The sequence below is a fragment of the Coregonus clupeaformis genome, chromosome 14 (assembly GCF_020615455.1).
Source record: "Coregonus clupeaformis isolate EN_2021a chromosome 14, ASM2061545v1, whole genome shotgun sequence".
In the NCBI taxonomy this organism is placed as follows: Eukaryota; Metazoa; Chordata; class Actinopteri; order Salmoniformes; family Salmonidae; genus Coregonus; species Coregonus clupeaformis.
In genome coordinates this window covers 32,791,861-32,936,039 of record NC_059205.1, presented here as the reverse complement: position 1 = coordinate 32,936,039, position 144,179 = coordinate 32,791,861, and the positions used below count along the sequence as shown (strand labels likewise).

At 43.1% G+C, this 144,179-nt stretch overlaps 4 protein-coding genes across 5 annotated transcripts; 2 read left to right on the top strand and 2 right to left on the bottom strand.

Annotated features, from left to right (window-relative positions):
* Positions 1–23,147: 23,147 nt before the first annotated feature.
* Positions 23,148–32,229, top strand: LOC121580999 (cadherin-4). The gene is made up of 14 exons (XM_041896277.2): positions 23,148–23,558; positions 24,483–24,608; positions 25,511–25,666; positions 25,767–25,908; positions 26,198–26,361; positions 26,514–26,648; positions 26,850–27,035; positions 27,471–27,784; positions 27,935–28,077; positions 28,260–28,481; positions 28,730–28,963; positions 29,326–29,453; positions 29,622–29,957; positions 30,092–32,229. The coding sequence occupies exons 1-14, from the start codon at positions 23,511–23,513 to the stop codon at positions 31,163–31,165; spliced, it is 3,408 nt and encodes a 1,135-aa protein (XP_041752211.1). The 5' UTR covers positions 23,148–23,510; the 3' UTR covers positions 31,166–32,229.
* A 6,254-nt stretch (positions 32,230–38,483) lies between these two features.
* LOC121581001 (tubulin beta-2A chain-like) lies at positions 38,484–43,610 on the bottom strand. The gene is made up of 4 exons (XM_041896279.2): positions 43,025–43,610; positions 42,431–42,539; positions 40,680–40,790; positions 38,484–39,947 (listed from the first exon to the last, which is right to left on the bottom strand). Exons 1-4 carry the CDS (start codon positions 43,079–43,081, stop codon positions 38,854–38,856), a joined length of 1,371 nt encoding a protein of 456 aa, XP_041752213.1. The 5' UTR covers positions 43,082–43,610; the 3' UTR covers positions 38,484–38,853.
* Positions 43,611–44,064: 454 nt separating this feature from the next.
* On the bottom strand, positions 44,065–103,643 carry LOC121581000 (solute carrier family 22 member 23). The gene is made up of 10 exons (XM_041896278.2): positions 103,004–103,643; positions 77,733–77,836; positions 77,149–77,303; positions 63,816–63,984; positions 62,599–62,726; positions 59,253–59,355; positions 52,903–53,141; positions 52,129–52,161; positions 50,172–50,295; positions 44,065–48,910 (listed from the first exon to the last, which is right to left on the bottom strand). The coding sequence occupies exons 1-10, from the start codon at positions 103,451–103,453 to the stop codon at positions 47,359–47,361; spliced, it is 3,057 nt and encodes a 1,018-aa protein (XP_041752212.1). The 5' UTR covers positions 103,454–103,643; the 3' UTR covers positions 44,065–47,358.
* A 16,323-nt stretch (positions 103,644–119,966) lies between these two features.
* On the top strand, positions 119,967–143,863 carry LOC121581002 (desmoplakin). 2 transcript variants are annotated; one of them, XM_041896281.1, is made up of 23 exons: positions 119,967–120,045; positions 122,318–122,439; positions 122,646–122,787; positions 124,281–124,406; positions 124,514–124,573; positions 124,684–124,851; positions 125,060–125,164; positions 125,417–125,512; positions 126,718–126,843; positions 127,745–127,903; positions 128,129–128,283; positions 128,664–128,790; positions 130,674–130,860; positions 131,145–131,401; positions 131,650–131,831; positions 132,045–132,183; positions 132,439–132,632; positions 134,670–134,832; positions 134,963–135,046; positions 135,217–135,324; positions 136,123–136,221; positions 136,444–136,941; positions 138,867–143,863. In XM_041896281.1, exons 2-23 carry the CDS (start codon positions 122,348–122,350, stop codon positions 142,101–142,103), a joined length of 6,504 nt encoding a protein of 2,167 aa, XP_041752215.1. In that variant the 5' UTR covers positions 119,967–120,045; positions 122,318–122,347; the 3' UTR covers positions 142,104–143,863. The 2 variants fall into 2 exon arrangements, with proteins under 2 accessions (XP_041752215.1, XP_041752214.1); XM_041896280.1 differs by having other exon boundaries at positions 136,444–138,270.
* Positions 143,864–144,179: the final 316 nt, after the last annotated feature.

The following is a 144,179-nucleotide window of genomic DNA, read 5'->3' as shown; positions in this document are numbered from 1 at the left end:
ATCTTTGATGTGTCTGGGTGGTTTAATACATAATACACAGCATAAATATTAACTTGACCTGCTTGAAGAGATATTCAATGTCTCATTTGTTATTGTTACCCATCTACCAATCACTGCCCTTCTTTATAAGTCTTTCGAAAAGTTCCCCTGGTCTTTGTAGTTGAATTTGTTCTTGAAATTCAATACTTGATTGAGGGACCTTACAGATACACAAGATGTATGGGGGACAGAGGAAGGGTTGGTCATTCAAAAATCATGTCAACCCCTATTATTTCACACAGAGTGAGCCCATGTAACTTATTGCGTGATTTGTTAAGCCACATTTTACTTCTGAACTAATATTATATTTGATAGATTGTAAAATTACTGTTTTATGTCTTTACTCTTTTATATAATTATATCCTCCTAGTATTAATATATTGTTTTTATGTATCCTTAGAGATTGAACGTAGTGTTAGGTTTAAGCTCTTTGTGTATAGAAGTGTAATTATACTGAACAAAAATATAAACAAAATATAAACAATTTCAAAGATTTTACTGAGTTACAGTTCATATAAGGAAATCAGTCAATTGAAATAGAGTTATTGGGCCATAATCTATGGATTTCACATGACTGGGCAAGGGCACAGCCATGGATGGGCCTGGGTGGGCATAGGCCCACCCACTGGCGAGTGAGGCCCAGCCAATCAGAATGAGTTTTTCCCCACAAAAGGGCTTTATTGTATACAGAAATACTTCTCAGCACCCCTCATGCTTTTAATCAGCTTCTTGATATGCCACACCTGTCAGATGGATGGATTTTCTTGGCAAAGGAGAAATGCTCACTAACAGGGATGTAAAAAAATGTGTGAACAAAAATTGATAGAAAGAAGCTTTTTGTGCGTATGGAACATTTCTGTGATCTTTTATTTCAGCTCATGAAACATGGGACCAACACTTTACATGTTGCGTTTATATTCATGTTCAGTGTATTTTGTTGACTGCAATGGACTGTAGGAATGTGTACTACAAGTAACTCAAGGCCTCTACTGACTGATAAGAAGTCCTGTGATATGCACGGAGCATGAAGAAATCCTGGGTGATGGAAAAGCACTGAAGTACATCTTTGTGGTAGGGTGGGGCAGAGAGCCAAGTGTATAAGTGGACACTGCACTGTATTGAATGTATGCATTCAGCTGGTACATCTTCCCTGAGTAAACATTTGAAATGTCACTCAGAGTTTGGCCTCTTTTGTATGAGAAATATGTTTATTGTATATTGAGATGTTGGTCTTCTTATCACTAGAGCTTTTGTAACTCTTTTGTAATTCCTTGGAAATAGGTTCAGACACATTTAATCACATCCACATCTAAGCCCCTACCATTTTGATTTGTTCTGAAGAGAAGACGATAGATTCAAATATTTTGTATTGTTAATGTAATCCTTAATGCAGTTATCATGTGAAGTATCTTTCCATTCAACAAACCTATGATCAGTATTTTCTACAGCTGCTGTGACTGTTCCAGGGAAATGAAGATGACCTACATGACATGTTCCTATTTCTTTCTATCATAACACAGGGCTGCCAATGTTTGAATATAGCTTGGAGTGAGATTTCCTACCGTGAATGCCATTGGCTCCACTAGTGAACTATCCCTTTAAAATAAGACCATAGAAAATCCTGCCTAGAGGTGCATGTAGCTCTCCAAGAGGGTTGGCCACTCCTTATCTATGTTTCCCAAATCCTGTGGGTTTGAATGTGTTCATGTGACATAACATTTTTACTAATTACCCGACATTCAAGAAAAATCTAATGAATATCAATCTTCAGGTGGTTGAGGCTGATTTGCAAAACCTTGTCATCATCTTACTCTACATAGGCAAGATATATGCCTACCATTTCTAAAATGACCAAACAGGATATTTGAGGCAAGGGGCATTTCAATATAGCCTATTCTCATTTTATGTAGCTTATTATTCGACAATGTCCATAAATGCTAACAAAAATGCATTGATGCAAAAAAGTATATTCCTTTGCTGTGTTTTTTTTTCCCTCCTCAGTATTAACTTAGTGCCTTGTTCTATCTATCTGTTCTCGATCTATTGGAATATTTGTGTTCTGTATATTTGTATTCTTCTATTCACATTTCATTTACAGTCGTGGTTAAAAGTTTTGAGAATGACACAAATATAAATTCTGCTGCCTCAGTTTTTATGATGGCAATTTGCATATACTACAGAATGTTATGAAGAGTGATCAGATGAATTGCAATTAATTGCATAGTCCCTCTTTGCCATGAAAATGAACTTAATCCCCCAAAACCATTTCCACTGCATTTCAGCCCTGCCACAAAAGGACCAGCTGACATCATGTCAGTGATTCTCTCATTAACACAGGTGAGAGTGTTGACGAGGACAAGGCTGGAGATCACTCTGTCATGCTGATTGAGTTAGAATAACAGACTGGAAGCTTTAAAAGGAGGGTGATTGCTAGTAAGATTGCACCTAAATCAACCATTTATCGGATCATCAAGAACTTCAAGGAGAGAGGTTCAGTTGTTGTGAAGAAGGCTTCAGGGCGCCCAAGAAAGTCCAGCAAGCGCCAGGACCGTCTCCTAAAGTTGATTCAGCTGCCGGATCGGGGCTCCACCAGTGCAGAGCTTGCTCAGGAATGGCAGCAGGCAGGTGTGAGTGCATCTGCACGCACAGTGAGGCAAATACTTTTGGAGGATGGCCTGGTGTCAAGAAGGGCAGCGAGGAAGCCACTTCTCTCCAGGAAAAACATCAGGGACAGACTGATATTCTGCAAAAGGTACAGGGATTGGACTGCTGAGGACTGGGGTAAAGTCATTTTCTCTGATGAATCCCCTTTCCGATTGTTTGGGGCATCCGGAAAAAAGCTTGTCTGGAGAAGACAAGGTGAGCGCTACCATCAGTCCTGTGTCATGCCAACAGTAAAGCATCCTGAGACCATTAATGTGTGGGGTTGCTTCTCAGCCAAGGGAGTGGGCTCACTCATAATTTTGCCTAAGAACACAGCCATGAATAAAGAATGGTACCAACACATCCTCCGAGAGCAACTTCTCCCAACCATCCAAGAACAGTTTGGTGACGAACAATGCCTTCTCCAGCATGATGGAGCACCTTGCCATAAAGCAAAAGTGATAACTAAGTGGCTCGGGGAACAAAACATCAACATTTTGGGTCCATGGCCAGGAAACTCCCCAGACTTTAATCCCATTGAGAACTTGTGGTCAAGAGGCGGATGGACAAACAAAACCCCACAAATTCTGACAAACTCCAAGCATTGATTATGCAAGAATGGGCTGCCATCAGTCAGGATGTGGCCCAGAAGTTAATTGACAGCATGCCAGGGCGGATTGCAGAGGTCTTGAAAAAGAAGGGTCAACACTGCAAATATTGATTCTTTGCATAAACTTAATGTAATTGTCAATAAAAGCCTTTGCCACTTATGGAATGCTTATAATTATACTTCAGTATACCATAGTAACATCTGACAAAAATATCTAAAAACACTGAAGCAGTAAACTTTGTGAAGACCAATACGTTTTACATTTTAGTCATTTAGCAGACGCTCTTATCCAGAGCGACTTACAGTTAGTGAGTGCATACAAAATCCTATGGCCTCCCCGTGGGAAACGAACCCACAACCCTGGCGTTGCAAGCGCCATGCTCTACCAACTGAGCTACACTGTAGATCATTATTGTGAGTAACTACAATGTTGTTGATCCATCCTCAGTTTTATACCTTTACAGCCATTGAACTTTGTAGCTGTTTTAAAATCACCAATGGCTTCATGGTAACATCCCTGAGCAGTTTCATTCCTGTCCTGCAGTTCAGTTCAGAAGGATGACTGTATCTTTGATGTGTCTGGGTGGTTTAATACATAATACACAGCATAAATATTAACTTGACCTGCTTGAAGAGATATTCAATGTCTCATTTGTTATTGTTACCCATCTACCAATCACTGCCCTTCTTTATAAGTCTTTCGAAAAGTTCCCCTGGTCTTTGTAGTTGAATTTGTTCTTGAAATTCAATACTTGATTGAGGGACCTTACAGATACACAAGATGTATGGGGGACAGAGGAAGGGTTGGTCATTCAAAAATCATGTCAACCCCTATTATTTCACACAGAGTGAGCCCATGTAACTTATTGCGTGATTTGTTAAGCCACATTTTACTTCTGAACTAATATTATATTTGATAGATTGTAAAATTACTGTTTTATGTCTTTACTCTTTTATATAATTATATCCTCCTAGTATTAATATATTGTTTTTATGTATCCTTAGAGATTGAACGTAGTGTTAGGTTTAAGCTCTTTGTGTATAGAAGTGTAATTATACTGAACAAAAATATAAACAAAATATAAACAATTTCAAAGATTTTACTGAGTTACAGTTCATATAAGGAAATCAGTCAATTGAAATAGAGTTATTGGGCCATAATCTATGGATTTCACATGACTGGGCAAGGGCACAGCCATGGATGGGCCTGGGTGGGCATAGGCCCACCCACTGGCGAGTGAGGCCCAGCCAATCAGAATGAGTTTTTCCCCACAAAAGGGCTTTATTGTATACAGAAATACTTCTCAGCACCCCTCATGCTTTTAATCAGCTTCTTGATATGCCACACCTGTCAGATGGATGGATTTTCTTGGCAAAGGAGAAATGCTCACTAACAGGGATGTAAAAAAAATGTGTGAACAAAAATTGATAGAAAGAAGCTTTTTGTGCGTATGGAACATTTCTGTGATCTTTTATTTCAGCTCATGAAACATGGGACCAACACTTTACATGTTGCGTTTATATTCATGTTCAGTGTATTTAGTTGACTGCAATGGACTGTAGGAATGTGTACTACAAGTAACTCAAGGCCTCTACTGACTGATAAGAAGTCCTGTGATATGCACGGAGCATGGAGAAATCCTGGGTGATGGAAAAGCACTGAAGTACATCTTTGTGGTAGGGTGGGGCAGAGAGCCAAGTGTATAAGTGGACACTGCACTGTATTGAATGTATGCATTCAGCTGGTACATCTTCCCTGAGTAAACATTTGAAATGTCACTCAGAGTTTGGCCTCTTTTGTATGAGAAATATGTTTATTGTATATTGAGATGTTGGTCTTCTTATCACTAGAGCTTTTGTAACTCTTGTAATTCCTTGGAAATAGGTTCAGACACATTTAATCACATCCACATCTAAGCCCCTACCATTTTGATTTGTTCTGAAGAGAAGACGATAGATTCAAATATTTTGTATTGTTAATGTAATCCTTAATGCAGTTATCATGTGAAGTATCTTTCCATTCAACAAACCTATGATCAGTATTTTCTACAGCTGCTGTGACTGTTCCAGGGAAATGAAGATGACCTACATGACATGTTCCTATTTCTTTCTATCATAACACAGGGCTGCCAATGTTTGAATATAGCTTGGAGTGAGATTTCCTACCGTGAATGCCATTGGCTCCACTAGTGAACTATCCCTTTAAAATAAGACCATAGAAAATCCTGCCTAGAGGTGCATGTAGCTCTCCAAGAGGGTTGGCCACTCCTTATCTATGTTTCCCAAATCCTGTGGGTTTGAATGTGTTCATGTGACATAACATTTTTACTAATTACCCGACATTCAAGAAAAATCTAATGAATATCAATCTTCAGGTGGTTGAGGCTGATTTGCAAAACCTTGTCATCATCTTACTCTACATAGGCAAGATATATGCCTACCATTTCTAAAATGACCAAACAGGATATTTGAGGCAAGGGGCATTTCAATATAGCCTATTCTCATTTTATGTAGCTTATTATTCGACAATGTCCATAAATGCTAACAAAAATGCATAATATTTTTCTTAAGACATGAGTCCAAATAGCCTAATTACACGAGCAAAATTGGTAAAGGTGAAATAATAAAAGTATAATAACAGTAGCGTTCTTGCTGAGATAGTAATACTCCAATAATATGGCGGTTATGATTATTTTCAGATTATTAGCACTCACGAGTTGAAGTATTGAAGGATTGCCAATTTTTTATTCCATGTTAAAATAGTTTTGGGCCAGTCAGGCTTTATTCATTCCTTCTGCTTTTGAATGTTGAGAGGTAAAAGGCCTTGAAATATACCTGTGCATCAGATTGTTTATGTCCTTATTTTGTCTCTCTAAAACTAGATTGCACACTGTCCATTGTAGGGGATAGGAATTGTTCTAATGACTTTCATCAGCTATTGTGAAAGACCAAATAAATTAAACAAATAATACATTCTCCTGGAGACAGCCTACATCTGCCCCTACACCCAACCCAAATTATCTTTCAATGTATTGTCCCCCCACAGTTACACATTTGGGTTCACACTCCGTTTGGGAAAAATAATGTTCATAATACAGTAAGACAAATCATGTCACCCTACCAAAATTCCTGCTGAATGCTGCCTTTTCGATGTTACAGCCTAATGAACCTAGTGCTAAATTGCCAATGACAAACCATAGAAATAAAATGAATAGAAAGGGCATCTCCATTCAAGTCAGTGATGGCATAATGTGTGGACTGGCAGCCATTTTGAGTGTACCCATTCCTAGGTTGAAGATGACAATACATTTTCGACCTAGACCCATGCAGGAAGTAAGTAGCCTATGGATCTAGGATTGTGCAAGTGGTCATTTAAATCACTAGTATCATATACTGTCAAAAAAAGGAAGCATTCTGCGACAGAAACAGGCAGGGCCATAGCTACATATGAGGATACCGAGGTCCGGAATAGTAGAATACACAAGGTGCAATTTCGAAACTTGGTTGTGCATCAGCAGTTTTCCTGTTATTATATGTCACTCACTGACAGTCACTCAATTAGCCCATGTCACTTAAAATGTTTAGTTTGGTAAATTAGTCCAGCTATCTAAACTTGTAGTAATCATGGCTGAAGGTGCCCAGGTGCCTTGACCTCCAAGGGGCCCTCAGTGACTTTGTTAGTCACTCTCACTCAGATATCATATTAACATGGCATAAGTCATGCCAATATGGGTAGAATTGCAGGAAATTCGCTTTTATAACTATAAAAATGCCTTCCCACCCCATGACAAAATGTGCAGAATTGCAGGAAATTAGCTGTAAAACTACAACAACAAAAAAGAGTTATGTAAAGCAAACATGTTTGTTTACCTTTTCTTAATAAAATACTTTTTCCTCTGTGCGTATTAAATTATAGTTTTTAATCCCAGTGCTGTTAATGTAATTAATAAAATACTTTTTCTGCTAACAGATTCCTGTGTACTTATTCCTCTGTAGCTGGTAGAGCACGGCGCTTGTAACGCCAAGGTAGTGGGTTCGATCCCCGGGACCACCCATACACAAAAAAATAATAATTATGCACGCATGACTGTAAGTCGCTTTGGATAAAAGCGTCTGCTAAATGGCATATTATTATTATTTATTATTATTATTATGATTACTACATGATTACTTCCCATTTCACACTGAGTATTTCAATACTGTATTCCTGACATAGCTCATTCTAATATTTTTACTACTGCCCTTTGTATTAGTTAAACTGTTTATACCAATGATATATATAAACCCTGGATTGCTGACGCTATGTATTGGCCGTTGAGAGGCTTTGAAGCCACCAGTAGGCCATATTGGCACTCCCCAGTAGGAGCAGCCCTCCATGGGAATGAATGGAATTTTACAGTATTTCAATTAAATGTATTTATGTGACACAGGAGAGGAGTGCTTCTTTGGTATGTAGTTAATCCATGAGGTGCTCTTTGATCATGGGATGAAATACTATAAAATGTATGCACTCACTAACTGTAAGTTGCTCTGGATAAGAGCATCTGCTAAATGACTAAAATGTAAAATGTAAAATAAAAAGAAGTTGATGCTGGATAATGAACAATGCCGAAATAGCATTTGTGCAAAACAAACTTCCAGAAGTAATCAAGGCACTCTCATGTAGTGATCTTTTTAGTTTTTTGCCTTTATTGTTTTACGGCTTATGCATGGCAAGAATGAAAAAAAACACTGATGCGTTGCGACTACAATGGCCTTCATCAGGGGGACAAAAACCGTCAAACATTAAAGGCTTTTTAATTGTTTCACTACACGAGAGTGCCTTGATTACTTCTGGAAGTTTGTTTTGCACAAAGGCTATTTTATTTTTATTCTAAATGTATTTAAATATTTGTTGTTGTTGTAGTGGGTACAGTAACATTAGCACTCTGAAAAATGAATACTTTTAAGGAAAATGTTTTTGTATATTTTTCATTTTTTTTATGTTTAGCTCACATAATATAATTTAAAAGTATGCATTAATGTGTATGCAATAGAATAAACAACAAATGTCAAAAACAAATGTAGATATTAATAAATGCATTTATATAGCTTCCAAATCTTTTTTTACAATGGAGGCAGAGTGCCAATATGGCTGTGCAGTGGCTTCAATACCGCACCCCATGTCGGTCATCCAGGGTTTGTACACATCATTGGTTTATACACACCCCATATTTATTTATATACTGGATTCTTGACATAGCTCACTCTAGTATATCTACTGCTGTACTGTACATATCATTCTCTCTGCTTCCGCACAGCAAACGGTACCGGTGCATCAAGTGTGACACCAACAGGCTAAATAGCTGCTAAATAGCTAACATAATGGCTATTTGCTGTTTATCATATATCCTGATGCCTATTCACCTAGCTTACCCCTATACATAGCTATCTATATCACTCCAGTATCCCTGCACATTGTAAATATGGTATTGGAACTGACCCTGTATATAGCTTCTTACTTTCCCATGTTCTTCTTATTTCTTATTTTTAGTTCTTGTGTGTTTTTGTTCTACCTTGTTTTATTTTTAGTGCTACATTGATATTGATTACTGTATTGGGTTTGGAGCTTGCAAGAAAGGCATTTAACTGTACTTGTGCCAAGACATAAAAATTATTCCGGTGTACATATGTATAGATTGCATTTTGATTACTGTTACTGTGCTATTTGGGCTGTTAATTGAATTCATCCCAACATTCTTGATTTCTTGTTTTTTATTGTACTTTTTTAAAGATTTTAATTATTTGTGTACTTGTTCTGGGAATATGCTTTGCCAATATTAAAAAGAGTATGAGATTTTAGTGAGCCAAGTGCACAATGCCGGTGGTTCCCAAACTTTTATTTTGCACTCTGACGGACCCGCCCAAGGCCTGTTCCATGGTCTGTACTTGAAAGTACATGACCTCTCTCTGCCCCTCTTGCTGCATGCGGTAAATGTGTATTGGATGGGGGCTGAAGTGGGGGAGGCTGGGATCTGTGGTCAGTCCGTTGAGCTCATGCTATCACTATAAACTGCTGATAAGACTGGAGCATTCAGTCAGCTCAGTACAGATCTCTGCTGAGAGAGAGAGAGAGAGAGACATTATCGTAATCCTAATTGCCCCTATTATTACATTTTCTATAGCATTTTAGAGCAGATATTAGATGTTTGAATCTCCCACTGATGGGCCAACAGAGTATCACACTCCATTGAGTATTGTTTTTCTTGGTTCGACTTTGCGTTCAGAATCCACACAAAGAATTAGAACAGGAAAAGAAAAGACAATGAAAGCACTTGTAGTGGAAAAATATTTCACGCGTGGCTCTGGGTCATGGTTGTTGACATAATGACAGGCCTTGAGGAGGAATGTAACACCATAATGCAAAGCAGATACACACACACACACACACACACAGGCACACACACACACACACACACAAACACACACTCTGCAAATGCCCCTATAGCAACGTCAACTGACAACTCCCCTCTCCTCTCTCTCCATGTCAGTCTCCAAGTGAACCACTTTTATACTATTTATTTAATTGAACCTTTATTTAACTAGGCAAGTCAGTTAAGAACAAATTCTTATTTACAATGACGGCCTACCAAAAGGCAAAAGGCCTCCTGCGGGGACGGGGGATAAAAACAAAGAAAAAGTAGGACAAAACACATCACGACAAGAGAGACACCACAACACTACATAAAGAGAGACCTAAGACAACACAGCATGGCAGCAACACATGACAACACAGCATGGTAGCAACACAACATGACAACAACATGGTAGCAAAACAACATGGCAGCAGCACAACATTGTAGCAGCACAAAACATGGTACAAACATTCTTGGTCACAGACAACAGCACAAACAGTACTGTAGGGGCTGGTCGAACAATGCTGTGGTGCAAAGCATAAAGGATTATTCGCTGTGTGCAGACGATAAGAGTATAGACAGAAAACAAAACCACCTCATCCTGAGTTTCTGTCGTTGTTTCTGTGTTGTCACGGCAATAATCTTTCTCCAACACTAGTCATCCATTAATGGATAACTGCTTAGTCATTTAGAGCTTAGTGTGAATAGGTGTGTCTACTGCAGGCTAGTAGACAACTGCAGGAGGGAACACAACCACAATATACCCCATAGCACAGCACAGGTCTGTTAGTGTTAGAATAATTTCACTGTGAAGTTCATTTGGGGTAATAATGTCTGTTATTGTCAACCAAGTCCTAGCTAAAACTCCAAAGAAAAGTACCTTACCTGTGATAGCAATTTCATGTAGGAGTGTTCTTTTAAGTAGAAATCCATCCCTAACCAGATCTTGCATTAAAACATGTGCATTAAAATCATAGTTAGAGAAATTTGAGGTAAAGTTATCCATGCTGGACAGTTCTGGAGACTTTCAGGAAAGGTTTGATGAGATGCTCTGATGTTACCGCTCTAACCCTCACCTTCACATATGCGCTGTCAGTTTTACACACATGATCCAACAGAAGAAAATATCTCGTAATTTAAATCAGTTCAATTTATGGGCATAGACAAATGACAGATTGGGTTCATATTCTCTCTGATTTACGAGTCCTGGTTTTATTTCCCCTAACCAGGATAACCAGGCAAGGATTGATGATTGTTCTTGTTCTTTCAACAAACCACATCATTTCAACCCTCTGTACCTGTAAATCTTATCAAACTATTGAGAACTAGGCTGCGGTAAAAAAATCGGCTTTGCCTACTGTTCCAGTAAAAGGGAGACTCTATAAAGGAGGTTGCTAAATGAAACTTTCTTCAGTAGAAAGGACAGTGACAGATGAGGGTGTGGCTCTGTGCATACCTCAGCCCCCCCCACCCTTACCCACCCTTTGCCCTCACCCACACAACCTCTTCCCTTCCCAGCACAAGCTGGGTTAAAGCCAGTGAGTAAGAGGGAGGGGCACCAACATTATGTGTGAAGAGGAATGTGAAGGGATGTAGCTCAGTTGGTAGAGCATGGCATTTGCAACGCCAGGGTTGTGGGTTTGATTCCCACGGGGGGCCAGTATGAAAAAAAAAAAAAAAAAAAAAAATGTATGCACTCACTACCTGTAAGTCGCTCTGGATAAGAGCGTCTGCTAAATGACTAAAATGTAAATGTAAATGAATCATTGTCTGGGTGAGAGAAGTTGCATTATAGGCTTACATTATTTTTTTTTAACACTATTCATAATGACGATGATGTCTTTGCTACAAACAGCTAACAAACTACTGCACTGTCAATGGCCCTTCTGATTTTAGATTTAAGATTGCAAAAAGTCAAAAGGAACATTATCATTTTTAAGTCAAAGGACTGGTCTGAGACCTATCTACAACTCATCTCAGTCTTTATTGGTGTACAATCAATCATACTTTACTTTTGACCAAGTCCCAGGTTATGAATGTGCAATACCACTAGATACAGTTGAAGTCAGAAGTTTACATACACCTTAGCCAAATACATTTAAACTCAATTTTTCACAATTCCTGACATTTAATTCTAGTAAAAAATTCCCTGTCTTAGGTCAGTTAGGATCATCACTTTATTTTAAGAATGTGAAATGTCAGAATAACAGTAGAGAGAATGATTTATTTCAGCTTTTATTTATTTCATCACATTCCCAGTGGGTCAGAAGTTTACATACACTCAATTAGTATTTGGTAGCATTGCCTTTAAATTGTTTAACTTGGGTCAAACGTTTTGGGTATCCTTCCACCAGCTTCCCACAATAAGTTGGGTGAATTTTGGCCCATTCCTCCTGACAGAGCTGGTGTAACTGAGTCAGGTTTGTAGGCCTCCTTGCTCACACACGCTTTTTCAGTTCTGCCCACACATTTTCTATAGGATTGAGGTCAGGGCTTTGTGATGGCCACTCCAATACCTTGACTTTGTTGTCCTTAAGCCATTTTGCCACAAATTTGGAAGTATGCTTGGGGTCATTGTCCATTTGGAAGACCCATTTGCGACCAAGCTTTAACTTCCTGACTGATGTCTTGAGATGTTGCTTCAATATATCCACATAATTTTCCTTCCTCATGATTCCATATATTTTGTGAAGTGCACCAGTCCCTCCTGCAGCAAAGCACCCCCACAGCATGATGCTGCCACCCCCGTACTTCACGGTTGGGATGGTGTTCTTCGGCTTGCAAGCACCCCCTTTTTCCTCCAAACATAACAATGGTCATTATGGCCAAACAGTTCTATTTTTGTTTCATCAGCCCAGAGGACATTTCTCCAAAAAGTACGATCTTTGTCCCCATGTGCAGTTGCAAACCGGTCTGGCTTTTTTATGGCAGTTTTGGAGCAGTGGCTTCTTCCTAGCTGAGTGGCCTTTCAGGTTATGTCGATATAGGACTCGTTTTACTGTGGATAGAGATATTTTTGTACCTGTTTCCTCCAGCATCTTCACAAGGTCCTTTGCTGTTGTTCTGGGATTGATTTGCACTTTTCGCACCAAAGTACGTTCATCTCTAGGCGACAGAACGCGTCTCCTTCCTGAGCGGTATGACATCTGCGTGTTCCCATAGTGTTTATACTTGCATACTATTGTTTGTACAGATGAACGTGGTACCTTCAGGCGTTTGGAAATTGCTCCCAAGGATGAACCAGACTTGTGGAGGTCTACAATTGTTTTTCTGAGGTCTTGGCTGATTTCTTTTGATTTTGCCATGACGTCAAGCAAAGAGGCACTGACTTTGAAGGTAGGCCTTGAAATACATTCACATGTACACCTCCAATTGACTCAAATAATGTCAATTAGCCTCTCAGAACCTTCTAAAGCCATGACATCATTTTCTGGAATTTTCCAAGCAGTTTAAAGGCACAGTCAACATGGTGTATGTAAACTTCTGACCCACTGGAATTGTGATACAGTGAATTATAAGTGAAATAATCTGTCTGTAAACAATTTTTTGAAAAATTACACAAAGTAGATGTCCTAACCGACTTGCCGAAACTATAATTTGTTCAAAAGACATTTGTGGAGTGGTTGACTGGTGTGTTTATGGACATATTCAATCTCTCCCTTTCCCAGTCTGCTGTCCCCACATGCTTCAAGATGGCCACCATTGTTCCTGTACCCAAGAAAGCAAAGGTAACTGAACTAAATGACTATCGCCCCGTAGCACTCACCTCTGTCATTATGAAGTGCTTTGAGAGACTAGTCAAGGATCATATCACCTCTACCTTACCTGTCACCCTAGACCCACTTCAATTTGCTTACCGCCCCAATAGATCCACAGACGATGCAATCGCCATCACACTGCACACTGCCCTATCCCATCTGGACAAGAGGAATACCTATGTAAGAATGCTGTTCATTGACTATAGCTCAGCATTCAACACCACAGTACCCTCCAAGCTCATCATTAAGCTCTAGGCCCTGGGTCTGACCCCCGCCCTGTGCAAATGGGTCCTGGACTTCCTGATGGGCCGCCCCCAGGTGGTGAAGGTAGGAAACAACATCTCCACTTCGCAGATCCTCAACACTGGGGCCCCAGAAGGGTGCATGCTCAGCTCCCCTCCTGTACCCCCTGTTCACCCATGACTGCGTGGCCAAGCATGCCTCCAACTCAATCATCAAGTTTGCAGACGACACAACAGTAGTAGGCTTGATTACCAACAATGACAAGACAGTCTACAGGGAGGAGGTGAGGGCTCTGGGAGTGTGGTGCCAGGAAAATAACCTCTCAACAAAACAAAGGAGATGATCGTGGACTTCAGGAAACAGCAGAGGGTGCACCCCCCTATCCACATCGACGGGACCGCAGTGGAGAAGGTGGAAAGCTTCAAGTTCCTTGGCGTACACATCACTGACAAACTGAAATGGTCCACCCACGCAGACAGTGTGGTGAAGAAGGCGCAACAGAGCCTCTTCAACCTCAGGAGGCTAAAGACATTTGGCTTATCGGGCTGTATCACCGCCTGGTATGGCAACTGCACCGCCTGCAACCTCAGGGCTCTCCAGAGGGTGGTACGGTCTGCCGAACGCATTACCGGGGGCACCTACAGCACCCGATGTCACAGCAAGGCCAAAAAGATCATCAAGGACATCAACCACCCGAGCCACTGCCTGTTCACCCCGCTATCATCCAGAGGCGAGGTCAGTACAGGTGCATCAAAGCTGGGACCGAGAGAATGAAAAACAGCTTCTATCTCAAGGCCATCAGACTGTTAAATAGTCATCACTAGCACATTAGAGGCTGCTGCTGCCTATTGAAATCACTGGCCACTTTAAGAAATGGAACACTAGTCACTTAAATAATGTTTACATATCTTGCACTACTCATCTCATATGTATATACTGTATTCTACTGTATCATAGTCCACGCCGCTCTGTCATTGCTTGTCCATATATGTATATATTCTTAAATTCCAATTCCTTGCTTAGATTTGTGTGTATTGGGTATATGTTGTGAAATTGTTAGATTTACTTGTTAGATATTACTGCACTGTCGGAGCTAGAAGCACAAGCATTTCACTACACCCGCAATAACATCTGCTAAACACGTGTATGTGACAAATTAAATTTGATTTGATTAGATTTATGGCGGTTTCCATAACAATGTTATCTGCTCTTCAGAGAGGAATGCTGCTGAAATCTGTTCCCTGCCAAACACGGTGTGGTGAGGCGGTCCAGGGTGCCACTCAGGTTAGAGAGAGAGAGAGAGACATATCACTGGACACCCTGTGTCCTGCCCTCAGGTGGAATCACACATACACACTCTGAAGACCTTATCCTGCTTCCTATTATAATTATTTTTTAAAGAGCCCACTAATTTTAGTCATATTTTTTTATAGGACCAAATCAAATCAAACTTTATTTAAAGTGCATTCTATTCTTTAACTTTGATTTTTGGTTGAGATGGAGATGTGAATCCAACATATCAATCATACATTTATTTTATTTTATTTAACCTTTATTTAACTAGGCAAGTCAGTTAAGAACAAATTATTATTTACAATGACAGCCTACACCGGCCAAACCCAGACGACGCTGGGCCAATTGTGCGCCGCCCTATGGGACTCCCAATCACAGCCCGTTGTGATACAGCCTGGAATCAAACCAGGGGTTCTGTAGTGACGCCTCAAGCACTGAGATGCAGTGCCTTAGACCGCTGCGCCACTCGGGAGCCAAATTCCATTTGTAGACGAACTGGAATTAAAACCAGACTAAGTCAGTGGCACAAAAGATACATCTCCAAATGTTGATATTTGGTTGCATTGTCAACCAAACCCAATTCCGTATCCAGTTTGTCTACAAATTAATAATTCACATGTTGGATTCACATCCCCATCTCAACCAACAATCAAAGTGAAAGAATACGACTAAATCGAATTAAATCAAACTTTAAATTAACTTTAAATAAACGTTTATTTGATTTAGTCCTAAAAACGTAGATTTTTGGTTGAGACATGAATCCAACATAAGAATTATTAACTTTAAGATTAAATTTGAAAGCAACCAAAGCTTGAAAACCTACAGTAGGCCTATATATATATTGTCTATTTTTAGTTGAACCCTTGGTTGAATTGAAACAATAGCTGTTGATGACTTCGCAAATGCTATATACTAAATAGTATCATTGATTGTATATCAATATTATATTTATAAAGTATGGTAGATTTCATTTGCTCTGTTAAACCTACCCTTTGGAATTACTTTGATAGCAAGAGTGAATCTATTTAGTTATTAATCATTTTCACGATAGCACATTGGTAGTAGTCAGTAACCAATATCAAAGCTAGGCATGACTGGGTTTGGGTTAAAACCCTGGATGGGAGACCAATGGCTAGCTGTAGATAGATAAACTTTCCAGTAGGAGGTACTACCGAGCCTACAGTTTTTTTCTGATAGTGGATATAACGTTGAAGATCTGACGTTGTTTCAAAGGTACAAATTCAACATATTTTATACAAGATATGTCTATCTTGAAAATTGGTTACCATGATGACATAATCCTGTGGTTTAAATTTCACCCTAAAAGCAACAGTTTACGTTGACTTTTTGCAAATCCACTGTATTTTTCACATAGAATACGTTGACAAATGACCGTACATTCAAACAACATTGGTTCAAGAAGTTTGTGCCCAGTGGGATGTGTCTGTCTTTTGTGTATTTTAAGACAAGCTGTGTTATACAGATATCTATCTTAAACAGACAGATTTTGATGGGGCTCTTTGTAGTATGCTAACTAGATTCGGCCCTCCTTTTCCTGTAGTCCACGAGCAGCTCCTTTGTCTTGCTGGCGTTACGGGATGTTGTTGTCATGGCACCACACTGCCAGGACTCTGACCTCCTCCCTGTAGAATGTCTTATCATCTTCGGTGATCAGGCCTACCACCGTTGTGTCGTCTGCAAACGTATTGATGGTGTTGGAGTCGTGCGCAGCCATGCAGTCGTGGATGAACAGGGAGTACAGGAGGGGACTAAGCATGCACCCCTGAGGGGCCCCCATGTTGAGGGTCAGCGTGGCGGATGTGTTGTTGTCTACCCTCACCACCTGGGGGCGGCCCGTCTGGAAGTCCAGGATCCAGTTGCAGAGGGAGGTGTCCCAGGGTCCTTAGTTTTGTGATGAGCTTCGAGGGCACAATGGTGTTGAACGCTGAGCTGTAGTCAATGAACAGCATTCTCACGTAGGTGTTCCTTTTGTCCAGGTGGGAAAGGGCAGTGTGAAGTGCACTAGGGATTGTGTCATCTGTGGATCTGTTGGGGCGGTATGCGAATTGGAATGGTTCCAGGGTGTCTGGGATGATGGTGTTGATGTGAGCCATGACCAGCCTTCCAAAGCATTTCATGGCTACAGATGTGAGTGCTACAGGGCGATAGTCATTTAGACAGGTTACCTATATGTTCTTGGGCGCAGGGACTATGGTGATCTGCTTGAAACATGTAGGTATTACAGATTGGGTCAGGGAGAGGTAGAAAATGTCAGTGAAGACACTTGCCAGCTGTTCAGTGTATGCTCTGAGTAAACATCCTGGTAATCCATCTGGCCTTGTGAACGTTAACCTGTTTAAAGGTCTTGCTCACATCAGCTACGGAGAGCGTGATCATGTCGTCTGGAACAGCTGGTGCTCTCATACAGGCTTTGCATCCGCTTCATCGGAACACTTCCATATCGAGCGTGTCACTGGTACTTCCTGTTTGAGTTTTTGCTTGTAAGCAGAAATCAGAAGGATAGAGTTCTGGTTAGATTTGCCAAATAGAGGGCAAGGGAGAGCTTTGTATGCGTATGTATAGAATAATCAGATAGATTAATATTATTCATGTCCTTGTTCAGCCATGACTCTGAGAAACATAGGATATTACAGTTCTTCAGATCACATTGATAGTATAGCTCGAACGGAGCTCATCCAGTTTATTTTCCAGTGATTGCACGTTCGCCAATAGAACGGAAGGTAGAGGCGACTTATCCACTCTCCGACGTAGTCTCGTCAGGTATCCCGCACACTGGCCTCTATAGCACTGTCTACTCCTTTGAGTGTCGGGGATTTGGGCCTGGTCCGCGATAATCAATATGTCTTTAGTCTCCGACTCATTGATGTAGAAGTCCTCATCCAAATGGAGGTTAGTGATAGCTGTTCTGATGTCCAGAAGCTCTTTTCGGTCATAGGTAATGATGGGGGAACATTATGTACAAAAAAAGTTAAGACCAGTGCAACAAAAAATACACAAAATTGCACAATTGGTCAGGAGCCCGAAAAACGGCCGCCATACCCTCCGGCGCCATTATCCATTCTTAAAATACCAACCTGCAGAAGCACTATGAACATGAAACCTTGTTAGGACCCACTGCAGAGGAGGCTGGTGGGAGGAGCTATAGGAGGACAGGCTCATAGTAATGGTTGGAATGGAATGAATGGAACAGAGTCAAGCATGTGGTTTCCATGTGTTTGATGTGCTTGATACCATTCCATTTATTCCATTCCAGTCTTCACAATGAGCCCATCCTCCTATAGCTCCTCCCACCAGCCTTCTCTGACCCATTGGTGTAGGAGTGCCATGATGCATTCACTATAGAACCATCACAATGGCTCTCTGGGAAGATATTTGATTGAAAACTCAGAACTAGCCTGGGTACCAGTCTCTTTAGATAATCCACTCGCTGTACTCCATGCCATGTGCCAAAGAGACTGGCCTTTCTGCCATCTTCAAATATGAACATTCTATCCATAGAGATCCTATTAAATTACTAGAGGGGCTATGTCGTAAACCCTCAAAGTTCCATAATGGGGCAAGAATGACAGCCATCTTGGTCAGGGAGAAATCCAAACCAGTCTAATTGGAATGAATGGCAGTAGAGGCATAATCCTGATTTTACTTACACAGGAAAATGAAAATAAGGCATGTGATGTATCAGAAATTGTGTAATGGAATTATAGTCAACCTGAAATATTGTCATATAATTATAAATACAATTTATACTGGTTTTATACCAATCTTCTGTATAAATAGCCTAAAATAATATGTAAACAGACCATAAATGTCTCAGAATTGTTTTCTTGGAAAGCTGGGTGTGCTATTATATGATACAATATCAGTACTTGTTGCATTTACAACTTGTCTATGTCCTATCATCAACTGATTTGAACCAGTGTATGGCTGTGGATTGACTGCATTGTTTGAATAGAATGTTGGCATATTGGCAGTTAATTTGCAATATTTATGGAATCATTCCTCTAAAACTGTCTGGCTAGCTAGCTAACACACATAAGGTACAGATACATTCTTCACATTCATTGTTTTACACAATATCTTATCACAGCATTGGCAAAGTTGACCAACTCCTTGACCAACATGGCTGACCTTTGGACCATCATAAGAAGGTTCATGACCATTCTAGTGTTATATTTCCTAAATCTATGATTATTTTATTAATGAGCTGGAGGAGAACAGAGGATTTGATCCCGATTTGATTACCCTTACAGCTATCCTCCAATCACAATGATTATGTAAATATTGGAACTCTATCAAATATATACTGCAATTCCAACCACAAAACATCATAGTTTTGATGTTAAGCCTCAAAATACAACACCTTGCCTAGCTAACAGCTAAATGTTTGTTTTTTACTTTATACATTCTAATTCTATTTTCGAGGCTCCACATGTTGTCATGGAAAATATTAATTTTATTTTATTTCCAACAACCAATGAGCAACTCCGCCGTAAATCCAGCGCATATTGAACGTTGAGATTGCCCCTAAAGGCCAGTTTTTTATAACTAACCCAAGATAGACCCGAGCGTGTTGTTTCCAATTGGAGCAAATTAATCATAGTGGGCAAAACAAACAAGGAGGTGGGCAGAGCCAAGCACGAACTAGTGAGATCTTATTAGCACAATCTAGCATTTATTTGCATATTGCATAACGCCTACTTTGTGAAGTGCACGTGTGCAATAACTCAATACGCCCTTGCACTCCTTCTTAACAACGCAATTTTTTAAAACTTTGGCAAGGGGTAAAGTCTACAAAACGCAGTCCATTCTGTTTGTTCCAGATTCTAGTTTTGGAAACAGAAAAATGTATGGAGATCAAATGTTTCATAGAGAAAATGTGCAGAAGGTCGGCCAAAATCCATCTCGCTCCATCTTCTCCCACTGCCGGCCACTGGGCTTCTCGTCACCATATTTGGTAGTGAGTGGAAACGCCAACTGGATGCTTCACATTTATACATCCGGTAAAATATCTGGCTAATTGTTCTATCTGTGCTGGTCCTCAGACTAGCACAGAACTACCAGGGGCAGGGACAGGGCCGGCCTGCCCATTAGACAGGATTAGGCGGCTGCCTATGGCAGCAGATTGACGAGGGTGGCATTTTCCAAGCGAAACTGACCAAGACTCACCTCCAACACATAAAACCTCACAGAATTCTGCCCAAAAACAACTACAATATCTCTCAACCAGTGGCATATGTGTGGCGGACCAGAAGAACCTGTCGGATGTCGCTGCCACCCATAGTTGGCAAAATTCCCATAAAATGCCCATAGAGTATAAATGACTTTTTCATGGAAATTGAAATTTGTAATGAATCAGATACTTTGAACCCTTTACTTAGTATGTGTTCACAAGTCTTAAATTGGTCAGTTTAGTTGTTTTGACATGCTAGCAAAAGTGAAACTGTTCACATTCGGTGCCTGGCTAGCCAACTGACAGCTCCCGTGTTGGCTTAGGCTAGTAGCCAGTTCCTTGCAATAACTAGTGTTAAAATATTGATTATTTATAGTACAACTAGGCTATGTATCAACAGACCAAAGCGCAGTGTCACGACTTCCTCCGAAGCTGCCTCCTCTCCTTGTTCGGGCAGGCTTCGGTGTTCGTCGTCACCGGCCTTCTAACCACTGCCGCTCCATATCTCATCATTCCATTTGTTTTGTCTTGTCTATTACACACACCTGGTTCATATCCCCTCATTACATGTATACGTGTTCCCTCTGCCCCCCTTGTCCTTGTGGGTGAATGTTTAATGTGAGGAGAGAGTAGCTCGGTTGAGCTACGTATTTAGTATTTGCCGGGGTATATTTTCCCTGTGTGCCTGTTTTGTTCCAGTGCGCCTGTTTTGCGCACTGGACTGTTTGACGTAATCCAGCGTAACTCTGTACTACGGAATAAACTCTGTATTCTGTGATTTACCCTCTTGCGCATGACTCCTTCAAATCACCTATCACACGCAGATTGATTCTAATTTTCCATATCATTATAATGTTGATGCGGATGCGGGAGTTTATCCGAGATTGCTTTCCTAGCCTAACTGAAAGCTAAATCAATTCAGTTGGCCGAAATGAAATGGAATTGACAGACAGTGATCAAAAGACAAACAGTGATGAAGATTTTGTACCCTACTTCATGTTAAAACGATAGCCTACCCTATTCTTAAAACATTAGAAGTGAGAGACAGGTCAGTCACGCTGTCCTAATTCACATTAAATGTTCCTGCATTTGACTGCCTCCTCCCAATGATCAAAGCATAGGCAGCGGATTATATGATGTCCTTTATCTCAGTTAAACTATAATCTATAAATATTTTAAATGAAATGCAATCGTGGAGAAACTGCCCGCATCCGCACCTTGTGAAGATGGTTAAAGTATTCAGGTGCACATCCCGCTGCACGTCACCCCGCTGCACGTGTCCGAAAAATGAAGACATCAACTTCCAAATTGACAGCTGTCAATCATCAGGATGGCAGCCTTTTCAGGTAGTGAAGTTGCTCATTGTTTAAACAAATTAGATCTAATTAATATGAGAAACGTTGCTAGTGGTTCTGATTTGGCAGAATTGATCAATTATTAATTTACGAGTGGTCTTGCTGGTGCGGTCCGGACCGGCCTTGATTTCAACATCCACGGATGTAGATTTTTGGTCCGGTCCAGACCGGAGATGAGTCTAGACGTCTATGATTGGTTCATATTTAGTTTGGACCGGACCAAAAATATACATCCGTGGATGTTGAAATCAAGGCCGTTCCGGACCGCACCAGCAAGACCACTCGTAAAATAATAATTGATCAATTCTGCCAAATCAGAACCACTAGCAACGATTTCTCATATTAATTAGATCTAATTTGTTTAAACAATGAGCAACTTCATTTGGCCTTGATTTGGTCCAAAAATAGACATCTAGAAAGGACATCTTTTTAACTTTCATTCAGAACCGAAAATGAACCTGATTTCAACATCCCTAAAATACGTCATTTCAATGTCAGCAAAATAAGTATTTTCAACCTTCATTCAGAACTGAAAATGAACCTGACTTCAACGTCCGGAAAATACGTATTTTCAATGTCCGTAAAATACGTATTTTCAACTTTCATTCAGAACCGAACATTAACCTGATTTCAACGTCCAGAAAATTAGTATTTTCACCTTTCAATCAGAACATAAAATAAAAATTCAACGTCTGGAAAATACATATTTTAAATGTATTTTCAAAGTAATTTTGCTTACTGGGACTATTCTAGATTTGCGGGGGTATAGGAGGGCTGCAATTTTTTGGTCTAGCCTAGGGCGGCAGAATGGCCAGCACCGGGCCTGACCAGAGGCACATTAAGGAAAAACATTGAATAATCAAACCCACCCTCACCCTTGCCACCCTCCCCTTAGGTTCTCACTTTGTTGTGATTCTAACATCCCTGGCATCCGTGTCTCTGTGCAACCCACCCCTTACAAAAGAAGGTTGCATTTTTGAAACTGCAGTAAAAGTGCAGTAACTGCAGCCGACTCTAGTATTTTGGACGCAGTAATTGCAGAATAACTGCAGTGTACAGTAGTTGAATTGCAGTTATACTGCACTCTAACTACAGTTATTCTACAGTGTACTGCAGTTATACTGCACTCTGACTGCAAAAAATGTGTAATAAAGGGACCTGATGGACTTTTACTGTATGAAGACAGACTGCACTGAAATCTCCCACCCTACCTCCTACTCCCTAAAGACCATTAAGTAGTTCCTTGTAATTTGGCAACATATGCAAAAGTGGAATTGTTTTCTGTTGTCAGTACTCTGTCTCTCTTGGTCTGTCCCTGTCTGTCTGCCTGTCTGCCTGTCTGTCTCTCTCGCTCTCTCGCTCTCTCTCACACACACACAGACAGGGACACTGCAATAATATTTAACTAGGTTAATCAACTTATTACCAGGGTAAAGAGTGTTAGAAATGTAAACATCAGGAGTGTCTTTCTCGTTCTATGAGTGCAGTCCTTCCTAGCAGAAACTGAGGTTTGGGAATCTCACATCCCTGATCGAGGTTTTACATCTGAATGAGAAAGCACTGGACACAAGATGGTGTCCTAACATTTCAGAGAATATTAATGACTGAATGCATTATCTGCAGCTGTTGGACTACTAAAGAAATCAACGCAATTTTAGTCAATATGTTGTGATGTGTTTTTTTTTACATGAGATTGTAATAGTTTATATTTCATTTTCAACACAATAATAATAGCTTTCCCTGTCAGGACTGTGCACAAATCTTCCCTTTCTAGCTTTGCCTCGACTGGCGCTTCTGTAATCAGCCTATGTGCTGTGGTGAAACTCGTCGAGGCGCCGCCTTTTGCAGTCTGTAGTATCATCTCAGAAAAGTTGTGTCTACACCTTCGAAGAGGTCAAAGTCCAATGCACAATAGAAAATACTAACCGCGGATTAAAAGCGTTAACGTTATACTTCAAGAGGGGAACGTCGTACCTAATTGCAATGGCCCGTGTAGCCACTGTTGTTTTATTGTTGCCGTTCATACTAACGGTAAGTAAAGAATAATACTTTTCATATCGTAACAGGTGTTTATAACTATATACCCTAACATTTAAAGCAGATCTCTCCTTTGAGGTGTGGCACTCCTCAGGTAGATTTAAGCGTCAATGTCGACAATACAGCATATATCTCGAATTCATTTACCATTTTAAGCCTACATGAAGAGAGTGTTTACTCTATATCCCGTGATTTAATTGCAATTCCTATTTCATTGTTTGCGTGCAAGTGACAACGACTATGGACAACATTAGAAGAAAAACTGTTTAGCTGCGTAATGGTGTTCAGGGAGTCATAGCCTACAGAAAGTCAGACCACATCTGGTCAATGTCAGTGAAAGAACTGCTCGCAAAAAATCTAGCTCAGATTTTTTTTTAAATATATACTGACACCCACTATCGACAGTGATATCACTATTACAACTTTCTCCTTTAAATGTTGTGAAAATAATTTGTGAGATATTTTCATTGGTGCTCAGCATACAGAATATATTTTTTTTCTTCTCAGAAACTGAATAGATACAGCTTCCTTTAGTAGGTGTAGTGATAGTGAACGAAAACTACTTGGCCTAATAGCCTAAGGCTATATAATTGTAAATTGTAAGTATGCATGTCAGTTTTTCAATATGAATAGGCCTAAACATGCAATTATAATTTGGCTTGGCAAGAAACCACACACTTTAGGCCTATATCCATTAATCTGTACAAAGTGGAACAGACACTGAGGAAACAATCATGACATGGATCTGTGTACAGCACACTCAATTGCATTTAGCTATAACTACTGTGCTAGAAAATATAAGATACTGTACAACTTCTACAGTGTTGAGTGATTTAGAAGAGATACATTGGTATTACAGTGTTATTACATTAGTATTTAATGATGAGTCAATGTTATTGGTTGTGTTTTTCTCTGTAGTTTATACGGGTGGTGGCAGCAGAAAGCGGTGGGCTGAAGCTGAGAAGACAGAAGAGAGAATGGATTATTCCTCCTAAGAAGTTGAAGGAGAATGTAGATTACAGAAACAAGGAGTACATCGCAAAGGTATGATCTCATCTCGTAGTCAAACTCATGGAGTGGTTCAGATGTTTCTGACAACCATAAGACCATGACTTTGTCTGCGCATGACATACAGTCAGGTCTGAAATTATTGGCACCCTTCATAAAGATGAGCAAAAAATACTGTATAAAATGAATAATACAAATACTGAACTATATTGTATGCAAACATTTTTTTATTTCAATTATTTTATACTAATACACTTGCTCAGAGAATGAGATGAGTTTGATAAATACATTTTATGTTTGAGTTCTAGAAAAGCAGGCATACAACAATATTTGTTGAGAGACTTCATGTTTTGTTTTTAGCCTGAACCATTCCTCAGCCAGAATGACTGTACTATACGCGTGACCACACATTGGGCTGTATCTCTGAGCAGCTTGCTCACAACACATACATCTTTATTTGTATTTATTTTATTACTTGTTAATAGTTTAATACCTATACCTTGACATGAAAGCTATATTGAAAATAAATAAATAAATTATAGTGTTGTACAACCTAGCTATTCACCGATGCTTACAACACATTGTATCTGCATTTAGGGTCATTCATTGGTGACCATAATCCATCTGTATAAATATAGACTGTGAAGTGTTCGATAGGCGTCTCATGTTACTGCATGTTTCTTTGGACAAATGAGGCTGTTATATGAATACTATTACAATAACAATGGTGTTTTACTATCATGGCTATTTAGGCCTCCTGTAGCTCAGTTGGTAGAGCATGGCGCTTGCAACGCCAGGGTTGTGGGTTCGATTCCCACGGGGGGGGCAGTATGAAAAATGTATGCACTCACTAACTGTAAGTCGCTCTGGATAAGAGCATCTGCTAAATGACTAAAATGTAAAATGTAATGGCTGATTGGAATGTGTGTCTGTGCCAGATTCGTTCTGATGAGCAGTACAAGTCGCGTGTGACGTACTCACTGACCGGGATCGGTGCAGACCAATACCCCCTGAACTTATTCACCGTCATCTCAGATACAGGCCTTGTCAGAATCAACGGCATTCTGGACAGAGAGGAGACCGCTTCCTACCATGTAAGCTTCCCACTAAAACGTAATCCAAGGTGTGGAATGCTTGTGCTCAAAATGTAAGAAATTAATAACAAATATGTTGTTCTATCATGGCCTCTTTTAGTTACTTGGAGTAGCGAAGTACAACAATGGAGACCGTGCAGAGAAGGACATTGACCTGCATATTTTGGTTGAGGACCAGAATGACTGCTCACCGGTGTTCATTTTTGGCCAATCTGGATCCGTTAATGAGTCAAGTGCTGCAGGCATGTAGTTTCTAACTATTGTATATGTTTCTATCAAACTTGATGAGAGTTAGTAGTCAGAGTAGTGGTAATGGTTGAAGTTGTAGCAGCTGTTGTACTAGTATTGCTAGTACCAGTGTAATCAGTAGAATAGTGACAGTAGTGATACAGTAGTAGTAGTAGTAATCAAAGTAGTAGTAGTATTAGTAGTATTAGTAGTACTAGTAGTAGTAGTAAAATAAATAGTAATAATACTACAGTATAGTACTGGTATACTGCACAAGTAAACCTTCCCCTTGGTCAATTCCAGAAACCGTTGTCATGAAAGTGATTGCCACAGATGCGGATGAAGTGAACACTCTACACTCTCAGATTTACTACAGCATAGTGGAAAAGAGTGCTTCAGATAGGATGTTCGCCATCAACTACCAGACTGGAGAGATCCTGGTTCGCCAGACTACACTGGACAGAGAGGTGAGAGAGATGCCTTGGTATACTATTATACAGTACACTGTGCATCTATGTGAGCATAGCACGGTATGCGTTGACACTTTCAGAGGCCATTTTGGCAATATTTGAGTAACTGTAAGTAACTGTAAGCTCCATTGTATTTCCTGGTTGTCTAGACTCAAGACACCTACACCCTGACTGTAAAAGGATCAGACATGAACGGAGCATTCGGAGGAAACTCAGGAACAGCAGAAGTTGTGATTAAAATCCTGGACATCAACGACAACATCCCCACCCTGGAGAAAGAATCTGTAAGAACAAAATCTCTACTACTTTTCTATTTTCTATTCAGCATAATGGGGTTATTCTATTTATTATATTGTAGCGACCCAACACCTAGCGGCCTCGGCAAGAGGTTCAGATCTCTTGGCGTAATGGCTAAGGTGTTGGGTTGACAGTTGCTGGACTCCCCGAATTCACTGCAATATGTTCCTGGGTATGTGTGTTTGCAGTACGAGGGCAGTGTGGAGGAGAACACAGTCAATGTGGAAGTACTGAGGATCAAAGCCACTGATCTGGATCTGATGTACACTGAGAACTGGCTGGCTGTGTTCACCATCATCACAGGCAACGAGGCTGGCTACTTCAACATCACTACAGACGCTAAGACCAACGAAGGCATTATAATGATAACCAAGGTATGGGCTGTGATTGACTCAGGCTGGAATTGAATGGAATCACAAAGAACATTTTCTTTTAGATTGAATTCCAGCCTCAGTGTCTTCCCACTGGGCAAAAACTAGTTGAATCAACGTTGTTTCCACGTCATTTCAACAAAGAAATGCAATGTGATGACATTGAATCAACATGGAAAACTGATTGGATTTGCAAAAAGTCATCAACGTAAGGGAATTTCCTATTTTTTCACAGAACTTTTAACCTAAATCCAATGGCATGGTGAAATGTTTTGTTAATTTCACGTTAGTTGACAGCTCAACCAAATGTACATCAAAACTAGACGTTGAAATTACGTCTGTGCCCAGTGGGTTGTAACTACTCTTCTCACCTTATTCCAACATTGTTTGTATCACTTGACTGATTCTACTGTTTTCCCCTGTTGTTTGAATCTAAAGGCACTGGACTATGAGGAGCTGAAAGTGCTCAACCTTGCCATACGTGTTTCCAACAAAGCAGAGTACTACTTTGGCTCCTCCTCTACGAGTGGATCCATAGGAGGAGGAGGGGTTATAGGAGGAGGTATCACGGGCGGTGGTAAGACTTACCCCATCAAGATCAACGTGATCAACCAGAAAGAGGGCCCCAAATTCAAGCCAACGGTTAAAGTGGTGACCATCTCTGAGGACTCCAGCACGGTCACCATTAACAAGGTTATCACTACCTATGCAGCCATCGACAGCGACACGTTACAGATCGCTACCAATGTTAGGTGAGGTGCCAGATGTTTTCATATTGTTTTATTGGAGTGAAGATTATGTGATATGATGTGATGTTATGTGATGTTATGTTAATCTCCATCATACTAAAGGATCATTTAGTTCATCCTAATCGTGTGCCATTGTCATGATAATTTTCTCAGGTATGCCAAATTATACGACGTAGACCACTGGCTGATCATCGATGAAAAGACAGCAGAGATCAAGCTGAACAAACTGCCTGATCGGGAGTCCAAATACCTGGTCAATGGAACATACTACGCCAAGATAATAGCCATCACAACCGGCAAGTACCCATAGTAATATTCAATTGGTCCTAATGCCATTCTGTAAGATATGGAATGAAGTCAAGATATCTGCCTAGAACAGTCGTAGTTGGAGATGCACTCTAGGACCTTTGCGCCACGAGGAGCTAAAAGAGAATAAGTCAAGTCTGTATCTAATTATGTATTTTCTTTTGGTGTCCAGATCTGCCATCCAAAACAGCCACAGGGACAATAGCCATCCAGGTGGAAGACTTTAACGACCACTGTCCCACGCTGACAGCTACGACTACAACCATGTGTCTGGGGGATACCGCTGTGTACATCACGGCTGTGGACGGGGATGCCTTCCCCAACGGAGCTCCTTTCAAGTTCAGAGTGATTCAGGAGGACAGCAAACAGAAGTGGATGGTGGAGCACCTCAATGGTAACAGGCCTAGTCGAGGACTTTGAGGTTTGGCATTTAGGAAGCAGATAGACAATATGACAAGCTTCTCACCAAGGGGCTGTTTTGGAGTTATTTTGTTGAGCCTGATTGAAATTGCTTTAGAACGTGCGGTCTTAAACTGAACTTAAATTATATCTTGTTGTATGTTTGCATGGAATTGGTTGATAGATTAGATTTTACGATTTGTACAATTTATTTTTATTTTCTCTCTTTCATGTTCCTTTAAGCCACCACTACCATTTTACGAGACCATGCCCACCTGTGGCCAGGTCACTACAAGGTTGCTGTGGAGATCCATGACCAGCAGGGGAAGGGCTGTGCTGATGTCCAGATTCTGAACGTGATTGTGTGCACCTGTGATGAGGTCAATAAGGTCTGTTTCGACCGGTTGACGGGCAAGGACGTCACGTTAGGAGCGCCTGCCGTCCTACTGCTCCTCCTGGGCCTCCTGCTGTTGCTGCGTGAGTAGGCCCTCTGTTATCTTCATACTCATTGGCTTCCTCAGACTGACTACTTGAAAAGAATCTAGGAAGGAGAGACTGCTTCGTAATGCTCACTAACTAGACCTGTTTCAGCATGCTTTGAGTGATTAGTAAGATGGCCAAGACAAGTAATTGATGGGTCATGTCCACAACAGGTCTTTCTGACAAACCACAGGGCACACACTAGTTGAATCAACATTGTTTGACGTGGAACCAACATGGAATAGACGTTGAATTGACATCTGTGCCCAGTGGGAAGGCATCCAGGCCTCTCGCCTAGCAACATGTCTTGTGCTTTTGTCTTGTGTCCATGAGTTGAAATGTGGAATGTGGGTTTACAGTGGTGCCTCTCCTGCTGCTGTTCTGTCTATGTGGAGGAGCGGCGGCCATTGGAGACTTTAAGGCCATCCCGTTTGACACTAAAGAACACCTGATTGCATATCACACTGAAGGACAAGGAGAAGACAAGGTATTTTATACATAATGGCACTGCCAATGGATGACATCAAAATATTCTAGAGGTAGTGAATAAGAATGATCTTTGGAAATACATGTTATGTTCTGTTATTGCTCAAGTTGAAGTTTGAATTGCTCTGAAATTCCCTCCTCTGATTGACCCACGCATTCCCACTCACAGGAAGTTCCTCTCCTGAACGTTCCTGTGGAGATGGGAACTGTGAATGTAGTCAAGTCCGGGGGAAATACGGGATTCATAGGAGGAGTAGGGGCGGTAGGAAGAGGAGAAGCAGGAGTCATCTCAGGGGACGGCTTCCCCTCGTCCTCAATGTTCACAGGAGCGCACCACCAGTACCATGGCATCCACAAGCCCAATGGCAGATTAGAGGTGGACTACGGCATGGGCGGAGAAACCAGGACAGAACATCATGAACACTCATTGTTCTCCAGATACCGAGCTGGTGCTTACGACGGGATCGCGCTCTCTGAGGAAGTCCTAGAGGAGTACTACTCTGCAGTGAGTATCTTAGATCATCCAACTTCTTGGATTACTCCTTTGACATAGGACTTGAGGGGAAGTGTTATTGTAGCCATTTTGATTCAATGTGTCATTGTCTTAATATATCTGTCCCTATCATATGACCTTTGCAGAAGGCCAATCATGCTGCGCAGAACGACCAACAGCGAGATGCCCTGCTGATTTACGACTATGAAGGTCAGGGGTCACCGGTAGGGTCTGTGGGCTGCTGCAGCCTCATGGGGGCCGATGACGACCTGGACTTCCTCAACGACCTGGAGCCCAAGTTCAAGACCCTGGCCCAGATCTGCCAGGGGTCGATAGCTATGGAGGCGGAGACTGTCAATGTGTCTGTCTCACCCCCTAGTCCTAGTCCTATCATATCCACTCACACAGACGTCAGCAGAAATACTGCTCTCAATGTCAATACCCTGAACACCTCAGTCACCACCTCCACCTCCTCCATCCCCCTACAGGAGAGCCTGATTACTCGGGCCCAGGGATCGGCCACCATCCCCAGGGTTCACATCCAGGAGAACGTGGTGATCCCCAGCCAGACCCTCCTCACCCAGCAGCCCACCATGTACTATGCCGCTGCCCCCACCATGTACATGATGGAGCCTCAGCCCCAGTTGTTGCTGGTGGAGCAGAGAGGGGGAAGTGGTTATGTCCATGCCCAGCAGGCGGTAGGCCAGGTGGGGGTAGGGACCAGTCAGGGGATGGTGCAAGTAGGAGGGCTCCATGGTCCTCAGGGTATGCTGCTAGTAGAGAGGCAGGTGGGGGTGGGTGGTGGTGGGGGAGGCCAGTTCTTTATGGGCGGAGGCCAGTTCTTACAGGGAGCCGGCCAAACTATTACTGGGGGAGGTCACGTTATTACAGAGACGAGCAAAACCATTACGCAGGGAGGCCAGATTCTACAGGGGGCAGGGCAGACCATGATCGGAGGAGGCAATCTCTCGCCAGGGGGAAGTTTCTTGCAGGGTTCTAGGAAAGTGCTGGTTGTTGAGAGCGGGTCTGGACCAGCCTCGGCAGTAGGGGGCGGTGTAGGCTTATGGGCACCCCAGGTCACCCTGCAGAGAGGCCAGGGGTCGTCCTCCACCTCTTCCTCGGTCCAGGGGTTAAAGGTCAGTGGTCATAGTGTAGAGGTGAGAGGTCAGAGTGGTGCTTCCTCCTTGACCTCCAGCTCTCTGTGTGGCTCGATGGGGTAAAACCCAGGCCTCTGCAGCTGCTGTCACAATCAGCACCACACCCATGCCCAAGGCTGCACCACGTAGCAGCAGCCACACTGCCGTGGTACAAGAGAAGAAAACCTCTGTCACTGAGAAATATGTTGAGACCAGTACTATAGCTTAGAAAATCAACCTCACATCTGCTTGATAACATACAGTGCAGCCAAGTCACTGTGGGTTTAAAAGAGATGTTTTCTTTTTAGTCAATGAAACAACAATCAAGGGAGAGACAGAGGGATTGGTGCTGTCTGCTGGTCTGAAATGAAATTATTCATGAATTAGTCTACCGATTGTTTGTTAACACTACTGTTTTATAATGCTTTTAGTTTTTACTGGCGCCATGGCCTTTATTACGATTACCAGCTGGTATTTAATCCTTGATATGATACATTTATAAATCTGTGACTGTGGTGGGTGATGTATTAATTGTTCAGGTGAGAAAATCTTTCTGTATCTTTGATCTAGCTTTTCTTTCTGAGATGGTCCATTCTTGATCAAATTCATAGCTGAGTAGGCCAATGTTTCCCATGTTATAGTTGTACAAAAGGTACATACACAATTATTGCGCCAGAGAAGTGTGGGACCCCACAAACAGCCCCTATTTTTCAATTGTAAATAGTTTACATTTTAAGCCAAATAGTGTCATGTTTTTGCTGTTGGGTCTCATATGCATTAACTTATCCCATGATAAAAAGTGTGTTCAAGTTAGTGATGCCAAGTTAATATTATTTACAGACATTTTTTAATTGTTGCATATATTTTTTACATCTGATCATGCTATATAAAATTAGAGATTATGTAGGATATTTACCATGAGGTTGGCTTATTATGCACTGATATGCATTAAAGTATGACACTGATGTTGCTTTTAATGCTACTGATGTTTTTGCCAATTCTTTCACATCTAATACACCTCTAAAAAATTAATTTGTGGAAATATAAGATATGGAATTTGCCTGCCGTGTGTCTTTCATTGTGTATCAAAAAGTTTGATAAAATGTTTGCATTTTGAGAGTAACAATAAACACTTGAGTGATAACATACATGCTCTGTTAGTCATGCATTATGGTTTAATTTCATTTCTACCTTAGAATCTCCCTCCTGAGGTGTGAAAGTGGTATTTACGTAAATATTGACCAATATGTTATAATTTAGTGTGACTGGAAAAATAACTTATCTACCCCAGTACTGTAAGTGGTTCTTCTGGGGATAGAGAGTGGAAAATCCTGTTTTACACCTTGGCATGTTTACATACTGTATTTAATCTCAGATGTTGTCACTGCTCCACCACAAAAACAAAAGAGGACTCTACAAGAGAGGACTACAGGTGTTTACCAGTTTTCAGTGAAACACTGACTCACCTCCTACACGCCCACTCCCAGAATGCAATTGGAGTATCTTTTCATCTTTCAGAGTTGTTTCAGTCAGCCCACTGAAGTCTGAAAGGAACAATATTATCACAGATGAAGTACCAGAAGAATGTTAGGCCTATAGTAGTATTTGATTCGATAAGGATGTTTGAAACAAGTTCAAATATTTGGTGTGACTGACTTGCTACTGTGCATGGACCTGGAGTGCATGACATGGTGCTGGACTCACAATACAGAACAATATAATGAGAAGGGGGAAAAGAGCATTCTAATCTGTTGCTGTAAGCAATGGGCAACAAAGGAACAATGCATGTAATGTTGCCAGGTTACTTTAGGGATGATTCGAAATTTACAGAATGGGGTCCTGGAGGAAAATAGGGGAGTGTCATTGTTTTTCAATTTCAGTCAGGTGGAGGGTTTAGTGTTGTTTAAATCTAGTCCAGGGGAGGGTCATGTAATTTGCAGTTGATGACATTTCTATATTTCTCAGTGTTTTAGAATTAGTTGCTGATTATGCTGTTTATGTCTGTGAAATAAAACCAGGAATTGAGGGGGTATGAGAGAGTATGGGTATCATGCCATGGCAAAAAGTATAGTCCTGGCCTACCCATTGTTAGCCAAAGATTTTGAAGAAAATAAAATAGATCTGATTATGTAATGTGATCTATAACAGCACTTTGGTCCACGATGCTTTATGCTAGCAACAAACTGTTAAATACCCGGGAAAGACGTGACTCTGAATGCATATGGGGATATCTTTGTTAAGATTATATGATAATCATTGGCTGAGCTACAACCTTCTATAGCCGAGGAGACAAAACATTTATTTTGCCTGGAAAGTAATCTAATTCTGTCGCTATCAACTGATTGAGCTATTCCCTTTCTGTAAAATAGAAGATGTTTAAACCCAGACAGCTTTTAAGGAAACACTTGAAACCTTCTCTCATTGGGTTAAACCACAGAATAAGAGTAGCTAGCAGTTTTTCTGTATCGGTAGGCCTAGTCTGTCTGGGGTGGAAAGGTATGCCTAACTTTCGAAAGTACCATGCATAATTACGTCTCAGATGTAATTATTTGCAAACAGTTTCTTTGCAAACAAGACACACTGATTTGGCATTGGAGAAAGATAAGATGAATGCATAGCCCTGTCTCTCTGTCCATTCTTAGCCTGTAATTTCGATAGTTTGTGTGGTATTAAATATTCTGCTAAGGTCTCTAGTCATGTAAAATGGCGTAGAATTGCATGAAAGTTTGATAAAGAGCTATTTTTACTCAGACCCGCAAATACAATGATAGATTCATGCAATGCTTTTATTATAAAGAAGATATTTCCACCGCTACTCTTGGTCATGGTGGTCTGAGAACCCACAACTTTCTGGCCTGCAGCCCTGTGAGCTATCAACATTCCTGCAAATACTTACAGGGCAAGGAACACTTTCTAAAACTGCATAGGCCTATCTAAGTTTCTGGTCTGTCATAGAAGTGAGGGTAAATGGTAGGCATGTTCTCTGCTATTCACTTTATGTTTTAATTATTATTTCGGGTATAGGGGAGGGTTTAGTTATAATATATATTGCTTATACTATTGCTGAAGGAAGGGTAACACTTATTATAAATAATTTACACTCCCTTAACAAAAAGAACAATGCCAATAATTTTTCACAGAATTGCTTCAGGTGAAGGAGACGACGCACAGGTGCGGAAGACAATACAGTTGAAACACAAGCGTTTCGCTGCACCTACGATAACGTCTACAAATCTCTACACACGAACATGAACTTCGATTTGATTTTGAGTGATTTCCATCATTGTGTCTCATAAGACACTGAGAACATGTAACGAAATACCTCGATGGAAATGTTGCGAAAAATACACAAGAATAATTTGGCTTATCTCAAGGAATATCCTCTTCCTTGGAGTGTTACTCGTTTGGCTACAAAACAGAGCACATACGCAATTGCAGTAACAGCCCACTAGGTGTCACAATTGGCATATAAAACGCTTAATATCATTGTGAGTAAACTTCTGGACAACCTCCGGACCGCCTCTAGCCATCCTCACATACTTTGTGCCCCCTCAGATTTTTGGGGTGCATGATGCCCCTGAACATTCATATGAATAATCAATGCAGTACAGTGTTTTAGATTAACATTGGTGACACTAAATAGGTAGGAGACCTCACATAATGTGACAGGTAACCTAACCTCTGATTTTCTCTTCAGCTAATAACAGACAGGTTACATATACAGTAGATATGGTCTGATGTAAAAGACAGGAGACTGAGGAATAACACGTCAGGGGACTGGAAGTTAAGAACCGTAAGTAAAGTGCTCAGGGAGGTAAAAGGTAGTAATGTGCATACTCATCACTAGGGTTGTGGCAGCTATAGTCAGAGTAATCTAAGACACATTAGTTACTCGGGGGACACATCTGCATATAACACAATGTCAGTTCTGCTGTACCTGGAACAGATTAATGTTAGTAAGAAAGTGACCATAAACCTAGCTTCATGTCCACACTCCGGTTTAACCCTAACCCTATCCATAAACCTAACTTCATGTTCACACCCTGGCTCAACCGTAACCCTAGCCATAAACCTAAATTAATGTCAACACAAAGGCTCAACCCTGACTCTAGCCATGATCCTAATCCTAGCTTCATGTCCACACCCCAGCTCAATTCTAATTCTAATTACATTTTAGTCATTTAGCAGACGCTCTTATCCAGAGCGACTTACAGTTAGTGAGTGCATACATTTTCATACTGCCCCCCCCCCCCGTGGGAAACGAACCCACAACCCTGGCGTTCCAAACGCCATGCTCTACCAACTGAGCTACACGGGACCTCGTTCTCAGGCAACAAGGCCAGTCAATCAATCTCGCCGTAATCTAATCCAAATACCAATCTGAAGCAACATGGCTCTCTCTCTCTCTGTACGCTTCTCTCTTTTTGAAAGGTACCTTCACTAGAAATAATACAAGATACCAGACAAATCGATCAGGCTACACCCAAGGAAGGAAGGAGGAGAATGCAGCCATAACCTCACTCTGGCCTAACCGGTGGTTTTGAGTGATCCTATTGGTTTCTAATTCATATGTTTCTGCTAGGTCCTCCTGGGTAACCACACGTTCATTCAATGTATGATGTATTTGACCAGAGCGTCACCTCATCATTTTAAAATCTTGGCAACTTGAACACTAACAACATTCTGCCTGGTTAGCTTTTTTAGACGTCTTCTGTCAAAATAGAACTACGTCAGTCTTCAAAATATTTATGGACCTTAGCGCAATGAAAAATGTAACCCTTATTTACTGTACCACTAACTAAGTAGAAACTCTTGGCAGTGAGCCTTTCTAGCCTTGCAATTCATATTTTACCAAGGACCTTGTTGTAAATGGTATCAAGCAAATTGAGCAAGTAGAATAAAGGTGTGTGATATTGTGCTGAACCAATATGTGAAGATCTGATTAGGTTTATATGTTCAAAGTTTGGCACTTTGATTTTCCTAATTATTAGCCAAAATATTGAGCCATTGAAAGAGAGCGCCCTAATGATGTAGTCATTGTTTGTGTGCGTCTGTAAGTTGTTCGTATAAGTTTGTATATGGAGTGGATATATTTTTTTATATATTAAAAAAACAAAGAGAGTGCCCTACTTCTCCACACATTAAACCCTATATTCTAACAGCTGCCAAGTCTGGCCAGCCCTTAATCTGATTTACTAGCTCCCCGATCAAAACATGATGAAGAGGAATAAACAGATGTTCCATTTTTCTCTGAATCTTTGAGGAAGTGTTTCCTGTCCCAGGCAGACACCCAGTCAGGATGACTCAGGACACTCACAAGACTATAAAAGTAGTAAGCTTCTAGGGGTAGGATAATAACATTCAAGTCTTACCTTGCATTTTAAAACCAGAAAGCATCTCTTTCATCCAGTATCTTCATTACAGCATGGAAAACTGAGTTATTGTGTTTTGGTTACACCTACTCCCTAATAGTGGTGACCCGTCATTAATACGTGTCACATACCTGTTGTGAGCCCAACATTTTTAGCAAGAAAAAACAAACCAAACAAAAACATTATTTTTTGGGTGGTTGCCTGTTTTGCATGTTATTTTGGCATTAATACGTGTCACATATCAGTTTGCAAACAATGTCAAATCAATACATAATAGAGTTAATAAAGCCGCCTACAAACATGGTCTCTTTTTTGCTTTCTTGAGTAAGGCAGCTCCAAAATGCAGGTGTTTCAGCCTAGCTCAGTGCTTTCTGTGGTGGTGGGGCATGTTATTTAGTGCCCATCCAAGAAGGCTCAATGTCATTGGCCACAGATAAAATGACATAAAATGACGTTATATACAGTAGCTTTGATTGGACTGATCATGTCAATGTCATACTTTCAAAATCTTAGCTAGCAGTCATCATCATGAATCAAATCGACGCTCTACTGGCAAATCCTTTTTAATCCTTGCCATATGATGAGAAATAATGAAGAGAAATTATAGATACAACGTATCGGTGCTCATCGGCCATTGGACATAAACATTACACAACAAGTTGGAAATCACAAAGTCAACAATGAGTGGTTTGGAAGGAATCAGTGGCTAACTGCAAGCATTGCAAAGCAATCATTTGCCTGTTATTCAGTGGAGTGGGTGTGTGGTCCCAATTCTCGGTTTAAGGTTCTCTTTTCCAATCGTAAAATGTTAAACTTTCAACATTGGCCATGCTGTCAATCCGGCATGATTTCTGCTGCGCTCAAAACAACTGTTAACTCAGAACTGGGAAATCTGACTTCAGTGAGTTCAAGACATCTGGGAACTCAGGAAAAAACGACCTCCGACTGGGAAAATACATTTAGAACGGTCATCCAACTCGGAATTGTAAATCGGGAATTCGGGCCTCTTTCTAGAGCTACGACCTGAAGAACACTGACGTCATCGTGATTCGACCTTGTTTTTTTCTGAGTTCCCAGTTGAATGCCAGACTTTGAAGACAAAATTTGCCCATGAAGGACCGCCGCGCAACTTTCCTGTTCAAGTGAGCACAACACAACAAGGTGAGTCCAAAAATGTATTGTATGCTGCTGCATAAATGATGTAATATGCCAGGGAGATATGTATACTGTAGCTCAGAAAGTAATACTAAGTGTATGTTGTGTAGCTGTTAGTAGCCCATGTGCCTCACCCTAATAATTTGGTCTATTTTCCCCTCATAATTTCACCTACTGTTCTGACTTGGTGGTGCACATGTAGCCTATAACCTGTTTTAGAGAAATGTAATCATCAAATATTGTAAGCGCTTTCATTGTCTGCTTATATGCCCCCTTTATTTATCCTACGTTTCTGACTTTGTGTACATGGATAACACTGTAAGAACGGCCCATGTTCTGGATTCTGTCGCTGTACATTTCAAAAGTGCTGAACAAATAGTTATATTGACTACATCCGTCCTAGCTCGGATCGCCTCTTATCCGCTCATCATTCCCTTATGCCATAGATTGTACATCTCAATTGTCAGTAGAAACCACATTTGTTTAAGCAAGTCAGCCATATCAGCTATGTTTTTTTTAAAGGCAGTAAATTAGGCTGAATGAACTGTTTCGCTGCCATACAAGGCTCCGCTGATAGCCAGGTGTACAGTGGTAAGGTGTTGGGACTGCTGTTGGGACTCTGCTGTTGGCACAGCTTTATGTAGGCCCTAACTGTTTGTGGGCATCGTTTGTCACCGTTGTAGTGCAATTAATGAATTGTTTAGTGTTGTGTTGTGGATTTGCTGGCATGCATCCCAACCAATTTTTGGGGGGTTTGCCCCACCAAGATTTACATGCTACAATCGCCACTGCTCCCTAAGTCTGGAGTGTTCATTGTATCTCACCTGCTGAATACGATTAGCACTGCCATGAAGAGAAGCCTACAGACACTGATATTCATAGGACAGCACCCTTTTATTTTGCGACAAATAATGTATTCTGAGGTAAATGTTACAAAACTCGGTTTTGACAATACTGTGTTGTTGTTGTTTTATTGACATTGATACAGCATGAATTGGAAAACCAATGACGTCATTTAAAATACTCACATAATTGTTATGTTTCTAATATCACTTATGGTCTTCAAGACATATTCAAACCACAATGAAACGCAGTAGAAGTAGTAGTTTTTAGGCTAAACAGCTATAATATATCTTGACGTGACAATAACTCATCTGCGCCTCTATCCTTCCATACCTATTGATCATTTAAAATGACTGGTGGATATAACATACAGACAGCTGTGCTGCTTCTACCCAGCATCCCTCAATGGCGGACATCATGGTGCTGCTGAACATCCTGCTCCTCATCCTCCAGCTCGTCTTCCTCGTACTCGCCAATCTCGTCAGCAGTGGCGTCCTGGTACTGCTGGTACTCAGACACCAGGTCGTTCATGTTGCTCTCAGCCTCTGTAAACTCCATCTCGTCCATACCCTCTCCGGTGTACCAGTGAAGGAAGGCCTTACGGCGGAACATGGCGGTGAACTGCTCAGAGATCCTCCTGAACAACTCCTGGATGGCCGTGCTGTTGCCAATGAAGGTGGCAGACATCTTGAGGCCGCGGGGCGGGATGTCGCAGACAGCCGTCTTCACGTTGTTGGGGATCCATTCTACAAAGTAGCTGCTGTTCTTGTTCTGCACACTCAGCATCTGCTCGTCCACCTCCTTCATGGACATGCGCCCTCTGAAGATGGCAGCCACGGTGAGGTAGCGGCCGTGGCGAGGGTCGCAGGCGGCCATCATGTTCTTGGCGTCAAACATCTGCTGGGTGAGCTCGGGCACGGAGAGGGCACGGTACTGCTGGCTCCCCCTGCTGGTCAGAGGGGCGAAGCCGGGCATGAAGAAATGCAGGCGGGGGAAGGGCACCATGTTGACGGCCAGTTTGCGGAGGTCAGCGTTAAGCTGACCGGGGAAGCGCAGGCAGGTGGTGACCCCGCTCATGGTGGCCGACACCAGGTGGTTGAGGTCTCCGTAGGTGGGCGTGGTGAGTTTGAGGGTACGGAAGCAGATGTCGTAGAGAGCCTCGTTGTCGATGCTGAAAGTCTCATCTGTGTTCTCCACCAGCTGGTGCACTGAGAGGGTGGCGTTGTAGGGCTCCACCACCGTGTCTGACACCTTGGGTGAGGGCATGACACTGAAGGTGTTCATGATGCGGTCGGGGTACTCCTCGCGGATCTTGCTGATGAGCAGGGTGCCCATGCCAGAGCCAGTGCCCCCTCCCAGGGAGTGGGTGAGCTGGAAGCCTTGGAGGCAGTCACAGTTCTCAGACTCCTTCCTGACTACGTCCAGGACAGAGTCGACCAGCTCAGCGCCCTCTGTGTAGTGGCCTTTAGCCCAGTTGTTACCAGCTCCGCTCTGACCTGAAAGACCCATGATGAACCTGGGTTAGAGACATAGCATCTTTGTGTGCTAATACACATCTAGCAATACACATCAAGTAGAATGAAAAGTTAGTTAACAAGCTAACAATCAAATGCATTGGGTATATCATTTGTCAGTTTCCATTGAAAGAGACAATTCCATTGAGTTAAGAATGGATAATTACAGTGGATAAAAAACAGCTTCATTGAGCATGATCACTAGTCTGCCGTTATCATGCTCTGAAATATTATAGTGTAGAAGTTTGCATTTGTCCTCAAAGTCTGCATATACAATATGATGTGAATGTAGGCTTACTATACTTTATGCAGTAGAATAGGATGGATTTTATTTAGCGCTATATCCCCATCCTGATGAGCACTGCAACAGTAGCAGACTATGCCCTGGGGACTGCTTTCTGCTGAGTCACCATGCTAGCTGTCTGTGCCTGACACAACCGCTCACCGACCATGCATCACCTTACTGGCACATTGCTGAGCTGTTGCACATTGAACACACTGTACATCTATGTCAAAGTTTAAACTAAGCTTTGCTTCAGAGGACATGACAGTGAATGCTGACACAGACATGACATGCTGTGGGTTGAGGATGCAAGTGCTGACAGGACGTGATGATGACCCATTGGGCAAGACAGAACAGACAGATCTGGGACCAGGCTGGGCAAGGTAGCACAAAACAATCTGGAACCCGGTTAGATGATAACCACTACTCACCAAAGACAAAGTTGTCTGGTCTGAAGAGCTGGCCGAAGGGCCCGGAGCGGACAGAGTCCATGGTGCCTGGCTCCAGATCCACCAGGATGGCCCGGGGGACAAACTTGTTACCTGTGGGGGAGGAGAGCCAGGGACATCAGGTTTAGTGAGGGAGGATGGGTGAGGTAGCATGGTGAAGCCACATCAGAGGGCACAACTTATACAGTAAACATTGATTCTGAGAAAATTAATCCAAAAAGCTTTGTGGAAATATCTTGGTGCCCATTGGGATATGAGGATATGGAAATAGGGGAGAATGTGTGTTTAGACAAACTGTTTGCCTTTTTTAGAGGGCAAATACTAGTCATCCCCTGACCATGCTCTCCCGCACAGCTTATTAAATAGAGCATAGCACAGACTGCCTCTGATTTTCTCTCTCGCTCTGTTTGTTTCTCTCTGTTTCTTTCTCTCTCTCATTTCTTTCTCTCTCTCTCTCTCTCTCTCTGTTTCTCTCTCTCTCTCTCTGCTTCTTTCTCTGTTTCTCTCTCTCTGTTTCTCTCTCGGTCTGTTTCTCTCTCTCACACTCACTCAGCCTCCCTTGCAGACCGCAGCAGCTTGCAGCACAGAAAAACTGCTAGCTCCAGTCCAAGGAAGGTGGTGAGAAAAACGCTAAGCTGAATTCATTCAGACCAAGATGGCATCTCCCAGTAGACATGACACATTTTCTATCTTATCGTCATATCAAGCTGCTATGATAGAGCAAATCAGACCAGCGCACAGACAGCAGGCAAGCATTAGGGTTTGGTCGGTTTTACAGAGACTGCACTCACTGCAGATATGAGAGAGAGAGAGAGAGAGAGAGAGAGCGCTGATGCAGAGAAAGATGAGATACAGGGGGGGAGAGAGAGGAAGGCAGGGAGAGATTGACAGGTCCCTGCTGCTGTCCTCATTTCCCTGCCCTGCCACAGGGCACACTGCACCCAGACAGATATTATGGTCACAATGTCACATACTCAATTTAAATTAGGCCTACAGAGCATGAGTTTACAAGTCAAATTAGGTCTGCAGTTTTCATCACCAGGGAATATCGTTTTCATTCTGAGTTTATTTTGGGGAAAGCCAAAGTACACAGTGTACAAAACATTAGGAACACCTTCCTAATATTGAGTTGCACCCTCTTTTGCCCTCAGAATAGCCCCAATTCGTTGGGGCATGGACTCTACAAGGTGTCGAAAGCGTTCCACAGGGATGCTGGACCATGTTGACTCCAATGCTTCCGATAGTTGTCAAGTTGGCTGGACATCTTTTGGGTGGTGGACCATTCTTAATACACACAGGGAAACTGTTGAGCGTGAAAACCCAGCAGCGTTGCAGTTCTTGACACACTCAAACCGGTGCACCTGGCACATACTACCATATCAAAACGCACTTAAATATTCAGTCACTTAAATATTTTTTCTTGCCCATTCACCCTCTAAATGGCACACATACACAATCAATGTCTCAATTGTCTCAAGACTTTAAAATCATTCTTTAACCTGTCTCCTCCCCTTCATCTACACTGATTTGAAATGGATATAACAAGTGACATCAATAAGGGATCATAGCTTTCACCTGGTCAGTCATGGAAAGAGCAGGAGCTCCTAATGTTTTGTACAGTCAGTGTATACTACAGTGCTTATGGTTTATTTAAAAAATGTGGACCTGTTATTTAGATGCATGCAGAGATTACTTAATGACCCAATCTAGATAGTAAATTCTTATGTATTTACCTGATGCTTCATTGTAGTATACGTTTATCCTCTCCAGCTGCAGGTCACTGTCACCTTGGTAACTGCCGGTGGGGTCGATGCCATGTTCGTCACTTATCACCTCCCAGAACTGAGAATGGGACAGAGATTAGGTCTTGCAAACGTGATGCTTCATGGTTTGACCTAAGAGATCTGGCTATAACCTGATCAAGACATGGAAAAGTACTGGACGGTCGTTGTGCGTAGTCTATCGCAATGGCGCAGCTCCTTTGGTGACAGCATGATGCGCCAGCCCCGCAGGTGCGCGACATCACTGCAGACCCTTTGGCTCCTAGCCCAAGTCCAAGAGGACAACACCCATATCAACCTAATGGCATCTTATAGTTCTAAATAAATTAAATACTAATTTCCACGACACATTAGTCCAAAAATATTATCCCAAAATACTGGATGGGTGATTTTGATCTCTTGGAAAATGTAGTGCAAGTCATGTTGCGCGTATAGTTAAAAATGGGACAAAAGCATGCAGGTCTCAAAATTGGAAACATCTAACAAAAAAAAGTTAGTGCTCTATAATAACCTCTGCGTCCAGACAAATATAAACATACCACCTACCTTGGCACCAATCTGGTTTCCACATTGCCCGGCCTGGATATGAACAATCTCCCTCATGATGATTCCTTATGGGTGCACGCAGATAGCAGCCTTTTGTCTCAACTAACAACCGTGCCCTCAACCTGGTTGGTACTGTATTTCTCGCCTCTCGGCAGTTGTTACATTCTTATGGCGATCGGTAAACCAAAGGACTCATCATGTTGATGCTGATAGGGTGACGTCACACCTGCGCTGCATCCCAATCTCGCGCACCAGCCTATCAGCGGGCACCGGTTTGATGCAGTGGACGGGTTGAGGATCCTGCTGCATCATTCTCAATGACATCACCCTTTCCCGGGCCAAATGCGGGTTGTTGCAAAGCACTTGTAATCTAATACGTGGTACATAGGCCTAGTTGTTAGTTTCCAAGTTAAGGAAATACAGCTTGATTGTCGATAAATATGCCCCTTTTCAATACAACCTAGGCATTGCCCATCTACTGTAGCTTGCAGTCCAGCATCTGCTTCAGGCGTTCTTATTAATCACTTGTTTAGTAGAGAGGGGAGTAGCCTTCACCTGGGATCATGTTTGCAGTGTATTGCGTTATTGTATGACATCATTCAACAGGAAGTGGTGAAAATCAGAGTATTCCAAGCAGAGAAATCTCTTGGCAGCATTAGTCAGTTATTTTGGTTTAGTAGTATGGTCTTAACATTTAAAGATCAAATCAAATTTGATTGGCTACATACATATTTTTTTGCAGATGTTATTGCAGGTGTAGCGAAATTCTAATCAATACAACTAATTACTGAATCATATTTAGGGGATGACTTTCCAGCACAGCAGTAAACCAACATGCATCCAAAAATTCAATAAGAAAGTGAATATTGAAAACTGATCCACTACATACAACATTGACACACATTATGCCCATGTCATTATCTTGGGTTAGAGAGGACTTCAAGTGGGAAAAAATATAAAACAAGAACCTGAAAATTCAATATCAAAAGGTGGCTTGAAAATAGTCTGAAGACCAATTAACTCAACCAAGACTCAGAATGCATCATTGATCAATAAATAGTGAAGTTTATTACAACGACACATATGGCTTATATACAAGTGCATTATTCAAGTTAAAACCAAAAAGGGAAAATTAAACTTTTGTTTCTGTGTTTTTACATTCATTCATCCAAATCTTGCACCAACAAACTCATTTCAGCAACAGAGATGTTTGGCTGCAGTGGGGACAATTTAGGATGAGTGGAGTCATTCGATCAGTTGAAAACCATTTCCAAACCACTGTATAATGGCACAACCTATCAATCCACAGAGAATCATTGTCAGTTTACATAACATCTGTCCGCTTTTCTATCTCTAAATGCATCTTCTTTACCATGGTGTATTAGATCTACTTGTATTGTTTTACTATAGCCACTCTCCAAGCCATCACCCCTCTCTACCCATAGAAATAGAATTAATCATTATACTTATGACTCTAACCATACACCATCACTGGTGCTGATGTTGCTATTACATATGAAATCTGAGACTGTCATGTAAGGTTGTAATGTGTTGTATTGTGACATTTTAAGACGAGTGTCTGCTAAATGACCAAAATGTAAATGAAAAATGTCATTTTCATTTGAGGGTGCACCATTTGTTCCTTTGGGTATCATAATTCACATATTACAGCTAACCAATGAGATGGTACGGTTGCAGTTCAAGAAATGGGGGGTGAGAAGTATTGCTACAGCTGCAGACAATATACTCTATCATTTGTACGATTGACCTCTGTTGTTCCAGTGTGAATAGACTATCATGTGTTAATATCAATACCGTCCTCACATCACAGCTAGCCAAATGTACTAATCTGACTTGGCAGGAGTACAGGAGACATTGTGGTTTGAGGCGTGAAGTCTATTAGATAATAAAGAAGCTAAGAGACCCATATAGGGGTGTACTGAAGTCCTTTCTGCACCATACTTGAGTCTTCTGACCAGGGTGTATATAGTATTAGGAATGAAGACCACAGAAAAAAGTAGATATTCTTGAACAGTGTGCTTATTTACCAGGAAATAACCAGAGAATTAACGGAAAGTATGTTGTTGCACTTTTAGTATTTACATAGTTATTTTTACATCCATAGAACTACATGACAGGGTGTGTTGTGATGACTACTGTATGATTAGTGTACAGTAGAAGGATCATAGTGGCTGCTATTGCATCATACACAATACTTTGGTAACTTCTAAAGCCATTGTATTTTCCTGTTTAAATATATATTAATAAACACACTGTAAAAGACTGTGGACTCCATGGCATTTGAAAGGACAAGACATCAATCAATGAGATTTGAAAAAAAAAGCTCTACAGCACAATAAGTGATGTTATATTTGTAAACAGTGACCTAACAAAGCAGAGATCTCAGCACAATCTAGCCTAACTAGTGAACTGACAGCCACCATTTTGTTTGCCCGGTATGTACTATCGTCAATAGTCAGTCAATCACAGATGTTGGTAAAGCATGATGTTGACACTAGACATTTGGGTTTTTCAAAGAAAAAGAAAGCTCTTCACATATTTGTTTTAATAAAAATAATCAGAGACATTTGTCGTTTTTTTTTTCTCATTGTGATCACAACATTTCGCTATCATGTCTGTATTGATTACAATGAAAGCACTTCATGTAAATGGTAGTTAATATTTTGAAGTAAAAAACAAACAAAAACAGGAGCGGGATAAACCTATATTTCGAAATGCAACAGAATTTGAGTCAATATCACAAATATATCAATTTTGCATACTTTTGTGAAGTTTCAATATTTTCTGGTATATTTTTTAGGAAATAAACAAAATATTTTTACGTCACCAAATATGCAAATTACATGTCAAAAATACACACAAGATCATGGCAATGACAGATATATTGGTAATGAAGACAAAATCATTTTGTCATTCATGTGTCCATTTCAGAGAGATAGCTCATGTTTTTTTAGATAACATTTGATCACTTCTTTGTTTCATAGAAAAGTTCACATTTTTGTTTACATGCTTTGTCCCCGTAGCGAAGGATAAAGTGCCACTTACATTCACACAAATAATGTTAACATTGCCGCCTAGCTTTATACACTAAGGACACCCCCCGTGAAATTTTTGTTATGTATATATATATTTAATTTTTATTTTGTGATCAAGCGCAACATCAGTAGCACAACATAAACTACGCAATTTGACCTAGAATATCACGTTAACAAGATCCAATTGCATACAGTACAATTCATGAAAGTTTTTAAGAGTGGAAAAATTGTCCCATTAAACAGGGAAATAGTCTGTCAATTCTCAAATGTTTCACTTTCAGGACCGCAACGTCAATAAGCACAACATAGCCCTAGAGGACCAACAGACGTCTCACTTATACCACGTCACTGGTAAAGCACTCCTTCTCTCAACATAAACAGTCCATTGTCCTTTTAACGTTGGAACATACCTCTTCAGTTCACGACATTCTCTCTTTCTCTGGTACATTTTCATACACCCATGTTTGTATAACACTAAGGACTGAAGTCTTGAGATGTGCCGCTCGTGATTTTTAACTCATTGCATCATACATTAAAATACCTCCAATACTTGGGGAAAAACTGTCTTTATTGCCCTTATTTTGGTTTTTCATATTTGGCAAATTGATCTTTTCCCTACACAGATTCCAATCAGTTTCTGATAACTAATTTCAGCGACAACAAAAACAAATGGGTGACACTCTAAACTCATTTAGATATCTGGCACTGTTGACATTCACAATTCTGCATTGTATTCTTGAAGTATTTTTCTCTACATGATAAGGCAATTGTACATCATCATCAAATACATTGGGCGTACATCTAAGTCTGCAATTGAGGCAAATGTACAGTCAAATGTTTTTTAGTGGTATGTATAGCATCTCCAACTAACCATTGGGATAAAGTGTCAGAGGAAGTCAAAGTGAGTTTTGGCTGGTAGTCTCTCAGTCTAAAATGACACATACAGATTCCCCTAACAACAACTATGTAAAACGCTGATGATGTCAGTTATTTAGAGTTTCACGCTGTGGCAGAGTAACCACTCATTAGTCACCTCAGTACGGTCCCACTGTCCTGTTCTCTGGCTGTTCCCAGTAAAAGGTGTCACAGAGAAACAATCGTCCCCATATCAAGTTGTTCCCTTTCCTGTCTGTCACTGACAGTCTCCCTACAGAGCAGCCAAAATGTCTGAGGCCTGATCGGCCAGTTAGTGACTCCATACATGTGACATGGATGTCCAGGGCTTCTTCCTCCATGAGGGAGAGGCACACCTCCTTGTTCCAGAGGTGGAGCCTTGGATCATGATGACTCCACCCCGTTGATGACGAGGTTTTCTGAGATGGTACAGTCCATTATAGGGAGGATACCCGAGTCTATGGGGGAGGAGATGGTGCAGTCCATTATTGTGGAAGCAGGGGCTGCCTCTGTGGTCTCAGAGTCTGTTACGTTGGGGTGCAGTGAGTCTATGACAAGCGGAATGGTGGAGTCCAATGAAAGGGGTTGAACAATGTCTGTGATGGGGAGAGTGGTAGAGTCCACAGTGGGGGTATGAACAGTGTCCATGACAGGGGGCGTGGAAGAGTCCACTGTTGTGGGGGTATGACCTGAGTCATTGGGTGGTGGGGGTGGTGTGCGGGTGGGGCGATGAACAGGGGAAGGGGGAGAAACGATAACATCATTTACACATTGAGATGAAGAGTCCAACTCTGGAGTATGGACAGAGTCTGTCTGAAGGGGAATGATACCGTCTGATGTAGGAGGAGGAGGAGCCGGGAGTATGTCATCTACAGAGTCTATGATAGAGTCTGCGGTTATTGGGTCAGTAGAATCAATAGGAGTGGTACAGTCCGCCATGGGGAAAGGGAGAATAATGTCATTGATGACAGGAGTAGGGGAGGGTGTTGGAGAGGGGGGTAGAAGGTCAAGTACAGGGGGAGTGGTAGAGTCCAATGTAGGGGTGGTTTCTATGACAGGGGGAATGGTAGAGTCCAATGTAGGGGTCGTTTCTATGACAGGGGGAGAGTCCAATGTGGAGGTAGGGGGAGGTTCAATTACTTCTAGAGCATCCAATGAAGTGGGGATGGATTCTATAACAGGGGGAGTGGAAGGGTCCACTATGGAACTAGGGGTGGATTCTATGACAGGGGGAGTGGAAGGGTCCAATGCGGAGGTAGGGGTTGAATCAAGTACTGGCAGAGTGGTTGATTCCAATAAAGAGATAGGAAGCGTTTCAGTGACAGGGGAAATGGTGTTGACCAAGATGGATGTAGGGGTGTCTTCTGTGAGGGGGTCAGTGGTAACATCCTTAGTAGGGGAGGGAGCCGTCTCATCATCAACAATGAAAGTGGATGAAGGGGCAACTGAATTAATGAGGGGTGTATCAGCGGAGTCTTCAGTGGATTTGCTATCAGGCTCAGGCTGGAGTGACATCAACTTCCTAGCGGGGGGCGCCGAAATATCAATAACCGATGGTGCTGTGAAGTCAACAGCGGAGGACGCCGTGAACTCCATGGTGGAGACGGCGGTGACGGCCACCTCGTGCAGCGGCGTGTCGTGGACCCGGGTGTAGTCCCTGTTGCTCTCCAACTGGGCCAGGAGGAGGCGCTGTTCGCCAGGCTTCTTAGGGGGCAGCAGGGGCTGGCGGGTGTAGCACTCCCCGTCGGCCAGGGTCTCGGGCAGGGGCTGGTAGCGTGTCTCGGGGAGGAGGAGAATGCAGATTATGCAAATGAGGGTGCAACAGGCGAAGATGATGTGGTGGAGGAAGTAGCCCTTCTGGTTGTGGAGCTCCATGATGGGGGCAGTCAGCATGCCGAAGCCAGCGCTGGCTAGCACCAGGCCCAGACCACCACCCCTACGGAGAGAAACAAGGAACGCCATGTCAGTCATCACTTTTGAAGCCTACAAATCTAAACCAAATCCCAAACCCACCCTTTCCCCCTAGCTCTCATGTAGATTTGAGACGATACAGACCACCACCCCTATACGGAGATAGACAAGGAATGTCAGTTAGGAAGTCACCATCTCTGAAGAACATGGCTACACCCGATCCCAAACCAACCTTCAAGCCCCACTGTCTTTAAACCATATCCATCCTGTAGAAAGGGTGTGGCCTGAAACCTCTGCCTATTTCCAGTGAAATGTTCTGCTTAGTTACAGTCCAAGTCCATTCAATTTCAATGTTTTCTCTATATTTACATTCAATGGCACATTCCACATTCAAGCCCCTACTAGTCTCATTTCCTTATGCAGACGCACTTGGTGATGTCTGTGTTACTGACATGTCCTTGCCATTTTACACCCACAGCAGCAGAGAATGCTGCAATACCATGTAACAGCATCCTGCCTAATTTCGCTCCTGTCTGCTCTGTGACTGACCACCAGGTGGCGATCCATAGTCACTCTTCAGGCAGTGCAGTGCACCGCACCATTCCTTACATAATACAACACAGCATCATGATGATCCAAAGCTGTGTCATAGTTTGTCCAGAGATGGAAAGGCTAATTCAAACAAGGCTGATCTGTAAAAGAGACCTTGGTCTCAGCATGACTCCCTGTCAAAATAAAGGTTCAATAAAATAGTAATAATATAAAAATATGGATATTGAACTACACCTTTATTATGTGCATAATTTTAAGTGTTGTGTTTATAGCAGGGTTGTAATATTCTGGTGATATCCTGGCAGGTCAGATACACTTTGAGTCATGAATCTCTCTATTGAGATCAAAGACAGACTACATTATATTATGATAATGAGCATCTTAAAACACAGGGTATTTTCCCTTCACACTATGTGATGACAGACACCTTCAAACTCCACACCTCTTTATCTTTCTCCAATTCCAGTTTACATAGCTTGACAGAGTGAATGTTCTGTAAAATGTTATAAAATTAACCAGACACTTGACCCAACCCATCTCTGAATAAAAGGGGAAGAAAATGGAACCCTGTTTTTAATTTCCATGAGGCCCAAAACAAGCTTTCTCCTCAGCCCTGGCCTACACATATCCTGACTGACAGCCCCCTCTGAAACCTATACCTCACCCCCCCCCCCCCAAATCTCCTCTCTGTGGTACGCTCCAGTGGTTCGGTCCCAGTGTGTGGGTGGGCTCACCTGATGACGGTGGGGGTGATCTCAGCGCAGAAGAAGATGCTCAGGTTGCTGACAGCATGGGAGGAGAACATGCCGATGATGGAGAAGGCGATGGAGAAGTTCTTATTCAGCGTATCCGAGCGCTCTGTACAGAAAGAAGACAACACACGAGTCAGTCATTAAACACGATTCAGTATTAAGTTGAGATTTGTGTATCCGAGTACTCTGCATAGCAAGAAAACAAACATAACAATTATCCAGCCATCATACAGAGAGAATAAATTCTAATGTACTGTAGAAAGGTGAGATTAGATCAAAGGAAAATACTATATCTAACCATGATAGATTAATGATTCTCATATGAGAATGCTCAGTGCACTGATGAACAGTACCTAATACATTCTCCTAAGAGCAGGGTGTTATTGAAGTAGTAGGATGATCCTATTAACGTACGTAGACGGTTACATAATTCCCATGACGTGTATGTTGTTGAGCATCCTGTGTGTTGTCCATCACCCTGAACCATGTTATCAATTTAACTAAATTAGCCATGAAGGATTACCCTGACGTTTATCTGTCTGATCCTCAGCTAAACCACCCTAGAACTAACTTACACGGTGCTGCTGAATGAGACATGTTTCAGTTGATAGAGAGGATAATCTGAAACTGGTCTCTGTTTAGTTTATTGCTGAATGAAACACGTTTAAGTTGTCCAAAGAGGATCAGCTGAGGCTCTAACAGGCCATGCTTATTTTGATGCCAGGTGGAGGATTAGGGATAGAGAGAATGGAGAGAATAGAGGAGATCGATAAACACACAGGGGAAGGAGAGGGCTAGAGGCTAGTTAGGGTCAATGAGACAGAGCCAAACAGAGAGGATCATCAGAACAAAGCAAGGATCGGGGAATGAAACACAGACAGGAAGAGTTCTAATACTTCTAAGAAGTCACATGAAGACCAGGCAAGATTTTAAAAAAGTTCAGATGAATGATGGCAATATAACCATATAATGTGCTATTTTTAAAAACATTTTTAGTCATTTAGCAGACGCTCTTATCCAGAGCGACTTACAGTTAGTGAGTGTATAAATGTTCATACTGGCCTCCCGTTATTACACAGTCAATATCAGGTTTATTTGTTATAATGGACTGTAGTACTACCAAGTTGTACAACTAGCCTACTGCTGGTTTCATGTGTTAGCTGTGATGTTTCACTGTGAAGGACAAGCAGGATGGATCTGAATGTGTGTTTGTGCAGTAAACAGAATGCAGCTAGCTTGTCCTTGAGAGATGTATTTATTCAGTGATGCCTACGGGCGTTCTGAGCCACAGTCACATGGTGCCTCTGTTTGAACTGTCACTCATCATTGTCAGCAAACAGACATGACACGCCATGGTTTGCCATCGGGATCTGACTGAACTCTGCAATGAGTTTGTGTTCTGAATGGGTGGGAGAGTGGGAGGGATTGGGAGAAGGGGAGAGATAGGACAAGTCACAGTATTTAGGTCGAGGTGATAGTGAAAAATCAACCTTTGCTTTAAACCACCTCTATTGCGTAACAAACTCACTGCAAAGCCCCTTGTTTTTCTGCTACTATGTTGGAACACTGACATTTTCTTAGTGTCCTCCAATCTTACACAAATGTCAGAGTTCCTCCAATCTTTGTCTAATCATATCAAAGAAATCACGTTAGGACATCTGCAGCTAGCCAGCTATCATAATGTGTTTCTAACAGCTTGAACCACATTTAAGACGGTAGATTGGATATCAATTTACTGCGGAATTCTCCCATCTGCCCAGGACCTTCTTGGTTTTTAATCAAGCAGTTAGTATTTCCAGTAAGCTGATTAAACAGCTATGATCCAGAATGATGGGCTATTGATTAGTTAATAATCTAGGGCAGAGCAACTGCAACCAGGGAAACATGGGCCGAGTTCCCACTAGAATGAATAGGAGAGAAACCAATGGTTGTACTGTACCTATATTCAGATGGACACTGTATTTCCCCAGCACTATAGGAGCCATAGGGAGAGAGAGGAAAACAGAAACAGGTCAATATGTAGTCAAATTATCTTACACACACACACACACACACACAGTGAGGTTTCCAGTCACAAAACACACACTGGTTACACCATAGCAATAACAAGACAAGATGTTTGCTGTGTGAATGACCTCAAGGTGTATTTGTAGGTCTAGGTTAAACATTTGTTCCCCCAACATTTAAGTGACTCTTTAAAAAGGACTAAGTACTCTGTCAGATTTTGGACAACAACATCTGTCCTTGTTACACAGTAACAAGACCACCTCCCACACCTACATTCAAACTCAACTCCAAAACAACTATAAAGACTATTTCACCTCCATCCCCTGGAGGTCAGGGCCCCTGAGCACATGCCCTGCGTGCCCGGCCGTCGGTAATTTGGGGATGATTAGGCCTACTAGCTGGCTAGACTACCTTACCTAGCAATGTTAGCTGACACAGGCTAATTGATTGACAAGTGGAAAACTGATGATGCACTACCAAATTGCAAAATTGCACTGTGTGTTCTACTTTTCTAACTCTTAACAGTAAATTGAGACTGAGGTCTACATTTTTTTCCAATAAAAAATACATGTTTTTTGGTCAGGTGCCCCCTAGTTGCCATGGGGCCATACGCGCAGTGCATAGTTTGCGTATAGGAAGAGGCAGCTCTGTGCGCACGCAAGTTTGTGAATATGTGTGTACTATACAGTATGTGTATTATACTCACAGTTGAGCAGGCCTAGCTGCAGCAGTGATGCCAGGGCAGTGATTATCATGAACATGAGCAGGCCACCCCTCCTCCCCATCAGGCCCACCGCCGGGCACAGTGCCATGCATGATGCCACTGCGATGCCCGCCATGGTGTAGTAGTCAGCGTAGAAGTTGTGGAACATGGTGGACTCGTGGGTCTCGTGGTGGTCCATCATACTGCGGGCAAAGCAATGGTGGATCCCATAGCCCGTCAGTCTGGATAGACGGAGAGAGGGAGGGAGAGAGAGAGAGAGAGAGGGGGAGGGAGGAGAGAGAAGAGAGATAATGAAGACAGAGAAAATGGGGGTGTGGTAGTGCAAGAGAGGGAGAAAGGAGTGAGGTGATGAAAGAGCACAGAGAGGACAGAGAGAAAGAAAGAGCGGGATATTGGGAGAGAGGGCAAAGAAAGACTGAGTTCAGACAGAGAGTTCAGAAAAAGAAAGAAGAGGAAAGTGAATTTCTCTCGTCTCTGAAACAAAACTAAAAGCACGCACACAAACCCTCTCTTGCTCGTCTCCAGTTCTCTCATAAGAACACAGTTCATGTAAAATTCATGGTCAGACTAGAGTCAGGGACACCGTGCACTGAAATAGCCAGGGCTGTGTCTAAGTCTGCTTGTCTACAAATGACTGGGTTACGTGAGTGAGGAGAGGTGAAGCTTTATTCTGCAAAATCTGGATCCCTACAGATCAGCTGGGATAGACAATCTGGACCCTTTCTTTCTAAAATTAGCCGCTGAAATTGTCGCAACCCCTATTACCAGCCTGTTCAACCTCTCTTTCGTATCGTCTGAGATCCCCAGAGATTGGAAAGCTGCCGCGGTCATCCGCCTCTTCAAAGGGGGTGACACTCTAGATCCAAACTTTTACAGACCTATATCCATCCTGCCCTGCCTTTCAAAAGTATTTGAAAGCCAAGTTACCAAACAGATCACCGACCATTTCCAATCCCACCGTACCTTCTCCGCTATGCAATCTGGTTTCCGAGCTGGTCATGGGTGCACCTCAGCCACGCTGTAGGTCCTAAATGATATTATAACCGCAATCGATAAAAGACAGTACTGTGCAGCCATCTTCATCGACCTGGCCAAGGCTTTTGACTCTGTCAATCACCGCATTCTCATTGGCAGACTAAATTGTCTTGGTTTCTCAAATTACTGCCGCGCCTGGTTCACCAACTACTTCTCAGATAGAGTTAAATGTTTCAAATCGGAGGGCCTGTTGTCTGGACCTCTGGCAGTCTATGGGGGTGCCACAGGGTTCAATTCTCGGGCCGACTCTATTCTCTGTGTATATCAATGATGTCGCTCTTGCTGCTGGTGACTCTCAGATCCACCTCTACGCAGACGACACCATTTTGTATACATCTGGCCCTTCATTGGACACTGTGTTAACAAACCTCCAAAACGAGCTTCAATGCCATACAACACTCCTTCAGTAGCCTCCAACTGCTCTTAAACACTAGTAAAACTAAATGCATGCTCTTCAATCGAACGCTGCTGGAACCCGCCCACCCGACTAGAATCACCACTCTCGACGGGTCTGACCTAGAGTATGTGGACAACTACAAATACCTAGGTGTCTGGTTAGACTGTAAACTCTCCTTCCAGACTCACATTAAGAATCTCCAATCCAAAGTTAAATCTAGAATCGGCTTCCTATTTCGCAACAAAGCCTCCTTCACTCATGCTGCCAAACATGCCCTCGTAAAACTGACTATCCTACCGATCCTTGACTTCGGCGATGTCATTTACAAAATAGCCCATTTGTAATTAGCCCACCCAACTACCTCATCCCCATATTGTTATTTATTTTGCTCATTTGCACCCCAGTATCTCTATTTGCACATCATCTTTTGCAAATCTATCACTCCAGTGTTAGTGCAAAATAAATACAATTTAGTATTATGGCCTATTTATTGCCTTACCTCCATAACTTACTACATTTGCACACACTGTATATATATTTTGACTGTACGTTTTGTTTATCCCATATGTAACTCTGTTGTTGTTTTTATCGCACTGCTTTGGTTTATCTTGGCCAGGTCGCAAGTTGTAAATGAGAACTTGTTCTCAACTGGCTTACCTGGTTAAATAAAGGTGAAATAAAAAAATTGAAAAAATATTCTGAAGGCCAATTTACAGTCGGACGGACAGAAAGACAAAATGGGCAGAGAAACAAGCCTGTTAACGGCACAGACGGACGGACGGATGGACAGACAGACATACAGACAGGTCAGGGACACCGTGCACTGAAATAGCCAGGGCTGTGTCTAAGTCTGCTTGTCTATAAATGACTTGGTTATGTTAGTGAGGAGAGAGGAAGCTTTATTCTGAAGGCCAAAGGACAGAAAGACAGGCGGACGAACGGACAGACAAAAAGACAGACAAACGGACAGAGACAGGACTGATAATAGTACAGAGACAGGAAGACAGAGGGACAGACAGACTGATGGATCGACAGACAGGCCTGCTAAATCAAATCAAATTTTATTTGCCACATGCACCGAATACAACAATACACACCTTACAGTGAAATACTTACTTACAAGCCCTTAACTAACAATGCAGTTTTAAGAAAAAATAGAAAAAAGTGTTAAGTAAAAAATTTAAATAGCAAAGAATTAAAGAGCAGCAGTAAAATAAAATAACAGTAGAGAGGCTATATACGGGGGTACCGGTACAAAGTCAATGTGCAGGGGCACCGGTTAGTCGAGGTAATTGAGGTAATATGTACATGTGGGTAGAGTTAAAGTGACTATGCCTAGATAATAAACAGAGTAGCAGCGGAGTAAAAGAGGGGGTGGGGGGGGGGGACAATGCAAATAGTCCGGGTAGCCATGATTAGCTGTTCAGGAGTCGTATGGCTTGGGGGTAGAAGCTGTTAAGAAGCCTTTTGAACCTAGACTTGGCGCTCCCTCACCGCTTGCCGTGCGGTAGCAGAGAGAACAGTCTATGACTATTTTTAGGGCCTTCCTCTGACACCGCCTGGTATAGAGGTCCTGGATGGCAGGAAGCTTGGCTCCAGTAATGTACTGGGCCGTAAGCACTACCCTCTGTAGTGCTTTGCGGTCGGAGGCCGAGCAGTTGCCATACCAGGTGGTGATGCAACCAGTCAGGATGCTCTCGATGGTGCAGCTGTATACATTTTTGAGGATCTGAAGACCCATTCCAAATCTTTTCAGTCTCTTGAGGGGGAATAGGCTTTGTCGTGCCCTCTTCACGACTGTCTTGGTGTGTTTGGACCATGATAGTTTGTTGGTGATGTGGACACCAAGGAACTTGAAGCTCTCAACCTGTTCCACTACAGCCCCGTCGATGAGAATGGGGGCGTGCTCAGTCCTCTTTTTTTTCCTGTAGTTCACAATCATCTCCTTTGTCTTGATTACGTTGAGGGAGAGGTTGTTTTCCTGGCACCACACGGCCAGGTCTCTGACCTCCTCCCTATAGGCTGTCTCATCGTTGTCTGTGATTAGGCCTACGACTGTTGTGTTGTCGGCAAACTTAATGATGGTATTGGAGTCGTGCCTGGCCATGCAGTCATGGGTGAACAGGAAGTACAGGAGGGGACTGAGCACGCACCCCCCGTATTGAGGATCAGCGTGGCAGATGTGTTGTTACCTACCCTTACCACCTGGGGGCGGCCCGTCAGGAAGTCCAGGATCCAGTTGCAGAGGGAAGTGTTTAGTCCCAGGGTCCTTAGCTTAGTGATGAGCTTTGAGGGCACTATGGTGTTGAACGCTGAGCTGTAGTCAATGAACAGCATTCTCACGTAAGTGTTCCTCTTGTCCAGGTGGGAAAGGGCAGTGTGGAGTGCAATAGAGATTGCATCATCTGTGGATCTGATGGGGTATGCAAATTGGAGTGGGTCTAGGGTTTCTGGGATAATGATGTTGATGTGAGCCATGACCAGCCTTTCAAAGCACTTCATGGCTACAGACGTGAGTGCTACGGGTCGGTAGTCATTTAAGCAGGTTATCTTAGTGTTCTTGGGCACAGGGACTATGGTGGTCTGCTTGAAACATGTTGGTATTACAGACTCAGTCAGGGACATGTTGAAAATGTCAGTGAAGACACTTGCCAGTTGGTCAGCACATGCTCGGAGTACACGTCCTGGTAATCTGTCTGGCCCTGCGGCCTTGTGAATGTCTTAAAAGTCTAACTCACATCGGCTACGGAGAGCATGATCACATAGTCATCTGGAACAGCTGATGCTCTCATGCATGCTTCAGTGTTGCTTGCCTCGAAGCGAGCATAGAAGTGATTTAGCTCGTCTGGTAGGCTTGTGTCACTGGGCAGCTGGAGGCTGTGCTTCCCTTTTTAGCCTGTAATAGTTTGCAAGCCCTGCCACATCCGACGAGTGTCGGAGCCGGTGTATTACGATTCAATCTTAGTCCTGTATTGACTCTTTGCCTGTTTGATGGTTCGTCGGCGGGATTTCTTATAAGCGTCCGGGTTAGAGTCCCGCTCCTTGAAAGCGGCAGCTCTACCCTTTAGCTCGGCGCGGATGTTGCCTGTAATCCATGGCTTCTGGTTGGCGTATGTACGTATGGTCACTGTGGGGATGACATCATCGATGCACTTACTGATGAAGCCAGTGACTGATGTGGTGTACTCCTCAATGCTATCGGAAGAATCCCGGAACATATTCCAGTCTGTGCTAGAAAAACAGTCCTAAAGCTTAGCATCTGCGTCATCTGACCACTTTCTTATTAGCCGAGTCACTGGTGCTTCCTGCTTTAGTTTTTGCTTATAAGCAGGAATCAGGAGGATAGAGTTATGGTAAGATTTGCCAAATGGAGGGCGAAGGAGAGCTTTGTACACGTCGCTATGTGTGGAATAAAGGGTCTATGTGTGGAATAAAGGGTCTAGAGTTTTGTTTCCTCTGGTTGCACATTTAACATGCTGGTAGAAATTCGGTAGAACGGATTTAAGTTTCCCTGCATTAAAGTCCCTGGCCACTGGATGAGCGTTTTCCTGTTTGCTTATGGCCGTATACAGTTCATTGAGTGCGGTCTTGGTGCCAGCATCGGTTTGTGGTGGTAAATATACAGCTACGAAAAATATAGATGAAAACTCTTGATAAGTAGTGTGGTCTACAGCTTATCATGATATACTCTACCTCAGGCGAGCAAAACCTTGAGACTTCCTTAGTATTAGATTTTGTGCACCAGCTGTTGTTTACAAATATACACATACCAGCTGTTTACAAATATTCACCGCCACCCCTTGTCTTACCGGAGTCAGCCGTTCTATCCTGCCGATGTAGCGTATATCCAGCCAGCTGTATGTTATCCATGTTGTCGTTCAGTCACGACTCGGTGAAACATAAGATATTAGTTTTTAATGTCCTGTTGGTAGGATAACCTTCATCTTAGGTCGTCCAATTTATTTTCAAATGAATGAACGTTGGCTAATAGGATTGATGGAAGAGGCAGTTTACTCGCTCGCCGTCGGATCCTTACAAGGCACCCCGACCTACGTCCACGATATCTCCGTCTCTTTCTCATGCGAATGACGGGGATTTGGGCCTTGTCGGGTGTCTGTAGAATATCCTTCGCGTCCGACTCGTTGAATAAAAAATCTTCATCCAATACGAGGGTGAGTAATCGCTGTCCTGATATCCAGAAGCTCTTTTTGGTCATAAGAGACTGTGGCAGAAACATTATGTACAGAATAAATTACAAATAATGTGAAAAAAACACACATAATAGTACAATTGGTTAGAGGGCCGTAAAACGGCAGCCATCTCCTCCGGCGCCATCTTCTAAAAGCACAGACGGCCACTGCTGGTTGATGCTGCATCGAGCTGACAGGTCAATAGTCCCATAATCACGGCACACCGGCCACCACATTTAAATGGATAGTTCGGGATTTTGGCAATGAAGAGCTATATCTACTTCCCCAGAGTCAGATGAACTCATGAATACCATTTTTATGTATGTGTCCAGTATGAAGGAGGTTATAGGTAGTTTCAGGAGCCAATGCTAACTAGTGTTACCACAATGACTGGAAGTCTACAGGAATAGCTAGCATGCTAGCTGTTATGCTAGCTGTTCCCATAGACTTCCAGTCATTGTGCTATAGCAATTGTGCAAACGGAAGTGAGCAACTTCCTTCAAACTGAACGCAGAGACATTAAAATAGTATCCACAAGTTCATCCGACTCTGCGGAAGTAAATAAAATCCCGAAGTATCCCTTTAACACCCATAGGCGTCTGGCTGGCAGCTGCATCATGGACACACGGACACAATACTACATAAACTCACACAGGAACACAAGGAACACGCACACATACACAACCCAGACACACAAAAGAGATACTTACGAGTTCACGCAGAGAACCACAATGTTTTTCCACAGGTTCCTTGTCCCCACCATCTTCACAATACATGTCTTTTTCGGTTTCATCTGTAGAGCTTTCTGCAGCTCTGAAACAATGTAAAGAAATCAGGTAAATATGAGCATAATGCACTTATCTACAGGCTGTACACAGCCAACCACAGGGCTTCATCTAAATCCACGTGAGGAAAGGAGACTAAGGACACTTTCAGCTGCAAACTATGTGATTCATACCAAGACATTTCATCACGTGACTTATCTCTGTTAGAAAACAGGTATGACAGGGGGAAAGAGTGACTGGGTAGGAGGGGGAAAAAAAGATAAGTGAATGAACAATTGAAAGAGGAATGTGTTAAGAAGACAACGCCCCAGAGCAGCGCAGATCATAGCATGGGGCATGGATGGTTTGAAGTACAAGGTGTTGCTATGAAAAACAAACCTCCGCTTTCTGCATGTGCACACGTACATGTATGCACGTGACAGGCAGCATTTCAAGTTTTTACTCATAGTTTCTCTATACAATCATGCAGCTTTGAAGTAATCATCTGGTCTAGCAGCATAGCCATAATCCTTCATATATAATTGGCTCTCAAACAGCAGGCCCTTCAAGGGCTAGTTATGTTACATTGAGTAGGCTACATAACACACACACACACAGGTTTTTATTGTGAAGTGTTTACATCTAAGCGAGCCACATGCACCATGGAAAGATGACACGAGCATAGTTCTATCACTATGGCTGGGCAGATGGATACACCACTACAGAGAGAAGAAATGCTCTAATTAGCCACACCCATAGATGTAGACGACAACAGGAGGACAGAGTGCTGTGTGTGCAGGAGAGGATGAATGGGGTGACCCTGCCGACCCAGTCTCTCTACGCTGCATCAGAGGATCTCTGGATGCTAAGAAAAGAGGAGTTGATTTCACAACTCTGTTTCACTATGTGTCCTCACTGTATCTTGCAGCTGCGTAGCACAGTATCAGAAGCCTCTGTGAACGGCATTAGCATTGTACTCTGCCTAATCATGCCAGAAAAGAGCACCTGACAGGAAGACCTCCTAGGTAAATTTATTGAACCATGATTTGGACAGGGAAGACAGACACCTAGATCTCTTTTCCAAATACGCCCTTTATATACATACATTGTAGAATAATAGCGAAGACCGCAAAACTACGAAATAACACATATGGAATCATGTAGTAACCAAAAGTGTTAAACAAATCAAAATATGTTATATTTGAGATTTTTCAAAGTAGCCACCCTTTGCCTTGATGACACATTTGCACACCTTTGGCATTCTCTCAACCAGCTTCATGAGGTAGTCACCTGGAATGCATTTCAATTAACAGGTGTGCCTTGTTAAAAGTTAATTTGTGGAATTTATTTCCTTCTTAATGCGTTTGAGACAATCAGTTGTGTTGTGACAAGGTAGGGGTGGTATACAGAAGATAGCCAGCCCAATTTGCTGAAAGACCAAGTCCATATTATGGCAAGAACAGCTCAAATAAGCAAAGAGAAATGACAGTCCATCATTACTTCAAGACATGAAGGTCTTTCAATCTGGAACATTTCAAGAACTTTGAAAGTTTCTTCAAGTGCAGTTGCAAAAACCATCAATCGCTATGATGAAACTGGCTCTCATGAGGACCGCCACAGGAATGGAAGACCCAGAGTTACCTATGCTGCAGAGGATAAGTTCATTAGAGTTACCAGCCTCAGAAATTGTAGCCCAAATAAATGCTTCATAGAGTTCAAGTAACAGACACATCTCAACATCAACTGTTCAGAGGAGACTGCGTGAATCAGGCCTTCATGGTTGAATAGCTGCAAAGAAACCACCACTAAAGGACACCAACAAGAAGAAGAGACTTGCTTGGCCCAAGAAACACGAGCAATGGACATTAGACCGGTGGAAATCTTTCCTTTGGTCTGATGAGTCCAAATTTGAGATTTTTGGTCCAACCGCTGTGTCTTTGTGAGACGCAGAGTAGGTGAACGGATGATCTCCGCATGCGTGGTTCCCACCGTGAAGCATGGAGGAGGAGGTGTGATTGTGCTTTGCTGGTGACGCTGTCTTATTTAATTAAAATTCAAGGCACACTTAACCAGCATGGCTACCACAGCATTCTGCAGCGATACAACATCCATCTGGTTTGGGGTTAGTGTGAGTATCATTTGTTTTTCAACAGGACAATGACCCAACATACCTCCAGGCTGTGTAAGGGCTATTTTACCAAGAAGGAGAGTGATGGAGTGCTGCATCAGATGACCTGGCCTCAACAATCACCCGACCTCAACCCAATTGAGATGGTTTGGGATGAGTTGGACCGCAGAGTGAAGGAAAAGCAGCCAACAAGTGCTCAGCATATGTGGGAACTCCTTCAAGACTGTTAGAAAAGCATTCCAGGTGAAGCTGGTTGAGAGAATGCCAAGAGTGTGCAAAGCTGTCATCAAGGCAAAGGGTGGCTACTTTGAAGAATCTCAAATATAAAATATATTTTGATTTGTTTAACACTTTTTTGGTTACTACATAATTCCATATGTGTTATTTCATAGTTTTGATGTCTTCACTATCATTCTCCAATGTAGAAAATAGTAAAAATAAAGAAAAACCCTTGAATGAGTAGGTAAAAACACAAAACACAATTATGGTAAGCATAAATAAAACATCACAAGTCACCCAGAAAAACAGTTACATTCAAAGGGGCATCTATACCATAACCTCTGTCAATAACATAGTTATATATCTTGTTCACTGTAGGTATATGGCATTGCCTACAGTATGGCACTGCCTACGGTTGTATCTAGTCACTATCCAAAGTGATTGACCTGGCCCCATCTGTTGCCTGTGAGCGATGCCTCTCCCCCACCTCCCTCGAAAGGCCCTAATAAAGTTAATTAAGGGTCCGGAGGGTCCCATTCGGAAGGCCACGGTGTAGGTTTACTACCCTGCCAATATCCCTCGGCCCCAGGAGAGGGCTGTTACTATGGCAACCAGGCATAAAGGAAGGAAGGGGATCTCCCCCCTGTCAGTCAGATCCATTCAGACTGACCAAGCACTTCTGTCTCAGAGACAAGCCAGCTGATCTTGCTAGGGGAATTGTAGATATAAAGCCCTTTCCCTTCAGAAAAGGACAAACTCCACACTTTCAAATAACCAAAAGCACAGCAAATACACAGAGAAACAAATTAAAGCCGAACACTGACGTCTTGAGCTGAGTAGCTACACAGCATTATTATCACCAGTTCTAAAACTGAGATCTCCGTGTACCTGTGACTACAGCAGTTAAAAAAGGGATGACCTCTCCCTCTCCCCTGTGTACTATACCTGTGAGGATGTGGTCAGTGTCCAGCTCGGTGTTAACCTGGTTCTTCTTGACAATGTGTCCCATGATCCACTTGGAGCGGCCATACTGTTGAGTGGCCAGCAGCCACCGCAGCGACTCGGGGAAGATCCTGCATGGAAACAAGACAGAACAATCACTTGAACGCTCTGCTCAATAAAATATGAACAGTTGAATCAAAATTGAATGAGTCCCTTTTTTCCCATTGGGATTTAAGGAGAGGCTGAAAGGAACCTCAATATATCCCTGGGTCTGGAAAATGTGTGTGTGTGAGTGTGCGTGTGCATTCATGAGTTCTTTTTAGCTGATTGAAACTCATTAATAACTGCAATACTGATCCCTAATCATCTTTTGAAATGATTCCATTACATATGGATGAAGGCCTTTGTCAAGGCGTGCTGTGTGATAGGAATGAGAATGACAAGAGCTATGATTCTCTAGGATGGAAAAAAAAAAGTTTCCTCCCTCTGTTCTGTTGGCAGCTTTCCCATCACATTTCAGTCATTTAGCAGACTTGCAGGAGCAATTAGGGTTATGTGCCTTGCGCAAGGGCTCATCGACAGATTTTTCACCTAGTCGGTTACTGGCCCAACGCTCTTAACCACTATGCTACCTGCCGCTCATCAGGTGTACAGTGTGAATACAAGGTAAATGGTGGTTAATGAATGAGTATTTATTGCCCAGGCCTTAGAGACACCGGCTGTAGTAACATGTACAGTAGAGGTCCTTTGAATGGATGTTAAACTATTAATTATCATATGCTATTATGGCTGTTAATACAGTGGGGATGCTCCGCTGGAAAATTCCCTTGGGGCCAAGAAGCTTCCCTCTGATTCTATACATTTCTGATTAACCTCCAGTGGCCTGGAAACTACACAGATAGTAGACATGTCCATGCCCCGCTTTTCCCCATTATAATTTCATACATACATAATATGAGCATTGGATAAATAGAACCCACATTAGTCTACAACATAACCCAATCATGAACTGTAGTGCATGATGATTGGGAGTGGTAGGCTATAGCACCTAACCAAGTGAATTAAATCAGTAGTCTCAATCGCAATGGGATCACCAGTATAATAAATAGCTAAATATATCAATACTAAGATGCCAAATTGTAGCAGGTGGTGCGTATAGCCTGTCCCAGAACAGTTTTGTGCTTTGCCTGAGATGGGAGTAAAGTGGGTGTTGTCCTCACCAGATATAAGAGACCATGAGGATCAGCGGGCAGATGATGACGGCCTGCAGGACCTGCCAGTCTCGACAGAGGTATGCCATCCCTGGCATAAGGAGCTGCCCGCCCAACACCACGAAGCTGGCAACCATGGTCATGGAGAAACGCCAGTTAGGTAGGCACAGCTCAATCCCTGGACGAGAGCGAGGGGGACATAAGTCACTGATATTACAATCCAGACATAGGCACAGGTGGTGTCACAGTTCCAGACAGAGCTCGACCCCAGGGCAGAGAGAGAGAGGTTAGCCTACATGAGTCACAAACTACAATACAGATAGACACAGATTCTGATCACAAACACAGCTACATCTATGATAGAGAGACACAATTCTACTAGATACAGATACAGTTCTAGTTCTATGATAGAGATGGTGCAGAGGCAACAAAAGGCCAATAATGCCACTCCCACACATACACAACTTGACAGAGAGAGCGGACAGAGGGGAGAGTGGTGACACTAGAGTTCCACTACACAGCTCCATCCCTGGGAAGGAGAGGAGGTATCCTGATACCGATGCCACTAGTAGTGTGAACATTATTGTCTAATTACCTTGTCTAGAACTGATGCAATACTGAGGTAAGATCAGGGACATTGGCCTCTGTTTGACTGATGCCACTGCATTAACCTGCATTATCATATTAACTTACTTCATCTGAAGAGCACTTTAGTGTCTCTGTCCTGAACCAAGCCTATTGCAGTGAACGAATGACGGCCTCCTTGTACTTATTTCTCCCCAGCTACAGCTACTAAAAGAAAGATCCTGGTTCATTCGTACAGTCATTAGCATGCATGCCACCACCTCGCTATCCGGCAGAAACACACAGAACTCAGCCCCTTAGCTAGCTAGCTAGACACATTATAAGAGATATTAAAGCAGGCAAGGTGTCTGGTACTGTACTACTGTAACAATTCCACAGTGGCTTTCCCTCTTTCTCCCCCTCAGTCTTTTGTCCTCCATTCCTTTATATCTCCTCCGGTCTTTTTTTACTTGTGCTTTCTTTTCTGGCTGCTGCATTCTGCAGCCGGAGTACGCGGCTCAGCTCCAGACGGGTCTTTCAAGGTGACAGGGCCGGGATAATACAGTGTCTGCAGTCTGCAGCTCCGCTCCACTCCCAAAGAAAAGCCCGGAATTTCAATTAGGATCTGCCCCCCTCCTAGCTAGTATGAATAATGCTCTGTGTTCATGGAACAGTAATGCAGCTGGAATGACAAAGCTAAGAGGAGGAGAGGGGAGAGAGAGAGGGCGGGAAGAATGGAGAGCGAGTGTTGGGTTTGGTGTAACTTCACCCTGACACTCTGTAACAGTAACACAGCTGGAATGACGAAGATAAGACTGAAGAGGAGTAGAGGGGGGAGTTTTGTGAGTAGAGTCATGGGTCAGTGGGAATAGCATTGGTTTGGTGTTATGTGGTTGTGAGAATCGAACATACGGATGCACTTACAGAACATTCTGTACAGAATTTCTACGTATGAAAACATGTAAGAGACTCATGCAGACACACATACATCCCCTGACACACACACACACACGTAAACTCCTGAAGTGGCAGAATGGGGGGTGGAGGTGGAGGCCACCTGAGCACCTTACTCCAGCTGACCCTAATCCTCCACACCAATCCTGATCAGCAGTCCCACAATGCTCCAGCCCTGAACCTCCAACCATCAGCTTGGGCCCTGCCTGCTGACACAAAGCAGCACTCAGCTGATGTCAAATGGAAAACACTCACAGAAAGCCAGAGTACCACAGGGGTGACTAAACAGGAATGACCAAATGCACTAAAAAAGGGCTTTGGTGACAACAAGGTGCTCATTGAACGCCAGGGTGATATCATCGAAGGTTGACTAGGAGTAGCCTTACCAACAAAAGCGATAATCTTCCAATAGCTTCTTTGTTTTGCTGCCTTTACCAATACAAGCAGTTGAGTAATGCACAGTGTGGGATCCTTAATAGAACATGCAACTTCAAGAACAGAACGTCCAGTCAGTCAAAGACGGCCCATTGTTCTGAGAACATTACAATATCTGACCACTGACCAGTCCCCAGCAGTCGCATGATCTCCTCATGCCCCGCCCCACTGACCCCAGCCACTGGGTTTGTGTTTGTGTGTTCCCCGCCTGTAAACAGCTCCAGGGCCCACTCCTTCTAAATACAGTACACACGTAAATACACTGAACAAAAATATAAATGCAACAGATTTTACTGAGTTCCTGTTCATATAATGAAATCAGTCAATTGAAATAATTTCATTAGGCCCTAATCTATGGATTTCACATGACTGGGAATACAGATATGCATCACAGATACCTTTAAAAAAAAGGTAGTGGCGTGGATCAGAAAACCAGTCAGTATCTGGTGTGACCACCATTTGCCTTATGCAGCGCGACACATCTCCTTCGCATAGAGTTGATCAGGCTGTTGATTGTGGCCTGTTGAATGTTTTCCTCTTCAATGGCTGTGCGAAGTTGCTGGATATTGGTGGGAACTGGAACAAGCTGTAGTACACGTCGATCCAGAGCATCACAAACATGCTCAATGGGTGACATGTTTGGTGAGTATGCAGGCCATGGAAGAACTGGGACTTTTTCAGCTTCCAGGAATTATGTACAGATTCATGTGACATGGGGCCGTGCATCATCATGCTGAAACATGAGGTGATGGCGGCGGATGAATGGCACGACAATAGGCCTCAGGATCTTGTCACAATATCTCTGTGCTTTCAAATTGCCATTGATAAAATACAATCATTTTAGTTGTCTGTAGCTTATGCCTGCCCATAACATAACCCCACCGCCATCATGGGGCACTCTGTTCATAACATTAACATCAGCAAACCGCTCACCCACACTATGCCATACACGTGGTTTGCGATTGTGAGACCGGTTGGACGTACTGCCAAATTCTCTAAAACGACGTTGGAGGTGGTTTATGCTAGAGAATTGAAAATGTAATTCTCTGGCAACAGCTCTGGTGGACATTCCTGCAGTCAGCATGCCAATTGCACGCTCCCTCAAAACTTGAGACATCTGTGGCATTGTGTTGTGTGACAAAACTGCACATTTTAGAGTGGCCATTCATTGTCCCCAGCACAAGGTGCACCTGTATAATGATCATGCTGTTTAATCAGCTTCTTGATATGCCACAACTGTCAGATGGATGGATTATCTTGGCAAAGGATAAATGCTCACTAACAGGGATGTAAACAAATTTGTGCACAACATTTGAGAGAAATAAGGTTTTTGGATATTTTTATTTCAGCTCATGAAACATGAGACCAACACTTTACATGTTGCATTTATATTTTTGTTCAGTGTACTTTTGGAATGGTGTAATATGTTTTTCTTAAAGAGATAGTAGATAATAGGCAGAATCTACAGCACACCATTATACTTTTCCCAGTTTTTTCTTGAAGAGATGTACAATTTGAATAAAGTGTGTGCAACCTTGTGTTCAATATGTAGAAAGGCTGAGCCCGAGGCTGAGCCTATTTTCTTTGACATAGAAGTTGAGTCTTTCTCCTTCAGGAAACCTACTGGAGAAATACAACAATAGCAAATGTTCCATAACTTGTAGGTAGGTAGGACTGGGGTCTGAACAGATAGTTCAGAGCTTCTGCTCTTTTCTATAACCTGTAGGGAACACAATATATGATCTATACTTGGCATGTAAGTTTCTCGGTTATGGGTGGCACAAAATTAGATATGGGGAGGGGAATAGGCAGGGTATATGCACATTTTATACTGTAGTATTTACTATAGTTTTTAAAAAGCGTCGTTTTGGTGGACTGTAGTGTTTTTGCAGACATGACTGTATTATTTACTAGTGGTTCTGTGTGTGGATAATACTAGTATGTACTATAGAATTCTACAAAATTCTATAATAAGTATCACACATGATCGAGGGATTTACAGTGTGTAGTATAGTATTCTACAGTATACTACATTTTACTATAGAACTCTATAGTAAGTACTGTAGTATTCTATAGTATGTAGTAATTTTTCCCGTGGGTGGGTCTGTTAGGCAACAACTTCCAAGTAATAATACTCAGATCTTTTATAAAATGGCAAGACAATAGTTACAACACTACTTTGTCTGCTGAACGTGGATTAATGAATGTGTGCATATGTGTGACTGTGTGTGTACCTGCCCATGTGAGTTTGTGTGTGTGTGTGTTTCTGTAGTAAAAACACACAAGTCTAAGATCACCAAGCGTCGGCTGGAGTCGTGTAATGCGCGCCGCCATTGGACTCTGGAGCAGTGGAAACGCGTTCTCTGGAGTGATGAATCACGATTCACCATCTGGCAGTTCGACGGACGAATCTGGGTTTGGCGGATGCCAGGAGAATGTTTCCTGCCCGAATGCATAGTGCCAATTGTAAAGTTTGGTGGAGGAGGAATAATGGTCTGGGGCTGTTTTTCATGGTTCGGGCTAGGTCCCTTACTTCCAGTGAAGGGACATTTTAATGCTACAGCAGACATGACTATTCTAGACAATTATGTGCTTCCAACTTTGTGGCAACAGTTTGGGAAAGGCCCTTTCCTGTTTCAGCATGACAATGCCACCGTGCACAAAGCGAGGTCCATACAGAAATGGTTTATCAAGATCGGTGGGGAAGAACTTGACTGGCCTCCACAGAGCCCTGATCTCAACCCCATCGAACACCTTTGGGATGAATTGGAACACTGCAGCAATGTCCCTGAAGCAATGTTCCAACATCTAGTGGAAAGCCTTCCCAGAAGAGTGGAGGCTGTTATAGCAGCAAAGGGGGGACCAACTCCATATTAATGCCCATGACTTTGGAATGAGATGTTCAACTAGCAGGTGTCCACATACTTTTGGTCATGTAGTGTGGGTGGGACAAGCACATATCACAGTCATAGTAAGTACTTTTTCTTCAATAAAGTAGCTATCAGCAAAGTCAGAGCTAGTTAGGGGGAAATTCAAGTGCAATTGTTAGCTCACGAAAGTATTCTATTTAAAAAAATAATAATAATGCTGCATCCGATACAATGCAGTCCGGTTCTGTTGCTTTGGACAGACTGGGCAAATGTCACTTATCCAAAGGGTGGCTACATCATGTTGTGAAAGCGTGTGCCATGTCTCTGTAGTTTGAATAAAACTGATTCAGCAATATGGGCCTACTACAGTATCAAGCAATGGATATAAGGTCCCCATCCATCCACGGCTCTGGGACTTCTGATAGGGAGGGATACAGCCCCAGGGGAGAGGAAGGGGGCTAGGGGTGAGAGACAGGAATGAAGGGAAAGAAGTTTGCAGAGCAGCCGGGGGGAATGTACACTCAGCACAAAAATTAACTTTACCCTGCTCAGAGGAAGCACTGAGTCTGCACCTTAACTCATCTAGAGCAGAGAGAGAGGGGGAGGAAGGGAGAGAGAGGAAGAGAAGGAGGGAGGGGGTTCTGTGGTAGCCCAGCCCGTGAATGACCCAGCCAGCCACAGATTTCCTCCTCTCTCCTGGCTGAGAAAATCCCCCATTTATCCTGCCTAGATATCCTTATCTGTCTCTCTGGGAAATAGGGCTGATCTCAGCCCTCATTATGTCTAGTGAGCCAGGTCTATCCATCACTAACTGATCCATGTTCAGTTAAGCCTTTATACCTTTATAAAGCCTTTATTCCTTTGTACCTCCATCATTCAGCTAGTTAAGCCTGTGTCCTCCATGACCCCTTCATTCTGCTTTAACTGATCCTAGTGCAGCCCTAACTCATCCTAGTATAGTCAGCTAGTTAAGCCTGGGTCCTCCATCATTCAGCTTTAACTGTTCCGGTTACACTTTTTTTTGGATAGTCCGGATAATCCATCTGTAAATGCTCTACAGATGGCCACACTATCAACATACTATCTGTTGATAAGCAACTGCTTGCTAAGACCCATAGACAATCAATTAAAATAAAATGACATGGAAGCTATAAGGATCCCAGACTCGTACATTCTGCACCATGGGAGCTCCTACATTCGTACATGGACTCAGTCTCAGCATGCCCACACACATGATCACTCACTCAAACCCACTCTCCCCACCCCCCTCCATGCCTGTCTGCTCTTCAGTCTCCTCTCTCCCTCTGTACTGGGAGATTAATGCTTCTGGATACGGGGTGGACTCATGCAAACACACACACACACACACACAGCAGTCAATCTGTCAGAGCAGCAGAACCCAGCCTATTGCATCAGGAAGGGGAACTGAGCTGGCCCAAATCCTGTCTGAATAAACCAGCTTTACTCCCCCATCATCAGAGGGGAAACAGACCAGGATCGAGCACGGCAAACAGGGTACGCCGTCATCTATGTACTTTTTAGAGTAGATAAATGGTTTCCTGTTTTTCAGTGCATCTCCTCAGCAATGTGGATGTACAGCAGATACTTAACTGTACATTAGCGCTAGGAGTATGACTATGTATGTAATTAAGTTGGAGTGCAGACTATAGTGTCTCTAAATTGTAACTACACAGAATAATCAATGCAATCCTGTGAGTGTTGAGAAGTATAACTAAAACACATGTCAGACTGGAATGAATGGACTGTTCACATACAGTCAGTAGTACATTTCATTTACTGTCAGTGCTTCACAGTGATCAAGATACAACCCCGCTCCTTTAACACAAACAGAGCAAGAACCTGATAAAGTCACCTCCTGATAAAGTCACAAGACTAGATTTCCCGGTGAGAATATCACATGACTTTCATCTGGAGGTGTTACATTCTGAATAGATGAACAAATATGGTCATGTAGTGGATACAAAGTGATTCAAAGTAACTGACTTAATCGATTAATGTAATCTTTATAAACATGAGTATAGAAGAGTTAAATCAATCAAATAATCACAATTCTTTTTGAGTTATTTCTTAAATGAGTGTAAAAGTTGACTAACTTGATCCTTTGTGAAATACAACCCAGGTGTTCAATAATAAGGAAGTGATAGGGATGTGGCAACAACAACATATAGTCAAATATGGAAAATCCTACGCACACAAACTTGTGATTCCTACTAGTACACAGGGCTGGGGCACTCCTAGTTAGCTGTCTGGTGACATCATCAGCTCTACCAGCTCATCTCTCAGTCCTAAGACAACACGAGTTCGTGCGCGCACACACGCAAGAGAGGCAGGCAGGGGCAAGCCTGGGAAACACTGCAGCCATAGAGTGACATCATCAAGTATCGCCTGTTTAGACACTGTTCAACATCCTAGGATCACATGAGCTCTGGAATGATACAGTATATGAAGCAACAAGCAGAGGCCTATGTTCAGGGTTGATATGATTTCTATGTTTGCTTGTTTGTGTTGTCTGGGTTGTAGATATACAACATACTGAGATCTCTCCAATACACTGTATACTTTTGTGATTAGCCTAATGAATGAGAGTATGGTCGTCAACATTTACGATTCATTAAGTTAAATGAATAAATTGGCAATATAGGCAACTAAATGTAGCCAATGATCTAGCTAAAATGATCAAATTAAGACTAGTTAAATAGTTGAATTCAATCGCATCACAGGCTGGGAGAGAAGTAACATGGCCTACATAGCTGGGGCAAAACATGAGCTAACAATAACATACAGAGAAATAAACAAATCTAGCTAGCTAAGCCTACCCTCTGTGCCAGAGCACAATAACCCTAGCAAAAAGGTATGCCTACTGATGCTACAGCGCAAAAACACTAACATACTGTAGGTCTCGTCAGTGATGGAACTCTGAGGTAGAAATAGCACTGCATCTGATGACTCTTTAGGTATCTGATTTGCTATTTTGCTATGTTTTAAAAACAGATTGATAGGGTGGACATGGATGTGCCAGTCCTAAAATGGCCCACTGCTTTGGAGTGCACACATCCTGGGTATCGCAGGTAAATGCACACATTAGCACAGCAAACATTTACACTTGTGCCAGCATAAAAAAACAGATTGATAACATCAAATCATCACTAAAGAGTAATGAGTAATAATGAGTCATCACACAGATTGTGAGCTGTATTCCTCTCCCTCGCTCCATCTGTCCCACTCTCTGTCTCTCTGTCTCTCCCATTGCTCTCCCTCTCCCTTGTCTGGATGGTGATAGCGGTTGTGTCAGGAGCCTCACACCAGCCCTGTCCGCCCCTGCAGTATAGCTGAATCGGACAGGCCAGCGCAGCGGAACGAACACAGGCATTTACACAAACCTCTCCCCTACAGAGGCTTACCGCCCGCCATAGAGCTCACTGACTGGCTGGCACTGGGGATATAGTTAGGGAAGGGAAAGGAGCTTGGTTCTGTTACCTTACTAACCATACCCTCATTGTTTCCCAATACACACAATATTTCCATTGGCAGTGTGGTACAGTAAGGCCCCCAAGCAGCATCCAGTGCCCAAACATACCATGTCCAATACTTTCAGGCGGGGAATAACAGATGGAAGCTAGATGGAAGGGAGCACCTTTCCTAAGTAATGAAAGGGGAATTACTGTCATACACACTCCAGAGCCTTTTGAGTCACTGAGTCACTGTGTGTGACGAGGGGAAAACACAAGTCACACAGAGAGTATGTCAACGTCAATCAGCTCTATAGTGCAGCACTGCGTCCTGTCTCTAGTTAGGATGAAACCACACTGAAAAGACACAGTAGCTTACATGGTGGTTTACATGGGGAAATAACACTTGACAGTGAACACCGCAGGGTTTTACCTGGATTACAGTCCCTCTCTCTAGATCGACGTGTGTGTCCGAATGGCAAAGCAAATCAGTCTACCAGGATTATGACTTCTCACTCACAGCCACACTTCAGGAGAAGGAAGAAGGAAAGAATGCCATTTATGTGGGAAATCTTGGAGTGCAAGGCAAGGTGACATAACTACGATAAAATACATTTAGTGTATAGTCACTCCCTTGGTCCAATCATTTACCATTGACCTAGCACATTCATAGACGTAACGCTAGCACGTTAGCGTCTATTCACTTACATATCTGCCATGTACACCGATGCTCCAACACTGCCCCTAAGCTGTCTAAACGTTAATAGGCTATGCCTCACTTGCGATACAGTTTTGTAAACATTTGGAATTTAACTATCATATCGGCAATAAATAATTGTCAAAAAACGAAAAGGTTAAATTACTAACCATCTTTATAGGGTTAGGGTTCCCACACTGCCATATTTCCATGTTAGAGCGCTTGTTTACGGAAGAACGAGGCGACCACCTGTTCTAATTATATATCTAGCATCTCCGAACACCTGTATGTAACGAAAGAAGGATGTCAAAAGTGTTGTAAATGAAATACTGTCGGCTGCAACTGTATTAACCGGTTTAAACAGTGCACAGTTAGTGTATACACTGTGTGTACAAAACATTAAGGACATCTGCTCTTTCCATGAGATAGACTGACAAGGTGAATCCAGATGAAAGCTATGATCCTTTATTGATGTCACTTGTTAAATCCACTTCAAAATCGGTGTACACTACCAGTCAAAAGTTTTAGAACACCTACTCATTCAAGTTTTTCTTTATTTATAAAGAAGGTAGTTACCTGGAATGCATTTCAATTAACAGGTGTGCCTTCTTAAAAGTTAATTTGTGGAATTTCTTTCCTTCTTAATGCATTTGAGCCAAACAGTTGTGTTGTGAAAAGGAAAAGGTGTGTGTGTGGGGGGGTAGCACTATTTGGTAAAATACCTTCTCCATATTATGGCAAAAACAAATCAAATAAGCAAAGAGAAACGACAGTCCATCATTACTTTAAGACATGAAGGTCAACACGGAACATTTCAAAAACGTTGAAAGTTTCTTCAAGTGCAGTCGCAAAAAACATCAATCGCTATGATGAAACTGGCTCTCATGAGGACAGCCACAGGAATGGAAGACCCAGAGTTACCTCTGCTGCAGAGGATAAGTTCATTAGAGTTACCAGCCTCAGAAATTGCAACCCAAATAAATGCTTCACAGAGTTCAAGTAACAGACACATCTTAACATCAACTGCCCAGAAGAGACTGTGTAAATCAGGCCTTCATGGTCGAATTGCTGCAAAGAAACCACTACTAAAGGACACCTATAAGAGGAAGAGACTTGCTTGGGCCAAGGAACACGAGCAATGGACATTAGACCGGTGGAAATGTGTCCTTTGGTCTGGAGTCCAAATTGGAAATGTTTGGTTCCAACCGCCGTGTCTTTGTGAGACGCTGTGTGGGTGAACGGATGATCTCCGCATGTGTATTTCCCACCGTAAAACATGGAGGAGGTGGTGTTATGGTGTGGGGGTGCTTTGCTGGTGACACGGTCTATGATTTATTTAGAATTCAAGGCACACTTAACCAGCATGGCTACCACAGTATTCTGGGGGGGGTTGCAACTCAATATTAGGAATGTGTCCTTAATGTTTTGTACACTTAGTGTATGTTGCAAATGTGAAATTATTTTGATGTGATATGTAAGTAGAGGGATTTATGTTTCTACAACAGTATGGCATTGAGAATCAATTCACGTTTAGATGGAGTATTTGGCTGTTTTGGTTGCCAGAGCCAAAGTTACCTCTGAACAGAACATATAAAAGGTCCTTGGACGTTAAAGGAGTATGCTCGCCTACACTCCTTAACAGTACATCTTGAGCTACCCTTGACCCAAATACTACACGGTTCCTCCCAGGTTTTCCCACACCACAAGTCTCTTAACAGCCATGTTGATATGAGAGCCTAGATGCCCTGAAAAATGTAAATGTTTTGTGAACAGAACTTTGTTGGGAAGTCTAAATATGCCTATGCTATACATAGCAGTAGTATAGATATAGTAATGTAGGGTTTGGATAACAACAGTGCCAAGCTCTGATGAGTACCAGCATTAGCAGAGTTGAGGCAATACGGAGACAGAGGGGAGAGGCAGAATGTGACGTATACCGCCTCCACATTATGAACAACAACATGGGCGACAGTACAGCTCAACTTAAATGACTTGGCTAGCAAGCAACAACAAAAAAACTCCACCCATTCCATAGAGTAATTATTCCAAACTGTATTGGTTGGAATTTCAACACTAAACTTGAATGGCGAGTAACAATAATTCTAAACGTGTGATGACTGTGTGATTAGTTTTAACAAGTAGACAGCTAATGTAGTCCCGACATAATGAATCCTCTCAGCACATAACCTTGATGGAAAATCCTTGCTCTGCCTTTCTGCTGTGTGCTGCTCAACAACACTGATGGGAGAATGAAAGGCAGTCGGTTTCGTACAGTCTTTTACCACCGTTACCTGAGTGATTCAGTGGCACTCCTTAAAGCATACGTACACTCTACAGTATTTACTCTGCAATCACTTGGATGGCAGTTGATAACGGGTGGAAAAACAGAATAGACAAAGAGAGGGCGGAGAGGTGGAGACTGGAGAGAGAGAGAAAGAGAAAAAGAGATGGTGGAGAGGGACAAAAGAGTTGGCGAGACAGAGATAGAGACAAGAAGAGGGTGGGCCTTAATTTAATTGTGTCCATACAGACACAGTATCTAGTCAGCATACAGTGAGACGACTCTGCGAAAGCTATGTAAACAACCAACCATTGAATGCAATTATCAAACACAAACACAGAAGGTCCCAGCAGTCTATTTTGGGAAAGCTGCGAGGCTTTTCAAGGTAGATGGTGTGGAGTAAATTAGAATGACAAGAAGGGCCCCTCTGGCTCTGCCCCCCTTCCGTCCCCCTCCCCCCGCGCATCAGCCACAAGACTAGTTATCAGGACGCTATCATCTCCCCCTCCTCCAACCGTCCCCTCCGCTCTCCACTCTCCCCGCTTCGCTAGCTGGGTAAATGCATTTAAACGGAAATGAGCGGCAGGACCGACTGGAACGGCTTTCTAGGGCAGATTATCACTCATCAAACCTTTACTGTGGAGAGAAAAGGTCACCATTCAAAAGCAACAAGAATTCATCTCTCTGTGACTGTTATGGAGTGTAGAGTGCACACAGTATACACAGTGCCAGTGAAGCACTGCAGTGGGCAAGGCCAGGGAGTACAGTGGAGCAGACAGATTATCAACCTGCCCCCTCCTCTGTTTCTATCTCAGTATCTGTCACTCAGTCTATTGGTTAACAGTAATGAGAGGACAAACCCAGGAAGTGAGCTTGATTGAGAAAAACTGCACTCATTTTAAAGCTGTTCTGTGCTTGTTGGGAGTGCTTCGGAGAGATTGCAGGAGGTCACACCCTCTAAAATATAAGTTGTATGCTATCTGAGGCTACATTTACACTGAAAGGCACTTTGATCAAGGGTATTTGACTCTACAGGAACACACGCAAGGTCAAGCTGGGATGACCTTTTTTAAAACCTTTTGAAAACTTTCAACTCTCTGTCTACCAACAATGCCATGTCGTCTTTCCTAGAACTATAACACATACCAAAACAAACCTATTGTAACTGACCCCATCAAAAGGGTGAGCCTGACACAGCTCTGCCAGTGTTCCATGTAATCGACCAGACAGGCTGCAGGTACAGTATTGCTGCTATGCCTACGCAGTGGCCTTGCCATTCTCCAGCCTCCCTCCGTGTTTAGTACATATTCAACAGCCTCTGACCCTCCACAAACATGACCCACATTGGAAAGGCTAGGGCTGCGTCTGAAATGGTACTCTATTCCCTATAGAGTCCACTACTTTTGACACAGAGCCCTGGTCAAAAGTAGAACCCTGGTTCAAAGTAGGGTACTATATAGAGAACAGGGTGCCATTTTGGACACAGCGTAGGGCTGCTGCAACAGCATCTACATAACCCACATAGGAAAGGCTAGGCAGTGTCTCTCTCTCTATGGGGCTATAGGTTTCCACAGACTCCTTCTGAAATGCTTGCAGTCATCTAAAGTGATGCAGAGGCCTGTCTTAACAGTTTACAGGCAACTAGAACGAACAGCAGCTGTTGGAAAGAACACACCCCTCACACCATATTTACACCTCATGACTAGGGTTTACCCTAGTCTGTGTCCCAAACGACACCCTATTCCCTACATAGTACACTACTTTTAACAAGAGCCCTAGAGAATAGGGTGCCATTTGGGATGTAGCCCTAGTCAGGTAATACGGCCCTACTCATAGTCATAACACCATCTGTTGATATATAGAATGCCAATGCTAACTCAAGACATGGGGGTCTGTCTAATATAACACACTCCACAAAGACAAGGCTATGGAAACCAACAACTGCCCACACTGCAGCACATCCATTACTACAACACTAATTGAAATTCTCACTAAAGAGATAAATCAATGGACTGTACAGTATAGCAATGGCATGGTAAATAGCATGGTGTACTAGACCTGCAGGACTTACTGAAGATGTAGAGGGAGAGGGTGATGCCTGCTAGGCAGAAGCCCTCGAAGAAGCGCAAGGTGCTGAACATGGGAACATTGACCGAGAAGGCCACAGTCAGACCGAACACCAGCATGAACAGGACCGAGATGATCAGGACCGGGTGGCGACCAAACCTGAGGATAGGAGGAAGGAGTGGGGGAGTGAGGAGTGAGTGAGTGAGTGAGTGGGAGAGAGGAGTGAGAGAGGAGGTGAGTGAGGAGGAGAGTGAGTGGGAGTGAGTGAGTGAGTGAGTGAGTGGGAGGAGAGAGAGAGAGAGAGAGAGAGAGAGAGAGAGAGAGAGAGAGAGAGAGAGAGAGAGAGAGAGAGAGAGAGAGAGAGAGAGAGAGAGAGAGAGAGAGAGAAGCACAAATACAGTAGGAAAGATATTTAATTACTTGTCCCATATTTAAACAATACAAGCTAAAAGACTGAAGTCTGCCCCTTAGGGTATTCTATTGTTTCAGTACATTAGCAAGAAACACACTGAAAGCTACTGAACTGAATGTCTATTAAAATATATAATGTAATAACTTTATTATGTAATAGTTAACAATAAAACTCACCAGTCTGCCAGGACCCCAAAGACCAGGTATCCGAATATGGAGCCCACAAGCAGAGAGAACTTAGCGATGTGGACCTTCCATGCTGAGTCACACACCAGACTCCACTGTAGAGGAAGATTAAGAACATAGGAATGTTAGTCCATCCAATGCTTTATCCAGACCCCTCCGAAAGACTCAAAGACACACACACAGAGGGCAGCCATAATATGGCATAGGGAGAAATAACATTTTCATGTCAGCCATTTCGTATTCAGACTGGAACATGTACATTAATTATCTCAGCTAGGGTGAAAAAAAGGCACCACCTGATGGTTGGTGAACTCAGAAAAGTGCTGGTTTTAACTACAGATAAATCGCCCCGGATCCCCGGTCAGAGGGAGAATGACGCAGCAGGAGACATACTCAAGTCACTCATTTATTGCCACAACACACACACACAGCATTGAATTGTAGTACTATGTTGATAATGGGGAAGTGATAGTTTATTTTAATTTTTTTTGCATTGATGCACTGATGTTAGGAAAAGTGTCCAGAGTTTGCAGTCCAGTATGCACTCTTCAGCTAAAGTGTATTCCACTTGACTGAAGGTATCCACATCTCTTGGAAGAACTAAAGACCGGTTAGGGTGGAACTATGCTTTTATAGTTGTCCCGGCCCCACGTTCCCATTGGCCTGGGATCATGTGGGCTGGGTCAACAGTGGGGAGAAATGCCCTAGCATGTTCTTAGAGCAGAGTGCAGCCCATCCTCCCTCCAGCAGGCCTTACGCCACAAACTAATAAACAAGCCCTGACTAGAAGGAGGAGTTTCCACAGCCGCCCCAAATGTTTACTTGGTAAAATTCTTGACAAGACAAAGGAGCTGATCGTGGACTACAGAAAAAGGAGGGCCGAACACGCCCCCATTCACATCGACGGGGCTGTAGTGGAGCAGGTCGAGAGCTTCAAGTTCCTTGGTGTCCACCTCACCAACAAACTATCATGGTCCAAACACACCAAGACAGTCGAGAAGAGGGCACAACAACGCCTCTTCCCCCTCAGGAGACTGAAAAGATTTGGCATGGGTCCCTAGATCCTCAAAAAGTTGTACAGCTGCACCATCAAGAGCATCCTGACCGGTTGCATCACCGCCTGGTATGGCAACTGCTCGGCATCTGACCGTAAGGCGCTACAGAGGGTAGTGTGTACGGCCCAGTACATCACTGGGGCCAAGCTTCCTGCCATCCAAGACCTCTATACAGGGCGGTGTCAGAGGAAGGCCCAAAAGAATTGTCAAAGACTACAGCCACCCAAATCTTAGACTGTTCTCTCTTCTACCGCACGGCAAGTGGTACCGGAGCGCCAAGTCTAGGTCTAAAAGGCTCCTTAACAGCTTCTACCCCCAAGCCATAAGACTGCTGAACAATTAATCAAATGAACCCCCCCTTTGTTTTTACACTGCTGCTACTGGCTGTTAATGATCTATGCAGTCACTTTACCCCTACCTACGGTATGTACAAATTACCTCGACTAACCTGTACCCCCACACACTAACTCAGTACCGGTATCCCCTGTATATAGCCTTGTTATTGTTATTTTATTGTGTTACTTTTTTAACTTCAGTTTATTTAGTAAATATTTTCTTAACTATTTTCTTAAACCTGCATTGTTGGTCAAGGGTATAAGTAAGCATTTCACGGTATTTGTATTCGGCACATTTGACTTAACTGTGTCTCTAGAAGCACTGCGCCACCCTGTGTGATTGCAGGCTGGTGTCCATTGCCTGGATAGCTGCCCTGTGAGGACAGCAGGGGGTGTTGCATTTGCTGTGGGGCATCCCTGTCTGGTGGATGTAGTCATCCGTCTTGGAGTCAGGACGCCGGTGAGCAGACACTGGCAAGGGGCAGGGTCCTGCGAAGGCAGACCCGTGGGTCCCTGGACCAACCAGCCCAGCTTTGTCTTAACAGCTACAGGACTGCCTGCAATACCTGATCGAACAAGCTGGACTGGGGTGATGAGGTGCGAGTAATCAGCGCTGATGAGGAGCAGAGGTGTCACTTGGTTCAGCTCCTGGAGTGGCAGTCCCCGGAGGTGGTAGTGTTGCCTTTGAGCCAGCCGGGCAGGATGGGTTTGCCAGGCTTAGCTTCTTTGCAGTGAATGTGCCTCTGATGGATAAGGGCCTGGAGAAGGCCCTCATGGGTCCCTCCAAGGGACGGAGCCTGAAGCTGAGAGATGAGCATTGTAGGGAGGTATCACCTTGTTTCACTGTCCGCATGCTGAGGGACTCTGTCGCTCCATCAAGCCCGAGCTTGAGGCGTCGGGGAAGGGCATTGTGCATTCCGACCCAGTCTTCCAACACTTCATAGGTGTCCAAGGTTCCGTCCTTCTTTTGCAGGAGAACCTTGACCACTTTGAGCAGTGTCCGGCCTGAGCAGCTCACCTAACCCATCTGAACAACCGCTGGATGTGAAGAAGTGTCGGGATATGTGGACCTAGTCTTCTGCGTGTGCACTTAATGGAGTGCAATGAGGTGCCATCCACCACAGATATCACCCAGTCTCCTGAGGTCACACAGAGCCTCACAGTGAACACGGCCGCACCGCCGACAGTGGCTCTTGTCCTTCAGCCACTTGAGGCTCTGCTCGACAGTTATTGAGGTGAATCTCTCACACCTGCTGAGGTAGTGGTCCCTGCTTTCGCACAGGGGGCAATAAGCCTTGGACTTGGCCCCTGCTGTGGGCTGTGCAGGTGGCAGTTCCTGTGGAGGAGTCTTGGTTGCCCCATAGTACATAGTGGCACTGGAGCGTTTCTGCTCAAAGGCTGCATGCTTGTCCCGTTGTGTACGAGTACTGGCTGCTCTGTCGCGGCTCTGGCACTCTGCTTCGATCTTCAGCCATTGTGCTAGGTACGGAAGGGTGTGGGGAGCTTGCGGGTATGTGGTGTATATTTGGCGCTTGAAGTTCGCAGTGTATTCAGAGCTTCCCCAGAAGACACAGGACTCTGTTACCCCTGGGCCTCTGAGTGAACAGAGCATGCTCATTAAGGTCTGGAGTCGAAGAGAGAACCGACAGAAGGCTTGTGTGTCCCCTGGCTGGATGTCTTGCAACTCCATGATGGCAAGGTAATGTGGATGGCCCCATTGCTGCGGTGTATGGCGCTGGATCATGGAGGAGTGACATGGCCATGAGACGGGAGCTTGCGGCGGTCAAGTAAGTGGTGGAACTTGACCGTTTCATCCTCATCTAGGAGGAACAGGTTTTCGAGGGCCATCTTGAGGAGAGCGAACTCCCCTGTCATCTTTGGTGAAATCAGGGAGTGACAGTTTCTCTTTGTGCATGAAGGTGTCAATCCGTGGCATGTACTACGGTAGCCTTGGCCAGGGCTGAGGCTTGTCAGGCGGGTAACACTGGCTGCTGAGGCGGGTACGTGGAGGCCACAGCGGCTGCATCCGGCTGGTAAGAGTAAGCTTCTCCATCTCCTTCAGCGTCTCCAGGAGACCTTGATGGTCGCCTGAGGCCTGTGACTTGGGCTGTGAGCCATCTGAGGATTTGGCCGGTCAAAGGCTTCAACGAGCAAGTCGAAAGATCTCTCCAGGTAGGTAGGACCGCCTTGATCCAAGACCAAGAGTTGGCTGGGGAGCTAAGAGGACTGTGAGTAGCCCTTACTGGTCATTTCTCCAGGGTAATCGTCTCTAATCCGGCTCGAATGACAATGAAAAAAAAAGTGACACCTGATGGTCGGTGAACTCAGAAAGGTGCCGGGTTAAACTAAAGACAATCGCCCCGGGTCCCCGGTCAGAGGGACAATGACGCAGCATACTCAAGTCACTCATTTATTGCCACAAACATGGCATTGAATTGTATTACTAGTGTTGATCATGGTGGAATTGGAAGTGATAGTGGTGGAAGTAATATATTATTTTATTTTTTTGTGGTCCAGTATGCACTCTTCAGCTATGGTGGAAGGGCAGTGGGCAGCCCATCCCCCCTCTAGCAGGCCTTGCACCTCAAATGAATAAACAAGCCCTGACTCTGAGGATTTTCTGCACAGGGTGTGTTACTCAATACATCCAATAACTAAATGAAGCACATACATTATTTGTCAGACTGTATGAGGATATTAACTCAGGGCTACAACGCATTAGCTACCTTGCTATAGGGATTTGAAACAGGCAGCAAAACCCCTGATTCCAATCCAGTTTCCCTAACCAACATCTCACTTTGCTAACACTGCCTTAACCATAGATACCATAAACATTGCTTTAAAGCCTCCATTCAAATTGTTGTCAACCATGTAAATGTACTCTAGCCTATTATCCAGTGTTTCCTCTTCCAACGCCTAGATCCCCCTCTGTGTGTAGGCTATAATTATGTATACCTCTGGCCTTGTACTGTAGTCATATGTGAACAGAACAAACCCACTTTGAACAAATCTATCAAATATTGATGAATAAAGTAGATAGTTGTACAGTATGTCTAATAAATCAATCATATTGTCACGCTCGTTGAGTAAATGGTCGGACCATGGTCCAGCGTGGTATGCGTACATGTTTAATTTATTAAATAAACACTTGACAAAAATAACAAAAGCAACTGAACGTGAAGTTCTAAAGGCAAACAGCAACAAGCCTAAACAGAAACAAGATCCCACAACATAGGTAGGCAAAATGGCTGCCTAAGTATGATCCCCAATCAGAGACAACGAACGACAGCTGCCTCTGATTGGGAACCACACCCGGCCAACATAGAAATATATACAGTGGGGGAAAAAAGTATTTAGTCAGCCACCAATTGTGCAAGTTCTCCCACTTAAAAAGATGAGAGAGGCCTGTAATTTTCATCATAGGTACACGTCAACTATGACAGACAAATTGAGAAAAAAAAATCCAGAAAATCACATTGTAGGATTTTTTATGAATTTATTTGCAAATTATGGTGGAAAATAAGTATTTGGTCACCTACAAACAAGCAAGATTTCTGGCTCTCACAGACCTGTAACTTCTTCTTTAAAGAGGCTCCTCTGTCCTCCACTCGTTACCTGTATTAATGGCACCTGTTTGAACTTGTTATCAGTATAAAAGACACCTGTCCACAACCTCAAACAGTCACACTTCAAACTCCACTATGGCCAAGACCAAAGAGCTGTCAAAGGACACCAGAAACAAAATTGTAGACCTGCACCAGGCTGGGAAGACTGAATCTGCAATAGGTAAGCAGCTTGGTTTGAAGAAATCAACTGTGGGAGCAATTATTAGGAAATGGAAGACATACAAGACCACTGATAATCTCCCTCGATCTAGGGCTCCACGCAAGATCTCACCCCGTGGGGTCAAAATGATCACAAGAACGGTGAGCAAAAATCCCAGAACCACACGGGGGGACCTAGTGAATGACCTGCAGAGAGCTGGGACCAAAGTAACAAAGCCTACACACTACGCTGCCAGGGACTCAAATCCTGCAGTGCCAGACGTGTCCCCCTGCTTAAGCCAGTACATGTCCAGGCCCGTCTGAAGTTTGCTAGAGTGCATTTGGATGATCCAGAAGAGGATTGGGAGAATGTCATATGGTCAGATGAAACCAAAATATAACTTTTTGGTAAAAACTCAACTCGTCGTGTTTGGAGGACAAAGAATGCTGAGTTGCATCCAAAGAACACCATACCTACTGTGAAGCATGGGGGTGGAAACATCATGCTTTGGGGCTGTTTTTCTGCAAAGGGACCAGGACGACTGATCCGTGTAAAGGAAAGAATGAATGGGGCCATGTATCGTGAGATTTTGAGCGAAAACCTCCTTCCATCAGCAAGGGCATTGAAGATGAAACGTGGCTGGGTCTTTCAGCATGACAATGATCCCAAACACACCGCCCGGGCAATGAAGGAGTGGCTTCGTAAGAAGCATTTCAAGGTCCTGGAGTGGCCTAGCCAGTCTCCAGATCTCAACCCCATAGAAAATCTTTGGAGGGGAGTTGAAAGTCCGTGTTGCCCAGCGACAGCCCCAAAACATCACTGCTCTAGAGGAGATCTGCATGGAGGAATGGGCCAAAATACCAGCAACAGTGTGTGAAAACCTTGTGAAGACTTACAGAAAACGTTTGACCTGTGTCATTGCCAACAAAGGGTATATAACAAAGTATTGAGAAACTTTTGTTATTGACCAAATACGTATTTTCCACCATAATTTGCAAATAAATTCATTAAAAATCCTACAATGTGATTTTCTGGATTTTTTCTTCTCATTTTGTCTGTCATAGTTGACGTGTACCTATGATGAAAATTACAGGCCTCTCTCATCTTTTTAAGTGGGAGAACTTGCACAATTGGTGGCTGACTAAATACTTTTTTCCCCCACTGTAACATAGATATGTCAATATTCACACCCTGACCAAACTAACTAGAGAATAACAGGGTTCTCAAGGTCAGGGCGTGACACATATACTGATTCATAGCTACATGTCCTGTATGGGGACTGGTAGACTGGGTTTGCACTTCTCCTTTGATTTTGTTTCTTCTCCTTTGGAACTCAGTGTCTTTAGGTCTATCATGGTTTATAACCACTTATAACCTCTGGCATTGTGACCTGTTGTGTTCAGAGTGGAAACTTCTGGAGTATTACTCATTGCCACCATGCAGTGAACATGACACACACACACACACACACACACACACACATGCATGCAGCATGCCATTCATACCTTCAGTATCGATGTCACTATGGATCAAGACCAAGACGGGAAGCAAACAAGTTCCCCAATGTTGCGCAATACCACATAACAATAACAAGGAAGTCTGCTCTGTCTTGGTCTGTGTCAAACTAGCGTGTTGAAAGTGTGGTGTGTGTGTTTGTTTGCGCTTCAGAGCTGGGACTGTGTATAAGACCATGGGATATGGAGAAATCATGACCGTGCAGATTGGGGGACCAATCAGACCATGCGGTCGAGGTGACTGACTAAGCATGACAGATGAATGCGGTTCAAAGCAGTTGATGACTGCAAGGTTAAAAGTAACCTCAACGATTAAATCAGCACCAAAGAAAGAGATGACCGTGCAAGAAGCCTGACCACATCTTTGTTAGAGGAACAGCATGTCTTAATGTTAACCATGATAAAAAGCCTAACCAGCCTTAGCATGCTTCCTTTAGTGCACTCATTCACTCACACACTATTGTAATGGTCATTGCAGAGAGCTGAATTGAAGGCTCTGTGTTAGACAGAAGGCAATGCCTTAATAATCCATTCGTTTGACAGGCAAGTGGAAGGACAAAAGGCCTATTTGTGCTCTGGGTCTGTGTGTGGCAGCAGGGGAGGGCATCAGGGCCCGAACACTGGCCCCGAGTGACAGCCCCAGTCCAGGGAGGGGACAGAGGGGGACAGGAGCCTCCCTGCATGCACCCTGCTGCTGTGTCTGTGTCGTTTAACACCAACGGTCACCCTGCATCAGTGATTCTGATTCGTTTAACCCCAATGGTCACTCTGCATCAGTGATTCTGATTGGCCCTGACAAGGACGCTATGCGCCAACTACATGTACAGTACATGTCTAACTAAAGAGAGGGAGGGAGTAGAATGAGGGAGAAGGTGGGGGAGGTAGAGAGGGAAATGAAATGCTTGACACTGAATGAGGATTGAAGAGAGAGAGAAAGAAGGAGAAAGATAATAAGGAAATATATTAAGGGAAAGAGAGCGAGACAGAGAGAGAGAAATGATATGCCTGACAGGGAGTGTGAGGAGAGGGAGAGAGGGGAGAGACAGGGAGAGTGGAGTAGAGAGACTGGTTATCAGTCATTTTCTAATTAACAGTATAAGTTTATAAGGATTCTTTCATCTCTGGGATCAGGGAATATAGGAGAGTAGGAGGTGGAGGTGTGAGTGACAAAGAGAGAGAGAGACATCAAAAGACACATTCCATTACCGGCACAGTTGTCATAGATAAAATATCTGAAAATATAAACCCACAACTATACAAATCAGTGAGATCATTTAGATAATTAATATGTGACTCATTGAGAAATCACCTAGGTTAGAAATGCCACATTCTAGAGCTATTATGTGCAGGTTTCTATATCATATCCCACATAAATATCATACCAGAATCAATTCTCAAGTTACCCCCTAAAAAATAAAACATTCTCAAATTACACATCAAAGCTTAGACAAATTACAGAAATGTTCAACAGGACTGTCTGGGATATACAAATGTACATGCTGAGCAGACAATGGTGACATCCATTCAAACACCACCTCAGGACACATCTATACTGTTAACATACTGTTAACATTCATGGATATAATGGTGCATCTTTTCTCTCGGGGGCACAACTAAATTAACAGTCTAAGGAAAAGTAGCATTATTCCTCTACTGAAATGAACAGGCGGTTTTAGCCTTAGAGAACAGTGGCACGCTCAGTGACAGGGAAAGGACAACAGTCTTCCACCACGGCACAATCTCCTTATTTATGAAGGCCTGCTGTGTGCGTGTGTTTCCAAGACAGTGCACACACAGTGAAAAATGGTACCAGTGCCCGTCAGACCACTTTCTGAGAGAGACTTGCTGATCAGATCAAACTAAAGAGTTGTCTTTGAGTTCTGCAGGGAGCATAGCAATATTCAAGACATTCTTACTGTATCCTGAAAGTGTCCACACAGACATACTCAAACCCATCAAGGATCAGAAGACATTCTTCAGTTTGGGTGTGTGTACACTGTAAGGTAATAGCATATTGGGTATGAGTAACCTTGTACTGTGTGGAGAGAGAGCGAGAGAGAGAATAGACAATGTTATTGGGTGGATAGTGGGTGAAACGAGAGGCTTTTGTCCTTGTAATGTGTCAGCATGCAGTGAACGATTACTGCACTGCCTGACTCTCATTGCTCCTTCTCCATCTGTCTGTCTCTTACACAAAGTGCTCCAGCCTATCCAGTTCCGGCAATGTAGCTGATGAACCATATAATTAAACTGTTTTTTTTTAAATAAATCTCACTATTTTGTCATTCTGCAGAGAGAGGGGAGGGCGTGATTAGCTACTTCCTTCCGAGCCTTGCATTCCATCAATGAATCCTAAAACCACTGCGACCGGGGCCAAAGGTTGCTCCGGGTCACACATTTAGTTGCATGTTTACTGCTTCTCTGCTCAAAAACACATCTTATCAGAATCTAACTCCCGCCAGCACACACAACGCCTGTACGAAGCTTTATCTTTCAGTCCCACAGGCAGGCCTCTTTTCTCACAGCTGACATGTGTGTATCTATCCGAGCAGCTGTGTCTGTCTCCTGCTGTCCCACCCTGATCCTGGGTCTGTGGATAGGACATGGAAGACGGAGAATCTCTAAGGCTAGGTGTTCCTGTATTCACTCGCAGGGCGTTGGGGGGCCATTATCCAGTCCTGCGATCACTACAGTGGAATTGGGTGCAAACCTTATCTCGCCGTACTTGTATGAAAGTGCGGTGTCATGACATACAGTTATCTTGTTGTACAGGTAAAGAATACAGACTTTCGTAAAAAACGAAAAAGGCATCTGCTTTAACATATACACATAATGTATATAAAAGAATAAGGGTGCCAGCTTGGGGAGTAGTATATTCTTACATTTCTTATTTAAATTAGAGGAATTACTGTATGTTGTTATACTGAACAAAAATATAAACGCAACAATTTCAAAGATTGTACTGAGTTACAGTTCATATAAGGAAATCAGCCAACTTAAATAAATTCATTAGGCCGTAATCTATGGATTTCACATGACTGGGAATACAGATATGCATCTGTTGGTCACAAATACCTTTAAGAAAAAGTTAGGGGTGTGGATCAGAAAACCAGTCAGTATCTGGTGTGACCACCAATTGCCTCATGCAGCGCGACACATCTCCTTCGCATAGAGTTGATCAGGTTGTTGATTGTGGCCTGTGGAATGTTGTCCCACTTCTCTTCAATGGCAGTGCAAAGTTGCTGGATATTTGCAGGAACTGGTACAGGCTGTCGTACACGTCGATCCAGAGCGTCACAAACATGCTCAAATGGGCCTCAGGATCTCGTCACTGTATCTCTGTGCATTTAAATTGCCATCGATAAAATGCAATTGCGTTTGTTGTCTGTAGCTCATGCCTGCCCATATCATAACCCCACTGCCACCATGGGGCACTCTGTTTACATCAGCAAACCACTCACCCACACAACGCCATACACGTGGTCTGCAGTTGTGAAGCCGGTTGGACGTACTGCCAAATTCTCTAAAACGACGTTGGAGGTGGCTTATGGCAACAGTTCTGGTGGACATTTCTGCAGTCAGCATGCCAATTGCATGCTCGCTCAAAACTTGAGACATCTGTGGCATTGTGTTGTGTGACAGAACTGCACATTTTAGTGCATATGGAACATTTCTGGGATCTTTCATTTCAGTTCATGAAACCAACACTTTACATGTTGCGTTTATATTTTTGTTCCTGTTTATAACATAAGACTTTCTGCCTTTGCACCACTGTACAACATTCCCACCTAGATACTACTCCAGCTACATTTTAAGAAGTGCTGTTCCCCCTTCTATGCCTTCTCCAACCACTAACTCTGCAATTAATATGGACAACCACAACATTCTTTGAACACACTGGGGGTTTTAGTCAGTATAGTCTAGATCAGTATAGTCAAGATTACTTTCGCAGTCAAAAAGCAAGCTGAGATCTAACTCTCAGATTTAAAAAATAAATAAAAAAATTACATGACTTAAAACATGTAACATGAACGTACTAAAACAGTTCTGTAGGAATGAGGTTTGGTCAGTAGGCCTAATACATTATCACAGCATATTGGCTATATGCCTGGCCTGCCAATATTGTAATTCTCAGACCATATTATATTTCAAAACTCGAGCTTTGATAACAAAATAGATCAGTTAGTGTAGCATTTGCAAGGCAGTGCAGAGCATGAATTGAAATAATTAGCTTTGTTATTTTACTGGACTGATGGTACCTGCATCTGATGCAAGACAACTGGGAACTAAAACATTTGTTTTATGTCAAATCATGAGGTCAGTGATCTTCACGTCGGGAAGTCGGAGCTCTAGAAAGATGCCAGAGTTTCCGACTTCGAATTCCAAGTTGGATAACCGTTCAAAACGATTTTTCCCAGTCGGATGTAGTTTCATTCCCCCAGAGTTCCCAGTTGTCTTGTGCCCTATTCGGACGGTTTTAGTATTCCAAGATATGGGTAATGTGCTTTTTACTATTGCACATCAGTGATTTTAATGAACGATCCGCACGGGATAAGGTTTCTCCCCAAAAATCACTGAGGAGGGCGTTTCTGATAGTCAGTTTGGTCTGTTCCAAGATGTACTCGTCACACACTACTTCCACCTACCGCAACAACAACAACAGGACAACAACACACGTGTAAACTGCAGCGGCAATTCAAAATCTGGCACCCAAGTCGAAGAAAACCAGGCACTGGACAAGAGAGGAGACGCTTCCAGCGCCAGTTCGAGGAAACTATCTGAAAAGAAAGTATCAACAGAGCATTAAGCATGACAAATGGCTCAAAGCCCCAGTACTGCCGGTACTTTAAAGAAATGGATGCAGTTTTGTGTAAGAGCATATTTTTTATTGCTTATTTCAGTTAGCAAACTAGCTAGCTTCTGTCTGAATGCATGGCTAATATGCTGGCTAGCTAATGTCTAGTTAGCAGGATGCATGGCTAGTTAGCTAGCTCTAAAAGGTTGGCTGGCTATATGTATGGTCAGCTGGATATTTATCAGAAGTATCCCCTTATGGATTGTCCGCCTCTCATGGTCCCTGCTCTCTCCTTCCTTTCCTCCGGTGAGACTGACAGAGAGGGGACACCATCTTACACCTGATGGCGAAACTTGAGTCGCATCTGCCTCATGCACAAATTCATGTTGTTCCTATGACCAGAGAAAGTTAAATAGTCCTCAATATTTAAATAGACATGACGAGGTGCTAATAATAATAATAATAATAATAATAATGCAGGGCTATCGATACACTTGGCTACTCATTTATTGCACCGTGAGCGGAAGTATGGAGAAGCGCGTTTTATGTTTTGTAATAGTGTTGAATAAAAACAGTTGACAGTGCTGTATAAAAACAGCAGCTCTTTGCTGTATTCTTTGACAGTCTCTCTGTGGTCATGGTTTTAAAAGTTATTCAATCTTAAGTAGGCTAATAGCCTATCAAACATTGCTGTGGCCAGGGTCGTGGAAGCTCTGTAGGAACGGTGATTTGAGCTATCCGATTGGCCAGCGCAGTAGGTGCACAGATCACCAGGTCCGGCCAGTAGGCGGAGTTTGTCTTTTCAGACAAATAAAATGGATCAAAATGGGAACACTTTTCTTACCCGGTGCGCAGGGCTTCTGAATCAAGTGCACCTACCGCCAACAGCACAACACAAATACATAAAAAAGGAGCGCAAGCTTTTATCGTTGACTTTTCTACAGAAATGTCTGGTGATCAACTAGGAATGCCTTGAAGATCGACCAGTTGATCGTGATCGACCGGTGGGCGACCACTGGTCTAGATAGAATGTGATGAGTTTTATGGCTCTACTCCAGGCTGTGTGAGGCTGCTGCCATCTGAATGTAATGTAGAGTATATGAGCGGAGTGAGATTAAGCAGGGAGAGTGGGAGACCCTCTGTGTCTATCTGTAATGATCCAGGCGCGTTTTATTTTATTCAGCTCAGTCCAATTAACTGAGTCCCTGAGGAGCCCCAGGTCTCAATTAGGATGGGCCTCCACATCCACACCAGCCAGTCTGGATCCCCCATCAGCCCCTCCTCTGAGCCTAGCGTTATGAAAGCCTTCGCTGAACATAGCTATAAGGGGAGAGAGTTGCACTGAGGAGCACAGTTCCTGTGCCATGACTATTCAAGGAAACGCTACCAAAGAAATCCATTCTGTTGCTATACTTTTATTATTTCAAGGCGATATAGCCAAAGCTCTAATTGCATTATTACTATGTTGTATTATTACTATGATATGACTATTCAAGGAGATATGTGACACGTTTCAGGAAACTAGGCATATGTCGCGCGTCACCACTTCACAGGAGAGCCATTTGAACGTAAACTTTATTGGCATAAATGCCTTCTGGAACATGTGAACTTTCATGTGCCTTTATGAAAATGTATGCACTCACTAATTGTAAGTCGCTCTGGATAAGAGCGTCTGCTAAATGACTAAAATGTAAAATGTATAACAAACTTGTATGCCATCTGTAAATACGAATACAATTGTTAAATTACGAGCCTAGTTGGTTTAGCCAGAGAAAAAGACGGCAACCTTCCCGCTAGCCATGATTGGCTGAGATAATGAGTGGGCTGGACATGCCGAAAGATGAGTTCGGATTGGTCTGCCATGAAGCACGCTTCTGTCTATATCATGAGCTGGTCAGTAGTGTAGGTAATCCTTTCTAATGCGGCTTTTTTTTTAAAAGATATCACAGAGTAGAACTACATAAGTGTTGCTCTCCACTTTCTGGAGGACTGTGTTTTGAAATCAGTGGAATTAGAGTATGATAACTTAGGAGATGGATAAAATTCTAGCATTTGATTGGAAATATGCAGACGGAGTCGAAAAGAGAACACACAGAAGGCTGGTGTACAAAACATCTTCAAACTAAGGGCAACCATGGCGTCCGTGACAGAGAGGGAGAAGCGTCCATCCATGTATATGGGTAAGATAGTCTAGCTAGCTACATTTTCAGAAATTACACGTTTCTAATTTTGTCAGAAAGTCGTTTTCATTTCAAGTTAAAGTGTACTGTTAGCTAGCTAGCTAACGTTAGCAAGCTGGCTCGCTAGCTAATGTTACGTGTATGATCTGTGTAGTTATATTATTTGTATCTCAGAGCCATTTGCATGGCTAATTATAGCCTAATGTTAGCTAGCTAACATTGAACCTGGTTGGTTAGCTACCTGCAGATTCATGCAGGGTAGTAACGTTATGAGTTGGGATTATGGTTAATTGTTTAGCTAGCTACATGTCTAAACAAAAGACTCCACTACTATGCAAGTAACCATTTCATTGGAATGTGCATGAGGTCAACTGTCGATAGACATAGCTGGTAAATTCGCTCTGGCTATCTACTCTGATTTCAGAGCACTCGTGTCTGAGTGTGCCAGAGCGCAGAATAACTGACGAATTTACGAACGCTCAACACCCGTTGAATATGGCCGGTGACAGTAGAAGTTGGCAAAAAAGCATACATAAATTGTTGCCAGCAGCACAGTTGCAGTCACCAACGCTCTGGATAACATAAAAACAGCCTAACCAGCACTGCTAGGGCGAGTAAAATGGTCAGAGTGAGCTGTTCTCTCATTTGAGTCTGGAAGTAGCTAGCAAGCTAGCCAACGTTAGCTTGGGTGCTTGACTGATGTTGTTAGGTTAGAACACTCGGATCAACCCTACTCCTCGGCCAGAGCGTCCAGTGCGCGCTTTTAACGCTCCGAGAGCTAAACACTTACGAAGGGACAATCTGACAACACTGAGTTTACGAACGCCCAGAGCACACTGGCACTCCAGATTAAATTTGCGACACACCAGTAGTATAAACCAGCCTTTAGTCTTGAAATCTTTGGTTGCTTAGTACATGGGTTGGGCTAAGGCTTTAGAGGGTGTGAACGATGCTGAATGGGTGTAGACAAAGAAGAGCTCTCCACTATGTGTACCAAAACATTCAAGGGACATTTTCTCAAAAGTGAGGTTACAAGTTTATCAACTTTCAAAGCAGAATTACTTTCCCATTGTTCCTCAACTGTAGTGAATGATATACCATTTTCTAGCTCTGAGTCTCTACTTTTATCAAATTTAAAAAACACCATTTCAAATGTTGCTACATAAGACCGAATCGAGCCGTTCAGTCACATATATCCTCTTACTGTATTGCTATGCTATGCCAAGACCTACTCCAAGAGACGTAGCTAAAGAAATTCCTATGATTTCTCTTAGAAAGCGCAAACAGTCTGAGATAAGATTTTACGGTGTGTTTCGGTACATTGTGACAGGAAAACGACACCACCTTTCCATGGTGTCGGCACTCTGCTCCACTCCTGAAGGATAGGGAGACAGATTTCTCAACAGACGGAATCATGTGCCGTTATGTCTATGTAATCTAAACACACCAAGGACTTTGGTGTCATCACTTTCTGTCATCGTGTGTGTCACTTCCTGGTTATCGCATGTCGGGCCAGGAGTCTAGGGAAAGGGAGTGGGCTTATAAAATAGGTACTTTAGTGGGATTGGATTTGTCCATTAGCCTGAGAATCAATTCCTTCTGGGGACGACCTTGTTGGGTAGTGGAATGCTTGCTTGGGAAAAAGGACACCTCTAGTGTTTGTCACCAACTGCTCGGCTGTGTCAACAACTGCCTTGCTCTGGTGCTAGTGTCAACAGGAAAACCAACACAAATATCAGTAGCAATGCTACTTAGTCCAAGAGAGGAGATGGAATGACACAACATTTTGTTAGATATTGTTAAAAAGGTCCAATGCAGACGTTTGTATCTCAATATCAAATAATTTCTGGGTAACAATTAAGTACCTTACTGTGATTGTTTTCAATAAAAAATGGTCAAAAATCGCTTCTTAGCAGAGAGCAATTTCCCAAGCAAGAATTTTGACCACTCCCAGAACTGTCTAGGAGTGTTCTGAGTGGAGAGGGGAAAATTGAAAATTAGCTGTTATTGGCAGAGCGGTTTGGAATGCGCTTTTTTATTGGTCTATTGACTAAATGTACTACCTGGTGATGTCACCATGCAGACCAAAACTCCATCCCACCAAAACAGGCTGAAATTTCAGGCGGTCTTTTCAAACAGCTCTTACACTAAAAGGGCATTATCATAATTTTCACAATTTCACAATATTATTCCAACCTCATAGTGGAAAAGTATTTTACAGAATACACAGGAAAATCACGTTTTTGACTGCACTGGGACTTTAATATTGTGGTAATACTACCTTTAGCTGCTCTTATACCTGTGTAGTAAAGCTGTAATTACTATGGTGATAGATGGGAACTTAGTAATAGCTTTGTAATTAATGACATAGCGATGCATTCAAAAAATGGTAGGCTATCACATTGTTTCAAGTTTCAATACTAACTCTACCAATCAAAGTGGTATCATAAAGCTATGCAGACAGCCTGCTGTCCTCTTAGCATACAGACATTCCCCATCAGCCTGCCTTCAGACACCACAGTAAAATGAAAGTGTGGCTAAAGTCTCACTTTGCTTGTGGTGGAATGAAATGCTGTGCATGCAGGGCTGCTCCATTTTTATCTGCTGCTCATTTAAACAGGGGACATTATCTGTGATTTTAAGATGTCAGAGAACGTGGAGAGTGCACGGTTGCTCGTAGTCATATTACACTGCGCTAAAGCCTTGGTGTGGTACAACCACTTTGTATAGTACTGAGAGAGGCTTCAAAACCAGCCTTTATCAATCTGGTCCTCTTATGCCTTTGAGCATCAAATGTCGGGTCCAGGTCAATATAGAGCAGACCACATCAGTGTTTCCCCAACTCAAGTCCTCAAGTACCAACAGCACACATTTTTACTGTAACTCTCAACAAGCACACCGGATTCAACTTGTGAACTAATCATCAAGCCTGTGATGAGTTGAATTAGGTCTGTTTGTCCGGGGAAACAAAAAAAAATTGTGCACTTATGGACTAGAGTTGTGAAACACTGGACTGGATGACGTGTCTGTGAGTAAACGGGTGTATTTGAAGTACAGTGTTTGATTATGAATGTGTACCTTCAACAGAAACCTAACAAACTCCCCTGCCCCTTCCTTCCCCGCACTCATGGAGATACTAGGATACTTTAAAAAGTTTGCTTTAGTCAGGTGTAAACACACACACTGCTTTGACTCACCTAAAACACAAATGACAGGGACCCCAGGACATAGCCTATAGAATAGCATTTAGAATGTAGTAATGTGTGTGATCTTAAAGTTCAGTTTTTAACCTTTTTGATAAAAATATAAATCAGTAACTCAGTCCAGAGGATGTGTAGTTTATCTTTGTAGAACTTACTACACATCAGAAAGGGATCACTGGGTCAAAGTGTAACTACAAAGCCCAACAAACAACCAGGGGGTGTCCAACATTGGCCAACAGTCGTAGTTTTGTTGCTGATGTGCAGCCCTCCAAAAATTACAGAAATGGCCACGACTGGCACCCCTGCTATGGATGTACTCTTATACCGCTAGGGGTCCATGAGAAGAACGCCAAATAATTTCTCAATATCTTTCTCACAGAAAGACACCATATTGTAAAATAGTAGGCCTTATGAGGTCTATTTTGAATGTTGAAATGGGGAAAATCAAGTACAGTGGGGGAAAAAAGTATTTAGTCAGCCACCAATTGTGCAAGTTCTCCCACTTAAAAAGATGAGAGATGCCTGTAATTTTCATCATAGGTACACGTCAACTATGACAGACAAATTGAGGGAAAAAAATCCAGAAAATCACATCGTAGGATTTTTTATGAATTTATTTGCAAATTATGGTGGAAAATAAGTATTTGGTCACCTACAAACAAGCAAGATTTCTGGCTCTCACAGACCTGTAACTTCTTCTTTAAGAGGCTCCTCTGTCCTCCACTCGTTACCTGTATTAATGGCACCTGTTTGAACTTGTTATCAGTATAAAGACACCTGTCCACAACCTCAAACAGTCACACTCCAAACTCCACTATGGCCAAGACCAAAGAGCTGTCAAAGGACACCAGAAACAAAATTGTAGACCTGCACCAGGCTGGGAAGACTGAATCTGCAATAGGTAAGCAGCTTGGTTTGAAGAAATCAACTGTGGGAGCAATTATTAGGAAATGGAAGACATACAAGACCACTGATAATCTCCCTCGATCTGGGGCTCCACGCAAGATCTCACCCCTTGAGGGTCAAAATGATCACAAGAACGGTGAGCAAAAATCCCAGAACCACACGGGGGGACCTAGTGAATGACCTGCAGAGAGCTGGGACCAAAGTAACAAAGCCTACCATCAGTAACACACTACGCCGCCAGGGACTCAAATCCTGCAGTGCAAGACGTGTCCCCCTGCTTAAGCCAGTACATGTCCAGGCCCGTCTGAAGTGCATTTGGATGATCCAGAAGAGGATTGGGAGAATGTCATATGGTCAGATGAAACCAAAATATAACTTTTTGGTAAAAACTCAACTCGTCATGTTTGGAGGACAAAGAATGCTGAGTTGCATCCAACGAACACCATACCTACTGTGAAACATGGGGGGTGGAAACATCATGCTTTGGGGCTGTTTTTCTGCAAAGGGACCAGGACAACTGATCCGTGTAAAGGAAAGAATGAATGGGGCCATGTATCGTGAGATTTTGAGTGAAAACCTCCTTCCATCAGCAAGGGCATTGAAGATGAAATGTGGCTGAGTCTTTCAGCATGACAATGATCCCAAACACACCGCCCGGGCAACGAAGGAGTGGCTTCGTAAGAAGCATTTCAAGGTCCTGGAGTGGCCTAGCCAGTCTCCAGATCTCAACCCCATAGAAAATCTTTGGAGGGAGTTGAAAGTCTGTGTTGCCCAGCGACAGCCTCAAAACATCACTGCTCTAGAGGAGATCTGCATGGAGGAATGGGCCAAAATACCAGAAACAGTGTGTGAAAACCTTGTGAAGACTTACAGAAAACGTTTGACCTGTGTCATTGCCAACAAAGGGTATATAACAAAGTATTGAGAAACTTTTGTTATTGACCAAATACTTATTTTCCACCATCATTTGCAAATAAATTCATTAAAAATCCTACAATGTGATTTTCTGGATTATTTTTTCTCATTTTGCCTGTCATAGTTGACGTGTACCTATGATGAAAATTACAGGCCTCTCTCATCTTTTTAAGTGGGAGAACTTGCACAATTGGTGGCTGACTAAATACTTTTTTTCCCCACTGTATATGTAGGCCTAGTATGAAATAATAAATAACAATAATAATAATAAAAATACATTTTATTTGGTGGATGCCTTCCAGGGCACTCAAGGACATCTTACATTAAAAGTAGGGCTACATAAAATCAAGTACAGTTAGTACATAAGATCATCAAATCAAGTGCATCAATCAAAGTGCAATTTTAAATGAAAGGACCAGACGAAACAGGACCGATAAAGAGGCGGGGTTGGGTATAGGATACGGTTTAGAGCAGTGGTCACCAAACTACGGCCCGCGGGCCGGATACGGCCCGTCAGCACATTTGGCCCGGCCCTCTGAACAATACCAGAGACGCTATCGGATTTTTTTCCTATTTGGCCTCCAGAAAAAAAATCCTAGGCCCGGCCCTGTCAAAGAGAGAACGGAATAATGGCGAAAAGGTTAGGTAAGAGAAATTGATTCAGAATGCAGGGTATTTAACCTGCAGTGGACAAACGATTATTTTTTTGTTCAATGCAAAGAAAAGGCTGTTTGTCTCATCTGTCAAGAGACGGTGGCGGTATTCAAAGAATACAATCTTCGCCGACACTATGAATCCCGTCACAAAGACAAGTACGATAGCTTGCAAGGCCAAATACGAGCAGACAAACTCTCAAAGCTAAAAAGTGGACTACTATCTCAGCAGAATACATTTGTACGCCAAGCTCAGCTGAACCAGGCATCCGTTCGGGCCAGCTTTCGGGTTGCTAAACTGATAGCAAGCAGCGGTAAGCCTTTCACTGACGGAGAGTTTGTTAAGAAATGTATGGATGCTGTCGCGGAGGAGGTGTGTCCCGAGAAGAAAGATGCATTTAATGCCGTAAGTCTGTCGCGAGTACAATCACCAGGCAGCGTTGAAGAAATCGGGAGTAATGTATATGCCCAGCTGCAGCAGAAGACAAAAGAATTTGACTTTTTTTCATTAGCACTGGATGAGAGCACGGACGTGCAAGACACAGCGCAACTGCTCATTTTTATTCGTGGAGTTAGCGCAAACTTTGAGATATGCGAGGAGCTGGCAGCCCTCCAAAGTCTCAAAGGGACTACAACGGGAGAGGATATTTTTGACAGTGTGCCAAACCATGGAGAAGTTGGACCTGGACTGGTCAAAGCTAGCTAGCATCACGACTGACGGGGCTCCTAGCATGGTGGGCGAAACTCGCGGTCTAATAGGACGCATGAACCGGGAGTTGGAAAAAAGGGGTCTCACCGCCCCGCTACGAGTCCACTGCCTAATTCACCAGCAAGCACTGTGCTGCAAAGTGTTGACGTGGGATTCTGTAATGAAGGTTGTGGTGTCGTGCATAAACTTCATCAGAGCAAAGGGACTTAAACACAGGCAGTTCCAAGAATTCCTGTCTGAACTGGAGTCTACGCACGGAGATGTGCTGTACTACACAGAGGTCCGATGGCTGAGCCGGGGCAGAGTTTTGAGGCGTTTTTACGAGCTGCTACCCGAAATTAACGCATTTCTTCATTTAAAAGACAAAACGGTCCCAGAGCTGATCGACCCAGAATGGAAATGGCACCTCGCATTTTTAACAGACGTGACAGAAAAACTTAACAGCCTTAACTTGCAGCTACAAGGCGAGGGGAAACTCATTTGCGACATGTATTCACACATAAAAGCATTTGAGGTGAAATTAGCGCTGCTTTTGGAACAAGTGAAAAAGCGCAACTTCGTCCATCTTCCTGCTACCCAAAACCTGTCGACAGAGAACCCAGCGGTCCCGTTCCCAGCTGAAAAGTGCGTGGAAGCACTGGAAATGCTGAAGGCGGAGTTCGGTGTGCGATTCAGTGAACTACATGTTCATGCAAAAGAAATCCGTCTTTTTCAGAACCCCTTTGTTGCCGACATTGATGAAGCCCAGCCTTCATATCAGTTTGAGTTGGCTGAGTTACAGAACTGTGATGTTCTGAAAGACGCATTCAAGCCCAACAGTCTCATTGACTTCTATGCCGCCCTCCCCAAACGACACATATCCAAACATCAAAAAACACGCAATGAAAATGTCCACAGTTTTTGGCAGCACGTATATCTGCGTGAAAACCTTTTCTCGCATGAAACTGCTGAAAACTCCGATGAGATCAAGATTGACAGATGAACATTTGCATCAGTGCTTGAGACTGGCTGTAACTAGAATGGAACCTGATATTCAACTTCTCACCAGCCAGATGCAGGCCCACAGTTCACACTGATGAACATACATAGGTAAGCTCACTTTTCTGACTTGAATGAGTCATTCTGAGCATAAACAAATATAATCATAATAAAATCTACTGGGGATAAAATCCATCTTTACAACCATACTGGTAGTGAAATGTATTGTGCTGTGTAGGTGCTGTATCACTTAGTTCAGTTTCTCAACCTGCTTCCTTTGTGGTTTTCACAGGGAAGTTGATGAGAGAGAGCTGCAAACAGCGGTGTCTACAAGCCTACTGGAACCTACAAAAGGATTATAAGGAAGGAACACAAGAACTTTAAGAGACTGCTCATATGTGTCAGAGAGATTCTGCTCTGACAACTGAGCTGAACTTTTATCTGTTAAGATTGTGCATGGCACAACAGAAAGTTAATGTTCCATGGCTTTTTTTTCTATGAAGAACCCAGAGAGAGTTATTTAGTTATTATTTATTTCATAAATAGTGTTATTTATTTCCTGTTTTTTCTGTGAAGAACTCAGAGAGGGTTATTTAGTTATTATTTATTTCATTAATAGTGTTATTATTTGTTTCCTGACTTTTTTTCTGTAAAGAACCTGGAAAGGGTTATTTGGTTATGTGTGGCTTTCTGGAAAACAATAAATTTTTTAAGCTCCCCTACGATCGTCACACTTTTTCTGTTACAAACTGACACCGGCCCCCCATCAGAGAAGGGAAAAGTTATGTGGCCCTCACAGGAAAAAGTTTGGGGACCCCTGGTTTAGAGGATAAGGGTTTAGGTTTAGGGGGTTGGGTTGGGAATGGGATACGGACCCGGTTTAGGGTAAGGGTGTGGGTTGGGGGTGCACATAGGGATACAGGGAAGATACAGAAGGGGGGGTAGGACAGAATCAATCAAACTATAGGCCAGGGGTAGGCAACCCTGGTCCTGGAGTGCAGCAGGCACTTCATGTTTATGATTTAAACGACCTGGAAGACCAGGTGTGTTGAATTTAGGCAATCACTGAACTGATCAATTAGCTCAGTTGGTCAGGGGTGGTGATTAGTTGGAACAAATTCCTGCAGTACCTGCAGCACTCCATGAACAGGGTTGCCTATCCCTGCTATAGGCTAAAGGTTATCGGCATCCTTGAAGAGGTGTGTTTTTAGGAGGTTGTTGAATGAAATGACTGTCTCTGCATGTTGTATGTGCAGGGGTGCATTCCAGAGCCTGGGTGCCTAGCAGCTGAAGGTCCGAGCACCCATGGTGGAGAGGGGGGTGACAAGGACACCAGCAGAGGAGGAGCGGAGGGAGCAGGAGGGGGCATAGTCTGGGAGAAGGTCAGAGAGGTACAGTGGGGAAAAAAAGTATTTAGTCAGCCACCAATTGTGCAAGTTCTCCCACTTAAAAAGATGAGAGGCCTGTAATTTTCATCATATGTACATGTCAACTATGACAGACAAAATGAGAAAAAAAATTCCAGAAAATCACATTGTAGGATTTTTTATGAATTTATTTGCAAATTATGGTGGAAAATAAGTATTTGGTCAATAACAAAAGTTTCTCAATACTTTGTTATATACCCTTTGTTGGCAATGACACAGGTCAAATGTTTTCTGTAAGTCTTCACAAGGTTTTCACACACTGTTGCTGGCCCAATTTTGGCCCATTCCTCCATGCAGATCTCCTCTAGAGCAGTGATGTTTTGGGGCTGTCGCTGGGCAACACGGACTTTCAACTCCCTCCAAAGATTTTCTATGGGGTTGAGATCTGGAGACTGGCTAGGCCACTCCAGGACCTTGAAATGCTTCTTACGAAGCCACTCCTTCGTTGCCCGGGCGGTGTGTTTGGGATCATTGTCATGCTGAAAGACCCAGCCACGTTTCATCTTCAATGCCCTTGCTGATGGAAGGAGGTTTTCACTTAAAAATTCACGATACATGGCCCCATTCATTCTTTCCTTTACACGGATCAGTCGTCCTGGTCCCTTTGCAGAAAAACAGCCCCAAAGCATGATGTTTCCACCCCCATGCTTCACAGTAGGTATGGTGTTCTTTGGATGCAACTCAGCATTCTTTGTCCTCCAAACACGACGAGTTGAGTTTTTACCAAAAGTTCTATTTTGGTTTCATCTGACCATATGACATTCTCCCAATCCTCTTCTGGATCATCCAAATGCACTCTAGCACACTTCAGACGGGCCTGGACATGTACTGGCTTAAGCAGGGGGACACGTCTGGCGCAGCAGGATTTGAGTCCCTGGCGGCGTAGTGTGTTACTGATGGTAGGCTTTGTTACTTTGGTCCCAGCTCTCTGCAGGTCATTCACTAGGTCCCCCCGTGTGGTTCTGGGATTTTTGCTCACTGTTCTTGTGATCATTTTGACCCCACGGGGTGAGATCTTGCGTGGAGCCTCAGATCGAGGGAGATTATCAGTGGTCTTGTATGTCTTCCATTTCCTAATAATTGCTCCCACAGTTGATTTCTTCAAACCAAGCTGCTTACCTATTGCAGATTCAGTCTTCCCAGCCTGTTGCAGGTCTACAATTTTGTTTCTGGTGTCCTTTGACAGCTCTTTGGTCTTGGCCATAGCGGAGTTTGGAGTGTGACTGTTTGAGGTTGTGGACAGGTGTCTTTATACTGATAACAAGTTCAAACAGGTGCCATTAATACAGGTAACGAGTGGAGGACAGAGGAGCCTCTTAAAGAAGAAGTTACAGGTCTGTGAGAGCCAGAAATCTTGCTTGTTTGTAGGTGACCAAATACTTATTTTCCACCATAATTTGCAAATAAATTCATAAAAAATCCTACAATGTGATTTTCTGGATTTTGTTTTCTAAATTTGTCTGTCATAGTTGACGTGTACCTATGATGAAAATTACAGGCCTCTCTCATATTTTTAAGTGGGAGAACTTGCACAATTGGTGGCTGACTAAATACTTTTTTTCCCCCACTGTAGGTGGGTGCCAGGTTGTGGAGGGCTTTGTAGGTGAGGAGGAGTATCTTACAGTTAATACAGGATTGCACAGGGAAACAGGGTAGATTGATTAGGATTGGTGTGATGGGTTCGGTTGGCCTGGTGCGGGTTAGGATTCTGGCAGCAGAGTTCAGTTGAAGTTTGGTGGGGATACCAGTGAGGACTGTTACAATAGTCCAAACAGGAAGTGACAAAGGCATGGATCAGGGTTTCGGTGCTGGTGGCCTATATCTAGGCCTGTGTGGATCGATAAACACCAGAGGCAGAGGAACTGAAATATAACAGCAACTGAACTACCAACACTGGAAATGGAACAGGGCAGAAATCCTATTACCTGATGACTACAGTCCTTGATACAATAGTCTGGTGTATACTTTTCAGAAAGAAAGAAAGAAAGGCCAGACTAGTGTTGGCGTGTTAAGTTAGATATACAGTATGGCAGGTGACAATAGCAAAATAGGGAAGTCATTATTCTCGGGTGGCGCAGGGTGATGCAGAGGAGCACTAATGAGCTTGACAGTACATGCCCTTTGCTCTAAATTAAAGCTTGAGCATTACTTTGGTCTGGGTCTTTATGACCACAGAGAGCAAGGGACAACTCTCCACAATAGCTCGCACCTCATCAGCTGCTCCGAATAGTCATGTCATCCCTCGTTTAGGAATACTGTTGGCATGTTAAAATTAAGATCACTATTCGTCTGGATGTGGATGAGCTATAGGCTACATAACTGTCTCTCCTGCCCACATACTCCAGTACCCAGTTATTATCCATGGTTATTCTTAGCCCGATGAACTGGTTATTAATGCAGTCAGTGGAGCAGCTAATGTTATTATACGGGGATAGCCCATTGTGGAAAAATCCATTCCTGGGCTTCATGCGCCAGTAGGATATTGGAGGCTGCAATGCATGAACCAGCCATATGCTTTATGACTCATATGAAGGTGTGACGGTTAAGCCTCAGGTGCTGGTCTGTATCAAAACAATATTATTTTATATGAGACTGCAATATATGGAATAGGTCTATAGTCCTACAATAAAACAATGTGAAAACGACAAAGCCCTTGTCTGATAACAGCCTTTACTTATGGCTGCGGGTAACCCGCCACAATATGCTGATAGCCTCATATAATGCCATTGCCCAATGCACTTCATCTGAAAAGAGGGAGGAATGTATGACATAATATAAACTATGGAAATGCAGCCCTAACTGCTCAATGTCAGGCCGCGAAACTTACCTTGGTAACCACATTCTGAATGAGTCCCGTATGCAGCTCAAACGTCCACTCTTTGCACATACAATGTTGCAGATGCCTGGCCGTATCATTGTGGGTGCCATTGGTATACACGTACGCCGCTGTTCGCGGAAAACTATTATTTGGACCATGAAATAAAGAAGGACTTCTAGTCAAATTAGTCGTGTTTGCCATAGGCGGAACACATGTGTTGTTCGGTTGCGCAAGAAGGAATTCATCAGAGTACTGGCTGAATCCAATAAATAACGCCGGAATCCATGTCAGAACGATTAGCTGTCTCTGGTACTTCCCAAATCCCCCGAGAAAAGGCAAGACACAACTGTCAATGCGTGTGAGCAATCCCGGCGACTCTGTTTCGGGGGACACGAAGCCGTTCTCCGATTGATGGTCCTCGGTATCGAGCTGTACCACGGCCATCGCTGTTTCACTCATGGATGCGTCTGTCGTGTAGCCGGTTTGGAAGTGCTGGCCGTAGACGCCACACTGCGTCAATAACCCCGCTCTGCTGGCGAATGTGGTGCGTAGGCAATCACTGAAATTGAAATAAGACGCACCTCTTTATGACCAGGAAGCTGCTCACTCCCTGTGATCCTGTTTAGGTGGACTCCCTGCACTATTGCCACTGAAGGAAGAGCAATTATTTAGCTGACAGCAAGCAGGTTTAAATGCAGGCTGGCAAATGTCCTAGATTAGAACAGACAAGCGCGACAGCATGCGGCGAGGGATGTTTTTAATCACCAATATATCCCATCTGCTGGATACATCTCATTAGCGTAGAAGTTGATCAACCTATATGTGTGAGCTTTGTCGGAAGAATAAATAAGGCAAGGGAGGGAATAAAACCCTGTCCCTTACTCGGGTGGGTTTACAGGTAACACACCTGCCCAAATAATGAAATACAGTCGTTTAGAGGAGCGTTTAGAGAGTGTAATAGTGTACAAGGTTGCAGATGTAATGACAGGGTACAGTACAATTATTGAGCTCTGACTTCTTGTAAACACAAGCCTATTCCCTCTTTCCTGACAAGTCATCCGCTATATCGAAAGTTGATGCTTTTTGAATCATTTTCACAGTGGTGGAGAGCCATGGATTCTGTTTGCAGAATAAGATATGCTAAACTACAGGCGGAACTTTGAGCAAGCCTCCGCCCTTGTCTGTCACTCAATTCAATTCAATTCAATTTCAATTCAATTTAAGGGCTTTATTGGCATGGGAAACGTGTGTTAACATTGCCAAAGCAAGTGAAGTAGATAGTAAACAACTCACTCACTCACTATGATTGGTGCATACACCGACAGGGGTGCATAATAGTAGCCTAGTGGTTGGTCGTTTGCGAACAAACGTCACTTTTTTTAACAGCTCTTTATCTGAAGATGGTAATTCATCGGTGCAGGAACAATAGTGAGGAAAGAGTCATTCTGGTCTGCACACATTTTTTCGGTAGGCTACCTTAAAAAACACGTCTTTTTTGCAGGCAATCTAACAATTTGGTCAGGTAAACATGTATTTGAACTCACATTTCACCATGTGACATAATGGTCGGCAACCTTTTAGTCTTTAAAGTAGAGATTGCAATTTTTTAAGAATTAGGCTACTGAAGGAAGAGCGGGTTGGGAGCAAAATGAAGGTCTCTTTTAGGTGAAACAAGCCAAATGTTCCCGCTCACCGAAAAGACCCAGCATGCCCATCATTACATAATAGAGCTCTCCAGCTTGTAGTCCTAAATAACAGAAATGAGTTACCTCTGGTTCGCTCGGCCGTTCCTATGGGGTAAATTAATGGGGATAAATGGCGAAAATAATTAGGTTAACACAGGCTTAGGAGATCATACGTTTTTTTCTATGAGATAATATCAGTCAGTTAATATGATCTTTATGAATTATGAAGCCTTTATGTGCTTGTTTTGATTACATAAATTCTTCAAAATTCACAAAAAATGACGTTAGCTGATGAAGATTATCTCATAGAACAAAACGTATGAAATCTCCTAAACCTGTGTCTACCACATACCTTATTTTCGGCTTCATCCAAACCCTCCAAAAAGCCCATTGATTTCCCTATAGGCTTTGGCCAACGAGCCATGGCAGAGTTAGTGCTTACAAAAATATGCCATTACTATTGCTCTCTATAAGGCTTTGGCTCTAGATGGCGACAAAGGTCCCCATTGTAATGTGTGTAGGAGACGTTTAGTAGGCCATAAACCTGCCCTTTATATATTTTAGTTCTGTGACAATAGGACTGTCATAGTGGAGGGAAAGGAGAAGATAGTATGCAATTGAGAGTTGAGAAGAAAAATGTAGGGGTGTAGACCTACTATCACACACATACACATATGCAGGGGGTATGTTATTATTACCACAGATATACAGAGAGAGTGATTAATATCACCTGTGCAATACAGTCAGTCAACCACATATTATTTTATTAACTTTATCACATTATTATTTCAGTAATGATTAACTGTAACTCAGCTCCACTGTCTTGTGTGGTCAGATACTGTAAACTATTAGGAAATTACTTACTTTTCTTTCTATTTAGTGGCAATGCCACTCTCTGCAGGTTACAGTGTGTCACTACAGCATTGCCAGTTTTAGTTTACTCAAAAAAGTTTGAATGGTCATTCATAGGTCTTGAATTGTCAGGTAGAGGTTTTGTTGGTGGTGGAACTGTCCCCAAAATGTGATGCTTTTCCATGATTATTTTGGTAGCACTTTATTTTACAGTACAGAAATTACAAGGTGTTTACTTTTAATGTAGATAGTAAATGGAAATTAGTCAAATGACACATAACCCAGTTACTTATTTATTTGTTTGGCATTTCAATTAGCACCACTAGCATAGGCTCCATTTGGTAACAGTCAGCCCCAACCAAAGATGCAACTCTCCAACTGTCTCCAAGCTCCTCTCCACTACTGCAGCATACAGACCTAGTCTATGTAACAGACAGTGGAGCAGTTCCAGCCTGTTACCATTGTGTTAAATGACACACTGCTGACCTCCACTGCTAAACCTGTATAACAACACTTGTCAACCTTGATGTGGGAATTATACGGCTCTTAGCAAAGATCAGAGACATAGATCTAAAAATGTTACTGTCATGTAGCATTTGACTGTTCAAGGTAATATTCTTACTCTCAATGAGGCTCTGGGCATAGTTTTTATGAAAAGATATCTTGTAAAAAATTTAAATATTTTTGTCACATACTCCAGACAGGTGCAGTCAAATGTGTTGTTTTACAGGGTCAGCCATAGTAGTACAGCGCCCCTTGAGCAAATTAGGATTAAGTGCACATCAACAGATTTTTCACCTTTTTACTAATTAACTTGGGTATTCGAACCCGAGACCTTCCGGTTACTGGCACAATGATCTAACTGCCAGGCTACCTCTATTGTGTGTGCACCAAGTCTCTAACCAACAGGACCCTGAACAGGTTCTACCCCCAAGACATAAGACTGCTAAACAAGACTGCTAAATAGCTAACCAAATGGGTACCCTGACTACCTGCATTGACCCTTTTTTGGACTCGCTTGTACTGACTTTATGCACACACACTGGACTCTACCCAAACACTCACACATACTTACACTGACACCCCAACACACTTACACATACACACACACACAATACATACGCACAAAAACATTACACACGCACACATGCAAACTGACGCCACACACACACTCACACACTTTCACACTCACCACATACGCTGCTGCTACTGTGTATTATCTATCCTGTTGCCTAGTAACCTTACCCCTACCTATATGTACATACAGTGAGGGAAAAAAGTATTTGATCCCCTGCTGATTTTGTACGTTTGCCCACTGACAAAGAAATGATCAGTCTATCATTTTAATGGTAGGTTTATTTGAACAGTGAGAGACAGAATAACAACAACAAAAATCCAGAAAAACGCATGTCAAAAATGTTATAAATTGATTTGCATTTTAATGAGGGAAATAAGTATTTGACCCCCTCTCAATCAGAAAGATTTCTGGCTCCCAGGTGTCTTTTATACAGGTAACGAGCTGAGATTAGGAGCACACTCTTAAAGGGAGTGCTCCTAATCTCAGTTTGTTACCTGTATAAAAGACACCTGTCCACAGAAGCTATCAATCAAATCAGATTCCAAACTCTCCACTATGGCCAAGACCAAAGAGCTCTCCAAGGATGTCAGGGACAAGATTGTAGATCTACACAAGGCTGGAATGGGCTACAAGACCATCGCCAAGCAGCTTGGTGAGAAGGTGACAACAGTTGGTGCGATTATTCGCAAATGGAAGAAACACAAAAGAACTGTCAATCTCCCTCGGCCTGGGGCTCCATGCAAGATCTCACCTCATGGAGTTGCAATGATCATGAGAACGGTGAGGAATCAGCCCAGAACTACACGGGAGGATCTTGTCAATGATCTCAAGGCAGCTGGGACCATAGTCACCAAGAAAACAATTGGTAATACACTACGCCGTGAAGGACTGAAATCCTGCAGCGCCCGCAAGGTCCCCCTGCTCAAGAAAGCACATATACAGGCCCGTCTGAAGTTTGCCAATGAACATCTGAATGATTCAGAGGAGAATTGGGTGAAAGTGTTGTGGTCAGATGAGACCAAAATGGAGCTCTTTGGCATCAACTCAACTCGCCATGTTTGGAGGAGGAGGAATGCTGCCTATGACCCCAAGAACACCATCCCCACCGTCAAACATGGAGGTGGAAACATTATGCTTTGGGGGTGTTTTTCTGCTAAGGGGACAGGACAACTTCACCGCATCAAAGGGACGATGGACGGGGCCATGTACCATCAAATCTTGGGTGAGAACCTCCTTCCCTCAGCCAGGGCATTGAAAATGGGTCGTGGATGGATATTCCAGCATGACAATGACCCAAAACACATGGCCAAGGCAACAAAGGAGTGGCTCAACAAGAAGCACATTAAGGTCCTGGAGTGGCCTAGCCAGTCTCCAGACCTTAATCCCATAGAAAATCTGTGGAGGGAGCTGAAGGTTCGAGTTGCCAAACGTCAGGCTCGAAACCTTAATGACTTGGAGAAGATCTGCAAAGAGGAGTGGAACAAAATCCCTCCAGAGATGTGTGCAAACCTGGTGGCCAACTACAACAAACGTCTGACCTCTGTGATTGCCAACAAGGGTTTTGCCACCAAGTACTAAGTCATGTTTTGCAGAGAGGTTAAATACTTATTTCCCTCATTAAAATGCAAATAAATGTATAACATTTTTGACATGCGTTTTTCTGGATTTTGTTGTTGTTATTCTGTCTCTCACTATTCAAATAAACCTACCATTAAAATTATAGACTGATACTTTCTTTGTCAGTGGGCAAACGTACAAAATCAGCAGGGGATCAAATACTTTTTTCCCTCACTGTAGCTACCTCAATTACCTCGTACTCCTGCATATCGACTCGATACTGGTACTCCCTGTATATAACAATGTTACATTTACTCGTTATTGTTATTCGTTATTCACTGTGTATCTATTCTTTGTGTCACTATTTCTATTATATATATATTTTTTAAAACATTTATCTTTCACTCTGCATTGTTGGAAAAGGACCCGTAAGTAAGCATTTCACTGTTAGTCTACACCTGTGGTTTACGAAGCATGTGACAAATAAAATAAGATTTTATTTACAAAAATCAATTATTCCTAAACTAGTTGAACAGAGTTAACAGTAATGTTCCAGTGACATTTTTATAATTGTGCAATATCACTAATATGCTTAATTCACAAACCTTTCCCACAAAACCTGGTCCTGTCAATGTAGCCTGTCACAACCCACTGGGCACAGACATAAGTTCAAAGTCTAGTTTTGATTTACATTTGGTTGAGTTGTCATTAGGATGTTTTTGTTTGACCCACTTGAATGTTGCCAAATACGTGACTGAAACAGGAACCAACTTCGGGCGATTCTAAAGATACAAATGAAAGCGATATTTGAGAGCTCTCTCTAACCAATGCATTGTACACACGTTATGTTTCCAGTTTGTTAGTATGTGATATGGGGGTATAGAAACGTTTATTTGGACATGTATACATCCTTTTATAAACAATAGCAACTATGTTGACACTGCCATGATGATCTAAGCCTTGCTGTTGGAAAACCATAACCGTGTCCGACTTTCGGCTGTCGCAGATGCATCTCCCTCGACTTCACTCCTCGACTTTCGTCCACAGTCCGTTGCTTTCGCCTTACCACTACAACGAGCCCTTTCTCAACATACTGTTTGTTATTGTTCAAACCTGCACGTTTGTCACCATGGCAACAATCTCAGGTGTGGCAGGAAGTAGATGTATTAGTTGACCTGCGTGTGTTTGTGTGTGCGTGTGTGTGTGTGTGCGTGTGCATGCGTGCGTGCAGGTGTGTAGGTGTGTGTGTGTCGGAAACTGTCTACACTCACTAGGCTGGTGATTAATGCTCGGCTGGAAAGCACTGGTGGTTAGAGCTTAAACAGTGCTGTCAATTCTAACTTTGCTGGTTAGAACGCTCTCTCTCGCTCCCACACAGACACGTACACACATACACACACACACACACACACAATGATCTTTTATCCTCGTGGGGACTTAAATTAATTTCCATTCAAAATCCTATTTTCCCTAATCCCTTACCATTACCCAAACCCTAAACCTAAACCTAACCACTAACCCCTTACCCTAACCCTAATTCTAACCCTAATTGTAACCCTAACCCTAAACCTAACCCCTCATGGGGGTGTGGGAAATGTCCCCATGAGGGAGAATTTTCCTTGTTTTACTATCCTTGTGGGGACTTTTGGGGATTTTAGTTCCCGACAAGGATAGAAGAACCAACCCCCACACACACCCACACACACACACACACACACACACACACACACACACACACATATTTTCCCCTTCTCTGTCTCCCTGTTTCTAATGATCAAAGCTTTGTGAGCACACCATTATTGCTCCATATAAATTGAATTGTTTAAAATGATCCAAAGTGTCAGTTGCTGGAGGATACACGGTTCATACGGGACTCGTAGTTTTCCCACAGTAGAAGCTGCCAGAAAATCACCTTTCAAACGAGTGAGTCATTATTTAATTATTCCCTGTCTGCCTTTAGGTCATCGAGTGTGAGTTGTGGTGTCTGTGACATTGTTAACCTGGATTTCCCAGCTGTCTGCAAAGTTATACTAGCAGTGCCAAATAGTTGTCTGAAAACCACACCCTGCTAGCTACAGTATACCAGGCAAGACTCCAAGACAATGCACACTGTATGAGATTAGCATACAAAGTATCACTTTGTGATGTTTCAAATGTGTCCAGGCGCATCACTGAATTCAAAGTCCAACTGAGAGGTGCAGATAAACACATGAATTATTACTCAGGAGGCTTTATTGCCATGTGTCTACTCTGGTATACAAAGTTCATGTGAGAGCAATGTACACATTGAATTAGCTTATCTTTCTCTGTCTCACACATGCATTTGCACACACACACACAGATCAGATTTGTATCTTGTTAGATCGTTGGTGAAATTGGTGTGTAAGGCAGAAGAGATAGCTACTAACCTATCCAATCCCCTAGCTATAATGGTAGATTCAACGTCACAGGTTATTACATGCGTGATTCATTGGGACAACAACTACAGTATCATAGACATTACAGATGTAATGTTCAGTATACGCAGTGGCGATTTTAGCATGTCAATCTTGGTGGGGCAAACTCCCCATTTTTTTTTTGATGCATGCCAGCAAGGCCACTGCACAACACTAAACAATACATTATAACGGTGACAAACGGTGCCCACAAACTGTTAGGGCCTACATAAAGCTGTCCCAACAGCAGAGTCCCAACAGCAGTCCCAAAACCTTACCACTGCTACACCTGGCTATCAGCCAAAACAGCCAAAACAGTGAAACAGTTCATTCAGCCTCATTTACTACCTTTAAAAAAACATAGCTAATATGGCCGCCTTGCTTAAGCAAATGTGGTTTCGACTGACAATTGAGATATACAAACTATAGCATAAGGGGACGAAGAGCAGATAAGAGGCAATCCGTAAATTTGATTAAGACATAAATGAGCGAGCTAGGACGGACATAGTCAATATAACTATTTGTTCAGCACTTTTTCAATGTACAGCGACAGAATTAAAAACATGGTCCATTCTTATAGTATTCTCCCTGTACACCAAGTCAGAACCGTAGGATAAATAAAGGGGGCATATAAGCAGACAATGAAAGCTATTACAATATTCAATGATTACATTTATCTAAAACAGGCTATAGGCTACATGTGCACCACCAAGTCAGAACAGTAGGCAAAGTTATGAGGGGGAAAGGGACCAAATTATTAGGGTGAGGCACATGGGCTACTAACCACTTACTACACAACATACACTTAGTATTACTTTATTGGCTACAGTATACATATCTCCCTGGCATGTTAAATCATTTATGCAGTAGCATACAAGACATTTTAGGACTCACATTGTTGTGCTGTGCTCACTTGAACAGGAAGGTGGCGCGGGGTCCTTCTTGTGGGCAAATTTTGCCATCAAACTTTGTCATCAAAGTCTGTCATTCTCTCGATTTATGGTGCTTTCAAGACAACTGGGAACTCAGAAAAAAACAAGGTTGAATCATGACATCAGTGATCTTCAGGTCGGAGCTCTAGAAAGAGGCTTGAGTTCCCGACTTGGAATTCCAAGTCGGAGCTCGTTTTTTATCCAGAGTTCCCAGTTGTCTTGAACTCACTGAAGTCATGCTGGATTGACAGCATGACCAATGTTGAATGTTTATCCTTTTGAGCTTGGAAAAGAGACCATTAAATCCAGACTTGGACCACACACCCACTCCACTGAATATCAGGCTAATGATTGCTTTGCAATGCTTGCAGTTAGCCACACATTCCTTTCAAACCACTCATTGTTGAATTTGCGATTTCCAACTTGTTGTGTAATGTTTATGTCCAATGGCCGATGAGCACCAATACGTTTTAGCTATAATTTCTCTTAATCATTTCTCTTCATATGACAAGGATTGAAAAGGATTTGCCAGTAGATTGTCGACTTGATTCATGATGATGACTGCTAGCTTGCTAGCTAAGATTTTGAAAGTATGATGTTGACATGATCAGTCCAATCAAAGCTACGGTAGATATAACGTGATTTGACGTCATTTTATCTGTGGCCAATGACCTTGAGCATTCTTGGATGGGCACTTCTAATGTAAATCTATGGCAGCACCCAAGGGGCTTGAATTTTCTAGCTCTCCCCGTAGATTTTGCGGTGAGGTAGTGTCCCCATGAGTGACAGAACACTGAGCCAATCACGGTGCAACTAGAGAACATTACCAACTCCTGCGCTACGTATTTTCCACTGGTTGTCCCACCACCACAGAAAGCACTGAGCTAGGCTGAAACACCTGCATTTTGGAGCTGCCTTACTCAAGAAAGCAAAAAAGAGACCATGTTTATTAACTCAATTATTGTATTTTTTTTACATTGTTTGCAAACTGATATGTGACATGTATTAATTCCAAAATAACATACAAAACAGGCACACACCCAAAAAATAAATATATACAGTGGGGAGAATTTGATACACTGCCGATTTTGCAGGTTTTCCTACTTACAAAGCATGTAGAGGTCTGTCATTTTTATCATAGGTACACTTCAACTGTGCGAGACGGAATCTAAAACAAAAATCCCAGAAAATCACATTGTATGATTTTAAGTAATTAATTTGCATTTTATTGCATGATATAAGTATTTGATCACCTACCTACCAGTAAGAATTCCGGCTCTCACAGACCTGTTAGTTTTTCTTTAAGAAGCCCTCCTGTTCTCCACTCATTACCTGTATTAACTGCACCTGTTTGAACTCGTTACCTGTATAAAAGACACCTGTCCACACACTCAATCAAACAGACTCCAACCTCTCCACAATGGCCAAGACCAGAGAGCTGTGTAAGGACATCAGGGATAAAACTGTAGACCTGCACAAGGCTGGGATGGGCTACAGGACAATAGGCAAGCAGCTTGGTGAGAAGGCAACAACTGTTGGCGCAATTATTAGAAAATGGAAGAAGTTCAAGATGACGGTCAATCACCCTCGGTCTGGGGCTCCATGCAAGATCTCACCTCATGGGGCATCAATGATCATGAGGAAGGTGAGGGATCAGCCCAGAACTACACGGCAGGACCTGGTCAATGACCTGAAGATAGCTGGGACCACAGTCTCAAAGAAAACCATTAGTAACACACTACGCCGTCATGGATTAAAATCCTGCAGCGCACGCAAGGTCCCCCTGCTCAAGCCAGCGCATGTCCAGACCCGTCTGAAGTTTGCCAATGACCATCTGGATGATCCAGAGGAGGAATGGGAGAAGGTCATGTGGTCTGATAAGACAAAAATAGAGCTTTTTGGTCTAAACTCCACTCGCCGTGTTTGGAGGAAGAAGAAGGATGAGTACAACCCCAAGAACACCATCCCAACGGTGAAGCATGGAGGTGGAAACATCATTCTTTGGGGATGCTTTTCTGCAAAGGGGACAGGACGACTGCACCGTATTGAGGGGAGGATGGATGGGGGCCATGTATCGCAAGATCTTGGCCAACAACCTCCTTCCCTCAGTAAGAGCATTGAAGATGGGTCGTGGCTGGGTCTTCCAGCATGACAACGACCCGAAACACACAGCCAGGACAACTAAGGAGTGGCTCCGTAAGAGGCATCTCAAGGTCCTGGAGTGGCCTAGCCAGTCTCCAGACCTGAACCCAATAGAAAATCTTTGGAGGGAGCTGAAAGTCTGTATTGCCCAGCGACAGCCCCGAAACCTGAAGGATCTGGAGAAGGTCTGTATGGAGGAGTGGGCCAAAATCCCTGCTGCAGTGTGTGCAAACCTGGTCAAGACCTACAGGAAACGTATGATCTCTGTAATTGCAAACAAAGGATTCTGTACCAAATATTAAGTTCTGCTTTTCTGATGTATCAAATACTTATGTCATGCCATAAAATGCAAATTAATTACTTAAAAATCATACAATGTGATTTTCTGGATTTTTGTTTTAGATTCCGTCTCTCACAGTTGAAGTGTACCTATGATAAAAATTACAGACCTCTACATGCTTTGTAAGTAGGAAAACCTGCAAAATCGGCAGTGTATCAAATACTTGTTCTCCCCACTGTACATATATATATATATATATATATATATATATATATATATATATATATATATATTATTATTATTATTATTATTATTTTTTGCTTAACAGGTGGGGCTCTGCTCCACCTGCCCTGAATGACGGCTCGCTCATCACCAAGCTGTCACAGTCTGTTCTCTGTCTTACTCAGATGATAATGATGTCACTGTCTGTTTGGTGGAATCAGGTGTGTCTCTATAAGTACCAGATGTCTTCTGACTGGCTCATAATCACTGTGATTCACATACAGAGAACACTGTGTTTTGGGACTGGAGTAATTATCACACGCACAGGCATCCATAAGACACCCAAAACACACCCAAAAAGGTGTGCTTCATAACGCTGTTTGTAGTTGTTTAAAAAAATAAAACTGTCTCAATGTAAAGGGATATTAGATTTATTTAGTAAATCATACTTTTTTTGTCAATGTCTGAATTGTAGTAGTGTATACTCCAGTCTGCACTGTTGTAGAGTGGAAAGAAAACATTGGAGTGATTTACTATTGAATTGGAAATGCAGGTACCTTGACATTCTTATGGCGATGTGTGTGTATGTGACAGAGTGCGAAAGATCAGAGACAGAGTTAGATCACAGATAGAGCGACAGACAGAAATAGATGAGAGAGAGAGGGGCGAAATAGACAGGCAGCCAAACTGGTTGTGCACTGCCAATCGAAAGTAAAAGCTTCCAAAAGTTATCCAGGCTGTCCATAACAGCACATGTAGCCAAGAGGATATTGAGAAAGGGTTAGAGGTAAGACAGGGTATTAAAATGGACATACGCTCTTAGCATTGCTGACAATGAGAGAGATGGGCGAGGGAGGGAGCAGACATGAAGGCCCAACCCTGTGCCAAACCTACTGCACTGTTGAGTGAGTGAGTCCGTGAGAGGTTCATAGTTCATTCTGATGTAGCCATGCCACTGAACACCTTTACACCTACCAACTTTCCATTCTAGAATCCGACATTAACAATAAATACAAAAATGAGGCATGGACATAACACTATTATCATGTTTCTGTTAACTATCTAATGATCCCAACCCCATTTTGTTGGAAGGAGTCAGAGTGACACATCCTGTCTGTTGAAGTCTTTGTTAGGGGATATTAGGCGGTGTTCAGTCCAGCTATTTCAGGGTGGATCCCCACTGTACACTGATATTTGGCACGTTCAGTCTCGCTCTGGGATTTGTTGGTGCAGTATGGATTATTAGACATCTAAGGAGAGAAAGAAAGGAGAAAAGTGAACATCATCACTGCCTGAAAGTAACAGGGTGTGTCCCTTGGGTGTGGGGTGTGTTTGGCCCTTCAAGTCAAGAACAATGGCCTGGTTCTAGTTGTGCATACGGTAGAGAAGAAATGGGGTAGAACTGTTTGGTACATTGCAAAATAGAAATGTTACTGTCGTTGTTGTTTCACCCAAAAATACACTGTGAATTGTCTACAAACCTCCATACCCATAGCAGAGATTGGTTATAAACATTTCAGTATTTGTTATAAACATTTCATTACCTTATATCAATAGCCTAGCCCTAGGAGGACACTCCTAAACACCTCTGAGGGATACAGGTAACTGCCAAAATAAAGGCAACACTTGAGTAAATGAGGGATACAAAGTATATTGAAAGCAGGTGCTTCCACACAGTGTGGTTCCTGAGTTAATTAAGCAATAAACATCCCATGCTTAGGGTCACGTATAAAGGAGCATAGGGGGTTTAAAAGTGTGTGTGTGTGTGTATGTGTTTCAGTCACCAGATCTCAACCCAATTGAACACTTCTGGGAGATTCTGGAGCACGCCTGAGACAGCGTTTTCCAGCACCATCAACAAAACACCTAATTATGGCATGTCTCGTGGAAGAATGGTATCGCATTGCTCCAATAGAGTTCCAGACACTTTTAGAATCTATACCAAGGCTCATTTAAGCTGTTCTGGCGGTTCGTGGTGGCCCAACGCCCTATTAAGACACTTTATGTTGGTGTTTCCTTTATTTTGGCAGTTACCTGTATATGCACATGCAAAACACTCTTCATTCTAAACATTGTCCATTCAATAAGAGACACTAATCATGGATTCTGCTGCTCCATACATATCAAAGAGATATCTCATGATACAGAGATAGGACCAGTGGTGTTACCACTATAAAAAAAATTTACCACTATTTTAGCAGGGTGTATAGGGAGCATGACTTTTTTTTACTGTTACCAGCAATCAAAGTTTACCCACCTATTGTTTTTGCCACTACATCACTGGATAGGACCACATGCTATGATATTATGTATTATACACCATGCAGTTAAATGTCGGTGCATTGATGTTTCTTTACAGTAGCCTAATTTAATTGATAAGAAGCAAATATGAATGGCTGAAGCTTTACTATAGTAATTACTAGAGTGGTGTGGACATAGCCACTGGAGGTAGTTTGGGGGGAGTATATTGCTGAGAATTGTTTTGTCTGGGGAGTATATTGGTCTGCTAATACAGGACTAGTAAAGGACCAGTGCACTACTTTTGTGAGAAAAACAAAAATATATATTAAAAGAAACAAATACAATTCCGATTTTTCACACACACACACACACACACCAGAGAGAGTGTACTGATTCCATTAGGGATCAACACAGACAGGATTTAAACACCAGAGGGCAGAATATGTCAATCTGGAAAGTCCACTCTCAGACACATTGTTTAAAAAGAGACACGTCTCAGTTGTTTTATCGTCAGGCCAAAATAAGCATAACGTCTGGCCACTAAGTACCATTTTAAGATGGTGTGGTTGATAACATTGAAAATGTGAGTGTCATATTATTGAAGGTATTGTAAAGCACTTCAGATCAGCTTCATTTGTTCCAGCGTAGCACAATCTATTCACTTGTGTGAGGTTGCTGTTTTATGTTAACATTATGATTAGCCCAGTGGTATTCAAACTCGGGGTCACGTGGAACTGCAATGGGGTCACCAAAAAGGAACAAAATAATAAGAGTACAGATTATTGTATGGGGACAATCCACAAACGTTTTTTAGAAAGATCATTTGAAAAATCAAATTTTATTGAGTAAATGTATGTATTGGTTTCTTTTCATTTTAATAAGACATTAAAATGTAATGGATTGAGGGTTATTTGTTGATGTAAAAATGTACCGATTTTAAGGTTGTATCATTATATTTGGGGTGGGGTGGGGTCACGAGAAATTATTGCGTAAAAAATGTGGGTCCCCAGAAATTGTTGCGGAAAAAATGGGGTCCCCTCTCAAGAAGTTTGAATACCACTGATAGCCTAATGCTATATCACACACACATTGGTGGCCAACTCTCCCAAACTGGAGCAGAGCTTTACATCTGACTCAGACTGGGTGTGTACTCCCATCCCTCCTCCATTTCTCGCGCCTCCTTTCCATTTTAAAGCCTGTACACCTGTACACTATGTGTGTGTCTAAATCTAATTTATTCAACCTAATAAAACCATTACTTTACTTCCCATATTATAGTATTTGGGTATTTAATGTTGCAAACAGAAAAGAGCATTGTACCAACAAATTCATAGTATAATAATCACTTATCCATTTGAGCATTTAGTTTGACTAAGGAGAGAGACAATATTATGATCCTCATTCGACCTTCCCGACCTCAAGAATCTTGCTTGCGAAGAGCGTGAGAAATTATTTGCACAGCTTTCCGTCCTATTCCCAGCAGAAGAAAGTTACCCCCACTCAAAAATATAATTAACAAAGGGGCGTTACGGCAGCCTACCGTCTGTCTTCGTTTGAGACACCATCGGGCTAGGAGTGGTCTGTCCAAAAACTACACTCCTTGTTCTCACAGTAGTTACTACAATATCTGCGCGACAGCAGACGTCGGAGAGGGTGGCACAGGGACGAACTGCTTCAATGTTTAGGACTACACTTCTTTCAAGACCATTTACCTTTTTTTTTAAACAAAATTGTAAATCATAAACTGGACTGCAAATGAGTATGTACGGCTCTCAAAATAGACTTCCAACAATGAGTCGGAGGACTAATTCTCGACCAGACCTGACAAGCGGCACTCAGGTCGTCGTCGGTGGAAACGGCTATCAACAGGAATATGGAGACGGATACACCTATTCACAAACTTTCTCCAAAACGTCCATGGGGGGAGGTGGTGGAGGTGGAGGTGGTGGGGGCTACGGAGGGGGAGCAAGGTATGTGCACCTTGCATGCAGAATTAGGCTAAAGGTAGATTAAGAACAGGAAAAAGTTGGACCAATAGTTAATGATTAGTTTACTGTGAATCTGTTGAATACATCCATTGTAGATAGACAGTGGGGAAAAAATCTAACTTTGTTTTGTCAAATACATAAATCCAACATTGTATAAGCATTTTTAATCATAGTGAATTCAGTAGTTATCCCCGATCAGAAGTCGAACCGGGGTCCAGCAACTGTCTAGCCAACACCTTAACGGTTACGCCAAGAGGTCCGAACTTCTTATTTAAGTGGCTAGGTGTTTTGTTGACAGTCGTTGGAGTAGGGTTCGCGTCCCGGTTGTGGCGCCCCTTGAGCAGAGATGGGCTGTATTTCTGTTGCATGTATTTGAAATATGTATTTCAATTACTTCTGAGTATTTTGTAATTTGAATTACATTGGGCTGAACTACACTCTAATGTATTTTGTAACAATATATTTTCGAGAGGTGTCTTTCGAGAGCGTCTGCTAAATGAACTAAATAAAAAATTATATGTAAAAATAAACAATTCCAAAGCATGCTTAGTATTATTCTAATAAGCTTCGCGCTGAAACAAGGCCAATAATAATACCCAGTGTGCTTTGCAGTTCATTCAGGAATGTTCATTTTCACATTTACATTTAGGTCATTTAGCAGACACTATTATCCAGCGTGACTTACAGTCAGTGTATTCAACTAAGATAGATAAACAACAACATATCACAGTCACTGTCAACATTTATGTAAACTGTTACTGAGAATGTTGTTGCTGTTCAGCCAGCTATTTGCAAATGTATTTTTGTATTCTAAAATACATATTTTAATTAAATACATTACAAAATACAAGTATCTTGTAGTTTATTTTGATACATTGATCTTAATGGTATTTTGTAATATTATTAAATACTCAAGAAACACACTGTTTAGACTTAATTAAGAGAAATCAGATTCAATTGAAATTAGGCCTATCTTTGATTTTAGGAATCACATGATTACATTATGATTAGCATTATACAAAGTACTGTGTGTATTGGGTATATTTTGTGAAATTGTTAGATATTACTTGTTAGATATTACTGCACTGTCGGAGCTAGAAGCACAAGCATTTCGCTACACCCGCAATAACATCTGCTAAACACGTGTATGTGACTAATAAAAATAGATTTGATTTGTTTTACATTACGTTTTAAATGACAAAACTACACTCACAATAGTGGTCAATGCCCTGATTCTATACAGGGCTTCAATAGCCTAGGCTACATTATCCAGAATACAATCACAGATTACTCAACTCAACACATATTCTGGGTCAAAGCGGATAGATTTAGATCCATATTGGGCTGTGTTCAAGAGTGAAATGTGTTGGAAACTTTCAACACACTACACACACATACCCCTTAACTTGATCCTCCCCCAGAAAGTGATGTCACCTAATGATGTCGCCTACCTTGTTGATATTGTTAATATTAGTATAATGCCGATTTAATGGATGTTTTGTGTTACAATATTGCCAACTTTGATGGTGTGTTCTTTTTTTTGGTCATGTTTAGTGTGCAGAGCATCCAACACAAAGCTTTCTTCCTGCAAAGCCAGTGTCAGGAGCACCTGCAGAGAGTACAGCAGATTCTCCAGGCAGTAAGTACTCTACACAGGTCAATTATGGATAGAAACACACATGCACGTATGGATGCACATACCCACACACAAACATGTTTGGTTGTGGAATAGCAGCATTAAAATGGGTTTAGCTTTAGCATAATAATTGATCTTTCACTTACAAATATAAAGTCATATTTTTGATATTGTCTTCAATGTTTCTATGTAAACAGGAGTTTTTTGCAATGCTGTTTTTTCTGTGTTGATGCAACATTGGTAACAGCTGTGGTCTTCAGCTGTACTGATAATATTGCACTCATCTAGAATTACTCTCCTGAAAAGGGCTCTTTGCCTTTTTGGCCATGAATAGTCCATTATTATCTCTCCTTGCTGAAGTGTTTTCAGCCATTATTGGTCATATTGGTGTGGTCTTTTTGACCTTGTTGATAGTGTCTTCCTGGTTGTCTTTTTGACAGTGTAGTGCAGCGTTTCCCAAACTCTGTCCTCAGGACCCCAAGGGGTGCACGTTTAGTTTTTTGCCCTAACTACACAGCTGATTCAAATGATCAAAGCTTGATGATTAGTTGATTATTTGGATCAGCCGTGTAGTGCTAGGGCAAAAAACAAAACGTGCACCCCTTGGGGTCCCGAGGGCCGAGTTTGGGAAACTCTGGTGTAGTGTGTACCACAGTAGGCGGTGGCACCTTAATTGGGGAGAACGGGCTCGTGGTAATGGCTGGAGCAGAATAAGTGGAATGATGTCAAATACATCAAACACAAGGTTTCCTGGCTGTTTTGGTGTGTTGACCATGTTGACATAGTAGATTACTGGGCAGTCTTGTGGACAGTGTGGATGTGTTGACAGTACTGTGTTGACTGTACAGTGGGGGAAAAAGTATTTAGTCAGCCACCAATTGTGCAAGTTCTCCCACTTAAAAAGATGAAAGAGGCCTGTAATTTTCATCATAGGTACACGTCAACTATGACAGACAAATTGAGGAAAACAAATCCAGAAAATCACATTGTAGGATTTTTAATGAATTTATTTGCAAATTATGGTGGAAAATAAGTATTTGGTCACCTACAAACAAGCAAGATTTCTGGCTCTCACAGACCTGTAACTTCTTCTTTAAGAGGCTCCTCTGTCCTCCACTTGTTACCTGTATTAATGGCAACTTGTTGAACATTGATAATCTCCCTCGATCTGGGGCTCCACGCAAGATCTCACCCCGTGGGGTCAAAATGATCACAAGAACGGTGAGCAAAAATCCCAGAACCACACGGGGGGACCTAGTGAATGACCTGCAGAGAGCTGGGACCAAAGTAACAAAGCCTACCATCAGTAAAACACTACGCCGCCAGGGACTCAAATCCTGCAGTGCCAGACGTGTCCCCCTGCTTAAGTCAGTACATGTCCAGGCCCGTCTGAAGTTTGCTAGAGTGCATTTGGATGATCCAGAAGAGGATTGGGAGAATGTCATATGGTCAGATGAAACCAAAATAGAACTTTTGGTAAAAACTCAACTTGTCGTGTTTGGAGGACAAAGAATGCTGAGTTGCATCCAAAGAACACCATACCTACTGTGAAGCATGGGGTTGGAAACATCATGCTTTGGGGCTGTTTTTCTGCAAAGGGACCAGGACGACTGATCCGTGTAAAGGAAAGAATGAATGGGGCCATGTATCGTGAGATTTTGAGTGAAAACCTCCTTCCATCAGCAAGGGCATTGAAGATGAAACGTGGCTGGGTCTTTCAGCATGACAATGATCCCAAACACACCGCCCGGGCAACGAAGGAGTGGCTTCGTAAGAAGCATTTCAAGGTCCTGGAGTGGCCTAGCCAGTCTCCAGATCTCAACCCCATAGAAAATATTTGGAGGGAGTTGAAAGTCCGTGTTAACCAGCAACAGCCCCAAAACATCACTGCTCTAGAGGAGATCTGCATGGAGGAATGGGCCAAAATACCAGCAACAGTGTGTGAAAACCTTGTGAAGACTTACAGAAAATGTTTGACCTGTGTCATTGCCAACAAAGGGTATATAACAAAGTATTGAGAAACTTTTGTTATTGACCAAATACTTATTTTCCACCATAATTTGCAAATAAATTCATAAAAAATCCTACAATGTGATTTTCTGGATTTTTTTTCTCATTTTGTCTGTCATAGTTGACGTGTACCTATGATGAAAATTACAGGCCTCTCTCATCTTTTTAAGTGGGAGAACTTGCACAATTGGTGGCGGACTAAATACTTTTTTCCCCCACTGTATGTGTGTATTGTTGTACTGACCATATGATTGTCCTCCCCCAGGGTGGTCCAGTGGTGGAGGTGGACAAGCTCATGAGTATGTCCTCTGAGGCTATAGAGCAGCTGAAGGGATGTGCCATGGAGCTGCAGCACATGAAACAACCCAATGACAACATCATCCAGAGGTAAGGACAAGTGTCTGTGAGAGAGAGAAAGAGATGAAAGAGAGAGGTAGTGAGAGTGTACTCGTGTGTGTGAAAGAGAGAGAGTGTGTGTGTTTGATACATTAATTTGCATATTTGTTTGCATTTACATTTGTGGTCAAAAACAGATGGGACGAATCCACTCTTATCTTTCATGTCTGACATTTGCTGTCTCACCCTCCCTACAGCATACAGCATCTCCAGAACATGCAGAGTGGGATCACCTCCTCCATCAGTGGCTCGACCCAGAGGAAGAGCAGGGGCAGCATTGGCTGGGAGGAGAGGGGGAGGTCCTACACTGATGCCATGTCTTGGATCGGCCAACAGAAGGTATTATAGCAATAAAACCTGCATCATTTATCTACCGATTCCCCCTCAAGGTGATTGCAGAGGGTGAAATAGGTGACTGCATCACTCTGGAACTTACCCCTTAGACAATATGCCATCCTTCTCTCAAATCTCCAAACCGGTTTAGAGCAGTAGGATAGATAGTGTGAGAGTGTGTGTGTGTGCAGGGAGGTTGGAGCATGACACCAATCGTATCGCAGATTCTGGCCTGCTGAAACTCAAACCACCAAGATGCGAAAACATAAGCTGCTCAGAAAGAGAGAGAGAGAGAGAGAGAGAGAGAGAGAGAGAATGAAAGTGAAAGGGGGCGGAGGGTTCAGAGAGAGAGAAAGAGTGATGAAAGAGAAACAACAAACAAGGGGGAGAGAACACATAGCAGAGAGAGAGAGAGATTGAGCAATAGAGAGTGAAAGAAGGGCAAAAGGAGAATAGGAATGTGAAATCTGACACTCACTACTGACTGACGGTGACTGTTAGACTGATGACTTGCATGTCTATGAAAACACGCCTTGCTTCCAACTGATCTGCTCACTCACACACACCACTCCCTACCACTCCCTCTTCCTCTCTCTCACCCCTTACCTATCATTATCTCACCACTGATCATCCCTTGTTCTCAGATGTTTTTCTTTCCCGGATGTTTGTCTTTCTGATTTTGTCACTGCATGTTGTGTTGTGTACATTCTCTCTTTCTCTTTAGCAAGTCAAGTGGATAAAAGTATTGGCAACAGTAAAACAGCAACAATAAAATGTTTCCCTACTTGCCCTCTCTCTCTCTCATGACCCTATTTGAGCCGTCACATGCCCTCTCTCCCCACCCACATATCCCTCTCCTACCTCTTTATTCACTGCGACAGTGTAGCTCACCAAATAGACATTTGTGCATACAACTTACAAACATAAATGCATAAAAAAGGGTGGGGGAAGAAAACAAGGAAGGAGAGAGAGAAAAGAGAGAAGAGAAAGGGAGAGTGCAGCTCAGTAGAAACTGGCTGGGGGTGGTTGGGTGGCTGGGGTGGGGGTGGTTGGCCACCCAACCACCCCAGCTAGTTTTGACTGAGCACAGCACTCACCCTTTTTCTTATCAAAGATGAGTGGAGTGGAGTGGAGTGAACTCTCTACAGGGGGAATATATGGAATAGTTTCCTGCTGATGACAGACACACTGACAGTGGGAACAGTTAATGATTGTTTACTGCCATCTAGAGGATAGAGTTAGGAAATACATTTATCGAAGGTTCCATACAAACAGATGTGTTTCAGTAGCACTTTGTCACTGTCCTACAGCTGATATGGAAATATTCAAAAGAATTGCTAACTAAATTACACCAAATTTTACCTTTTGTAATGAATCCTGAAGCCGAGAGGTTGTTATTCAGTTATAATAATGTAATTAAGCTTTTGGTGACATGATGTTTCGCAGTGTCGTTGAGGTAAAGGAAGCTGTATCTCTCCTGTGTGTCTGTCTGTATGCAGCGTCTGATCGAGACGTCGCCATGGGGTGAGGATGCAGCCTCCATCGAGCAACAGATCCTGAGCCAGAACAAGTTCCACAGCTCTATACAGAGGAGCCAAGAGGTGGATCGTGCCAGAGATGAACTGGTACGTATTGTAGAGTTGACTGTAACTAGGGCCCATAGTTCCCCCTGGTCAGGTCACATAGTTGTGTAAAACGTCTGACCCTACTGATCGTCTGTGTCTTTACTCAGGCCCAAATTGATGACAAGGGTGGCTTCCATTCCCTGCAGCAAGAATGGGACAGTCTTCAGGTATGAGTCCATATTAACAACAAACAATTGAACAAAATCAAATGATTTGATCATTCATTTCTTCAGAGTTATGATTAGTGTATTATCATTGAGCTCTTCTCCTCTGTCAGAAAATGTCATTTGCTCGTACGGGCCAGCTAAGAGAACTGCAGAACATAATCGAGGAGATCTCCAGGGCCATCATGTGGGTCAACGAGAGAGAGGAGGAGGAGCTGGTGTTCAACTGGGGAGACAATAACATTGATGACTACATCCCCAAGAAACAGGAAAGCTACTCTGTAAGGCTTTACACTGACATGATATCTATTCAGTACACTCATTAGTCTCATGTTACACTTCCTAGTCTCGTTTTCACTTCGCTATTTACAAACTAACATGAGAGCAATGGATATCAAAGTCCATGCACTGGTAACCATGAGTAGATCCACCTAGATACCTATACTGTAGTAGCCATTTTGAAGGTCCGCTCACTGTCTCTCTTTCCAGAAACTGATGAGTGCCCTGGAGGTAAAGGAGAAAGAGCTGAACAAACTGAAGCAGAAAGTAGATGGCCTCCTGAAGAACAATCACCCAGCCTCAGACAAGATCGAGGTGAGAGTCACTTTACCCTTAGCTAGGGTTGAACATTTCCCCAACTTTGCCAAAACCTGCAGGGTTTCTAGAAATTCCGATTGGAAGATTCCTGGAATCAGGAGGGAATAAGCAGGAAAACCAGGGAATGTTACCGGAATTTTGCAACCCTACCCGTAGCTTCCCATAAGCAGTGAAGTGGAAACATGAGTTTGTTCTACACTATTTATGGAGGTGCTGCTAGCTAAAAGGTGCTGTTTGTTTATTCCCAAGGCCTACATGGACACTCTGCAGACCCAGTGGAGCTGGCTGCTCCAGATCACCAAGTGTATTCATGTCCACCTGAAGGAGAACGCTGCCTACAGTCAGGTGAACACACACGTGTATATACTTCCATAAACACACACACGTGTATATACTTCCATAAACACACAGACGTGTGCACAGACATGCATGCACAGACACACAGACTTAACAAAGAGCTGCAGTTAGTTTCAGAATGGGTGGCAGGGAATAAGCTAGTCCTAAATATTTCTAAAACTAAAAGCATTGTATTTGGGACACATAATTTACTAAACCCTAAACCTCAACTAAATCTTGTAATGAATAATGTGGAAATTGAGCAAGTTGAGGAGACTAAATTGCTTGGAGTAACCCTGGATTGTAAACTGTCATGGTCAAAACATATTGATACAACAGTAGCTAGGATGGGGAGAAGTCTGTCCATAATAAAGCGCTGCTCTGCATTCTTAACAGCACTATTAACAAGGCAGGTCCTACAGGCCCTAGTTTTGTTGCACCTGGACTACTGTTCAGTCGTGTGGTCAGGTGCCACAAAGAGGGACTTAGGAAAATTGCAATAGGCTCAGAACAGGGCAGCACGGCTGGCCATTGGATGTACACAGAGAGCTAACATTAATAATATGCATGTCAATCTCTCCTGGCTCAAAGTGGAGGAGAGATTGACTTCATCACTACTTGTATTTGTGAGAGATATTGACATGTTGAATGAACCGAGCTGTCTGTTTGAACTACTGGCACACAGCTCGGACACCCATGCATACCCCACAAGACATGCCACCAGAGGTCTCTTCACAGTCCCCAAGTCCAGAACAGACTATGGGAGGTGCACAGTACTACATAGAGCCATGACTACATGGAACTCTATTCCACATCAAGTAACTCATGCCAGCAGTAAAATTAGATTTAAAAAACAGATAAAAACACCTTATGGAACAGCGGGGACTGTAAAGCAACACAAACATAGACACATGCATACAAACACACGATAACATACACACTATACACACATGTACACATGGATTTTGTGTTATAGATATGTGGTAGTAGAGTAGAGGCCTGAGGGCACACACTTAAAATGTTGTGAAATCTGTTATGAATGTAGTATTGTAATGTTTTTAAAATGTATAACTGCCTTAATTTTGCTGGACCCCAGCTAATGGGGATCCATAATAAATACAAATACAAATACAGACACACACACACACACACGAGGGATCCTGCTTAAAAGCTACCATAGGTAATTTTTTACTAAACTTCCCTCTCCACTTCAGTTCTTCAAGGAGGCCAATGAGACCTACAGCAAGCTGCAGAAGGAACATGAGAACATCCGTAAGAAGTTCACCTGTGATAAAGGAACACCTCTGGAGAACCTCACTGAGCTCCTCAAGAACCTTGAGGTACCTAAAGCTGAATGACATCTGGGAATGTTTCGATGGGATCTCTCCCACAACTATCATATTATACATTTTACATTTTAGTCATTTAGCAGACGCTCTTATCCAGAGCGACTTACAGTTTAGTGAGTGCATACATTTTTCATACAAATAGTTGACATGAGCATGATGGACATGAAGTGAGCATTTTTGCTGTATATTAGATAACCCTCCTTACTACTCATACAGATGCCGGATCTTAATTTGATCACCCTGTTGCAGGATAACTTACCTGCAATGCAGAAAATGTAAAACTTGCTGTGTATTTGAGGTTTGAAAGGCTTCTGAAGTTTGTAATTTCCACTTTGAAATTTCAGACTTGATTTTTCCTTAATTTTCTTAAGGAAAAATCAAGTCTGAAATTTCAAAGTGGAAATTACAACCTTCAGAAGCCTTTTTAATCCTCAAATACACTGCACATTTTACATTTCCTGTAAAACATGGCCATTAATTATAATCCACATAATAATTCACATTTCCTGTTGCTGCAGGATTATTTTCCTGCTGTTGCAAACTGGCTCAAATTAAGATCCTATATTTGTGTGTTGTTGAGGGTAACTCCTTCCCCCATATGTTAGCATGGCAAACCGGTCTGGCTTGTTTAAAGAAATTGGCATGTGCACAACAGAATCCATATGACAGGACAGAATGCATATGACATACGGGTATATTACAATTGTTTAGGGTGGTTCATGTATGCCAAGACATGATTGATATGTAACTGAAATATTGTTGGTGAGAAAGTTGTAAATATAAAAAATAGGTTGGAATTATTTAAATGGGAGAACTAGTGGCTTTAGGGATAACTATAGGACTATTGGACCTGTTTCCGTGACCTTTATATGACCTGTGTGTTTGTCCCCAGAGAGAGAAGGAGATGATCATGGAGAATAAGAGGCAGGTCAAACACCTGGTCAACAAGTCCAAGAGCATCGTGAGGCTGAGACCACGTAACCCTGAGGAGAAGAGTAGTAGTCCTAGTCCTGTTATAGTACAGGCCCTGTGTGACTTCAAGCAAGACCAGGTCAGACACACACACACAGAGACCAGGTCAGACACACACACACAGAGATAAGAAAAAACACACATTCTAAATTGTTATCCCATGATCTTACGTAGCATATACACATTCTCACAATGCTTGTATACTACCACTACCACACCCAACACACACGTACAATATTTGCAGAGAAGAACTGGAACAGTAGTAAGTTTACACTGTTTTGCATGTGTTCTGTGTGTCCTACAGAAAGGGATCTTCAAGGGGGACGAGGGCATCTTGAAGGACAACTCACAGCGCAGTAAGTGGCAAGTGACGGGTCCTGGAGGTCTGGACATGCTGATCCCCTCTGTGTGCCTCCTCATCCCCCCTCCCAACCACCTCAGCATCGGACTGGCCAGCAAGTAAGACCCCCTCAACATCCACGCTGTCTGGCTCTCTGACATTACTGCCATTTCAATAACTCTGCCATAAAAATGACATTACATTACATATTAAAAGCTCATAAAGCTTCATAAAAGAGAATTAAATCTGGTGTCAGAATAAATCAACTGACTTACATTTTACATTTTACATTTTAGTCATTTAGCAGACGCTCTTATCCAGAGCGACTTACAGGAGCAATTAGGGTTAAGTGCCTTGCTCAAGGGCACATCAACAGATTTTTCACCTAGTCGGCTCGGGGATTAGAACCAGCGACCTTTCGGTTACTGGCACAACGCTCATACTATTATGACACCAACAGATAATTGATTAGTAACTGATCCTATGTTGTGTATTGCAGGAATGAGCAGTACTACGAGGCCATCATGGGCATCTGGAATCAGCTCTACATCAACATCAAGAGCCTCATCTCCTGGCAGTACTGTGTTAAAGACATCAACCACATTAACTCTCTCACCCTCACCATGGTAAGGCTTTACACAAGACTACCACTTACACAGCAGCCTGCATCTGCTAGATGTACAACACAGCATCTGTCCCATAAAACAATAGTACTGTACTCACAATATAAACAGGAAACAAAGTTATATTAACTTGTGTTTTAGAAATGTCAAGTGATGGTCTTATTTAGACATTATTGTTTAACTCTAACATCTCAATATATTTCTATCCACAACAAGAAGTAAGTACACTGCTCAAAAAAATAAAGGGAACACTTAAACAACACAATGTAACTCCAAGTCAATCACACTTCTGTGAAATCAAACTGTCCACTTAGGAAGCAACACTGATTGACAATAAATGTCACATGCTGTTGTGCAAATGGAATAGACAACAGGTGGAAATTATAGGCAATTAGCAAGACACCCCCAATAAAGGACTGGTTTTGCAGGTGGTGACCACAGACCACTTCTCAGTTCCTATGCTTCCTGGCTGATGTCTTGGTCACTTTTGAATGCTGGCGGTGCTTTCACTCTAGTGGTAGCATGAGACGGAGTCTACAACCCACACAAGTGGCTCAGGTAGTGCAGCTCATCCAGGATGGCACATCAATGCGAGCTGTGGCAATAAGGTTTGCTGTGTCTGTCAGCGTAGTGTCCAGAGCATGGAGGCGCTACCAGGAGACAGGCCAGTACATCAGGAGACGTGGAGGAGGCCGTAGGAGGGCAACAACCCAGCAGCAAGACTGCTACCTCCGCCTTTGTGCAAGGAGGAGCAGAAGGAGCACTGCCAGAGCCCTGCAAAATGACCTCCAGCAGCCAACAAATGTGCATGTGTCTGCTCAAACGGTCAGAAACAGACTCAATGAGGGTGGTATGAGGGCCCGACGTCCACAGGTGGGGGTTGTGCTTACAGCCCAACACCGTGCAGGACGTTTGGTATTTGCCAGAGAACACCAAGATTGGCAAATTCGCCACTGGCGCCCTGTGCTCTTCACAGATGAAAGCAGGTTCACACTGAGCACATGTGACAGACGTGACAGAGTCTGGAGATGCCGTGGAGAATGTTCTGCTGCCTGCAACATCCTCCAGCATGACCGGTTTGGCGGTGGGTCAGTCATGGTGTGGGGTGGCATTTCTTTGGGGGGTCGCACAGCCCTCCATGTGCTCGCCAGAGGTAGCCTGACTGCCATTAGGTACCGAGATGAGATCCTCAGACCCCTTGTGAGACCATATGCTGGTGCGGTTGGCCCTGGGTTCCTCCTAATGCAAGACAATGCTAGACCTCATGTGGCTGGAGTGTGTCAGCAGTTCCTGCAAGAGGAAGGCATTGATGCTATGGACTGGCCCGCCCGTTCCCCAGACCTGAATCCAATTGAGCACATCTGGGACATCATGTCTCGCTCCATCCACCAACGCCACGTTGCACCACAGACTGTCCAGGAGTTGGCGGATGCTTTAGTCCAGGTCTGGGAGACCATCCGCCACCTCATCAGGAGCATGCCAAGGCGTTGTAGGGAGGTCATACAGGCACGTGGAGGCCACACACACTGCTGAGCCTCATTTTGACTTGTTTTAAGGACATTACATCAAAGTTGGATCAGCCTGTAGTGTGGTTTTCCACTTTAATTTTGAGGGTGACTCCAAATCCAGACCTGCATGGGTTGATAAATTTGATTTCCATTGATAATTGTTGTGTGATTTTGTTTTCAGCACATTCAACTATGTAAAGAAAAAAGTATTTAATAAGATTATTTCATTCATTCAGATCTAGGATGTGTTGTTTAAGTGTTCCCTTTATTTTTTTGAGCAGTGTATATATTAAATGAGCGCTCTTTAAGAGTAGTCCTCTTAGCCCACTGTTGTTGTAAATTTCACTCTTCCTTCCTCTCTGTCACTCTCTCTCCTAGCTGTCCCAGATGCGTCCTGAGGAGTACCGTAACATCATAAAGAGTCTGGAGACTCACTACCAGGAGTTCCTCCGCAACAGCCATGGCTCCGAGATGTTTGGAGAGGATGACAAGAAGAAGATGGAGGGCCAGTATACTGGAGCCCAGACCCACTACGACACACTGGTCATAGGGCTGCCTACATTCAGTGAGTCCTAGGGCGCCTAGTCTACACAGTGGAGCTTCTTAGATGGCTTAACGCCTTCCCTGTCTACACTGCAAGCTACATCAGTTCAAAATAATTAGTAGAGTCAGGGAGGTTAAGATAATTAATTTAATCATTTAAAATGGACACTGTGACCCCAATTGCTACAGATGTTTGCCAAGAAATCACTCAGATTATGTTGGATGTAGGTTACTATATGAATATGTTATGCTACTGAATTCGATGCCAGTGCACTAAATTCAAATCGGTTCCATTTCATTTCACAGATCAATCCAAAGTGGAGGTGGTCAAGCAAGAGGTGGTCAAGCCCATCAAGGCGGAGACAACCAAGATCACCAAGACCTCAGTGTCTAAGACCAGCACCTCCACCCAGGGCTCTACCCTGAGCCTGACCCTGCTCAGTGACCTCCACGCCCTCAGACGCAGGCTGGAGCTGGCCGAGTCCGACCTTAGCCACCACCTCCATGTGCCCCTGGGGGAGAACAGTGTGCAGGAGTGCTCACAGCGCCTCCTAAAGCTGGAGGTATGCAACTACATCTACAACAGAGACATTCAATAGAGAAAATGGGCCTGTGAAAACTTTTACAAACTTTGCATTTCTTCCTCCTGTCTTTGATGTAATATCTGAGATAACATGACTGGATAGGCGTTAGCAATGTAAGGGAACCTGTGTGGTCAATCCTATCCAATTGTGTCTTTCTCTGAATAATCTTGATATCCTAAATGCAACCTATTCTACATGATGGACTAACCCTTGTTCCTGATTCTCAGGGCATACACCATGATCTGGATGGGGTGCGTGATGAGTACCTGAGGCTGAGGGAGAATGTCCTCAGGCAGCTGGAAGGGACAGAAGCAGACTCAGAGCAGGCCAAGTTCCTCAGGAAAGAGCTGGACCTCCTCAACCAGAAACTGGGAGATCTGCAGGGGCTATCCTCTGCCTACCTCCAGAGGTACTGCTCTTGCAGAAGCTTCTACCGTCTAGTCTTCTTCCTATGTTAAGAAATGGTAGCGAAAACGAACTGGTTAGCATGTGTTTATTGAGGGTACGTGTCACCTCTGTGAAATGGTTATAGTTGGTTGTGGTGTTGTTTCACTGTTGAAATGTCTTGTTTGTTGAGGTAGTGTTGTAACGTGGTGCGTGTGTGTCTGCTTTCCCTGTGTAGACTGTCATATCTGCGGAACTTGCTCCAGAGCCTCCTCCAGGCTGAGGATGTCATCAAGGTCCACGAGGCCCGTCTGACTGAGAAGGAGACCACCTCCCTGGATCTCAATGAGGTGGAGCACTACATATCCACCCTCAAGGTCAGACAGGCCATCAATCACCACTGCTGTCAATTAATATATTTCGAACTATGTTTAGTGTGTACATTATGCAGTGCTGTGACTGTTTGACTGTGAACGGCCTAATATAGATATATATATATATGATGCTTCTGGGTTGTTGTGTGGTCTGCTGCACAATGGTCAGTGATGGCATTGCAAAGGGATGTGTATTTCAACTAGAAGAGTGGCAGTGTTTTTCCTGAGGCTTGTCTGTCTGTCTGTCTGCCCCTACAGCAAATGAAGTCTGACCTGGAACATAAGAGAGACTTGCTGAAGGCCATGGAGAGTGACCTGGCCAATGCAGTGCATGTGAACAGTCAGATCTCAGGCTCCTTCCACAAGTGTGATGTGGACCTGTCCAAGTACGCTGACCTGGTGGGTCAGATGACTGACCGCTGGCGACGCATCCAGACCCAGATTGACAGCAGGTGAGGGCATTTAGATCTCTAAACATACACTTCTCACATACACTCTTACAAACTCTTCTAAACACACATAGCAAATTCTCCAGTGTTAAATCAACACTGACAGTGTTCAATTTAACACTGGCCCAGTGTCTATACAGGTCCACACATTTGAGTGTTAAATTAACACTGTGCTTAGTCCTGACGCTGTTACACTTTGTCAGTGGTAGGTAATTAACACTTTCAGTGTTATGCAATAACACCTTATGTAGTATTTTTAACACTAGGAAGTGTATATAGTTTGCACCAATGGTGTTACGCAGTAACGCCTCATAGTATTTTTAACCATCACACCAAGATGTCTGTATCTCTTGAAAAGGTCACTCAGTGTTGGGTTAAGGATATCATTTAATATTTACTGGTCTTTATTGCAACATGCAAAAACTTTAATAAACATAACCATAGACCACTGAAACTGTACAATACTTCCACTCACGGGTGGCTAAAAATGATGAATTGAAAGCCACGCACCCACTAAGCCACGCCTCCAATATACTTTCCCAGTGTGCCTTGACTTTGAGTGAATTGTAGCGTTGTTACCACCCATGACTGTATTTGTTAGTGAAAGAAACATGGTTATTGAATTTGTAAATTCTTTGTCCTGTGGACTTCACCAAATGAGTTCTTACTGTAGGCAAATTGTATCATAAAAATGTAACTGTTTATGACAATATCTTACACATCATAAGGCATTACTTTGAAGGCCATGTTTTACCCTAACACAGTGATGTTAGGAACCTACTGGTTTACAGGCCACATCTAGTGATGTTACATTTCATACCGGAGCTCTGAGGCATGCGTCGAAATCGCTAAGCAGTTTACTTCGAAGCAGTGTGCCGATGCTTGTATCACTTTATCAGAAGCATGTGATCAATGACATCCAAAGCTTCATTTTGTCGAACAACCACCTGATTGGTTTGGTATTGGTTTCGGTAGAAGACAAAATGGCTACCCTACCCTGCGCACACGCAAGTGCCACTAGAGTACTTCTGTAGCTCAGTTTGTAGAGCATGGCGCTTGCAACGCCAGGGTTGTGGGTTTGATTCCACGGGGGGCCAGTATGAAAAATTGATGCATTCACGAACTGTAAGTTGCTCTGGATAAGAGCGTCTGCTAAATGACTAAAAAAATCAAAGCCTCGTGTAATGAACCTATATTCGACAAAATTGGCTGGAAACGCTCAGTGCTTCAGGAAGCCACATCAGGCCTGCAAGTCACATTATGCTGGCTTGCAAAGTGATATATAATAACTATTGGAATCCAGACAGAGTTAGGACAACCAACAGTTAGACTTTTTATTCACCCACAACCTGCATTCAGAATGACTGTCAGTGTTGGGAACATTGATAAAGGAGACTACCTAAACCATTTAAACTGGAACAACTATTTCAGTAACGGGTGCAATAAATCTAACTAACTGATTGGGTTAGTTTAGAAAAATGTATGTTATTTATCTTTGTGTAGAATAAGATTAATCAATCAATCAGTGTACATGCAAAAACACAGATATTAAAAACAATCCCCCAAAAATCTAGCTGCAGTAGAGCATGCTGGGAAATAAGATAAAGATGGGTGTGGTTTTTATGAAGGTATGTTTTACTCTCCATAGAGTAAAACGGTCTCAATCAGACTCTCACACTCACCACTGGTTATTAACACCAACACTGGGATTATTTTACACCACTTAGTGTTCATTTCACTCCTAGAGAGTTAATTGAACTCCTGAATCAACACTAGAAATGTTACACTGAAAATGCAACACTAGGTAACACTGGCCAATTTGCTGTGCATGAAATCACTCTCATATCCAGTTCTGATGTTTCATAATAACTGCTTCTATGCACTAGTAGGGGATCCATCACACTCAGCCTCCTTGCATTCCATAGTCTTATTTTTGCTGGTAGTCAGCAACTCAATTGACCATGGGACTATCTCTCCTTTTTCTTCTCCCTCTCTCTCTCCCTCCCTCCTTTTCTCTTTTCTCCATCCCTCTCTAATAAGAGTGTGGGACCTGGAAAAGCAAGAGAAACAGCTAAGACATTTCCAGCAGAGCAGTGGAGTGGTAGACCAGTGGATAGACAATGCTAGACAGCGCCAGGACACCCTGCAGGCAGCCAAGTTCAGTGACATCCAGGCCCTCATGGAGCACCTCAACCAACAGAAGGTAGGACACTGCACAGCCATCCCAACAATATTTCCCAAAATGATGTAGTACAATTCTGTACAGTACAGAGACTGACTGGTTGTTTCAGGTATGATTGATAGATTTGAATGCACTCATGTTTGATGGACAGGTGCTGCATAGTGAGATCAAAGGGAAGAAGGAGAAGGTGGAGGATGTACAGAAGGATGCGGACACCTGTGCTGCCTCCATCAAGGTGAATGTCATGCTTTCACAACCTCTCTCAACACCTTGAATTTGGTTGTCACTAAAAGTATCTTACCAGTTTGCATATCACATCGCCAACTAAAACCGTATCATACTGTAGCATGTAAAATAAAATACAAATAAATACTTGTGTTCATACATGGTTCTACTCCATTCCAGGACTATGAGCTGCAGCTGGCCTCCTACAGTGCTGGACTGGAGACCCTGCTGAACTTTCCCATTAAGAAAACCATGCTCCAGTCCCCTGCCACTGTGGTCAGAGAAAAGGTAATGAACCAGCCTGTCCAACAGGGGGCAGTAGACAGTGTTATAAAGACGTCAGGGCCGTATTGATCAAGTGTCTCAGAGTAGGATCAGTTTAGCTTTTTAGAGCAAAGTTAATATGATTATGTGGGGGGGAGGGGGCTTTCAAATGAGCCCTGTAATTACAAAGATGCACATCTAATACAAATATGAAATGCAAAACAGGAATACAAAACACTATCATCATAGAAAACAAACACATTCTTCATCACCCTGGTAATCACCCTGGTAATGTGGGTAAACGAGTTCATGAAGCCTGAGGTGGCATAATGCCAGTCATAATGCCCTATAGGTATTACAGTGATGTTAATCCCAGTGTGGTAATCCTTTTGTTTTGGATTGATTTGCTATTTGGCTCTATTAAAAATTAAACCATAAATGCTGGCAAATAACCTTTTCAATTAACATTATCGTACACTCTTAGAAAAAATTTGCTATCTAGAACCTAAAAGGGTTCTTCGGCTGTCCTCATAGGAGAACCCTTTGAATAACCTTTTTTTGTTCCAGGTAGAACCCTTTTGGTTCCAGGTAGATCCTTTTAGGGTTCAATGTAAAACCCTTTCCACAGAGGGTTCTACATGGAACCCAAAAGGGTTCTACCTGGAACCAAAAAGAGTGTTCCTATGGGGACAGTCGAAGAACCCTTTTGGAACCCTTTTTTCTAAGAGTGTAGCTAGTGGTTGCTCTATTATAATTTTTTACACACATTTAAAAGCTTATGGCTGCTTGTTTATCTATTAACTTTATCTGTAACCCCACTAGGCAACTGACCTCCAGTCTCGCTACATAGAGCTCCTGACCCGCTCCAGTGACTATTACAAGTTCCTGGGGGAGATGCTGAAGAACATGGAGGAACTGAAGGTAAGGGCGTAGTGGCAGAATCGTAAAAATAATGAGTTTGCGATATGTAGCACATGAGTTTCCTTTAAATAAGACTATATATGATCAATTTCTGGAAGTGATATGACTTTCCTTGGTTATGATTGAGTTAGGGTAATCTGATTCTAGATCCTAGTTTTTAAGGGCAACTACTTTTCATTGCAACTATTATCTCATTGCGACTCTTCTATTTCCCCCCCTCAGATAAGGAACACCAAGATCGAGCTTCTGGAGGAGGAGCTGATACGTCTGAAGGAGAACATCCAGGACCGCAGCCAGAAGAACCGTTCCTTAGAGGATGCCCTGTCCCGCTACAAGCTGGAGCTCTCACAGTCTAAAGAACAGCTCATCTCCATGGAGGAGGTGAAGAGGACCACAGCCATGCAGGCCAATGTGGCCAGGGAGAGCCTGGGCACCACCAGCAGCCAGCTGATTGAGCTCAATGATAAGCTGACCCGCCTCACCTACCAGCTGGATGAGGAGAAGAGGAAGAGGAGGCTGGCCGAGGAGCGCTATACCAGCCAGCAGGAAGAGTACGAGGCGGCCGTGCGCCGGCGCCAGAAGGAGCTGGACGAGGTCAACTGGTCCAAGATCGACTTGGAGAAAGTGGTGAAGGACAAGGAGCGCGAGCTGGAGAGGCTCAGGATGCAGCTGGAAGAAGAGGCCACGAGGAGGCGCGGTGCGGAGCAGGATATCTCTAAGGTAAGAACCCAGTGCAACCAGGAGATGAGTAACCTTAAGCAAAGCTATGAGTCGGAGATACACGTCACCAAGACCACCATCCTCAAGGCTTCTCAGCAGAAACAAGATGACACGGCCGAGCTCAAACTGCAGTGTGAAAGACTAGAAGCAGATAAGAGGGATCTTGAAGAGGAGCTGAGGAGGTTGAGACTATCTGTGACTCAGACTGAGGAGATGTGGAGGAGGTCAGAGGAGGAGGCCCACCAGCAGAGGTCTATGGGGACGGAGGAGTCGAGGAGGAGGAGAGAGCTGGAAATACAGCTCCAGACCCTGGTCACCCAGAGAGGAGAAGAGGAGCTGAGGCAGAAAGAGGCGCTGGCCAAGGCCACCAGGAGCAGCCAGGAAAAGAGCAGGCAGATCAGCCTGCTCACATACAACCTGGAAGAAGAGGGAAAGAGGCGGAGTGCCCTGGAGATAGAGGTCAACAAGCTGAGGCAGTCCTACACTGAGCTGCAGACCAGTAACATCACCTCTTGGGAGGTCATCAACAAGCTCAACATTTCAGAACAGGAGATCCACCTGGTCCGAGTGGAGCTCGAAAAGCAGACCAACGAGAGGAACAAGGCTGAGACGACTGCCGCCAGGCTGCAGAGCCGCATCCGGGACGTGCAGGCCACAGTGGACAGTCTGGAAGCGGAGCTGGAGAAGCAGAAGAGAATCACCCAGGATGAGTTCACCTGCAGGAAGAGGATAGAGTCTGAGCTGGAGAAGATGACCCAGACCTGCAGAGAACACACCTCCACCATCAACACCCTCCGGGCCAGGCAGGAAGAGGTGTCCACCTCAGGAAGGAAGTATGAGCAGGAGCTCCGGGCTCTCCAGGAGGCTCTGGACAAGAGCCTGCGAGTGCACACAGCTACCACGGATCGCCTGAGTCAGGTATCCGCAGAGCTAAAGGCACTTGAACAGCAGCTCCTCCAGGAGCAGGTGAAGGTCCGTGAGGTCAATCTCCGCAACGAGAGCCTCTACAAAACCATTGAGGAGAAGGGCCGGCTGCTCAATGATGCCACCGCAGAAATCGAGAAACTCCAGAGCCTGACCCAGAAGCTGACCAAGGAGAGGCTGACGCTGGAGGAGGAAATTAGAGGAGTAAAGCAGGAGAAAGAGCAACTGAAACTTGACAGAGATAGTATGGATGGAGAGCGCACATCCCAGATCTCTTCCCTGCATGCCCAGCTCCAGAGCAGCAGCAAGATGACACTGGAACTTCAAGCGCTCATCAAGGACATGACCAAGGAGAGGGAAAAGCTGAAGTCAGATTTAGACAAAGTACAAAAGCAATCAATAGAGGTATTTTGATTGATCTGCAGGGTCAACTCCAAATAATTCCAACTAATTCCAACATCTCTGCATGAATGAGTGGCACTGGGAGGTTCAAATTATTTACATCATTAATTAATGTTTTCTATTGTTCTGGTTTTGTAATTTCCCCAACTTTTGCATAAGAAAATGGCTTTGCTTTTGTTCAGTCAAATAACAATTTTATTGTTGTTAACAATTAATAACTATTACTCAACTATAAGATATTCATTCATTATTAATAATTCCTAAACAAACTGGCTAAATTATATAAGTATTTAATCTATAATTTAATAGTTTTCTCAGAGGACCAATGTTCACCACCTGACTGCTTCCATGGTTTGCACTGCACTCACTCACGATATCTACAGTATATTATGGCTATACATTCACTGGTTGCTGGATATTTGTATTATCTGGGTCTCTGCTAACAATAGTGTTCATCTTTCTTCCCTCAATATTTTTACCAGAAGGGGAGAGGGTAACTTTTTTAATGTGTAATGATTTATACGGTCTTTATCCATACAGTTTTTTTTAAACATGGGAGTGTGTTCACCAATATGTCTTATTCTCCCTTTCCCTTCCAGACATCCATGATGGTGCAGCAGTCTCAGAACCACTACACTGAGATCTTGTCTGAGAGGGACACCCTTCTGATCAAGCTGAAGCAGCTGGAACAGGACAAGACCCGCCAAGGCCGCTACGAAGAGGAACTGAACCGCATCAAGGTCTCCCTGGAGACTGAGCTCCGCAACAAACAGCGTCTCCAGGAAGAAAGAGACAAGATCCACAAGGACTTCACCTACTGGAAGAGCCAGTATGAACTGAAGGAGGGGCAGATGAGGCAGTGTGACTCAGACAAGGACAAGATGGAGAGGGAGAGGCTCTCCCTGAAGAGCGAGTTGGAGCGTATGATGGTGGAGCTGAGGACCGTGGAGGAGAGGTATAAGGGCAGGCTGCAGAACTCACAGAGGGAGGTGTCAGATCTGGCCCTGAAGAGAGATTCCCTGGAGACGGAGCTGAGGAGGCTGCAGCAGAGGCTTGACTCCATGAGCATCCAGACCCAGACGGACGAGAAAGTGGTCACTGTGGATCCATCCAAGCTGATGTTCGATGGGGTTCGCCGTAAGGTCACTGCCCACCAGCTGTGTGATTGCGGCATCATCAGCAAGGCCACCCTGGAGCAGCTGCTGAAGGGAAAGAGGACCGTGGAGGATGTGGCTGTGGACATCCAGCTCAGCCTCAAGGGAACAGGCGTCATTGCAGGGATGGTCAGAGGTCCCCAGGGCAGGATGTCTATCACTGAAGCCAAGACCAAGAACCTGCTCAGCCAAGAGAGCGCCATCATGCTACTGGAGGCCCAAGCTGCCACCGGCCACATCATGGACCCCAAATTCAACGAGAAGATGTCAGTTGATGCTGCCTGCTCCAGAGGGGTGGTGGACACAGATGATAGAGACACCCTGATGACCGCTGAAGCAGCCGGTGCAGGCTTCAAAGACCCATACACCGGCAAGCTGCTGTCCATCGGACAGGCTCTAAAGCAGAACCGTCTGGACAAGGAGACAGCCCTCCGTTTGCTGCAGGCTCAGGAGTCCGTTGGCGGCATCTTGGACCCCGTTCTCAGCGTGTTCCTGCCAAAAGACCTTGCGCTTGACCGCAACCTGATCGATGAGGACCTCTACAGGGCTCTGAACAAGAAACCTGCCTGCTATCTGGACCCAATTACTGAGGAGAAGATCAGCTACAGTGATCTGAGGCTGAAGTGTAGGATGGAGCCCGCCTCTGGCCTGCTGCTCCTCCCAGTCCCAGAGAAGCCAATGACCGTGCAGGGTCTCAGGGGAGAGGTGTCCGTCACAGAGCTGATCAACTCCAACCTGCTGTCTGAGACCGATGTGCAGAAGCTGAACCAGGGAAAGCTCAGCAGCAAGGAAATTGAGGACAAGCTCAAGAACTACCTGCATGGTTCTAACTGCATCGCAGGGATCTATGATGAGGCCAACAACAGGATCATGACCATCTACCAGGCCATGAAGGAAGGTCTGCTCAGACGAGGAACCACCCTGGAACTTCTGGAAGCCCAGGCTGCCTCCGGCTTCGTGATCGACCCTATCAACAATGTCTGCCTGAATGTGGAGGAGGCCTGGAAGAGAGGCCTTGTGGGCAAAGAGTTCAAGGACAAGCTGATGTCTGCAGAGAGAGCAGTAACTGGATACAAAGACCCCCACACTGGCAAGACCATCTCCCTCTTCCAAGCCATCGAGAAGGATCTGATTGAGAAGGGCCATGGGATCAGGCTGCTAGAGGCTCAGATCGCCAGTGGTGGCATCATCGACCCCAAGGAGAGCCACCGTATCGATGTAGACATTGCCTACAAGAGGGGCTACTTCAACGAGGAAATGAATGAGATCCTGTCCTACGAAGGAGATGACACCAAGGGCTTCTTTGACCCCAACACCCAGGAGAACCTGACCTATCTGCAGCTGAAGGAGAGGTGTATCACCGACCCCAAGACTGGCCTGGTTCTTCTGCCTTTGAGGGACAAGATCAATCCTCAGCAGAAGGTTCAGCAGAGCAGCCAGAAGAACATCCTCCGTAAGAGGAGGGTAGTGATCGTAGACCCTGACACTGGAATGGAGATGACCGTGAGGGAAGCCTACCATAAGGAACTCATCGACTACGACACCTTTCTGGATCTCTCAGAGCAGGAGTGTGAATGGGAGGAGATCACCATCAGAGCTTCTGATGGTTCAGCTCGTCTGGTGTTGGTGGACAGGAAGACAGGCACACAGTATGACATCCAGGACTACCTGGACCGCGGTATCATCGACCAGACCTCCCTGGAGCAGTATCGCTTAGGAACCCTGACTCTGACCCAGTTCGCTGACCTCATCACCAGCAAGAGCAGCCTGAGTGAGCTGTCAATCACCGCCAGCAACATGGAGGATGTGGCCACCTGCACCACCCAGGCCTGCCCCTCTTCCCCCACCGTACGAAAGCGCTTCAACAGCATATCCATCACCTTCTCCCCAACAGAGGAGTTTGACGAAGGGAGCCCAATAGCAGCAATCTTTGACACAGAGACAATTGAGAAGATCACCATCCCGGAGGCTCTACGGAGAGGCATAGTGGATGCCATTACAGCTCAGAAGCTTTTGGAGGCCCAGGCCTGTACTGGAGGCATCATCAACCCCACCAATGGCCAGCGGCTTAACCTGCAGGATGCCGTCCACCAAGGCATCATCGATGATGACATGGCCACCAAGCTGAAGCCAGCCCAGAAAGCCTTCATGGGCTTCGAGGATGTGAAGACCAAGAGGAAGATGTCTGCGGCCGAGGCCATGAAGGAGAAATGGCTGCCTTACGAGGCTGGCATGAGGTTCATGGAGTTCCAGTATCTGACAGGAGGGCTTTTAGAACCCGGCAAGGGGCAGAAGACCAGCATCGAGGAGGCCATCCGGAGGGGCTGGCTGGATGGGAGAGGAGCACAGAAGCTCCAGGACACGAGGAGCCATACCAAGAACCTGACCTGCCCCAAGACCAAGCTGAAGATTTCCTACAAGGAGGCCATGGACAGCTGCATGGTGGAGGAAGGCAATGGCATGAAGATGCTCCAGGCTTCCTCCATATCCAGCAAGGGTATTAGCAGCCCCTACAACGTGTCCAACCCAGGCTCCCGTTCGGGCTCCAGGGCTGGCTCACTGGCCACCTCTCGTACAGGGTCCAGGAGTGGCTCCCGCAGGGGCAGTGTGGATTACTCCTCCAGCTACAGCACCTTCACCACTTCTGCCTCCACCACCTTAAGTTCCAACTCAAAGTTCTAATATTAAAACACAAATATAGGGGAAGAGGGTGTGGAGTAGAGTTGTCTTCGGGTCTGAAAATTAGAGCCTGGTCTTACCCAAGCCCGATGAGCTGAAGCCCAAGCCCATACCCAGTCCGACATCATAGAAATGTAATGAACCCGAACCTCCCAAAAAAGCCAGATTTCTAGGAGACAGCATATTGATTTAAACTGGTGTTGAGAACAATCCGGCAGAGGCAGGAGGCAGCGGAGTGAGGAGATGAGGAAACAGCACTTGTCTTAGAAAAGCGAGGAGAGAGGAAAACTCACCTTAGGCATAGTTATGATCAACTGAATTACGAAACTATTGGAATAAAGTAGGCTAATGCAATTGAAGGCATGTAACACATTTTTGCGTACAGAAACTCCCAAAGTCACATCCAACCGTAAGCCTATAATACATTTAAAGCAATAGCCATTTGTGGTCAACTTGATGATAATTTCAGCACCGTTTTAATTGGGACAGTGCCGTCGTGCTGCTTTGAGACAAGCGTGGGGACTCGTCTTGATAAATCAATCAATGTCAGATTTTTTAGTTTTCACTGAATCTCCATTTGGATATTTGTTTACAATTAGGCTGGGATAATGTAAGCTAAATTGAGGTGAGTGCTCATGAGCATGTTATATAGCTTAACAAGTTAATTTTTCTCTTCACTCCCGTAGTAACCTACTCCCGACCAAAACCCTGTGACTTGTCTTATAATCAATCAATGTTATTTTGTTTCACTGAATCTGTATATTTGGTTGATCTCTGGCTGGGCAAATAAATGGAGGTGGTAGCTCATTTATTTGTTTGCTCATCTGTCACTGATCACAAACATTTTGCATGCAATAATGTAGCCTAAATCAAGTTAATATATGCATGAATCGCTCGCTCCTACCCTCCTTGTTTTCCTTCATCATTATAAAACGTAAGCCTAGTAGAGGGAGGGGGAGAGAGAGATTTAGAGAGCGCAGTAGTAGAAGCCAAGGTGCGCTAGTAGTCACAAAGACACGCATGGTCAAAAACTTTTTTTACACAGTGTGGCAAGTCCGAACCTGGTCCGGCCTGATAAATTCTCAGAACTTCATGTCCGGCCGTCGGGTTTGGGCTGAAAATGACAACTCTAGTGTGGATTAGATGCGGGTAGATGTGATGTGGCACATTTGTTATGGTGGAGGAAGAGGGAAAGTGGGTTAGATAGGGGTAGAATTTGTGATGTGGTATATCTTTCATTGATTGTTTGTGTTTAGTTTGATGTTTTGTGCTGTTAGCTAAATCTGGTTTGGGGGTATATAGGTTGAAAATATTCAACTATTTGTTGGATAACGGTTTGTTAGAATGAAATCTAAAATCGATGTCAATGTTTAGATTTTTTACAATTTGGTTGAAAATAAAAGTAGTATTGAAATGTATAACATTTTACCAAATAAAACACTAACTGCTTTTTATGTTGTACTATGTTTTGTTGTTAAGTAGATGAATGGCAGCTTTTTAATATGACTAGGAGGGAATCTTTTACTGCTTCAATGGTCCTTGACTCACAGCATCTATTCTACAATGTCTACAGTATTCATTTATCTGATTTTTATTTTGCTTTAATATCACTCAATCACTGGTAAACATTTGCAGATCAGATTTTGGTTTTCAAGCAATCCTTTGAAGTAACAATTAATGTACTTGACAATTACCTACGCTTTACAACACAATGTCCAATGGTACTGAATTCTAAAACAAGTAATAAACCATTTATGAATTTACCTGTTGAATGGATTTTCTGTAATGATGATACATTTTGTATTCCAAACGATTGAAAAATATGTTAATTTCTAACACTTTCTTTTGTAAGTGTCATGTAGAGATCTTTTGAAGTCCATCATTAGTCTATGGAGCTTTAAGAAGCATGAAAATAAGGTGAACATTCCCTCAACTATGATGATAATGGTGGGTTCACTCACTGACGGTTTGTCCAAGGTTGCACTCTCACAAACTCAATGGGGTTATTGAAGACCATGTCCCATACCATTCACAATGTTCTGAAGCATTTTTACTGTGTACATTTACCACACACAATCT

What these genes read in the sequence shown, in the direction of transcription:
- LOC121581002 (XM_041896280.1), top strand. Translation starts at nt 122,348, where the DNA reads ATGAGTATGTCCTCTGAGGCTATAGAGCAGCTGAAGGGATGTGCCATG. An exon ending in AAGAATGGGACAGTCTTCAG is followed by an intron (nt 124,574 to 124,683) that starts GTATGAGTCCAT and finishes CTCCTCTGTCAG; the next exon opens with AAAATGTCATTTGCTCGTAC. An exon ending in AGCTCCTCAAGAACCTTGAG is followed by an intron (nt 126,844 to 127,744) that starts GTACCTAAAGCT and finishes GTTTGTCCCCAG; the next exon opens with AGAGAGAAGGAGATGATCAT.
- LOC121581001 (XM_041896279.2), bottom strand. Translation starts at nt 43,081, where the DNA reads ATGAGGGAGATTGTTCATATCCAGGCCGGGCAATGTGGAAACCAGATT. An exon ending in GAAACCAGATTGGTGCCAAG is followed by an intron (nt 42,540 to 43,024) that starts GTAGGTGGTATG and finishes TCCCATTCTCAG; the next exon opens with TTCTGGGAGGTGATAAGTGA. An exon ending in ATACTACAATGAAGCATCAG is followed by an intron (nt 40,791 to 42,430) that starts GTAAATACATAA and finishes CCTCCCCCACAG; the next exon opens with GTAACAAGTTTGTCCCCCGG.
- LOC121580999 (XM_041896277.2), top strand. Translation starts at nt 23,511, where the DNA reads ATGGCCCGTGTAGCCACTGTTGTTTTATTGTTGCCGTTCATACTAACG. An exon ending in TGTTGCCGTTCATACTAACG is followed by an intron (nt 23,559 to 24,482) that starts GTAAGTAAAGAA and finishes TTTTCTCTGTAG; the next exon opens with TTTATACGGGTGGTGGCAGC. An exon ending in GCATTATAATGATAACCAAG is followed by an intron (nt 27,036 to 27,470) that starts GTATGGGCTGTG and finishes TTGAATCTAAAG; the next exon opens with GCACTGGACTATGAGGAGCT.
- LOC121581000 (XM_041896278.2), bottom strand. Translation starts at nt 103,453, where the DNA reads ATGAGTGAAACAGCGATGGCCGTGGTACAGCTCGATACCGAGGACCAT. An exon ending in CCTCTCCCTCTACATCTTCA is followed by an intron (nt 63,985 to 77,148) that starts GTAAGTCCTGCA and finishes GCTCTCGTCCAG; the next exon opens with GGATTGAGCTGTGCCTACCT. An exon ending in ATCACCCCCACCGTCATCAG is followed by an intron (nt 48,911 to 50,171) that starts GTGAGCCCACCC and finishes TTCTCTCCGTAG; the next exon opens with GGGTGGTGGTCTGGGCCTGG.